At 32.2% G+C, this 129,653-nt stretch overlaps 9 protein-coding genes, 2 long non-coding RNA genes and 1 other non-coding gene across 15 annotated transcripts; 7 read left to right on the top strand and 5 right to left on the bottom strand.

Annotated features, from left to right (window-relative positions):
• The first annotated feature begins 2,072 nt into the window (after positions 1 to 2,072).
• On the top strand, positions 2,073 to 4,043 carry LOC120580895 (uncharacterized). The gene is made up of 2 exons (XR_005646659.1): positions 2,073 to 2,650; positions 3,439 to 4,043. It is a non-coding gene; the product is annotated as an uncharacterized lncRNA (long non-coding RNA).
• Positions 4,044 to 22,679: 18,636 nt separating this feature from the next.
• On the top strand, positions 22,680 to 25,654 carry LOC25496793 (LEAF RUST 10 DISEASE-RESISTANCE LOCUS RECEPTOR-LIKE PROTEIN KINASE-like 1.2). 2 transcript variants are annotated; one of them, XM_039826688.1, is made up of 3 exons: positions 22,680 to 22,811; positions 23,542 to 23,872; positions 24,614 to 25,654. In XM_039826688.1, the coding sequence occupies exons 2-3, from the start codon at positions 23,632 to 23,634 to the stop codon at positions 25,513 to 25,515; spliced, it is 1,143 nt and encodes a 380-aa protein (XP_039682622.1). In that variant the 5' UTR covers positions 22,680 to 22,811; positions 23,542 to 23,631; the 3' UTR covers positions 25,516 to 25,654. The 2 variants fall into 2 exon arrangements, with proteins under 2 accessions (XP_039682622.1, XP_013452950.1); XM_013597496.3 differs by having other exon boundaries at positions 22,697 to 23,872.
• A 6,927-nt stretch (positions 25,655 to 32,581) lies between these two features.
• Positions 32,582 to 37,870, top strand: LOC11437425 (uncharacterized). The gene is made up of 6 exons (XM_003620355.4): positions 32,582 to 33,585; positions 34,766 to 34,980; positions 35,503 to 35,791; positions 35,871 to 35,956; positions 36,438 to 36,529; positions 37,070 to 37,870. Exons 1-6 carry the CDS (start codon positions 33,310 to 33,312, stop codon positions 37,315 to 37,317), a joined length of 1,206 nt encoding a protein of 401 aa, XP_003620403.2. The 5' UTR covers positions 32,582 to 33,309; the 3' UTR covers positions 37,318 to 37,870.
• Positions 37,871 to 42,435: 4,565 nt separating this feature from the next.
• On the top strand, positions 42,436 to 48,009 carry LOC11437426 (kinesin-like protein NACK1). 2 transcript variants are annotated; one of them, XM_024785895.2, is made up of 15 exons: positions 42,436 to 42,608; positions 43,481 to 43,718; positions 43,803 to 43,892; positions 43,997 to 44,097; positions 44,290 to 44,406; positions 44,695 to 44,776; positions 44,858 to 44,925; positions 45,021 to 45,080; positions 45,171 to 45,295; positions 45,384 to 45,582; positions 45,672 to 45,782; positions 45,866 to 45,958; positions 46,042 to 46,995; positions 47,085 to 47,413; positions 47,513 to 48,009. In XM_024785895.2, exons 2-15 carry the CDS (start codon positions 43,481 to 43,483, stop codon positions 47,838 to 47,840), a joined length of 2,895 nt encoding a protein of 964 aa, XP_024641663.1. In that variant the 5' UTR covers positions 42,436 to 42,608; the 3' UTR covers positions 47,841 to 48,009. The 2 variants fall into 2 exon arrangements, with proteins under 2 accessions (XP_024641663.1, XP_003620405.2); XM_003620357.4 differs by having other exon boundaries at positions 43,478 to 43,718.
• Positions 48,010 to 48,930: 921 nt separating this feature from the next.
• On the bottom strand, positions 48,931 to 49,728 carry LOC11428913 (non-specific lipid-transfer protein 2). Its single transcript, XM_003620358.4, has one exon. It carries the CDS (start codon positions 49,619 to 49,621, stop codon positions 49,343 to 49,345), a length of 279 nt encoding a protein of 92 aa, XP_003620406.1. The 5' UTR covers positions 49,622 to 49,728; the 3' UTR covers positions 48,931 to 49,342.
• A 7,749-nt stretch (positions 49,729 to 57,477) lies between these two features.
• On the bottom strand, positions 57,478 to 60,056 carry LOC11437154 (chlorophyllase-1). The gene is made up of 2 exons (XM_003620360.4): positions 59,718 to 60,056; positions 57,478 to 58,387 (listed from the first exon to the last, which is right to left on the bottom strand). The coding sequence occupies exons 1-2, from the start codon at positions 59,964 to 59,966 to the stop codon at positions 57,692 to 57,694; spliced, it is 945 nt and encodes a 314-aa protein (XP_003620408.1). The 5' UTR covers positions 59,967 to 60,056; the 3' UTR covers positions 57,478 to 57,691.
• A 14,117-nt stretch (positions 60,057 to 74,173) lies between these two features.
• LOC11435535 (probable purine permease 10) lies at positions 74,174 to 74,686 on the bottom strand. Its single transcript, XM_003620363.4, has one exon. It carries the CDS (start codon positions 74,684 to 74,686, stop codon positions 74,174 to 74,176), a length of 513 nt encoding a protein of 170 aa, XP_003620411.1.
• Positions 74,687 to 85,864: 11,178 nt separating this feature from the next.
• On the top strand, positions 85,865 to 87,128 carry LOC120575888 (uncharacterized). The gene is made up of 2 exons (XR_005642127.1): positions 85,865 to 86,179; positions 87,087 to 87,128. It is a non-coding gene; the product is annotated as an uncharacterized lncRNA (long non-coding RNA).
• An 11,772-nt stretch (positions 87,129 to 98,900) lies between these two features.
• On the top strand, positions 98,901 to 98,981 carry TRNAL-CAG (transfer RNA leucine (anticodon CAG)). Its single transcript has one exon. It is a non-coding gene; the product is annotated as a tRNA-Leu (tRNA).
• A 2,202-nt stretch (positions 98,982 to 101,183) lies between these two features.
• Positions 101,184 to 103,213, bottom strand: LOC11435930 (nucleosome assembly protein 1;1). The gene is made up of 2 exons (XM_003620368.4): positions 102,839 to 103,213; positions 101,184 to 101,935 (listed from the first exon to the last, which is right to left on the bottom strand). Exons 1-2 carry the CDS (start codon positions 103,053 to 103,055, stop codon positions 101,610 to 101,612), a joined length of 543 nt encoding a protein of 180 aa, XP_003620416.1. The 5' UTR covers positions 103,056 to 103,213; the 3' UTR covers positions 101,184 to 101,609.
• A 13,671-nt stretch (positions 103,214 to 116,884) lies between these two features.
• Positions 116,885 to 121,907, top strand: LOC11426047 (uncharacterized). Its single transcript, XM_003620370.4, has 5 exons — positions 116,885 to 117,569; positions 119,267 to 119,431; positions 120,673 to 120,765; positions 121,246 to 121,392; positions 121,505 to 121,907. The coding sequence occupies exons 1-5, from the start codon at positions 117,027 to 117,029 to the stop codon at positions 121,637 to 121,639; spliced, it is 1,083 nt and encodes a 360-aa protein (XP_003620418.2). The 5' UTR covers positions 116,885 to 117,026; the 3' UTR covers positions 121,640 to 121,907.
• A 454-nt stretch (positions 121,908 to 122,361) lies between these two features.
• On the bottom strand, positions 122,362 to 128,497 carry LOC11426044 (uncharacterized). Of its 2 annotated transcripts, none has more exons than XM_039835187.1 (10): positions 128,170 to 128,497; positions 127,051 to 127,128; positions 125,873 to 126,164; positions 125,588 to 125,778; positions 125,339 to 125,441; positions 125,019 to 125,119; positions 124,735 to 124,909; positions 123,799 to 123,969; positions 123,585 to 123,685; positions 122,362 to 122,862 (listed from the first exon to the last, which is right to left on the bottom strand). In XM_039835187.1, exons 1-10 carry the CDS (start codon positions 128,419 to 128,421, stop codon positions 122,800 to 122,802), a joined length of 1,527 nt encoding a protein of 508 aa, XP_039691121.1. In that variant the 5' UTR covers positions 128,422 to 128,497; the 3' UTR covers positions 122,362 to 122,799. The 2 variants fall into 2 exon arrangements, with proteins under 2 accessions (XP_039691121.1, XP_003620400.2); XM_003620352.4 differs by having other exon boundaries at positions 125,867 to 126,164; positions 128,170 to 128,496.
• Positions 128,498 to 129,653: the final 1,156 nt, after the last annotated feature.

Raw genomic sequence — 129,653 nt, 5'->3', positions numbered from 1 at the left:
AAAACACCCATAAAGACACCACCCAACTGATATCGATCACCAAACTAAATAAAAACTAACGAAGACTACAACCAACACCAAAAACAATCATCATCAAGCCTCCCACAGCTGCATAACGCAAAATCACAAACTCTATCGTGAATGCCAAACGAAAATAGTTCCAAAAATCTTATACCCGCCACATTTATGTATTTTAAGTGAAAGTTTTTCCAAAACTTGTATATTAAAGGTGTGCAGTTGAAGAGAGGTGAGAGAATCAAAGCAACTTAAAAATTCGCCGTAGTCGGGTCACCCGCGTGACAGGCGGGAATACTTACACAACGACTTTGTTGTTTATTCTAACACTCAAAATATTAATATAATTTCTAGACATTATTTAATGTTATGTATGAAATTTCATTAAATTTATCAAGCAATTACAGACGCAGACCATTAAATTGATTTATTTAAATAAATAATGTTAGGGCATCAGTGTTATCCATTGCACTTAACTTATAGAACAAGTTTATATGCATCAGTTCATGCAACTTTTTTTCCCAAAAACAATGATCTAATTGAAAAATTTATTGAATTGAATGAAATTTTATGATTAATTAAAACAGTAGAACCTGAGCATATTCAACACAATCATTTTCTCTCATTCAAAATCAACATTGGAAGATTAAATCACTTATGGGGTGAATATGCTATCATTTGATAGGTCAAATTTGGATGAAATGTTCTAATTTATTGATTGATTACTTTTTTTTTTGGACAAAATGAGATATTTTTTCCCTTTCTAACATGTACTTAATTTAAAAGTACAAATTATTCTTCAACATTCTTTGACGATGAAAGCTATTTGCAACCACTCTTCATCTACTCTATATGAGTACAAGATATATTCAATCTCCCTTCACATTAATTGTACATTTCAATCTCTCTTCACATGCTCCACGCACAATTTCCCTTCATATATTGAATGTGATGGAATGCATACCATTGAATACTATTCTATTCCATTCTTTTAATAAGTATGCAAACAATGGAACACTAACTTATTCCATTCCATTTTATCCCATTTGATCTCTTTCCATCAATTCAAACATAGCCTTAAGAAACAACCATATAATCCATAAGGATATCAAATACAAACATTTTCATTCATGTCTTATGTGTAGGCCTTAAATTTTTAAACATGATTTAAACGAAAAACCGCCTCCCAACAAAAGAATGAAATAAACACAAGTGATGATCATAATGGATTACCTCCATTGGAAGCCAATACTTAAAAGGGTGAGACATGTTGAGTTGCAGGTTGATGAGGATTAAGAATCCAATTCAGATACAGTAGATTATATAGTTTTTTTTTTAGGGGGCAAAGAAGATTATATAGTTGGCTCCAATAGTTCAACGACACTATATGAATAATGTTACTTGTCCTATCTTGGTGTGCTCATTATCTAGAGGAGTGATGCTAAATAAAGCGACTGATTTCTTCACGAAATCACCCCGATTTCCAGTCAGCCAATTAAATCATGTATTGCCCGGAAAACACGGATGGAAAGTGGGGTATGGCTTTTATGAAGTGAACAGGAGTCGTGAAAATGTCGCTATAATATTTTTCAGGATGTACATCATTTTCCTATCTAGAGTATTTACAGGTTTGAACTCTTCTAAAAACAAAGAATCGAGTTTGCATTTGTATGATTAATTTTATAGAACACAAAGCAGAAATCATTTGTATGATTAATTTTATCTTTGAATTTTTTCTAGGTGATCAACGGTGAGAACTACTAAGAAGACTTCAATTTCAGTTTCATTGTAAATTAGTTTCTTTAAAAAAAGGATTTCAATTTGAGTTTAAATGACTAGAATAATTTTATAATTGCTAAATACAGTATAGTTAGAACATTAAAACAACGGTATAGTTAACCTTCTAATTTATACTTGATGGAAGACGTAACTCAATTGTGCATCAAAGAATACTCAAACAACACGAAAGAAGATATGTTATAGGTCAAATTTTGATGAAATTTTCTAATTTATTCATTGATTACTTTTCTTGGATAACATGGGATATTTTTCTACCTTTCTATAATATGTCCTTAATCTAAAAATACAAATTATTCTTTAACAATATTCCACGTTGAAGATGTTTACAGCCACTCTTCAACCTACTCTATATGAGTACAAGATATCAACCTCCGTTCACATTAATTGTACCTTTCAACCTCTCTTCACCTGCTCTACGTACAATCAAGTTCCCTTCACATTCAATACATGTGGTTTTCTACCTCTCTTTTCCTACTTAAAAAAAACGCCATTCAACTTCTCTTTATCTATAAACTCCTTTCAACCTCTCTTAACATACAAACAAGCTCCGTTGATTATTTTTTCCATCAAATATATGTTCACATTTCATGGATTTACCATCAAACTTTAAACTAATTGACCAAACAAAGTTAAATTAAAAGAAGTTTGTTGGCCATACTCCATGAATTGTGAACATATCTTTGCCCACATTCTATGTATGCCAAACATAGTCGCGTGATTGTGAAGATAGATATTTCATTCATGCATACAGTTGTTGTGCCAATAATCATCAACTGAGAAATCTACAATACATTGAAACTACTTATACATATCAATTGATGTCAATATATTAAAGGTTTGGAAATGAATGCTATATTTTATATGATTTAATCTTATTTTCATTTGTTGAAAAAAAAATCAAACTTAAATTTGTATCTCACTTATTAGCATCATCAAAAAACTATAACAGAGTTGTTCATTGGAGTATGTATGTGTGCAGAGCCAATTTTAATCTTTTTCAAAATTAGCTTTTCGTAACAAAATTGTTTAAGAAATCAAAATAAGAGAAAACAAATTGCTAAAATTCAAATATTAAATGAAGTGATTATTTATTTTGGATATTGTTTTTCAATTTTGTGCATGTCTATTTCATTTTATTTACTTTAGATTCACGTATAAACAATCTCCTTTCAATATTAGCTGTTCAGTTTAAACTTCATGTATTCATAATGTAGTTTGAGGTTTTTTATCTCTATTATATAGACTGATCTTTCTCCTTCCCTTACTACATATACCTCCCTCTCTCTCAACAAATGATGATAATTTAATATTCCCATAATAGTAGTACATGACTATATACATGAATGCAAGATTGTGATGGAGATACATATTACATTTATGGATTCAGTATATGCACCTTTTTTTTTTTTTTTTTTTTTTTTGCAAATAATCACCATTTGCAATATTTTGATGTTGCTACAAAACATATGATCAAATTGCTTGCACATATCAATTAATGCCAAAATTTTCAACAAGATTTGGAAATGAATGCTACATTTTAGTTGATTTTATTTAATATATATTTGTATGTCACTTGTATTAAATGGTATCGGTTATTCCAATTTTCTCTTTTTTATGTCAAAGTGTTTCCCCTAATAGAAGTAGAAAGAGAAATGGTCGCTTACTACAAAAGGATTTTGAAGAGAAGGGTAAAAATTCAGATTCAATAGATTCAATGAGTTGTAAGAAGGATTGAAGATTGCAACATGTTTGTTTTATGAATGGTGCTGGAACCCGCGCTTTTGTCTTGGTGGGTGATCCGATTGGTCTGGTTTCGAAGTTTTGTGCAGGTTTGTGGTGCTGATCTTTTGCTCATTCCCCTCAGTTGTCCAGCTGTGTGGTTTGTCTGAGAGTTTCGGTTCTGCTGTTGGTGCTGTGTTTGTGTTGTTGCTGGATCGGGTAGAGGTGATGTGTGCTACTGATGTAGCAGATTTGTTAGGCGAGTGCTGGCTGGTTTGGTGCCGAGGCTTTTGGTGTTTTAGCTGGTGCTGCTGTTGTTGTTATCTTTGGGAGTTTTGGTTCCTATTTCTTCTTGTAATAGGTTTGTAGGGTTTTTTTTTATCGAGTTGTTGTTTGGTGGAGAGAAGCCGTTTGTTATTAGGCTCTTGTTTGTAACTCTTTTTCCTCCTTTGCGGGTTAAGTACACATTGTGCTAACCTTGCTTAATATATTGGCTGTTTAAAAAAAAAGAGAGTTGTAAGAAGCAAATCAATAATAATAAAATGGTGTATTTGTGGATTCTAAGGTTATAAGAAGATGTAATAAAACAATTCCTATTAATAAGATTTTTTAGGTACCAATCAGTCATAAAATGGTGGTCAGTCAACATCGAATTTTGATTGTGAATTGACCATGTTGCACAACCTTTTCTGTAAGCAAAGGCAAAGCTTCCAAATATGCATGCTCTCCCTCACAATATTGTCACATTTAATTTAAATTTAATTACAAATCAAACAACATGAAATGGTCAATAAACAAACAAAATAAAACCAGAAAAGATGAAACATAAGGAAGAAGCACATACAATTGAAGGTCACCGAGTTATGGGATGAGGAACTTAGTTGCCCTTTTCAATGTGCTTCTTGAACGAATAATTATTGATTGTCTAGATCTAATTTAGATTTTGATTTGTTACATTCAACAATCTACAAATTCACACGATCAAGATATATATTAAAAACTCGATTGTTGTCCTCAACTCAACTAATACTAAAATCCTTAACTACATGAATGTGTTGATTGTCGCATGCAGCAAATCCAAATCCCTTTAACCTAGGTGTCAACTACTCAATATCCCTTTAATCTGATACTAGGGACCATCCGTGCCCGTCTGTACGTTTTTTCTACTGTGATAATGTATAAATTAATACTCCATCCAGTCTTATTTATAAGAAACATTTGACTTTTTTGATTCATTGCATAAATGATATATTTGGTCTATATTCTATACCAAGTACATTAATTGTCCAATGAATTTAAAAATTCAACTTTTTCTTATAAATATGATCGAATGGAGTATATAGTATATCATACACAAATATAACTTATTTCTTATTTGACTATCCGCTCTTTTTAATTTTTGTTGCGCTAATTTAACTATATATTTGGCTAATTTCTTTTGTATAGTTTGATTAAACTTTATTAACGATTTAGATATTACACAAGTTATAGACAAATATACACCCTTAAAATATCTAGTAGCTACACAAATGAAAATTTATTGTCAAAAAATGTTAACTATACTTTGAAATTATTCCATATTGTGTGTCGTAACTCATAATGCTTGAAATTACTTTTTTTTTTTATAAAAATAAAACGATATTCATTCATTCAAATCGATGGAATACATCAGATACAAACATCGCTAAAAACGTAAAGGATGAATCTGCAATAAACTCACAGCATCCAAGTTGATAGCATACAACAGCAAAATGACTACAAATAATATGATAAAACCTAATTCATCGAAATACCATGCTTCTGGATCTGTAACGTTGACGCCCAAATCATTGGTTGAATTTGTAATTGACTGATGTCGATCTTTCAATATGAACTAAACGAACACCGCGGCAAGACGCGAAATCAAACGTCGCAAAAGACGACGAAATCACAAAAAAAAAAAACTGAATATATGTGAAAACCAGTTATTTAGATTGAAAGAAAAGGGAAAAACAGATGTAGAGGGGTGATTCTAGGTCAAAAAATGATCTAAAACCACCCCTCCTCGATTAACGAAGGAGAAAAAAGTTTAGAGAGAAGTTGAAGTTTCTCTCATAGAAAACTAGAATGCTTCAAATTACATATATTCATCCCATCACAACTTAGCATTTTCATACCACCATATGCTTCGTTTTCATGTTCTTTATACATTCTCTTGGTAATTTCAACTATAATTTACCTCCTTTACAAAGCTTGATTATACTCTTACTTTCCTCTTTGACTCAAGAAACCTACAATTCATCAATACATAAATAAAAAAGAAGGTTATGATGATCTTGTAACTCAAATAATCGATGCCCTTAATTAGTTAAAAGTTACATAATTGATTCACTTCATTTGATTTTTGTTTTGATAATATGCACTTCATTAGTTAAAAATGGCATAATTAATGCATTATCTCATTGCCATTGTAAAAAATTTACTTTTCAAATCACATTCTTTTGACATCAAAATCTTAGATATACTTAACATAAGAATGGAGGAGCGTCAATTATGAGTGTACAGAAGAAAAAGGAGATTAAAATTAACTGTAAATTGGTCTCTCTCCCTCTCTCTCTATCTATCTCTCGTAGAAGAGTCTTTCCTCATGTTGATTAATATAAGAGAACAAAAAATCAACACATAGTCTTTATGATCTTCATCTTTTTTATCGATGTCTACCGAAGTTGAAAGAATAATACCATCTAAACACATATATCAAAGAATGCTAGATGCAACAAACATAATACCATCTAAACAAAATGGAAAGAAAAAAAACTTTGATTTAAGAAAAAAGGTAAGAAAATAATTACATCCACCAATACACTTTAGAAGGACTCAATACTCCCCTCTCAAGAACGTTTATCTCATTGGACTAAAAAGTTTTCTAAGTATCAGCATCACATGTTTCAATTTGTGAGAAATACTTAGATAACTACTTGCTAATTTGCTCTTTTAATTTAAGCAATTTGTCACCAATTTTCTTGATTTTCGTTCAGCAATTTCTGGTATAAGATATTATTTGCACATTCATGTATTTTATTTTTTTGAAAAATCTCAATGAACATGAAAGTGGGTGTAACTCAACTGTGTAACTCATAAACATGATGTTTTTCCGCTAATCTCATTCTATACTTTTTTTTGTAAGATCTTTTTTATTTATACTGTGCTAACTCATAAACCCGTCTTTCTGCTTTTTCTACTGCACTAAAGTGTGTAACTCATAAACATTATGTTTTTTTGGAACATATAAGAAAAAATAAGCATAAAATAGAAACAAACAATGGAAGAATATAAAAGGTTGATAAAATAGAAAACTTTAACAATATAATTGAAGAATATAAAACTCCCTTTTGACTCCTCCATGGACTCTGGATTTCATATGTGAAAACCAATGTGTCAACATCGACTATGTATGGATTTCACTATAATAACCATGCATTAATTGTTCATTACTTAGAAGGAGACATAGTGTTTTATAGCAAATGTGTTAATTGTTGTATTATGCGTGTGAATGCTCTAAGCCTCGTTAGTTCTCTTCTCTCATATGTTTTCCACTATAATAACCATGTGTTTCTTTGAAATCAAATTTAAAGACTGCAACCAAAACATGGAAAATCAATCCATAGCAAAGGATTATAGAAAAAACATAAAGGGAGAAGATAAAAACTAACCATTTTGCTTATGCAACGCTGCCGCAACAACCCCGTTTTTCAGTGGTGCGATGTTCGCTCATTCCTTATGCTCATTCTAATGTTTTAAATTGAAAAAGCGGTTGTGTTCTGATTTTGCTGATTTTTAAAATGAAAAAGAAGTTATATATGTTTTTATTTTGAAATAGGGTAACCGACTTCCATTTCAAACAGTTCAGATTTTGGAAGTTTTGCAATAAGTGAAGGGTATAATGGTTAAAAAAAATAGGCTACACCAAAAAGTAAGTATTGCCTTTATTAATAAGTATAGATACAAGACGCTGATCGCCTATCTATAAATACTTCCAAAAACATGTATTTTCCCTGTTTCTAACTTCTCTTTGAATTACAAACAAAAATCGATTTTTATCCACGTCAAACTTCATTCCAAATGAACATAAATCTCTCCACCATAACAAATCGAGTCTTTCACTACTCGATCCCTCGATTCGAGTATTGAACTCATCCCTCGATCTGAGTTTTTACGCGTTGTTTGTTCGAAAGAGCATTGTATGCATGTTGTTGATTCAGGGGGTTGTTGGCACTTGGATTGGTTCTCTGCGGATGTTCACTTTTCACGCTTTTTTTGTAACCTAGTTTTGCGCCCGTACGCGGGTTCGCTGGGTTGCGCCAGTAGTTAGTGTATTTTTGTTAGGATAGATTAGAGTTGTTCCACTTGGACTAATTTATAATGATGTATCCCCGCTTGGGTTATTCCTGGGTTAGGTCAGATGTCCCCCCAGTCTTTGTATATTTTTCTTTTATTTATTATATTCTCTATTTGGCTTAAAAAAAAATCTTTCAAACAACACGATATTCATCTCGCTCTAAATCACCACCGTGATGTAGGATTAGTGTGATATTATCTTCCATCCTACGAATTTTGGCAACATTAGCCTTCATGACAAACAAAACAACATCCCAATGCAAACCCTGTTAAGAAATTGTTTTAATTAACCAATAATTTCCTTCATTACTAAGCTAATGTTCATAAATTAGCTACCAACTAGAAAAGCAAAATCAAATTTTTAAGTCTTAAACTAAAAAACCGTCTCAAAAACACAACACACACAAACAAATAACAAAGCAAACATCAAATGAAGTTTAAAGTTGAAAGTGAAATGATAAAAACTGAAAACGAAAATAAAAAATAAAAAACAGACAAAAAAAAGGGTGAAAACAAATAGAGAAAAGAAAAAGAAGAGGAACGATGTTACCTTAACCATAGACGAGTTCTTCCTTCAAAAATCCAACGTTGATCGCCGAAGATGGTGATAATTTTGGAGAGGTGAAGATGGTGATAATTTTGGAGAGGTGAAGATGGTGAAGGTTTTTAGCGAGAAGGAGAAAGGTCAAAGATGCGTTTGATGTGTCTGAGTAAAATGTGAGGATGGAAAGTATTAGTAATGAAGGGGTAAAATTGGAAAGAGTAGAAAAAATTTAAAACTAATTAATTTTTTCATTTCCATCAAATTGGTCCTTGTACACGTGGCTTGTTTGTTGACACGTGTACAAGACAAGACTACATGCAGGGTGACAAATTATAAGCACTAATAGAGCATTTGGACGGAGGGACTACTTTGTTGGACGTCTGACAAATTCAGGGACTAAACGTATATTTTGCATAATTTAAGGATAAATTTGACCGATTCGTACAAATTCTAGAACGAAATTGATGATTCACTTCATTTTTATTACATATTATTTACCTCTTTATAACATAGTTATCACACACCTTATTTATGGGATGAAGGATCCAGGACCCTTTTCTTATCTTGAAAGGGATAAGCGGAATGCATGGATATTCCATATAAGATAATAAAAAAATAGATGTAAGAAAAAGATTTATAGCAGAGCTTTGTCCCTACCTTTCACCGGGAAAATAGTTATTGTTTCAATCGAAAAAGCAATCTATATAATATAAATTTAGGATCCATTTCATAGACTTTTATGGAAATGAATTACTGTTGTTTTGGTGTTGCCACATGTCCCTTTCTTTTTTACAAATACTCTCACCATATTGATCCTCACAAAATGTTCTCACCACAATCATTCTCACATATTTGTATTTAATGTTCTTGTATAAAAGGAAATTTTACAATATCAAATTCTATTAAAAATTGAAATGACTAAAAGGGAATATTCTATAGTTTTGTATACATTCTTATTCAAATATCAATTCACAGTAAATGAGAAGAGTATACTCCTATTGTATAGGTGGTTTCTTTTATGGAAAAATTGATAACATTAAGCACCAAAATAATTTTAATAAATAAAAAAATCTCACTTTATTTGGCCTACCATTTTAATCTTCATGTTGAAAATAATCACTTTATTTCTCACTTATTTTATAAAATAATTTCTCAATTTTTTTAAGAAGTGGGTAACTTCTCACTTTAATTTTCTGTAATTTTAATCTATAAATTATGATAGGTTTTTTTTTTTCGTGGATACAGATTATGATATGTTGTGGATTACCATGTTTTTTTTTTTTTTAAAGCTGTTTTTTAAAAATATTTTTATAGTCGTACTTTTTTTGGTACAAGATTTTTACAGTCATTTAGTAAGCAATCAATGTAATGACAATTGACACAATTTTTGGTGTGATTGTTTCATTTTTACATTGTCAAATTCATTTAATGTTTTTTTTATCATCCAATCAAAATAGATCATGACTCATATATTTTTCAACAACCAATAAAAAAATTGATCATGACTCATTTATTTTACATGATCCAATCAAAATTGATCATGACTCATTTCTTAATTAATGTGAGATTTTTCTCTATAAATAGATAATTAGTTTTTCATCATATTCATCTTCCACTTCCTCCCCCCATAAAAAAAAATGTATTTGTGTGTTTTTAAAAGCATGACAATTTAATCCTTTGGTCAAAGAGTATGGAGATGATTTTTTTTTTATTTGTATCTAATTTTTTAAGCTACTTTTCCAAAGTTTCATTGGAGAGTATGTGGTTTCCATTCTATGACTTCAAGGCTTCAATTTTAGCAATATAGTTTAGAGTCAAGGAAAAATAAGTATTCGATTTTAGCTTCATAAATTCATTCTCAAATTTTAATATTTTTATCAAAACCATTCTTTAGGTTTATTTAAACGTTATCATTATTTTAAATTTTAAATTATTTTCCATGAATTCAATTTATGCGATTAATCCAAAAATTGATTCTTTTCCATGGATTCAATTTTTCAAAATCTCTCTTTTAGTTCTTCAACTTTGGTTTATTCACAATGTATCACATGAAAATCTTCAAATCATCAATATGTATAACTAATGTTTTAGTATTGTTATTTCATATATTTACCTAATATTTTATTTTAATTGATTTTATATTTTAAACTATTTTTATTTAAATTTTTCAAATTTAATTATGTCACATCAATTGCTTTGTTTTTCATGGACAATTTTATTTTCATCTATTTTGAAGATGAAGCTTATCATATTTACTATTTGTCGATTCATTCATTTGAGTTGCACTCTTTTTTTTAGACTATTTATGTTGTACATTTTTTATACAGTTTATGTTTTACTCTCATTTGTGTTCCACACGCAGTGTAATATGTTACAATTTTCACTAGATATAGTTCTTAATCTTATGTTTTGGATATAAGAAGTTTCAATTTTCACTAGATATAGTTCTCATTTGTGTTCTATAGTGTATTCCGTGGCATAGAAGATTGGGAAAAGATGGACTAGAAGCTCTTATTTCATGTGAAAAGATTGATGAGGCTCGGTTTGGTTTGGAGATATTAGATTTGCGAAGTTCGTAATTGAAGGTAAAAGGAGTTGAAGAAAGATAATTCATATGTTGTTCATGTCCTTAGATCTACATGTAGAAACAATGATAATTATGCGAGCATGAGGTATATATCATGAATAAAAATAATAAAGAATATAGATAGTACTTTTGTATTGTGTTTGTGAAAATATAGGTAATTTCAAACGTGTCAAAAATTCGAATGTATTGATTTCATCATGTGTATAAGGAAGAAGAGTGCATCTACGATTTTTGCTGAAAAGGCCACGAGCTTTAACTCAATGATTAGTGGTTCCAACGTAATTTGACCCAAATACAAATATACTATGATTTTGCTAATATTTTTGTTTGAAATATGACTTTTGTGAGATGTATTTTATCTACTAAATTGTTTAAAGAGGACGAAGTACGACTTTTAAATTTAAGTGTTGTACATATGCACTACAAAGGTTTTATGGTATCTCAATATTGCGCTTCAATAACACTTCTATAAAATTTGATCATGGACATGATTTGGCCTCCTTTTGTCAATTTCTATTGAAAAAAATTATAATAAAAAAAATTAAATACCACATCATCTTTGAAAACAAAATTTCAATTTAAAATTAAATGTCTTGAAATATAGACTTGCAACTAAAGAATGTGATTGAAATAGACTTGCAACTTGAAGTTTTGTACCTTGAAGCTTTGTTTGATATTGTGTTTTCGTAAATAAAATGGATACGATATAGAAAGTTACTTTTCAAAGAATGAAGTTGAATTTTACTCACAATTTTTTCAAAAGTTAATGGTATTTATTTTTTCGATATAATTTATGGAAACAAAATAGAATCAATGAGTCAATGCTTTTATACTCCACAAAGGATTTAAGAGTATAATTGTGGAAATACCGAAAACACCATCAAATTTTATCTATTTAAATTTTAAAGTAATACATAAAATTCAATCTATCTATGTAATATAAATTTAGGATCTATTTCATATCCTAATATGGAAGTAATTTTCTCTTCTCTTGGTGTTGACATGTGGCATCATAAACCAAACCAAGCATTTTCGTGCATTTGACAATTAATGAAAAAGGAATAATAAAGGAATATTGGATTAATGAAATGAACTAATTATTATCTTTATTATTTTTAAATATTATCTTTATTGGATTATAGTTCTGAACAAACATATCATCCTCATGCATTTGGTTTTCAATACTCCTCCATATTAATATTTGTAACCATATATATCATTTATATTATAATGAAATGCAATATTAATATTTTTTATACAAAATATTATTGTGACATTGACCAATTGCTACCCTATCAAATTGATTTTTGTTGGCCAATTCACGTTGTAATGAATTTATAAATTAAACAAATGAACTAACTTTTATTTTTATTTTCATGATGATAATATATTAATAATATTGTGAGAGAATTTTATTATCGTATATTTTATAATTGATAGTAAAGAATGAAATTTTAACGAGATTATTTTACATGATATCATATTTCAATTTTTATTTCGCTAAACTATTCTTCTTTTTTTTAAAGAAATTTCATTAAACTCTTCAATTTTTATTTTAGGACAGAAAAAGAAAAACAGAAGTACATTGAATATGCATTAATCAAATTGAATCAAAGAAAATAACACTGAAATCTCACTTTTAAGTACATTGAATATGCATTAATATTACTTTTAATTTGGTCAATTTTATATTTGTTCATATGTTACTTTTTTTTTTTTTTTTGTACAAAAAGCGTTGCTTATTTTATAAGAGGAAGTATTACTTAATCATAACAAATATTAAAAATGCAGTCCAAAATATTCTTCGGTGCATTAAAATGTTTTCAAAAAATATGTTTCACCCAAATTAATAAACGCATCTAAAATTAATAAAATAATTCACCAAAATAAATGTTTCATATTTCAATAAAATGACACATTACCAAATTACCCAGTGAAATACGTCTATATATTAGACATCTGAGTTGGTCTAATTTCACAAGACACACTTCTATCACTTTTTTTTTTTTTCTGTTTTTCATTTTTGTTTTGATAGAGGATCATGATCAAACACATCGCATTTCCAAAAATTCGCTGGATCACAATCAAAAGCAGAGGGATTTTCATATAGGAGTGTTAATCATTTATAAATATTATGTAATTGAATTTCTGTTGTGTTTGATAGTCCATTTGTCATCTTATTTCAGTTTGTATTTTTCTAAACACTTAATGCATGGGACTTTTACATGTAATCGAAATTTTGTAGTTATGTATTATGTTTGTACAGAAAAAAAAAATATACATGTAATAGAAATTTTATAGTTATTCTTATGTTTGTACAAAGGAAAAATGATCTGTATTTGTGAACAATCATTCTTTCTAATTGACATTTCATGGTTTATGCTCTAATTTTCCTTTTTCATAATTATGTGATCTATATATTCTTATAAAGATCAAACGTTGACGTCTACAACAATATATATCAATGTTGTTTTCTCTTTTTTTGTTTTGATACAATTAGTTATATAACATCAAGGACCTAAGTATATTCATTTATTTTATTCTGGATAAAAACATTTGATGATTGAATGAAATCTTATTTTTCAAAAAAAAAAATTTGACTAAATCATAAAAATGATTACCAAAGAGTATGTTATTAGTTTTAATGAAAATTAATTATTTTCAAAAGAGTATGATCGCAAGATGTAACAATCTGACTGCAAATTTTTAAGGAAATAACCAAATTGTCATCAAATTGAGAAAAGTGAGGCGATGGTTTTTTTTCTTGAGATCATATTATTAATATTGGTGTCAAAATTAAAAATAGTATTGAATCATTAAACCAAGTTAAAAAAAAAATCGTTTTTAAATTTCACTCTCAAAGTTGACCACAAAAAAATCGTTAGTCTCAACGTACAAATACCATTAATGCTTGTCCTCTCTCCTTGCTTATCAAAAAAAAAAATACCATTAATTTTTTATTAATTAACATCTTAATGTTAATTACTAACATTAACTCACCAAAAAATATATTGAATTCGAAAACACCGTAATTCAAAATTGATATTTTTTTACTTAAATATTATATTTTTTTAATTCGAATTTTAAATTTTGATGTTCTATTTTAATACCTATTTGATATGTTTGTTGCAAAAGGTAACAAGAGTCATGTTATTAAAGAATTTTAATCATTCATATTCATGAAAATTTTGTAAAAAATCATAAAGTACTATTTTAAAGTTTCATCAAAATATGTGCAGTCAGTAATGGATGCGTAACCAATAAATAAAAAAGGTTCAACAAAATATGTATTTTCTTACAGAAAAAAGTGAAAAGAATATATTAATTTAAATCATTAATGTCTCTTTTAAATTGTAACATTCTTATATCCCCGTGAGCTTAGCTCAGTTGGTAGGGATATTGCATATTATATACAGGGGCTGGGGTTCGAACCCCAGACACTCCATTTCTCCACAATTTAATTGTGTGAACTCTAGCCACTAGGCTACTTGACCAAAAAAAAAAAAAATTGTAACATTCTTATTGACCAAAAAAAAAAATTGTAACATTCTTTGGACTTTGACCCTCTTTTGTACAAAAAAAAAAAAATTGTAACATTCTTTTCTATCATATAAAAGTGAAAAGAATACACTACTATACACATGCTGGATAATGAAATGATTTTGCAACTTCATTGTATATCAATTGCATTTTCTTGATAAGGTTATTATAAAGGAAATAAGAATTGGTTATGAATTATTGAAGAAAAAGAAAAAGAATTGTGTTATGAATTTTTTTTTTTTTTTATCTTTTACAAAATGTTAATTCCATTTTTTTTTGTCAGGTGTTAATTCCATTTTTATTAATGGCAATTTTAATGTGGAGGTAACAACATTGATGGAATGCAATTATTAGTCATAATTTTTTTTTTTTTGTTACAATCATAATTTGACATTCTACCACTCTACTTTTTTGTGTGTTAATTCTACCACTATACTTGATCTTTTTTTTTTTTGTTACAATCATAATTTTATATTTTTTTTGTGTTTTTTGGAAAAACAATTAAATGAACCGAAGAGAGTTCCTTTGATGACGGAAATAAAATCAATCAATAGTAAATGACCACTAACATAGGAAATACGATCATTTAATTCCTTCGTCGTTTGTAAGAAAAATTATTCAATAAAAAAAAAAATTTAAGCAAACATAAGTTTATGATCTTCATGTGTATAAAAAAAAATTAATTATGGATGATGATACCTATTTAAAAAAAAAAAAATTAAGCAAACATGCTTCAGTATCCACGCCTACAGGTGTTCACGGGATGGGTCGGTTTTCATTGTAATCTATTACCCGATACCATCAAGTTTCATTAGGTTGGATCAATAAATAATTACGCGTAACTTTTTTAAAAAAAATCTTAAAAATATATATATATATATATATATATATATATATATATATATATAATTAAATGACATTCTATATTATACAAATTTCAAGACTTTGACTAGATTCTACAATTTTTTTTAGGTAAACCAGGAGAGAGGACATGCATCAAGGAGAATCAACGACATCCCAACTAGGTTGACACCCCGATAAACTTCCATCCTATACCGCCAATCTCAAATTTTATTAAAAAAGGGGGAAAATTACAAGAGATATGAGCCAAAATCACTGCCTCCTACGGAAATCTAAACTGAGGTAAACCACACCGGTCCGCATAAATATCCTGCTGAAATTCTGATGGACTTCAATAGCAATGCATTGATCAGAGATATGACCTCTATCATTCAGACAACTCTTAGTAGCTCCAATACCATGCCAATACCAAGAAGGAACAAGCGAAAAACTAATCATAGGTTCAGCCAAGAAAATAAAGACATGTTTATGAGATACATAAAGATTTTTCAAGGCCACTTTGGTGTCCGAGTTACGAACACCACTGACATTCCAGTACATAATTAACTATCATTGATCAGAGGTGGAATTTAATTAAAATTTGAACACTTGAATTTAATTGAAACACTTTGAATCTCTATGACATGGACCGAGTATATAATAGTGTGAACACTGGGTCAATGCGTAGAAGAAACATATTGTATAGCTCACATACAATGTTAAATGAGCAAGGATGGATACATCGCTGCCTGAATGCAGTAAAAAAATAAGCAAGGGTCTCCACATCTTTGTGAACGAGTGTGGGTAAAGAAGTTAGTTAATGAGAGTATGATCCGTTTTAGAACATGGAATAAATTGGAAATAGTTGACGCTATCACTAAAATGAAAATTAATTTTATGTGCCAACAAGAAACTATGAGGGTAGGTGAAAAGACAAAAGAATTAGATAGTTCAAGATCTAAGCATTGATAAATTGGAAAAGTTAGATTTAGAAATGGTGTAGGCATTATTGTGGATAAGGAATTGAAAAGATATTGTGGATGTAAAGAGGATGTGAGATTTGATTGTATCCCACAAATTTTTAGTTTAATAAGACATCTTTATTTTTTTATTTTTTTAAAGGAAATAAGACATCTTTGATGTTATGAGTGTTTACTCACCTTAGGTAGGTTTGGAAGAATATTCTAAAGTTAAATTTTGGAAGGATTTAAAAGGTTTAATTCAAGATATACCAGAAGGAGAAAATATTTTTCTAGGAGGGGATCTAAATGGGCATGTAAGGAGTGTTTGATAAGTTTTAAAGGCGTGAACGAGGGTATGGCCATGAGGACATAAAAGCATAGGGTAAATCCATCCTAGATTTTTTGTAGTCTTTAAATCTTACTTTAGGAAAATAAAAAGGAAATTTATTACATAAAAGAGTGGGATTTCATGTTCTCAAATAGATTTATTTCTTATTTGGAATTATGACAGAAATATTTGTTAGAATTTAAAGTTTTACAAGGAGAGAGTTTGACTATCCAACATATAATATTGGTTATGGATGTAAGGGTTAAGATAAGAGCGGAGATGAGAGGCCATGATTGAGATACAAAGATCAAGTGGTGACATTTAAAGGATCAAAACCAAAGTGTTTTCCTACAAAAGATTTTGAAGGAAGGTTGTGTGAAGTTACATATAAGCGAAAATGATACGTGGAACAAGATGACATATAAGATTAGAAAAGTAGCAAAAGAGACACTAGAAGAATCAATAGGTTTTGGACTTAGCTAGGAGTAAAGAATCTTGGTGGAACCAAAGAGTTCAAATTAAAGTGAGAATCAAAATAGTACTTCACTAATAAAAAATAGGGATAAGGGTGATACATTTGAAGACTATTACACATTAAGAAATTTAGCACATTCCAACCTTGATGACAAGGTTGTTTTCGAGGGGTGTGTATTTTAGGATATAATAAAGGCTGATTAGTGTAGTTTAAGGAGTTAAGAGGTACTTTTTTTAGGACATGGTAAAGAACAAACTAAGAGTTACTAACTCTACGACACCATTCAACATTTTCCATATTTTTTAGGCTGATATGTTTAAATATAACGGACTCTCATATAAAGCTAATATTTTTTCTTTCTCTTCAACGTGCACACATATGCATGCAAAGGTGTTAATATTAATTTTGTGACTTTACATTTAATATGCAGATCTACGTATCAGTGACGTTGACTTGAAGAACCTGTGTTTGATTGAAATTGAAATGCTGCTTCAGGAAAACGGACGGTCGATTACTGACTTAAAATCTATGCCCAGGCTAAACGCAACAAATATGCTAACTTTCACAAACAAGCTTATCGTTGATGAGCTAAATTACAACAAAGATGAACTGGAAAAGACACACGCTGATATGTTACTAATGCTGACTGATGAACAAAGATGTGTGCATGACAAGATCATGGAGTTCGTTGGTTCTGACGACGGTGGTTTCTTTTTCTTATATGGTTACAGTGGTCCTCGAAAAAAATTTATATGGAAAACATTGTCGGCTGCTATTAGATCGAAGGGAAAAACATTGCCCGTTGGCTCTTCTCTTACCTGGTGGAAGAACCGCGCACTCGACGCTGACAGTCCCTATTGAGATTAATGAGGCATCATCGCTTACGATGGAAAAGGATAGTCCTAGGGAAGACCTGGTGCATGTAGAAAAGTTGATAATATGGAATGAGGCTCCAATGATGCACCGATGGTGTTTTGAGGCAGTTGATCGATCAATGCGTATATCATGTCCAAGAATGATCCCCTAAACGAGTTTAGACCTTTTGGTGGAAAGACAAAAGTTTTAGGTGGTGATTTCAGGCAGATATTGCATGTCATCCGAAAAGGAACGAGGCATGATATTGTTGATGCCTCAATCAGTTCATCAAAGATATGAGCTTATTGTAATGTGTTGAGGCTTACTGTTAATATGGGATTGGGTGCATCTTTGGTACCTGCAGAGCAGGAATAAATTGCTAATTTTGGCAAATGGATACTCTCAATTAGAGAAGGCAACGGCGCTTCGGATGAGATGGTGAAATGAAGGTAGAAATTCCTGAAGATTTGCTCATATCGGACACAACAAATCCGTTGATGTCACTTATAGACATTGTGTATCTCGATTTAAATGATAACCTTGGTGACCCGCTATTTTTCCAAGAAAGGGGAATACTCGCACCAACGCTTGATTCTGTTGAGCATGTTAACGAATATATGATGTCACTGATTCCAGGTGAAGAGAAAGAGTATTTAAGCTCTGGTTCTGTTTGTCGATCGGGTGAAAATTCGTTGTTACCCTAAAATACAATATTTACATTAGACCGTTGGTTTTGTAAAAAATAAAAACAAATAACAATCGGCGTTTCTGTAGCCCAAACTATATTTATACACACCCGTAAAAAATTTAACATTTGCATTCACAGACTAGGTGTATACGTCTGACAGTGACTATTATATAAAAAAAAATACAATTTTTTAGTTTTTATGATTAATATAATACATTATGTCAACAAATAATAATATACAGTACGTCCGCGTATTTTTGCAAAAATATTGCATATGCTAAGTTTAACAATAATTACATCTTATACTACAAATAATTAGTATAAGTATAAATCCAAATACTTTAATCGTTATATGCAATGTTTAGATATTTTTAAATATATACAAAATTAACAAAATTAAGATGATACTTTTTTCCATATCAAATTCAAATTATAACCATACTTATATAACTTTAAGATAACATAATATAAAATCTATACACTTGATCAAAAAAAGTTTTTTATTTCCCCGTGCTTGGCACGGGTCACTATACTAGTAAGAAGAATATGAAAAGGTTTCAGAGAGTACGATGTAGAATTGGAAAGGACCTCTCGACCCCGCCAATAATTCGCAAGACGGCGGTGGTCGGGGTTAACCATCCCTGACGTAGCAAATCTAGGCTGCACCATGATTCGAAGTTATATTTTGTTGATATGTCTTTGCTCGGATCCATTTCGATTTTGGGTTGGATATTTCGTTTGAACTGAAAATGCTATCAAAATTTAAGGAAAAAGTTATATTATTTGTTGATTTATATTTATTTGGATGTTATTTTTCCACCCTATTAATTTCTCACGTGCCATAATTTTTTACGAAAATAACATTGTTTCATATTATATAATTCAAACTTTTTTTTTATTTTCGTATTATAAAATCCGAAATATGAAAACTTTACAAGCAAGAATCATAATCTATGCCAATTCAATAGTTTTGAACATTGCGTTTAAAAATAACAAAAAAAAAATGATAAAAACATGTCAAATAAAATCAAGAAAAATACCACCAAAAATTCTAAAAGTCAAAGAAAACTAAAACATTTTTTTCGGATTTTTTTGAGAATATGAAAAATAAAATAAAAATGAAAACGATGGAATTTTGGATTTTGAGTGACGGAGTTCCATAAGAAGTCTCTTTTACAGAAATCATGATCCTTTATTTTTTTTCTTCTCATTTTCTAAACATGTTTCGGAGCAATTCAACCAAATAGCCTGAAAATATATTTTTTTACTGAGACTCCACGGGAACACCTAACAATGACCTGAAGCACAAGGAAGGGGTTATGAAGGTAATTATAGCTCTTAAACTGACTATTCCTGTCTCAAACAGACTCAGTCCTTGTGCTGATACAGTTTGGGTTATATAATATAAACCAAGTTTTCCTAAATACTTGGCACAAGAGGCGTGTGTATGGAGTGCTCGGATTTTATAATTCGAAAAAGAAAAAAAAACATGAAACATTCCCTGTTATAATGGGGGTTTTTGGATTGTATCATCCCAATACATGAAACATTCCCTGAAATATTGAATAACAGAGATTGTATCATTCCCTGTTATTCAATCGATAATTTGAACGTAATGTTGAAGATCTGAAGACATGAATATTCAAGTCATTTTAATTTTATCATATTATTTATTGGTATTTTGTCGTTATATGTTATTAACTTGGATGATGTGAGTTTGTTCGTATATGATTTTAACGATGTTAAATGTTGTTCTCTATCAATTTGAATGAATTTATACTATCATTTTGTTTCTGTAAATAAAAATCATTTATAAGCCGTCTAATGTGAACTCGATTTAAATGTGGAACATATTATTTTTTTAGTATATTTTAATAAAAGATTATGTTATTCTCAATTTTTTACCATACAAATGGTAAATCTCCACACATTTAAAGTATTTTTAAGAGGTTCATTACTCATATAAAATGTAGACAATCACACATCATGATATAGATGAAGATATACTTAAACGTTTGTAACAAGTATTTTACAATAATAGTCTACAACAATTAATACATTTTCATTCTTAAAAAAAAATACATTTTCTATCAAAAAGTAAATTGATGACAATTTGCGTAAAATTTTGTCAAAAATACAAAAAAAATTGCGTAAATTACATTCTCCACTGATCTAAGTGAAGCTTGGTAACGATCGCTTATGTTAAAAGTTATATTTCCTTCTCTTCGTATGTCTTATGTAAAAATATACATTTAGAAGTAAAATTGAGAGTAAATTCTATTAAAAAGGTAAAATGAAATATATTACTATCAAACCACACTCTCTCTGCCACGAGATGTATTATAAAAGAGAATTAAAGTAAAATCGAGAGTATATCACACTCTTCACTCTAAGAGATAATTGAATTATAATCATCTCTTTTAATAATTAAGGGGGGTGTATTTGATTAGAATTTTAAAAGACTATTTTTGTATGAAAAAGTCTAGTGGATATTAAAAGATTATGCAAGATTTTAATGACTTTTAGGATTTTAAAAGATTCTCAAGGATTTCAAGGGATTTATATCTTAAGATTTTATAAGATTTTAAAAGACTATCAAGATTTCAATGGATTATATCAAGAAGTTAATTGTGTTTTTCCTAAATGCTTATGGATGTTTTTATTTTTTCCAAGACTGTACTGCACTATTATGGTCATTTAACAGTAATCGTAAGGCATATAACAACAACAAAACAATCCGCTAAAAAAATAATAAATAATGATATTAGTAGGAAAAAAAAAATGACTTGCACAAAACTTCATAACAATCTGTAAGGCATTTTTACTGCTTGAACAAAACTGCTAAAGAAATGATATTAGTAAAAAAATGACTTGTGCAAGGCATTTTTATATTTTATATTTTAATGATATTGTTCATATTTTACTGCTTGCACAAAACTTTATAACTTCATAAAAATGATATTAGTAAAAAAATGACTTGCACAAAACTGCTAAAGAACAGTAAAATCTGTAAAACTTTAAAGTGAAATGTGATAACTATGTAACGTGTGCTGGAAGATTTTTTTTTTGGGACTGGAACGTGAACAGCAACGTCGAGACTCGAGAAGCAACTACCGTAAAAAAGAAAATAACGAGAAGCAACTAAAAAAATCTCAAGACTATGTGTGGGAGACAAAAAAGTCTCAAGGCTAGATGTGAGATTGTTAGTAGATGCATTTTACACTAAAAAGTCTCACAAAATCCATTACTCATAACAATCCATTAAAATCCTTAGAATTTTGAATACCAATAGACAATTTTTAAGCTGTACAAAATCTGAATTGAATACCACTAGATTTTATTGGACTCATTAAAAAATCTTGAAAATCCTAATTGAATATCACAAGAATATTTTAGATTCCTTAAAAGTCTTGATTGAATACCTAAAGACTTTTTTAAAACAAAAAAGTCTTTTAAAATCCTTTGAAATCTCAATTGAATACACCCCCCTAAATATATATTACATTTTAATCTATTCTAACATAAATAAACATTTTACGATAACACTTAACTTTGAATCATTATTCAAGAAAAAATCATTCACTTGTTTATAATAATCTCAATACAAATGAATAAATGAATAATGGTAAGTTAATGTGAATATTTTATTCTTAATTTAATGATTTAGATCTTCTGAAAAAAAGAACTTACATTTTTACAATGAATGGAGTGGTAAAATTGTTTATGATTAAATTTTTGTGTTAAGAAAATCATAATTTTGTTGAGTTAATCATCGAATTGATCCTTATTTTATAAGTCATTTTAAAATTAGTTATTGATTTATTAATATTTCATATTAGTTTTTATATTTGTCAAAAATTTCTCAATTAAATTACTCTTCATCATATAACGAAGAATCTAATTAACGAAGGTGATTAATTTAAAATATTAATATAGTCGGGATAGCAACTAAGGACACCCAAATTTGATGATTTACTTTACACTCTAATTTTCTTCTATTTGTCGACTTTTGCTTCTTCCTGCGACCTTCCATCTTTTGCCACAAACACTTCTTCATCCTCCATTCCTTCCTTTCCATCAGGTGATAATTTGTCACAATTGTTTAAAATTTTCTGCTTTACGCGCTTCTTTCACTATAGAGAACGTTCCTTGCTAGTAGCTATAACAGATCTTCAATATTTTGGAAGAATGCTTGGTTTAATTGTTACCCTTTTGTTTATTTTGGTTAATCCTCACAAAAAATTAGCACCCATTTCTTTTGATCCTAAAAAGTTTCCATTTTTATTCAAAACCACACAATTATGAAGAATCTTTAAATTTTACCTTTTTAGATCACTTTGAGGTTATTTAGCTGTCAAATTTTAATACTGTTTCTATCAATGTCAATACTTAGATCAATTTGATTTTTTGTTTTGTGGAATGGTTATTGGTGAGTGTGAATTTTCTATGAATCTGGGTTTGTTTAAGGGAATTTTCTAAGATTTCTAAATATGTAAATTAAGCTGCTTAAATCTTACGACCACTTTTTCAAAAGTTGTGGTACTTAACATAGATATAAGCCGTGTCTGACTCTCCGTCAGTGTTGTCAAATAGCAGTGTTATAGCACTATAGTGTGGCGGAAATTTTAACCGCTGTTATTATTCTACGCTACACGATTTAGTACAGAGTATTTTTAAATAGCAGCTATAGCATTGTAGCATAGCGTAATTTGAATAAATCGCTATTTTCTGTGATCTGCGATTGACAACACTTAGTGATGCCGATTTTCTCTTTTTTGTGTCACTGTTTTTCCCCTGATGGAAATGGAAAGAAAAACAACCCTTCATTAACAAGGGGTTTTGAGGAGAAATGTAGCAATTTCGGGGCTGTGAGTTCTGAGAAGGCAATCAACAATGATCAAATGGTGTCTGTAGATTCTAAGGTTACAAGCAAATGTGATGAGTCAGTTCCGGTGAATGTGATTTCTGAGTTACCAAGTAGTCACGGTGCTGAAGCATTGATGATTGATTCTGAGGTCCAGAACAATCAATGCAACATTACTGAGAGTGAGATATTCAAGTATTCTGAACTTGAAGAAGCTACCAGTAACTTTGACAATAGTAGAATACTTGGGAAGGGAGGCTATGGAACAGTTTACTCTGGTAAAAACATCCACTTTATTTCACTTTCAAGTTTGTAGTTAGATTCTGTTTTATGTAGTGATATATCAGCTTATGTATATAGTGTATACGAACTTATGTAGAAACTGCTTTTTATAGTTGAAGAGAGGATCAAAATAAGATTTGTCTAAGTTGTTTATATAAGAAAAACTGAAAATTTCAATGAGTATATCATAATCTATAATTTTGAGCTGATTCATATTGTTACACAAGTTCTTATGACTATTTCACAAGATAAGTTTAAATAAACCCTTCTAAACATACCTTAGTACCATGGAAACTTCAATATTATGTTCATTCATGTTGAATTTTAGATTTCGTTTTGAGACAAAAGGACATGCAGCGTTAGTGTAAACTAGTTTTTACAATGACGTCCAATTAGTCTCTAGACTTTTGCAGTTATTTTTAAATTGCATGGGCTTTCATGAAAATATCATGAGTTCTCATTGGATGTCGGTGTAAAACTGTTTGATACCGACAATGCATCTCCTTTAAAATCGTTCATTTTTTATCTTGAATATGTAATCTATCCTTTCAATCAGTAACTGAGAAGACTCCCCTCAAATTCTTTTTGGCATGTATCAGTCAGTATTCAATAAGAATTCTTTTTTGGTAACTATGATAGAATATGTGACAAAAAATTTCTTCCTGTATTGAATATACGATACAGAGAATTGGATAGTGAGTGATATATACTTAATCAATTTTGTTAATATCATATAGGAACACTTAAAGATGGGCGTCTTGTTGCAATAAAGCGCTTACATAAAGACAAGTTCAAGATGTTAAGGTTACATGATAACAAGCTTGAGGAGGAAACATTAAGAAAGTTCATCAATGAAGTTTCAATGTTAACTCGCATGAGGCACGCAAATCTTGTCCAACTTTATGGTTGCACCTCTCCTCAGACACGTGAGCTACTTCTCGTGCAAGAATACGTTCCGAATGGAACTGTGTCTTGTCGTCTTCATAAACACACGTTCCCGTGGCCTGCTCGATTAAACGTCGCATTACAAACTGCAAGTGCATTGGCTTATCTTCATGCTTCCAATGTTATCCACCGTGATGTGAAAACTAGTAATATTCTACTTGACAAGAGTTTGAATGCCAAGGTAGCAGACTTTGGATTGTCGCGCCTTGTGCCAAACGGCGCCACTCATGTTACGACCGATCCTGCTGGAACTCCTGGTTATATTGATCCAGAGTATTACGAACATTGTCATCTTTCGGATAAAAGCGATGTTTACAGCTTCGGAGTGATATTGGTTGAGTTGATATCCTCTTTGCCAGCATTTAGTGAGGATGAAAAACTTTCTTTTCTTTCTGATTTCGCTATGGATAAAATCCTTAAGGGACAACTCGAAAAGCTTGTCGACCCGACTCTTGGATTTCAATCAGACAATTGGGTAAGTCAAACGGTAGGTGCAGTGGCAGAGTTAGCATTTGCCTGTTTACAACCTCAAAGAGACATGAGACCTTCCATGAGTGAGGTTTTCAATACTCTTGAAAGCATAAAAAGTGGAAGCTCTCAAAAAGCACTTAAATGGGGTTCAAATAATTGTTATAATGCTACCAAAGTTCACATTGTGTCGCGTTTGCCAGATGATTATTTTGAGAAGAAATAACATCAGAGTTGGAATACTATATTTTTTTGTTACAGAATTGGAATACTATATGCTCATGTATACTGATTTCAACATCTATATATACTATCAATATAAATACTAATTATTTATGTATGCTTTCAATTATTTCATGGTTCTATAACAATTCATATTGTTATCATCTTAAATAAAGAAACAAAATATTTGGCATTACTAGAATTCTACTTTTATCAACAAGATGTTGGAGTTGGTAACATGATTTTCCCTTGTGAAAAGTTTATGCAATGTCTATAAATTGTTTTTACTTTTATTCAATAAACTATTCCGAAAAAGTCTCATCATATTTCATTTGAGTCAATGGTAAGACTTATTGATTCAATAGTAAAAATAAAATTGCATATGTTGCAAGACTTATCTCATTTTTACACATGAGAATTCTGAGAAAATATAATGCTATTTCAAAAAATAAAATGAAATATAATAATACTTCCACCAAGTGTTGGTGATAGCGTGGGTGGGCCTTGGGCTGGGTAACTCTTGTGGATCAGATGTGCTTGGACCCAAGTCATCACTTGCCTCTGAACTGCAACTTTTAGAAAATTGTTCATCTTGATCTTACCAACAAAATTGCTCTCCCGCATCTGAAAAAAATCTTCAACTTGAATATCCCCAATGACAGTTAAAAAGATCCTCTAAACTGCCGTTGAGGGCATTGAAGGTTATTTTCAGGTGTGGAGAGTTTGTTAGTAAAAGGAGCAAGATTCCAACTTCTAATCAGGATGTTTAACATGCAGTTGTTAGTATAAATTATTTTGAAGCTTGAAGTAAATTTCATGTATATTTTTTGAAACGGTCATTGTTAGTTTTTATCCTTAAGGTGATGATCAAACCTCTAAATGAAGTTTCTTTTATGAGTAAATAGGCAATTGTCCCTCCTCCCTCAAAATTGTAAGTTTCGTCAATTATCCCCTAACATTAACAATACTCCAATTACCCCTCAAAATTGCACAGCGTTGGTCAATTTTCCCCCATGTGACGTGGCATGACACGTCAGACACGTGACAATGCCACATAGACGATCAAATGCCACGTTATGTTGACTAATGGAAGAAATTGACGGAGAAGGTAAATTGACTAACATTATGTAATTTTGGAGGATAATTGCCTATTTACTCTTTCTTTTATCCCAAAGTTTCAATTACAATTTAAGATACTTAAAAGTTTAATATTAGGTGTATTATATATTTTCCTTTTCAAAGGAAAAAAATATGTATTATACATTTTTAATTTTACAATGAACTAGAGTATTACTATAAGATTAATTTTAAAATCCACGGTGTTGAATATTGATGAACGTTCTTAATTAGTTGTCTTATCCTACTATCCTTAAATAAAGTTGTGGTCCCTAGAAGCAATTAAGGTGACATGTTTGTCCACAAGACAAATTGTATTTCTCAATCAACTCAGACTTTATATGTACTAACTTATAATAAAATTTTCTATGAAAAAGAAGTTTATAATCAATGGTCTTCTTAATTTGATAAGGATAAGTTTCTCAATATACTATATACACTGATAAAAGTTTCAACCAGTTTTGGCATATATTGTCTTCATTTTCTTCCTTGTTTTTTTTAGCATAGTTAGGTTCACACTTCACAGAAGTTGACAGTATATATGGTGAGTTGTCTCAAGTAACTTGCATTATTGTCTTTTATTTTTTGAGGTCGGCCCATAAGTATATAGATTAAGAATAATAATTTTAGCAAGAAAAATAAAATTTGGTTAATACTACTTACCTTATTTGATTTAAACAACTTCTTCTTCTTGAAAAAATTATGCAATTACATTAATCATTATGAAAGGTCCCGTAAATACAAAAAGTAAGCAAAACTTAGTGTCTGTTTGGAGTGACGTTTGATAAAGCAAAAACACATCTGCACACTATTTAATGTAAATTTGTCATGATTTTAAGAAGCTAAGAATTGGAGTTTCTGCGTTAAAGTGACTTTTTGCGGTGATTTCAGGCACTTTCGATAAATTAAGTTAGTTACACCAATAATAAATTAATTCATGTGGTAAAAAATTTGTGTTCGTTAAAAAGGTTACTTGTATTTAACATATGGAGGAAATTCCAGGAATTGATGAATTAAGTAAGTTACTTGTATTTAAAATTTGTTACCTTAATTCATTCAATGAAAAGAGAAGATTGTGCATTGTACTGAGTATTCCCTGACTTTCATACGGCATCCGGAATATGCTTATGGTACACATGAATATGCTTGTTGTCAAAGATTTTTTCTCCTTATTTTTTGTGTCTCGTACATTTCTTTCATTAAATATGATTATATTTGAGCGATTGTCGGTCTGACACTAAATATAATTTTTTTTGAAAGAAACCCTAAATATACATATATCTCTTTTAAACGAGATTCAAATTTTTATTTGTTACGTTGTAGAATTTTAACCTCTTCCATTAAACTCGATCTTATTCATGATGTTGTCATAGTGTGTCCAAAACAAATGTTGTCATAGCTATAGCATGACATTGACATGGTAGAGTTCAACAACCCCAAACCATTGAGGGTCCATTAAGGGTCCCATATATTTGATCATCTCAGTGCAGATTGCCACATTTCTTATCCCAAATAAATTTTACCATATATCCTCATCACTCACATTATTGTTTTATTATATGAGTTTTTATAGAGAAAAAAAATGGGCACAGGATTTGGGACCATCCTTCAACCTGTTATCTGCCACTTCCACTTGTTATCTAGCATTCCCTCTCGGTTGAGACACAACATAGGCTTTGGCTTGATATCATTTTGAATTTATATACCTAATTCATGGATAGACATTAATTAATAGAATTTGAAGTTTGTAAACACATAAATTTAAAATTTGGTACAACAAAACTCATCCAAGAGAAAATCTACACAATATATGTAAGAATTTTTTTTTTTTATTAAAGTATCTAACAATAAAACTCACAATATTAAAATTGAAAAGTGGAGAATTATAGATATAGACCGGCGTCTCAATATATCAAATATATATTCATCCATTCATCATTTAATTTGAATTCAAGATACAAAAATATGTGTAAGTTGACTCCTAATATTAATTATTTTGTGATGTTTTGATTAAACCTTATGTGACTCTACGACTACGATAGATGTGACCTAGTTATTATTTGTCAAAATTCAAACTTTAAATTGTTCACACTAGTGTAACAACCAGCAAAAAAATATCTTTATACTTTTGTTTAAAAGAAAAATTATTTCTAAAATGTGATTTGTAAATTGTGATTTGTGTCTAGATGAACTTTCATATTATTTAATAAAATATTATACAATGATTCATAATTTTATAAAATGATTTAAAATCTAAAAATAAGTACTTGTAGTTATCGCAGATAATGTATGTCTATTTATCAGTTTTAACTTTTCGATTTTTAAAGTGGGCTTCTGTAAATCGGTGTTTGGATACGAGGTAAGTAAAATCATACCGATGATTCTATCCATCAAAATTTATACATTCTGTTAAACGATTCGTATTTAACTGAAACTCATTAATCACATAATGAAATCACTTTTTTTTTTAGAGAAAAGTGCTTATAGTATCTCATTAATGATAATGTGTTCAATACAATTTAGGATTACATAATAAGTAGTGGGACTAGCTAGGGAAATGACTTCTCTTGCAAGAGCATGAGCCGCCAAATTCACTTGTCACCTAATAAACTCTACCCAGGAGTTAGGAAAAGAAGTAGAGAACATTTCTCTACAAGCAGTGATGATGCTTCCAAATTCAGTAATATCGGTATGGCGAGAATGGAAAGCATCCCTAATAACCTTTGAATCAAGCTCAAAACAATATAATCAAAATGCATATCTTGCATCCATATATTGAAGAGCGTGAAACAAACTCAAAGCTTCACCAACTGCTATGGGAAAATAATGATCAAATTGTAACATCCTAGGAAGCACAAATGTTCCGGTATCATCCCGAAGACACACACCAATACCTGTTCGTTGAAACTGATCTGAGAAAGCCGCATCAACATTACATTTGTATATCCCAAGGCTCGGTCGCAGCCATGCTGCGTGACAGTACCTGAATTCGAATGGTGCTTGTGCAAGGCTAGCTGCAGATGCGTATCAGCTTGCAACTGCTGTCCATTTGCGTGCAGCAGCAACATGCTCGGGTGCACGGATTACTTGATTATAGTATAATTATACGTCAATATATATATATTCTGTATTATAAATACTTTTTAAAAAATGTGTAAAGAAAATTCAAGCTGCACATATCAACATTTTCTAACTAACTAATAGTAATGTGGACTCATTAAATTTAACTTTTTTATATATTTTTTGAAAAATGTTAATAGACACCCTTTATTTTCATACACCTTTGTACACCCTATATACTAGAAAGAGAGAAGAGGAGAGGAAAGAGAAAATGTGCTTGTGCGGGGTCCATGTGACCACATGTTAGATTTTTATATGGGTGTTTGTTTTACCATCTAAGGATATCTGTGTATCATAACTCATATTTTTTATACAAATTTATATTGGATGTCCCTTGTTGAGACTTTATATCTCAACTAACCTAAACTACAAAATATCATTCATATAAGGTCATCGTTATATATATATATTTTTTTTTTTTTTACAAAATATCAGTATTTTTTATGCATAATAGTATAAATTTTAAGAAGCTTCTAAACATCAAAGAATATATCAAAAACAACCAAGATTGCGAAATATAATAAGTTTACACACACACATTAGTTTATGTCATCTGATTTGAACACACATTTTTTTTTTTTTTTTATCAAAGTTGAACACACATTTTTTTTTTTTATCAAATTTGAACACACATAACTTGACTCCGATTGTTAATTATTTTGTGATTTTTGTTTACGAATTAATTATTGTGATGTTTAGCGTAATTAAGCTTATGTCATGAAGATATCATAGATGTCATCAAGTTTTTTTTTCTTCTCTCTATAATAGTTAGAAATTCATCTCTTAATTTAAATAAGTGATATGTTTATGATTCGAACCTTGTTCGTGCATATAATATATAATGTTTATATCAACTGAGTTACCCTCGAAAATTAATTATTGTAGTCAACTTTAAACCTTAAAATGTTCATGTTTATTAGACTATCTTTGTGTATGTTGGTTTTTTAAATAGTCAGAAGTATTCTAATAATAAAATTAATAGTCAAATGTACGATTATTTATTTAACTTATTCTCATAATGTAATTAATTCCTATGGTCTTTTTCTTTAAAAAAAAAAAATTTTCCTCTGGTCTTTAATTTTATTTCCTCTGGTCTTGATTATTATTAACAAAAATTATTTATATTTCCAATTTCAAATATTGGCAATTTTTAACTATCTTGACTAGGTTTGTGATGCTGCTATATAGACTATACAACACATAAATTGTTGAGATTTGGAAAATTAAAAAAATAAAAAATAAAAAACTTATTGAAGAGCACATTCTTAGTCCAAAGCTTTTACCATAGGATCAAATTCTGAGGTTTAGCTCACAAATTAGTTAAAGTGTGATATATTCATCTATTTTAGTTATGATTGAATTCTAATGCAATTGCATAAAGACATACTCACTCTGATCTGTGTATAAGCAACACAAAAAAGTCCTATGGAAATATAAACAAAATTCTACTATAAATATTATATTTAATACCTCTATTTTAAATTTACCCTTAAATCAAATCTACCATCATAAATATTCATATTCTAATGTATTCATCTCTTTCTAAAGCATTTCCAAAAATAAAATTGGAAAGATGTCTACTCCGGTCATTATTATAAACAAAATTTCATTTTTATATACATTAAATAATTAATGTATTTAAAATTGCTTATAATAATGATTGGAGAAAGTATTTAGTCCACTTTTTTAAAATATGTATATTTTTAATTTTTTTTTATATACTTATCTCTCTTTCATTAAATTTTCAATTTTTAAGTCCAAAATAGACTCTCTTCATGAATAGGAGTAATCAAGATATTATTTGGTGATATAATAACATTGTTTTTATCTCTCTTTTAATTAATCTCTCATCCAAAATATGCTAATGTTATGGTGTCAAAAAAACTAGCATGTAAGTAAAATCCGAGTAATCAACATGCAGTAGACCTCATTATAATGTTTGGAAACATTATGATCCAATATTAATTCACCTTAGAGTCACTTAAAACTGTTAGTATATTTGCAACAAATGGCATTGGCAAATAAATGACACGTTTTGTCCTTACCAAGTAAAAGTCCAAGAGAGTACACTCAGCTCAGTGGAGGGTATGATTAGATGGAATTTGTGGTATTTAGTGTCCTCTGCTAAATTTGCATGCTGCACGTGTCATATCTATCATCATTCCACGTGTCACATATTGATTTGCCTTTCACAAACCAAACCAACCCAGAGGTGATTTATTTGGGTCAGAGACATTGGTCAGGTTTGCCATTAATGTAGTAAATTCTTGATTTCTATCATCTCAATTGTGAAAAAAATTGAAAGAATTGTATAGATGTTTTCACAATTAAAATATATTGAGCTTTATAATCTATAAAATTGTAAAGGATCTTGCTAATAAGAATGGAGTTATTTTAAAAAAATATTGTAAATAGGGTTCAATGTATTAAAACACTTAGGTTATCATTTTAAGTTAAAATAAACATAAAATATTAATATCTTACAAAAAGAGTTGAATTCGTCAAGTAATAATCAATATTTAACACTTTTTTTTAAATCGGATATTTTCTGTGCTAAGAGACTAATCCCTCAAGTATTATGGAGCCTAAAATTTCAATTAATCGATAAATTCTTCGTAAAAATTGTAACGCTATTGCATGTTTAATGTTGTATTCGAATTTAAAATCTTGATTAATCTATTAAAGACTCGTGTCATTTTATCCTTAGAGACGCGTGTCATCCTATCCTATATGAAATTAAGAAAAATGTTTATTATTTCCTTTTGTCATAGAAAATAAATTATTAATTTCCCATGAAAATCACATTCATTGTAGTGACCCACCAATGTAAAACAGAAAATGTGAAAGAAATGGTAACATCACCACTAGGTAATACCAAAATTTCCATGTCTTCTAAATTCCTAACTTCATGTAAACAACACATTCTCTCTTCAACAACCTTCTCTTCTATTCATTCTTTCACTTCACACAAATTTTCCTTCAAATTCTTTCATTTTCTCCCACTCTTTCAATTCACTTACCTACTCTTTTTCTTCACTCCAACTCTCTCATTTTCCTTTCTCTAAAATTTCCTTCAAATTCTTCACATTCACTTTGATCTTCTACAAATTTTGCTTATTGTTTGGTTCATGAGAATTTCTTAGAAAAGTTTTTTCTTTAAACTCGATATTCAGTCCAAAGACCGAATAATACTGATCGGTCCTACCGTCCATTAGCAGAATTCAATTCAAGTCAGAGCAAAACCTTGTACGAAGAGACTTAATACAAAAATTGTTATTATCTGAAAGAATCAAACCTGAGACCTTTAGACTAGCACGTTTCGAGAAAAATTACAGTGTTGCTTCCTGTGTACCTTTTGATCCTCTGTATTCCAATTTTTCTTTTGTATTGTTTTAGGCTGAATCAACTTGACCCAGTTTTTGTTTTTTTTAGTTTTGTTCATTTTTCATTTCAAAAACGAAAAAAGAGAAGATTTTTGAAGTTGGGTCTTGTTAGTTTTTTGTTTTTGTTCCTTAATCATACAAAATTTTCCTTGGTTTTCTTGGGAAAAAAACAAAGGAAAATGCTTGGTACTGCTCTGCAATTTGGTAGTGTTGGTGGTGAGGATCGGTTTTACATTCCTGTGAAAGCAAGGAAGAATCAAAATCAGCGTAAGAAAACTCAGAATAAGAGTGAAGATTCTGCTTCAAAGAGTGAACTTGTTGCTTCTGAGAATAAGAATCTCAATGAAGATTCTTTGAAAAAACCATCTACTTGTTCTTCTGTTGAGGTTGTTAGTAACATTGATAAGTTTTTGGAGTCTACAACACCTTTGGTTCCAGCTCAGTATTTCTCTAAGGTTGATCTTATTTGTCTTTTTTCAATTATGGTTATGGTTTATCTTTTGAGTGTTTGATTTGTGTTTTGTTGGAATTGGAGGGTACAATACAATAAGCTTTATTCACTGTTTTTATTCTGTTTCTCAGTTTGTAAGCGTTGTTGGAATAATTTTTTCATAGGTTAGTAAGTTAGTGGCTATGTTAGTTTATGAGTTTGATTGAACTCTCAAACCTCATGGTTAAAACCTATGAAGTACGAATACGGACACCGGACATGACACTGACACCGACACACCAACACCGCTAATAATTTGAGAAAATCACATAATTCAATGTAATTATATGTGTCGGACGACACCGTGTCGCCTCTAATCTGAGGAGTCTGCATGGAATAATTGAGGTGTCCGACACCGTGCTTCATAGGTTAAAACTTTTTTGGTGTCTCTCAGCTCACTAAGCTCACTAATCAAAGGTGTCTGCATGGAATAATTGACTTCATTTATTTTGAAGAACCCAAACTAGCCTACCGAAATTGACACTGTCGAGAATCGAATCTGGGACTTTGGCACCAGAGAATAATTGACTTCATAGGAACAACTTATTTGGATTGACTTGTTTGAGCTTATCTATTAGCATAACCACCTTGTAGTTTGACTGAGCTTATGAAAACAGCTTATCACATGTCCATAAGTTGTTTTTAAATTATTGCAGAAGCTCTCCAGGATAGCTGATGAAAACAGCTTAAAACTTAGTGATCATGTTAGTGTGGATTAGAACTCTTAAAGCTCATGGTTAAAACTCTTTCAGCATCTCTTATTTACTCCATATAAACAACTTAGAACATAAGATAGGTGAATTTAAGGAATGTTTGTAGTGACTTATTTGAGCTTATCTGTTAACATAAACACTTGTTAGACAGTTTAAGAGAGCTTATGGAAATAACTTATGACATGATCAAAAGTTGTTTTTTTGTTTATTTTCATAAGCTCATTAAGATAGTTTATTATAACAACTTATAACCTATATGGTCACAGTTTGACTTTATTTTATCTTTTGTTATAGAAATAGCTCATACTGTAATACATAAGCACTTATGTGATAGGAACTTATGTTATAAATGCTTAATTAAGTTGTTTATCCAAACACGGTCTATGTCTTGCTTATTTACTTGGGACTTGTTTTTATTATGTTGTGGTGTAGACAACAATGAGAGGTTGGAAGACTTGTGATGTAGAGTATCAATCTTACTTCGCTTTAAATGATCTATGGGAATCTTTCAAGGAATGGAGTGCGTATGGAGCTGGAGTTCCCTTGTTACTTGATAAAAAAGAATCAGTTGTACAATATTATGTTCCTTATTTGTCGGCTATTCAACTATATGGTCAATCAGATAAAAAGTCAATTGCTAAATCAAGGTAATGAATATTTCATAAGTAGAGACATGCTTTTGTTTATGTGCATGAGAATTTGTTGGTTTATGTTGAGTCTACATTTGAACACTGGAATCATGGTACTGTTACTGTTGATAAATGAGACTTCTTTTTCTGTCTTTCTTTAATTTGTTTTGTTTGTGGATGAATTGATCTTGTGAAATATGAAGGATTAGACATGTCAGTGGTGCTGGTTCTTAGTTGAAATCAATGAACAGAAAATGCATTTGTGGTTTAAGTTTTAGCAATATACTCTTTTCATAGATAGCGAAAGTGATAAAAGTTTATGCGCAAAAACCTGGAAAAATGAAACTGAAAACTGATTGTAATAGAGTTTGATTGCTTTCACTTTGATTTTGGTTTCCGTCCAAATTTTGTTTCTTCTTGCATTGTAAGAGATCATAGAAACTTTTTGTGGTCACTGCTATCTCTCTTTATGCAGATATATTTTTCTCAGATTTTGTTTGCACAAAGAAGTAACCATATCTCATTTTCTTTTGTCATTAGATACGTTGGTGAAGATAGTGATGTTGATTACTATAGAGATTCAAGTAGCGATGGAAGCAGTGATAGTGAATTTGGCAAAAGGAACAAACATTCTATAACACAAAGAAGTAATCAATATCAAACTGGTGATGCTTCTTTACAAATGAGCAGGCTATCTGCACTTGATAAACACTTTGCAGCGCAAGAGGGATTTTCTAGCGATGAAAGTGAAACTGGGAATCCTCAAGATCTTCTTTTCGAGTATTTCGATCAAGATCCTCCTTATAGCCGTGAACCATTAGCTGACAAGGTGAGTACCAATCTTACTTAATGTGTGGTTTATTTGCCGTCATTTTCATCTCATCTTATATCTCATTATATTTGAACAGATACTAGATCTTGCGCGCCACTATCCTAGCCTCAACTCATTGAGAAGTTGTGATTTATTGCCAGCTAGTTGGTTGTCTGTGGCATGGTAAGAATAACTTAAATTTATTGCTTTAGTGCATTGTTGTTAGTATCTTACGATACATGTGAGTCGTATCTCGATTCAATACTAAAATGAACTCAATCGATACAAATCTCTAGTGTGTATCTATTTGGACATGAATCTCATCTTCAACCCTATTCACTATGATGAATTGTGATTCATTCTAATGAATCATTACCTAAACTTGGTGTAGCCAACCACTTTTTTTGTCAAATTTGTATCAACAGAATCATTTCGGCTATTGATTCAAACGAAAGTTCATTTTTGGGGTATAATAAGATTTTTTACTCTCAAATAATATCAGAGGGTATTGCCTCGTGGAAATTCCCACTTTTCTTTTGTTGTTTGATATGTGCCGTAAATCTTGAATTATTGAGGTCCATAAATGACATATCAACTTATAATTTTAACTATGCTTTAGTCCTCAATTTTGTGTCCCTAAACATTCTTCAATGCTATGTTTTAGGTATCCTATATATCGAATACCGACCGGTCAAACATTGAAAGATTTAGATGCTTGCTTTCTTACTTACCATTCACTCCATACACCCTTGACAGGTATTTTTGGAACTTTAACCCTATGCTTGACCTGCACTGGCATAGTAGTTTTTGCTTATCATTCTACACTCATTTGGTGTTGTTATTATTAGATGTACTCATGCATTATAAACTTATTTCCTCCTTTTACCTTGGGCCTGTTTGGAGTGACTTATTTGAGCCTATTTATTGGCATAAACACTTGTTAGACTCTTTGGTAGAGCTTATGAAAACAACTTATGACATGTACATAAGTTGTTTTCAGCTTACTTCTATAAGCTCTTCAAGCTAGCCTATGAAAACTTTTAGTTTATATGAATGAAAACAGTTTAATTATCCACCATATTGGTTTGATTTAAAAGAAATTGCAATCCTAACCCTATATAATATATGGTTTAGATTTTAGAGGAGCTTTATCCGTATTGCTTTACTTTAATTTGACTTTTTTAATATTCTTAAGTGCTTCTACAACTCACTCTCACAGATCAAAATATCTTATCAAGCTTTATTATGCCTAACTTTCCATTTTCCTAAATACTTTGTTTTGATTGCATTTTTCAGGAAATAGGGGTGCTCAGGCTCCAACAATGCTTTATCCCAATGATATCAATGGCGTACCAAAGATATCTTTACCAACTTTTGCAATGGCATCCTATAAGTTAAAAGGACCTATTTGGATGCAAAATGGAGTTAGCGGCAATCAGTTAGCAAATTCTCTCTTACAGGCTGCAGATAATTGGTTGAGGTTGGTTCAAGTGAATCACCCGGATTATCAGTTCTTTGTATCTCATGGCACGTACCGCAGGTGAACCAATTGACACGAATTATCCTTACATTCTCATGGCTAGATTCAAAAGCTATTACCTTAAATTTACGTGTTCATTCTCAACGCAACTTGATTTTATCCGTCGATCTATAGAGAATTTTATGGTGTTCCAACTACTAAGCACAAAAGATGATCTCAATTGAAGAATGAAATAGAGATTGTCGCTAAACTGACAAGGAAAAAAAATCGGAAAAATAGTGTTTTGTATGTGGTTAAATAGTTGTCACATAAATGGGAATGAAAGGTCCCATTGGAAAGAGTAAAAGGGTTACATATTCAGCAAAAATGGCCAGGCTATAGCTTCACAGGGAATATATGTGGAATTTAGTTTGATCCTTGAAGCCTTTTCAGTTCAAGACAGTTGAGTTTTTAGACTTAAATATTTACTAATATTTAGTTATGCTGTGATTTAGAATTAATGGGTGAAATATGTAAATTTTAGAGTTAAATATTTACTAATATTTAGTTCTATATAATTATATCTGTGATGAACATCTTCTTAACCGAAGTAAGAGACTTACTTTTTAAATCGTGAATCGAATCTTATTGCGATCCGTAAGATATATTACTAATACAAATATGATAAAAAAAAATTAAAGTTGGTGCTTTGGAATATTCTAGTATATTTCAAAATAAGTGTCACATTCTTTGATATGTCAACATTTGGTTGCATTAATGTGTAACATTTGGAAGAGTATGAATGGAGCTAATAGCAGTGTACTCCTAAGTGTCAAAGGCATTAAAGGAGTGTGAAAAAATGGCATGACTACAAGAGCTGTATAGTGATGACTTGTTATGCAATGTAGGTCCATGGACCACCTGAAAAATTGAGACAGTTTGGTTTTAATTGGAAACAAAATAAATGTTGTGGTTGAACCTAAAAATCATGTGTTGAAAAATAGTATCAAACTTGATGCAGAATATTGATTGATTGGTGATGTAGGCATGTAGCAATTTCACTAGACATACTTGAAAACTAGGGTCTCTATTGTCATAGTGTAAAGGGCAAGTTGGTAATGTGATTCTTTCAATGAGAAAAATACTTGAGTTCTATTACTAGAGTCACCTATCTGATGAAAAAAATATTTGAATGTTGTGTTCCTCCACACTTGGGGTTAGTTTCATAATAGACCTATAAGATTTAAGATGGAGATATTTTGTGGCATTAATATTGGTTCAAATTTTTCCTTCAAGTAAACTAGTGATTAGAAATTCACCTTTAGGGTGTGTTTGGTTCTATAGAAAGATTGAAAGTGGAAAAGAAAATGAGTGGATAGATTTACTTTCTATGGTTTGGCACTACCGCAAAGAGGGGGAGAAAAGAATCTTTTTGCTGGGATCCACAAGCAAAACCTTTTCTCACTGGATTGGAAGGAAAGGTAAGAAGAGCTCAAGTTTCTCTTAAAATGACAAAAATAGCCCTTTAAATTAATATGAATAACAAACAATGTTGGGTGAATGAATCAAAAATAAAAAAACGATATGTAATTATGTATCACGTTGTACTGCTCATTAAGAATAAAAAAAAGTGAAGTTCGTAACTCTTCTTTTTCTATAAAAAGTTGATTTTTTTTTTCAGAAATAATAACTGAACACATTTTTTTAAACACAATACAGACACTATGGGTAATTATGTCATTTCAACTTTAATTGAAAGTGCAATTTTGTAATTTTCTCTCTTCTTCCTCCTCCTTTCAGCGTAGTTTCCTCTTTCTCTCTCTAACTGTTCTTCTTCACAGTAACATCACCATCCATTCACATTTCCTTCCTCAACAAAAGTTACAAAAACAGACCAGCAAGATTAAATTCACATAACAGACCACCATGAAAATAGAATCGGAGTAGAAACTTCTCTTCCAAAGCGAAGTAAAGAATGGATCTGAGACAACGAGACGACCGGATCTAAGACAACCGGAGATCCAGCCACTGGACGCATCGTAATTGACGATGGATGGTGGCGGTTCTGATGGTGTTGTTACATTCAGGACATGGCGGTTACAGCAAGGCGTGAGAGGACAAGGAGGTTGCACAGAGAACTGACCCATCTCTGGTGGCGGTGGGAGGCGTAGAGAGGCTGGTGGCGGTGGGCGGCGTAGGGAGGCCGAAGGCGATGGTGTAAGAGAGTGGTGGTTCCGGAGCCGGAGAGAGGAAGCGATAGTTGTTTGTTGGGTGGGTAGGAGATAGATGACAGAGAAAGGAAGGAAGCAAGGGAGGGAGAGAAGAGAAAGAAAAGAAAGAAAGAAAAAAAAAATTATACATATTTTATACATGGTGTCTATATTGTGTTTGTGATTGTGTGTTCAATTATCTTAACTGTTTTTTTTTACTTAATTATTTTTAGGCTTAATTACTCATTCAGTCCCTTAACTTATTTTTTGATTTCATTTTGGTCCCTTAACTATTAAAAGTTTCGTTTTGGTCCTTTAACTTATTTTTTGGTTTCGTTTTGGTCCCTTAACTATTAAAAGTTTTGTTTTGATCCCTTAACTTATTTTTTGGTTTCGTTTTGGTCCCTTAACTTATTTTTTGGTTTCGTTTTGGTCCCTTAACTCTAATACATTCATCCTAGTATAAAGGACCAAAGTGGTTGACGAAGGAAGAGTTAAGGGACCAAAACAAAACCTAAAAATAAGTTAAGGGACCAAAACGAAACTTTTAATAGTTAAGGGACGAAAACGAAACCAAAAAGTAAGTTAAGGGACCAAAACGAAACTTTTAATAGTTAAGGGACCAAAACGAAACCAAAAAATAAGTTAAGGGACCAAATGAGTAATTAAGCCTTATTTTTAAATGAAAAAGTTGCAAGTAAAATCTTAGGGTTATTTATGTCATTGTATAAATATACAACTTTCTTTCCTCTTCCTTTCTTTGTTACTTTCTCTTATACCAAACAACTACAAAATCCTCTCACTTTCCATTCACTTTATCTCCTCTCCCTTTTTCTTTTGTGATCCAAACACACCTTTAAAGTGAATAAGTGTAGTGTTTGGGTTCAAACTCCACCCCTGCATATATTATATAATGTCCCGACTGAATTAAGTTTATAGATTTGATCAAATATATTTATTAAATATTTTAATTATGATGAGTTAACATAAGAAAAAAATAAGGTTAAATTAATCAAATGGTACTTCCACTAATTACCAGTTTTTATTTTGGTTCCATAAATCCTAACATCATCAATTTGATCCCTCAACTTCTAAAACAAATTTTAAAAATGTCCTTTCAATCAAATAAGTAAATGCCGTTACTTCTGTTCCACTTTTTCATTTAAAATAAATAAATAAATAATAAATAAACTCATCTTCTCTCTCAACTTCATCTTCATCACTCACTCATGAACAACCCAAATTTTATAAAATCTTCTCTCAATATTCATCAAATCTTCTCTCTTTCACTTTCTCTCTCTAACCCTAACATCAATTTATAACAATAGAAATTGAATCTAAGATGTTGACCCTTTCAAAGCATTCCTTTCAATAACAATAACAATAACAATAGATAGGTGTATAAGTAAAAGTATATTCTCTCATCATAATTGAACTTAGCTGTCTTCACATAGACCACAATAACCACATCCTAAATGAAATTTGATCACTACCCATAAATTGGTCGTTATAAAAAAAACCCTCATATATAGTGTTATACTTCAATATTAAATATAAAGATACTGTTGATCAAATTCCGTGCTTAAGTCCTTAAAAAAAAATAAAAATACCACGTATTAAGAAAATTAGTAGATGTATTAATTTGTTGATAATTGATATTATTTTTAAGAGAAGTAAAAGATAGTTTATTTATATTCCTATCATAATATTTATTGTTGTTGGTAAAAAATTGTAAAATATTTAAAATAATATTGGTTAAATATAATTAATATAGGTAAAATATTCTTGTCTACAAGTATTAATTCACCTTTTCAGAAAAAATATATATTAATTTAACTTATAAAAATATCAAAATTGTTAGAGCTGAGATTGAAATCCGTCTCTTTTCTTTATGTATGAGTTTTCAATGACTATTGTCATTTTGTGTGCCTAAAAATGGACAAAATAATTTCTTAATGGATTGTATATTAAAAATGAATAAAGGTGTTGATTATTTGATATTGATTTTTTTATACTAATTTGTTAAGAGAAAAAGTAAACAAAGTGACTCAATGAAAAGTAAGACTATAGTTAAAATTTTGCTTTTATTGTGCAAAACAGCATCACATTGAATCATAAGAAGTTTTAATTAACCCGCCATAACTAAAAGGAAAACACTAAAATGCATGACTAATGTTTTCGTTATTATTACGCGATAAGACTAAAATGCTTTAATTTTAATTTTTATATCACTCAAGATAATTCATCTAACTTGTAAATGAATTCTTATCATAAATATTAACTTGTACCTTCTTTTTTCTCACTTATCCAAATCACTCACGTTTTTTTTTTTTTTTTGGCTTTTCTCTTTTTTGTTGTATTATTAACTGGTAGCTAGTAAATAATACTTTAACATCTTGTTTTGTTATAAACATAAATATCAGGGGTCCAATAGTCTTTTTTTTAGATCCAATTGTGGTTGCTAGCAAAAAAGTGTTAGAATTTGACCTTTACGTTGTTGTTTTTTTTTATTTAACGAGCAAACTGCAGTTGTCGTGTTTGTTCGTGCATGAAAGAGTGTCGTGCTATATAGCACCACTCAATATAAGATTAATATTCAAGTGATACCGAACAATATAATATCTAACTTTTTTTTTTTGCTAGAATTGAATTACTTCTCAAATGATGATCGTAAAAATCAAACTCAGAGATATTCATGTTTCCATTCTTCCATTGATTAATTTTTTACATTATTTATTAGGAAAAAAAGTTTAAATTTGATAAAAGTGCAAAAGGAAACAACTGTAAGAACAAAAAACAAAACCCAAAACGTTAGAATTTTCAAATCTGGGTCCCACTACATCTTGTCTGTATAACGTTAGATAAATAGATTAATACACTTCTTATCTTAATTAATTAAATCTTGTAAAGTAATTAATTGAATAAAACAAAAAAGAAGAAACTAGCCGTTAGAGTTTCTCCAAATTCAAATGAAAATAAGCGTAACACTTTCGTTTCATTTCAACACAATCATTCATCACTACACAGAGAGAGAAAAAAATCAAATCCAAATCCCAAATCCAAACCCTAATTTTCAGCTTCTTCCCTCTCTTCACGCTTTCTTTCCAATCTCAAATTCAACCAATTACTCACTCAACTTCTGAATTGAATTCCTCAATTGATTAATGTAAGTTTCTATTTATGTTTTTTTGCTTAATTTAGTGCTTAAAATTAGCGTCTAAGTTGAAATTAATTCACATCGTGATAGAATTGAAATCTTTGAGTTTGTATTTCAATTTCCTTTTTTACTTCCTTTCCTGATTTATTAATTTTTCTTTTTCCATAGTTTAGTGCTTAAAATTAGGGTAAAAAATGAAGTTAATTAACATCGTGATAATTTATTTCCTTTTTTTGTTGAGTTTAGTATCTTAACACTGAAATTGTACTTCTTTTTATTATTTGTGTTGGGTTATTCTGCATTGAATCAGTACTAAATATCATTACCTAAAATATTTTAATATGCTGAATCTTTCAGATCTTTCTTTTGAAATATAAAAAACTTTTTTTTTTGAAATAATGTAAAAGATTCATAGAATCTGGATTTTTTTTTCATTTTATTAAGTAAAAATTTTCTGTTGTGTATTTAATTTGAGCAAAATTTATGTCACATTGGGAATCAATGATCTTATACATGAACTCAAGTGTTGGGTCATATAATAAATAGTAGGAAATGTTTGATTTTTAATGCTATTATGCTTTTTTCAATATATTAAAGTTAAAATATGTCAAATTTGTTGATGATTTTGGTTTATGATAGAAAATTATGGCAAAATTTGATGCATTTAGCAGACCCCACTAAGTGGGATAAGGCTTGAATGTTGTGGTTGTTAATGATGATTTTGGATCATATATCATAAGTAGCAGGAAATGTTTAATTATTGATGTTATTATTAGCTTTTTTAGTTATTAAACTTAGAAGATGATTTTGGATCATATAATATAAGTTCAAATATTTTTTATCCCTTTGATGATTTTGTGTCACTGTGACTTGTGTAGAAGATGACTGTGAAAACACCTGGAACACCAGCTTCAAAGATAGATAGGACACCGGTATCAACACCGGGAGGGCCAAGAGCTAGGGAGGATAAAATTGTGGTTACAGTAAGGTTAAGGCCTTTAAACAGAAGGGAGCAATTGGCTAAAGATCAGGTGGCATGGGATTGTATCGATGATTATACGATCATGTATAAACCGCCACCAAATGAACGTGCTACACAACCGGCATCATTCACTTTTGGTATTCACATTACAAATTCAAAAGTTTCATTTATGATTTTTGAAGTAATGTTACTATTGGCTGACATTGGTTTTCTCACTGCAGACAAAGTTTTTGGTCCTGCTTCTATAACCGATGCAGTATACGAAGAAGGAGTAAAGAATGTCGCATTATCTGCACTTATGGGGATCAATGGTATTGTGTTAAATATTTGTATCATTTTGTCCTGTCCTTTCTTATGATTTGTGCCTCATAGAAACTCTGCATTACATAATGATTGCATGCTTATTTCATTGCAGCAACCGTTTTTGCTTATGGTCAAACTAGTAGTGGAAAGACATATACTATGAGGGGAATCACAGAGAAGGCTGTTAATGATATTTATAATCATATACTGAACGTAAGTTTGCTAAAATCTTCAATATGGGCTGCGTTCTATGACCGGGTCAATTGCTTTGGTTCGTTCTTGATATATCTTATGTTATGATAACTGTTTTTGCTGTCTAGTTGGGAATTTATGCATTAACGGATTGGATATTATTTCAAAGGTTGTTAATTTATAGCTAATCTTTCTCAATTTCCATGATTACAGAACCCTGAAAGAAATTTCACTATAAAAATATCTGGACTAGAAATATACAACGAGAACGTGAAAGACTTGTTAAATTCAGAACCTGGTAAAAGTTTGAAGCTTCTAGATGATCCTGAGGTAATGTATTTGTAAATATTTTTGATTTTCAATTTAACAAGCATGCAATTCTTCAGTAGCTTCCTTGTCCTGAATTTTGGAATTGCATATTTTAATATCTTGCATCATTTTCAAAACTCTTTATTTAATGAGCATGCAGTTCAGTAGCTTCCATGTCTTGAATTTGGAATCTCGTATTTTAAATCTTTCATCATATTTTTTTTTCCAATTTATTTAATGAGTTAGCAACCCACCCTTAATTTTCTTGAATTTGGAAGTATGTATTTTAATATCTTTTGTGTAATGTAGAAAGGTACGGTGGTTGAGAAATTAGTGGAAGAAACAGCAAGGGATGACCAACACTTGAGACATTTGATCTCCATTTGTGAAGGTAGGATACTATCTTAGGCAATGAGATATATATATTTTCTTATTGAAACAACTTAATATATTAACTTTCTTCTTTTTGCAGCTCAAAGACAGGTGGGCGAAACTGCTCTGAACGATAACAGCTCAAGGTCTCACCAGATAATTAGACTGGTCAGTGAGAGTAATATTCCTTGCTGGAATTTGCAGAACTCATCCTTTTCTCTTCCATTCACTTTTGTAACTAATATGGCACGTTTATATTGCAGACAATTCAAAGTACTCTTCGTGAAACAGCAGACTGTGTGAAATCTTTTGTTGCTACTCTGGTAATTGAAGTTTCCCCTTTATCAACTTTAAAATGGATATAATAGTTCTCGCTGAGACGCAGACTGAATTATTTGTGTAAATGAATGCAGAACTTTGTTGATCTGGCTGGAAGTGAGAGGGCTGCGCAGACACATGCAGATGGCACCAGGCTCAAAGAAGGCTGCCATATTAACCTTAGTTTGATGACTCTTACAACTGTTATCAGGAAGCTCAGGTCAGTGTCGGCGTTGTTTTCTGGAAGTTGATTTTGTAGTGCAATTAGAGATTCACCTTCTGATTTTTTACTTTTCCATGATATGCAGTATTGGAAAAAGAAGCGGTCATATACCTTATAGAGATTCAAAGCTCACACGTATATTGCAACATTCCCTTGGTGGGAATGCACGCACTGCCATCATTTGTACTTTGAGTCCAGCACTAAGCCATGTAGAGCAATCGCGAAACACACTATACTTTGCTACCCGAGCAAAGGAGGTTACGAATAATGCTCAAGTTAACATGGTATAATAGCCACTTCTTTGTCACCTTTGTATTTATTTTTTATTTCTATTAGCACAAAGTATGTCATCTTTTTCAAATGCTTTGTATAGGTTGTACCAGAAAAGCAGCTTGTTAAGCATTTGCAAAAGGAAGTAGCGAGGCTGGAGGCAGCGCTGCACACTCCTGATCCATCTAAAGAAAAGGATTGGAAAATTCAACAGGTAAATTGAAAAAAAAAATGATTATTAGGATTTAGGAACAAGTGTAACATCATAGTATTGATATTATTAGCCAATTATTGCAGATGGAAATGGAAATTGAAGAGCTAAGACGTCAGAGAGACCAAGCACAAACTCAAGTGGATGAGTTGCGAAGAAAACTTCAAGAAGACCAGCAGGTGTGTGTCTCTGTCTCCCTCTGTCTCACACTCACAGAAATTTAAATTATTTCAACTGACTTTAAGATCATTTATAAATTCAGGTCTCAAAGCCACTTGAACCAGCACATCCTTCAGTCAAGAAGTGCCTATCTTTCACTGGTGCACTATCATCACCAAAACCAGGGCTAGGGTGTGAGAGAGTAAGAAACACATCGTTAAGACAGTCCATGAGGCAATCATCTACTGCTCCTTTTGCCCTTATGCATGAAATCCGCAAACTTGAGCACCTCCAGGAGCAGCTAGGTGAAGAAGCTAACCGAGCTTTGGAAGTACTACAAAAAGAAGTGGCATGTCATAGACTTGGGAACCAAGACGCAGCTGAGACAATTGCAAAGTTGCAATCAGAAATAAGGGAAATGCGTTCGGTTAAACCAATACCTAAGGAGGTTGTAGTTGGAGGCATGGTTTCTGTCCACAAAAGTGTTAGTGCTAATCTGAAGGAAGAAATTACCCGACTTCATTCACAAGGAAGCACCATTGCGAATCTTGAGCAGCAGCTTGAGAATGTGCAAAGGTCTATAGACAAGTTGGTGATGTCTCTTCCGAACAATTTTCAAACTCTAACCAGTGAAGCATCCCCCAAGAATAAAAAGGAACATAAGAGGAAAAAATTGATTCCTCTGTGTTCAAGCAACTCTACAAATCGCCCCAACTTTATCAGATCTCCCTGCTCGCCATTATCTACTACTCAACAAGTTATGGAATCTGATATTGAAAATAAAGCCCCCGAGAATGATGATAATGTTTCAACAGAAATTCATCCTGAGTCTGAGAAGAATACTCCCACAAAGAGTGAAGACGCTGGTGACGTTACCTCAAAGGAAAATACTCCAAGTCCAGGTTACCGCCGCTCTAGTTCAGTTAACATGAAGAAAATGCAGAAAATGTTTCAGAATGCAGCAGAGGAGAATGTAAGAAGTATAAGAGCATATGTAACAGAATTGAAAGAACGTGTGGCCAAGCTGCAGTACCAAAAGCAGTTACTTGTTTGTCAGGTGCATTATATTTACATATTTTCCTGGTTACATTACCATTTCAAATTCTCCGTTGTCTTTTCACTGAGGACTTTTTTTTTTTGTCTTAGGTACTTGAACTTGAAGCGAATGAAGCAAGTGGCCAAGACATCGAAGAGGAAGTGTATACAGGTGAACCGGAGGAACCTCAAGTCTCTTGGCAAGTGACATTTAAAGAGATGCAGCATCAGATCCTTGAATTATGGGATGTATGTTATGTCTCCATTATTCACAGGACTCAGTTTTATTTACTATTCAAGGGAGATCCAGCTGATCAAATATATATGGAAGTTGAACTAAGGCGTTTGACATGGTTGCAACAACACCTAGCTGAACTTGGGAATGCAAGTCCAGCTCCTACTGTTGGCGGAGACGAATTAACTATCTCACTGTCATCAAGGTTCTCCTTCTTTATGCACTCTCACACAATCACTTCACTCAATGAATTATGAATCATGAATATGAATTTTTTATTGAATATCTTTTGTATATTATGCAGTATGAGAGCATTGAAAAGGGAAAGAGAATTTCTCGCTAAGAGATTGATATCGCGACTGACACCAGAAGAGAGGGAGATATTATACATGAAATGGGATGTCCCCCTTGATGGGAAGCAGAGGAAGATGCAATTTGTCAGCAAGCTTTGGACAGATCCTTGTGATCAAAGGCATGTACAGGAAAGTGCTGAAATAGTTGCAAAGCTGGTGGGTTTCTGCACAGGAGGTAACATGTCAAAGGAGATGTTTGAGCTGAATTTCGTGCTTCCATCTGATAAGAGGCCATGGCTTATGGGCTGGAATCATTTGACAAACTTGCTTAATTTATGATAAATTTCTGTTTGTAAATCAGAAGTACCATTTAAATGTTGTACATGGAAATTAATTTTGGCGCCTATTCAAATTCAAAACTATATTGTTTTTGGACTGGACCATTTTCAGTTCCAATAAACCAATCCAATTCACTGGATTCCAATTTAGCAAAGAATTTTTTCGATAATTATATATTATATATAAGTTTATTTTTTACTTTTATACTCAAAATTGAGAAACAATTCTTGCCTGTTCTGATTTTTACCATGCCTTGTTAAAATACTTATCATACACTCTGGTTTTGTTATATATTTTAACCATCTATGAAGATGGTTAACAGTCTTGATAAATATTTTGATCTGATCTTAATGTGTTAATTGAAGTGTTCCAATACACTGTATTTTCCTCTCTATCGTTTCTTGATATTGTGTCATGTTCTGGTTTTGATTTTGTAACTTTGAAGACATTGGTCCAGATTTTATAGTCTTAACATTGACAATTGTTAGACTATAAATAGGTTGGACACTATGAAGCACAGACACGTGTCGTGTCCGACACCGACACATATAATTACATTGAATTGTGATTTTCTTAAATTATTAGCAGTGTCGGCGTCGGTGTCCATATCCGTGCTTTATAGGTAGCAACTAATTTGAGCTAAGGGATAAGGAGTTTCAGGATCTAGGTTCAAATTTAGATAAAAGGAAAAATTAATCTAACAACTAATCACTAACATTGATCATTTAAGAAAGAGTTGTTCGACTATAAAGATAAATACGAGATATGGATATCAATTTTCTATCAGTTGGGTTAATCAATCAATATTAAAATACAATGATTCACATTTAAATCTTTGTTCTCTATTGTGTGTGTTTGTTCTTGTTGGCTTGTTAGTTGTTTCATTTATATATTTGTCAAATGCTTTTCTCATAAGTGAATTTCACAAACAACACCATTCCAAAGTCAAGAGCAGTTATAAACAGAAAGAAAGAGAGAGTTCTGAACTCTCTCTTTCTGCCATTGAATTATATAAACATTATATAATATTGCTTTGAATTATAAATACAAATTTTTGCACAAACTAATGTAAGATGAGAGAACACCAAAGAACCGAAAGGAATGACATGAAACCAAAGCATCACATTCAATAAGACTTATACTTTGACTTTAGAAAGTACTAATACATACTCAAACATTGACACAACACTAACACGTAGACACCAATGGTAACTATATTTGTCAGTGTATGCTGATGCACTAAAATATACTCAAACATTGACACAGGACTGACATGTATGTAGACACCAATGGTAACTACATTTGTCAGTGTGTGTCGATATTAGACCCCATAACGTGTCAGACACGAGACACACCTTCAATCTAAAGTGTCTTTGCTAGATAGCTTTTGTCACTATTTAAAACAGATAGACATTACCAAACCACACATAATATGATATTATTTTTATAGTCTCGATGGACACATATGCATATTGAAAGCCCTTCTAGGTTTAACTTAACACTCAACACCTAGGAAAAGGAGTTCCACAAGTGTTAGCAACTTTCCTGGCATTAGGAGTGTTAACAAACTTCCTAAGATTGGGATTCTTCATGTATTGGCAAAGGCAAGGTCTTTGTTCTTTGATTTTGGAGCAGCATAGGTTAGATGGAGGAGTTGAAGATGTGATTGCACTCACACATGAGCTGAGCTGCACTGGACTGCATGTTACTGCCATTGACACTTGAACATTGATCAAAAGCAGCACTAAGAAAGTGCAAATAGCAATTTGTGATGCTTTCATTTTTTTCAACTTAGGAAGGATATGATTTTGAACTTTGAGTGTAGAGGATGAGAGTAGGAATGAGAGGGTGATGAAATGTTTCTGGATTGTTGCATTTTGGAGTTAGTTTGCTCTCAATTTATAGTGTGAGCTCAGAGGAAAATAAGAATAAAATATGTGAACTTGTCCCACCTCTTTGAAGTTGGTCACACTATGAATTTTTTTACTCAATATTGTAGGATTGTATGAATCTACTTTTTTATGTTATCAATATTTTATTGTGTGTTTGGATTGAGGGTTTAGGAGGGAAAGAGAAGGGAGAGTTTACTTTTTTATTTTAAATTATGAATTATATAATATGTTTTTTTAAAACAAATTTAGTATAATTGAAGTATTATATGATCGTTTATCATGTTATTATTTTAATTTTAAAAAATATTTTATAGTATGCGTAATTTAAAAACGAAATGTAAATCCTCCCCTCCCAAACCCTTCATCCATACATACCCTTAAAGTCATTTATGAAATTGCAAAATGTTAATGAGGTTTGGTCATTTATTAGTATATGTTGGAACTATAATTATATTAAATTAATAATGTTGAAAATGAATTTGAAACTCAGTGGATATTGTAAGAATGAGGCTTGAGAAGTTATCACTTTTATTTTTCAATTCAAGGTTAATGGTTTATTTTCAATTGTATCCTCTAATTAATAGTATGTGTGCGTCACTCACACATTTTTTTCATTTTGTATTCATGAAAAATACACAATTTTTTAAAAAATAAATAAAAAATACACAAATAGTTAATATGAATAATTGGCTAAATATATCATTTTATTTCTTTCATTTATTATATTTTGTTAACATGCGTGAAATGATCAAATGCGACAAATACTATAGATGGAGAAGTTGTTATAAGAGTCTCACATCGGATATGAGATGATATGGCAATGTGCTTATAAGTGGGAGCAATCCTCACATCGCAAGCCGGTTTTGTGGGGTTGTGCTAGACCTAATTACGATTTCTAAGATGATATCAAAGTCCCTTTAAGATCCATTGGACCACCTGCTATTAGGTTTCCGCTAATGAGCCACTCACCATTTATGTCCACGAACCGATTTTGTGGGGCTGTATTAGACCCAATCACAATTTCTAAGAGAAGTGTTTGAGAATGAACTTGTTAATATTTTATAATTTTAGAGTTTTTTTTTTTATAATAATTAGAGTTCATTAGACACCAAGGAAAGAAAACATTTCAACTGTGCTAAGTTGAAATTACTTAACAATGATTATGAATGTTTGAAATAATAACATGTTATATTAGCCATGCCATGCTTCTATACCTTGTAACTTTTATATAAATAAACACTGTAAACTTATAAGGACTTTTGTAGTTCTTACCTTAATTAAATTGAATCTATCATAATTAAATTACAATCTAATCCAAAATATGTCATTGTAGGCAAAGCTTCTTGGTCAAACCGATTGTGACATATAAGGTTGAATTGCTTAAGCTAAAATCTGAGTGTTTTCCGGTGCAATTATTTCATGCTGACTCAATTTTTTGTTTTGGAATGAAAATTGTAATATGTGCTGACTCAATTTGTGTTAGAAAAGTTGATTCTCCAAACCATAGATTACAACAGAATGTTAAGTAATTGATTTTTTAGTCTCCAAAGTCAAATTCTCCAAAAGGTTGCCATATTCTGCTTCCATATACAACAAATTGTTCACTGTTGTAGTTGAAATTATTTAACAAACAGGTTCTTTTTTTTTTTTTTTGTTGAATCGGTATATTTCCGACCGCAGTCATTAAAATTAACTGAAATCCGTTGAAAAGATTTTTTTTTTTTTAGACCAAATAGTTAATAAACAGTGCAAGTTAGGCCACAACACCAAACCTCAAAATTTTGAGGCTCCAAATTTCCCAAAAAGCATTAAATAGATATGTTTAAGGTCCCCAAATTTTAATCAAATCTAAAATTGTAAACATAATTATATCAATAAATCTTGATTTGAAGGATGCTAAAGTGTTCAAGAGTCTAAGTTTCTCCATATACCAATTTTTAATGACTCAAATTCTTGTACATACTAATCTCGGCATCTAAAAATTTGAGAACTCAAATTCTTGCATAACCCAATTTTAAGATTAGAATAGGGCATTCCTCTAAAAAAAGAAATTAGAATAGGGCATTTAAAATGTTTAAGATGACATTGTTTAGCGATATGCCGATATATGTTTTCTTGAATAATGCTTTCTTTTCTTTACAATTTCATGAATAATGCTAGGAAAACAATATTTAACACACATTTCTCAATGCATACTTTTTTATTATTAAAGTTTACATAGATCCCGTCAAATTAATGAGTCCACATAATTTTGGGCGAAATCCATATAAATTTTGACTAATAAAAATGAATGCGTTGGAAAAACATTGTTATATGATTGAGGAAACAAACTTTCACTTTTTACTTGTGAGAGTGTGTCTTAATAGTTTTTTCCCGAGTAAACTATCAAATTAGTCTATATCTTTGTATCAAATTTTCAACTTAATCTCTATTAGTTGCTTTGTATTTTAAGTGTTAATGATTCAATGTTTTTTGGATTCTATTTAGTGGTTAATGACATAATATTTTTTGTATTTTATTTGGTACGTTAATGACTTAAAATACAAAACAACTAATAGAGTTAGAGACCAATCTGAGAAACGTTTGACAAAGATAGGGACCATTTTAAATTATTAATAGAATCATAGACCAATTCAAGAATTTGGTATAAAGACATAGACCAATTTAATGGTTTACTCGTTTTTGCCCTAATAAATATCATTGTAACACTTTGATTTGCCTTGGAATTTTTATTTTTATTTTTTCCCATTCCCCTGTTTATTTTTACCAAATTTCCCATTCCTTTTGCATAAGGTATGTGACCCACCATTTCATTTTTGGTACTTTCGGTGATGTTGATGTGAGTTTTTTATTTACATCCACATATAGTTCTTTTAATTAAAAAGCCACACACATGCTTTCTTATGATGAACATAATAACACGCACTGGAAATTGGTGAATCACTGGTAATCATGACAAAGCAGGGTGCTACATTGTGTAATAGATTACAAAGAATTGAGTATGATCAATGTAATGTTTTTCTAAGGAGCAAGCCAATTGAGAGAAATCAAATAGATTTAATGAAATCAATGGATTTGAATGTGATCACCATCACATTAGTGTGTTACAACTTACAAGAGGCAGTAATTAATACATGTAATCATAACGATAAAGACCTATCAAATTAACCTTACACATTTCTCACCAACTTAGTGTATATTTGGATTCTATTGAGTTTGAAAAAATCACCATCAACCACTATGATTTATAAAATTATAAAAGTTACACCATGAACCACTATTGAAGATTCTCTTAAATGATTTTTGAGTAAAATAAATTTTGATCAGATTTTACTTATTTATATGTCAAACTTTAAATTATCAAATCATTTTCTATGAGAACTGGAGGGTTAAAAAATTTTCTTAAATTGATGATTAGATTTTCTATTTTCAAATGTTAAAATTTGTCTAGAGATATTCAAAAAAAAAAAAAAATTGTCTAGAGGAAAGTGGGAAACTGCCAATTAAGTGGGGGAACTTGTGACATTCAAAAGATGTTGCAGTTAGCCTTTGTAGGCGCCTGATCTTTGAAACTTTCATTTTAGTTCATATCCAACAATGATCATCCTTCTCAACAAAACAAAATACCTATGCTACATGGAGAGAATCTCTTACCAACAATTCTTCACCATTCAAAAAGGAAGGTATTTCATGGACATCCACGAATCGAAATGAGACATTGTGAGATAAAGATATAGAGAAGGTGACATAATAGTTGTCATATATTTAGTTATGTTTCCTTCAAAAAAAAAAAATTAGTTATGTTTAAACACAGAGATAGAGTAAATGAACATAAATATCATCGATATTGTAGGTTTTTGACGGGTTGGGATCTTCACTAACTCACTATTGCTCTAGCGAGTTAAACATAATTGAAGGGTTGAGATCTCCGACAGACACTCTACAATGAAAAATTCGTTGAAGATGAATCGTTTTTAAAATGAGATGTTGAAAAATATGTAATCATGATTCCATAACCACGGCAGACATAATAAAAAGATCACATATTTATGATAAAAAAATTAAAAATCACTTGTTTCTTGGTTAAAAAAAAAAAAGATGAATTGAATCTCCATGACTCTAGAGGCCAAGACAAATATACTTTTGACTGCATACCAACAAAAGTTTTACGCTAACAACGAAAGTTGAACTTATAATTTTGTGTGATATCGAATCAACTCCTTAAGATTGAACCAACCTACTTTGATATGAAAAATCATATTTACAAAATAAAGATGAGGAGCGTCTCTTTTCATATAACCTAGCGTCTCTTTTATCTGCCCTCTATTGACATAAAACTTGTTGTCGCCACCCAAAACTCTTCTTAAGATGTAGAGGCCGTTTATGGTGGTGCGACGAGCGGCTTGAACCCTCCGCACCACCTACCTCCAGATTTGCCGATGGTCCTGTACAACGGTTTTGGTGGTGGTTCCGACAGTCGACCTCTTGTGGAGTCGTGAATTGTGTTATGGCTCTATTTCTCTTGTCATTCGACATTGATGGCTTGAGATTGTCTTTTTGGTATGGGGTGGTTGATAACATATATGTTTTCTCTCTTGGCGGTGGATGAAGGTTTTGTTTTCTCGCAACATAGGTGCAGATGGATCGGTCACAAAAGTGGTGTATGCATATGATCTGTTATGGTTTTGATGAATTTTTGGTTGTGTTGGTTTATGGTGCTTCGTGGTGGTTTCCATGGTGGTGATGATACTTGTCTTTTGTGGTGGTGCTCGTGGTGGCTGGTGTTAGTTTTTGATGGTGATGCTCGTGTTGGCTGGTGCTTGTTTTCGGTGAGGATTAGTGAAGAATTTTGTGGTGGTTAATGATAGTTTTGGTGGTGATGGCTAATGGCGGTGGTTATGTTTTTTTGTGGGTTTTCAAATACATGGATATTTGAGGGTGTAGTTTGTTTCAAGAATTGAGCTATGTGTCATTTTGTGGGGTGGTATGTGTTTTCTAGGTGGTGATTTTACTTGTGCTTAACTGCGCTCAACTGTAGAAGAGAAGCAAGGTGCGGTTACCTGGATTTTTGGTAGGTTTGATGGTTATTTTGGAGGGGTTTTGCAACGGTTTGACACAAGATTTGTTTCTGCTATTGCGTGGGTGTTTAGACTTTGGTTTTTGAAGATGACTTTTTGGTTTTGGTGTTTAGTTTTTATTGGTTTCAGAAGGAGGAGATTTTTAGTTTGTTTGTAGGAGTTTGTATTTAATGTATGAGAGTGTTTATTTGATTGTTCCACATATATACGATATATTTTTCCTTTATATGTTGCTATTTAAATCTTCTATTGTAGCATTCCTTGTGCTTGTTAAGATTCTTTGCATTTTGAATAAATTTCATTTCACATTTTACATTTAGCTTGAATGTGCACCATACATTAAGCACGCCATGTAGTAATAATCATTAGCCTACATCTATAATAATTCATTTGCTAAAGGTACAAGAGAGATCAAATTGGCGTGAATTCACGCATATAATCATTAAATTTACTTGATTATTTTAGTTTATTGAAAGTCAAAATTAAAGTGGTAGGTTTTTTATTTAACAATTAAAGTGCTTTTTATCATGCTTTGTAAGGGACCTTCAAATTATGGTACTTCAACTTTTGATCTTCGTGTTCACTTGATATAATTCATTATTTATCATTGCTAACGTCAGCTAATTCTGTTGGATATCTTGTGGTCAAATTTATTTATAATTTAAATTTGAATTTGTTTTAAAATAAATTGATATATAAAAATATGATATAATATTGGATAGTTGAATTATGAATCTATATCGCAACGAAATTCTAGATACCAAAGTGTTCACCATTTTGTCGTAGCTAGTGTTGAAAAATCCAAGCTTTCATATAAATCAACTTTCTTCTCAAGATTTATCTCCCTTTTCTTTTCGATTTTTTATTTATTTTTTGGGAAATTCAATGCTAATTATTTTAGATTTTAATTGTATATATAGGAAATGTTATTTTTTTTAAATATTTGAATTATTTTAGAAACTAACTGAACAAATTACAGAGACAGTTGTACTATATGTAATTTGATTGAATGGACATATAAAGTTTTTTTTTTCTTTTTCTAATACACATAAAAACAATTTAGAAGCGATGAATATAAGTTAATTTCTTTTTTTTTTTTAGGAAAGTTAATTTCATTACTTTATATAGTTTACTTAGAATGGTTATTAAGAGAAATCTAGCAGTGATCTAGCATGGTCACTCACTGCTTGCTGTAATCATCAATTTACTAAACTAATGTACCAATGAGATTCTTTTCAGCCTCTAGACAGTTTTTTTAGGCTTTACTAATGGTGATGAATATATGAATCATCAAATATAAGGTGATTTTGTGGACCACATATATGCAATTTAATAGAACATAGGCGTGTAGTAATGTATGATTACATAAAAGATTTGGGATTAATTAGGCATGCTTATGCAGCAACCTTTCATAGAGGGATCCTAAGAGAGTAAAATATTTGTCAATTCCTTGACTAGGAAAACATTACTAGGAAAACATATTTTTTTAGAGAAATAAACTTAATTTATTTTATTTTATTTGCAATCAAAGTACAAATATATATATATATATATATATATATATGATAGCACATCAGTAAAGAGATGGGAGTTAGCATAAATGAGGCTACCTTTCGCTAAAACATGATTAACCCTATTGGTATGCCTTCGGGTAAACTCGACATGAGAAGTTTAAAATGTAATTTGGAACAAATGCTTGCATTACACATTCAAATTAAGTAATACCACTATACCTATCATAAAGTAATCAACAACCTTATTGGAATCCAGAAAAATTAATATTATCAAGTTGAAGGTCTGCCACCCAACCTAGTATGGTGTGTAACCTAATGATTTCTCCCAATTCAACACACAAATCAGATAGAACGAGACAATTTTTGCTTAAACAAATTGCCCTTCATCGTCTTTGATGTACATATCGAGTCCAACCTTGTTAAGCAAGGTTGGGAATGAAGCATCAATGTTACACTTGTATCAATCTTGTGACGATAGTTAACTATTGGTCTCTTATGAACGATAGTTAGAAACTGTTCGCTACTTTTTAAATCGGTTAACTGAGTACTCGGCCTAAAAAGTATCCCTATTTTTGGACAATCATTTTAGACCTCATTGATTCAAATAAGTACTATCGTTCGCCGCTGAGCGGTTTGTATCTTCCGATGGTGGTATTTTTGAAAGTTTGAGGTGTTTGTGTTCAATTTTTAGATGTCTAAAGAGTTATTTTATTTAACAAATGAGTCTTAGCGTTGTTTCTAGTCACATAACCTTAAACATAAATTTTCATAAGCCTAAGATTATAGTCCACAACGTTATCCATATAGACTAAAATTTGGTCCAATACCCAAATTTATCACAATATTAGTGGGATTAAGTATCATCAAACTATATTAATGACTACCACACAAATATTATTTGCTATGTCTTTGTTGATGGAAGATCTCTCAGAAATTTGTTTTCTCCATTTCTTAAAAAACATTGGTTTAAGACTTTCAATTAGGACCAAATTCAACACACTTTTGATTTTCTCATACATTTTATGACCATATAAAACTCAATTTGCATATTGCAAATTGAAATATAAGTTATACACTTAATTGAAAAATGTGCTACTAACATAATGAATTAACAGGACAGGAACTAGCTAGGGTAACTATACATACACATACTTGAAGATATAGTCCAACACAAAAGCCAACTTCATTCAATAAGTTTGAATGTAAATAAATAACGACAACACATAATCTTCTAAAAAGCTTCATGAAGCTATATATTACACACATCAAGGTCTTCTTTTTACAAGAAGTAAAAATTTGGAAAAAATGAGAAATTATTATTAATCAAACTGATAATAATAATCATTTTACAATGTCATATTGACTTCTCATGGATAGAAAACAGGTTCTTCAAGCTTCGCCGGAGCAAGATTTGGATCCTCCAAAATGACTTCAAAATCTTCTGGTTGGTTATACAAATAAGCCTTCAAAAAGGAAACAACTAACCCTCCTAAAGTCCTTATCATCAAATCCTTAGGGCCAGTTCCATTCTTACATAAACACTTCAAAAGACTACCTCTAATATCATGTGTCTCATCATCTAACATATCCATGTGACCATAATCCTTAACAACAAAATGTGCACAAGGTGGTTTACATTCATAGAAAAATTCCTCATGGTTCACCCCATCAGGAGCACAAGGTAAAGGAGAACAATTGGATGGTTCTGGGCCTAGCCCAGTTCCAATGACAATAACTGGCATGTTCAAATCAAAAGATTGGGCCTGGCCCGTAAGAATGTGAGGGAGTGTTCTTGTTATCTTACACTTACTTGGGCCTGCCACTGGATCTATTCCAATTAGGGCTGAAAATTTGAGGTTGGTTTCAGCATGACCAAGTGCTACAGCAAATGCTGTTTTTCCACCTTTACTATGACCAGCTAGAACCAAATTGTCTAATTTTGCTACAACATTTTCTTTAGTGTTTTCTTTGAGCTTAGGTTGAAGTCCCTTGGTTATCCAATTTGCTACTTTTCCTGCAAATTTTACTTCACATGGTCCTGGCATAGGTAAGCCTATGGTAAACTATCAATGAGAAAGAAAAAACCTATGTTAGAAAATCGATTTTTTTTTTTTCGAAAAGAAGAAAATTGGAAAATAAAAGCATATTTTAATCACATGTTTAACGAGAAAATAAATGGTTTGTTTTGAAAGATTTGATTGATTGTACAATTAGGATTGGTTTGTTTGATTGCAGAAAAATAAATTATTTTGATTCAGATGGTAGACGATGATAAGAATTCTTTCAATCCCCCTATCTTCTTTGTTGGATTAACACAAGGTTTCTATCAATTATGACCTAAAATCTTTAGTGATTCCTTAAAGTCTATTTACTATAAACAAAATCAGCTGATTATGACCTAAAAACTTTAGTCATTCCCTAAAATCTATTGAGAATTGCTCTTCTCACATCTGTTTTTGCTTATTCCTGTTCTACGTGAGTTAACTCATACTGAAAAATACAATGTATAAGTTAACTCATACTGAAAATACGCATGTGTGAGTTAGCTCACACTCGACTATTTGACGGAAATGAGTAAAAACAGATAGGAGAAGAACAGTTATCAAATCTATTTACTAAATACAATCATTTAGTGAGGTCCAGCCCAACATAAGGGACTAAAGGATTTGGGTACATGATCCTCAATATATTTGTTTTTTGCAATCGCTCTTGTACCTCCATCAATTACTTATAGTTTTTTTTTTCTTTTCGAAAATAATCATCAGGAGTTAACTACCAATACACTTTTAAACAAAAAAGTGCCTATTGGAAATTGCGACTCGATAGGTTTAGCAAATGAGGGGGCCCAATTGAGCAATCCCTTCGTTTTTATTATTATTTTTTTTGAAGTTAAATTACCCTACTTAAATTGACACCCGAGTGAATCAAACATGAAATCTTATGAAGGAGTACACTTCCAAGTTCCAAGTCAATGAGCCAAGTGGGTTATAACTTGAGATGTGCGAAAACTGAAAATAAAGATGATATTATACATAAACTATTTGTGAGTGGTCTACATAAATTTTTAAATGCCAAATCTTTCACAAACACATCATTATATAAATTTGGAATGCAAATAAATTTTTTTATGAAAAAATAACCTAGGAAGTCAAATGAAAATAGAGACATGTTTGAAATGTTACTTTTTTTTTTTTTTATAAAAAAATGTAGGAAAATAATGCAACTAAGAGTATAATATACAGAAGATTTTAAAGTGTTGGTTGCAATGTATAATTATGGAGAGACATTTGATATTACAACCATAATAACTTAAACCCTTAAATGTAGATAAGGTCATAACAATACAAAAAACATAAATAAATGAGAAATTGTTATAAGAGTTAAAATATATACCAATTGAGGAGCAACAACAATGAATCCATGTGAAGTTATGTGACCTAAGAGCTTATGATAATAGCTATTCCAAATAGCAAAACCATGGTAGAACAATATTACAGGGTATGTGCCTTCCACTGTCGGTGTAAAGACTAACAATGGTTTAGGGGATGTGTCAACATTGAATTGCTTCCATTTAATGTTTCCACTTTCGAAAACATCTGTGCCTATGGTTGTTGATAATACTGGTTTATCTCTCAATGCCATATTCACCTCTCTATCTTCACACCAAATTAATTATGAAAACTTTAATTTGCTTCTGAATTGTACTTAAAGTCTAAGCAGTGTAGACATATATATAATATTTTTTTTTGAAGGATATTAGGATATATATATAATATTTTTAATTTTATTTTTGACCTATCCATATTCTTCTATGCGTAAGATAAACGTGAGTATATGTGTTTGTAGTATTTAAGAAACTTGATAAAGACTTCATTGGGACTATTTTGTTTGTAAGCTCTTCGGATATATATATATATATATATATATATATATATATATATATATATATATATATATATATATATATATATATATATATATATATTTTTTATATGTAACATTTTGTCATTTTATTGGGCAAAATGTGTTAGAGAAAAAATGACAAGTCCTTATCAAGTATTCAATTATTTTGTTGAAAAATATGACAAGTCATTATATCATTCAATTATTGTGGTTTTGGTACGATCACAAGGGTAGTTTGGTGGATCATTGCATTGGGTCAAGAAAAACGATAGAAATGAGTTAGCCTCCACATTTTTTTTTTTGAGGGGAGTCTCCACATCTTTTATCATTGCATTGAGTCAAGAAAAACGATGGAAATGAGTTAGCCCCCACATCTTTTATCATTGCATTGGGTCAAGAAAAACGATAGAAATATTCGGTATATGATTTCTCGTACTTATATAATATTCAATATTCACTTCCATAAAAAAAAAATCTTCATTATTTACTATGTCATTCAACATCGAACTTTTAATTCACACTTGACACTCAACAATTTTTAGAAAGGATTTTATCATTTAAATTATGCTTTTATACTTATTTTATCTTTATTTTTGTTTCTTTGTGTTGATTATTTTAAGTTTGAACTTTGAGCATTACTTGTTCTGATTGTGTTTCATTGTAGGTTCCGAATGAGATATAAAGAGAGGCATTGACAAGCTTTAACCAGATTTTAGCATAGAACACTAAAAACATGATTCACTAAATCCATGTTTTATAATGCATGTGTCAAAAACTTTGACCATCACTCATAGAGCATGTAGTTAGATTCAAAATAATATTTGATCATTTGAATCGTCTTTAGTTGATTGCCTATTTTACATACATTTTGGGACAAAAGGAAATTATACTCTCACACATATTTTTCTTCTTCTTTTTTATTAGGATGAGGTTTCTATCTTCGAACTTATGACTACTTACTTACAAGATTCAAATTCTTTATTACTTGAATTAATTTATTGTTTGATTCAATCACACACATTCTTTAACTACACAAAATTTGATAAGAGGCTAAAATAAAATTATCATGTGTGACACTATTGCATTTTTTTTCAATTTTGTTAATAAAAAAGAAATAATTAAATAACTTTGTTTTTATTATAATCATATTTAGCATTAGAGTCGACCCTGAATTTTTTTGTCTTAGACAATTTAAAATAATGGTGTCCTCGTAATCATATTAATAGTATTGTTTCGTCTATAGAGAAGACAAATATTACATATTCAAATCTACTCTCCAATATAATTTGGGTATAATATTTTTTAAGGGATAATTTGGGTATTAGATAAATCATATATAATTGATTCTCCTTTATTCTCATAAATAAAACATGACTCTTGGAGGTCACACATTTCAATCATAAAAAACACCAACAATTACAAACATGTAACCTTTTCTTTAAAAAGACCAAGAGAAAGGTTAGGCATCAAGGGGAAACTGAAGCATTCGATTACAAACATGTAACCACCGTTATATCTCCTAAAAGAATATAATCTCCTCATGTTCATGTATTCAATATGATTTGTTTGAATCATGAATCTCATATGAGAATGATTATTATATAAGTTAGAAATACATTTTGATGATGAATACTAAAATTATCACATTTATGTATTGTGTGTCTACCATCTATTAAGCATAGTTTTAAAAACTGGCTCGGTGATCGACTCGGTAAGGTACTGGTGGGTCATTGAGTCATTAATCGAACCACTGAGTCACAAGTTCAACCGCATGATTGAACAAGATTAAACTGAATGACTCGTTCATATAACTCGGTCTTAATAAAAAAAATTATCTTTATTAAATTGTGCTAAACGTGATGTATTTTTCTATGTTTATAAAAATTTAAGCATATATAAAATATCACAGATGGTTTATTTTGTAAATTTATAAATAAATAGAAATTAGTTATATTTTGATGATAATGGCATTATTTACAACATATATATAATGTCTATATTATACGCTTAAAAAAATTGTTTATTATTTCGTTAAAAAAAATTATATTCTATTATAATATTTTTTAAAAAAATTAATAATAAAAAAATGTACATACATATATTTTTTTATTGACAAGACAGATATACATGCATGCATATATATATATATATATATATATATACACATAAAAAAAATTATATTTCCATTACAAAGAAAAATACATGGTGCAGTGACAAAAGTTTCCTCTGGTCGGACCAGTTCACATTGAACTTAAACGAGAAACATCATCAACATTAAATTAGTTTCATCTCAAGCTTGTCTTAATATACTCTTTTAATTTTTCTTCTTTTTTTTCTTTTTTCTTTTTGCATACATACTAAGAATAAAAAACACTCACGAGTACCTTACTTGTACTAAAACAATAATCGTTACATCTATACTAACCTATATTATTGTAAAATATTTAGTTTGAAGTACCTTAAAAAATTATTATTCTTTCTGTGAATCCTATATTCCTCCCTAAATTGATCGGATGATAAGCGGGAAATGTACACCAGGACTGTCTACTGTACAAATATTCACAAAAATATTTCTAAAGCTGTAGAAGTGAAGAACTTTTAGAATCATCATGTGGCTAGATTACAACTTTTGGGAGACCAAGTGTATGGAATTTGTAATGGCATAGAGTGCCATTGTTCATATAACTGTGATAGCATGCTCTTGGAAAGTCAACATCATATCAGGATAAGTGTTTCGACGACTGCAATAAGGCCAAGGGTTATTTGTCCAGTTCGAGTTAATCGATCAAACCAAACCTTAAGAATATTTAGTCAACTTTCAGTTGAGACTTATATAGAAGTGGCAATAAAATTGTTTTTTTGTTTCTGTTTATTTTCATTTTATTATGTCAAAATTGTTGTTACTTTCTGGTTGCCCAAGCCAGTTATTTAATTAGATTTAGTTAAAAAAAATTACTTTTATTTACTATAGATTTTATTAAACAAAATATAGGGTCATGGACGATCGCTGTCTTGTTAAATGTCACCACCATTTTGACATTACGTACTTAAATCCTATAACTCCTTGTAAGTATTATATTTATCTATAATAATTAGATTTAAAAATCATCCCCAAGCCCCATAACCATAAATGACATCCATCATCCCAATTCATATCTTCTATTACCCTGCATAAACATTTCCCATAATTTCATTCATGTTCACACACAAATGCAACAAATAGAACATTATCAAAGCACCATTTCCATTTTTAATTTGCCTCTCATAAGCTAGGTACATCACAATAGATCATTTTTCTTACTAAAGCTTGTCTGATCAAGCAATTGTTCACCCTAATTTTAATCTAATATTTTCCCTCCATCCCCCAAGCATTTAATTTTCATGAGTGCTTTCCCTACTCAGCAAGCTAAGTTCAATTTTTAAATTTTCTTCCAAGCATACATAGAAGTGTGCTTCTATGTACCAATTTTGAATTTGAATCTCAACCATCGTTAATTGCATTTACTTCATGGCTCCACTAATAACATTACTGAGCACAAGGCAGTTCAGCAGCTCCACCCAATTCACATTTGTTCATTTTCAAGGTTAAGAAGTTAACTTACTTACTTTCCCACAAATCTTTCCAATTTTTCACGAAAAAAATCAACTGATGTCAATGTCTTATCTTCCATCTTCTCTAAATACACAGTTCTAATATCCGGGTAACATCCCTTTCAATGAACTCATGCATTCTTCTTCTTCTTTGAAAGGATCTTCTTATGCTCCATTTCTTTATCTCTCTCCTGCCCTTTATTCTGAGAAGATTTTCAAGTTTTCTCTTTTGCACTGTAATGCGGTTTTCCAATTTGGGGTTTCCTCTTTTCTGCAGAGATCATCTTCAATATTCAATCCTCTCAAGTTTTTCTTCAAATTCGATCTCAAATCGTTCTCGAGAAGGAAATAAAATACTTCTGCAACTGAAATCGTTTATGCATAACGCGCCATGAACAATTTCTTCTGCCATTCCCTTTTATGAATCTCTTATGTTCTCTCTTAATTTTCTTTTCTACGACTTCATTTTGAGACATATTTTTGTTACAAACACAACCTTGAATCAATTCATGTTTTTGAAATTTATAATTAGGGTTGTTTTTATTTCTGTGTGCAGGTTCAAAGTTGGATTAAAAGGATGTGTATTGGCAGCATATTGGTTCATCTCAAGGTAAATGTTCTTACACTGAATTTCTAGGGATGTTTTAGTTTTTTAATTGCATAAGCATTTGCACCATATAATTACTTAGATTTCAATTTCAATGTTGAATTTTATATTAAGAGAAGACCTTTCTTTCTTTTGTTGTATTTTATGTTGAATTGACATAGCAATAACTTAAAGAACAAATGCTAATTAATAAATTGGTAATGTAATGTGATTGAAACTATTTAGCTAATGTAGTGTATGTTTTACAGTTGCAGACTAGCCAACAAATGGATTTTGAATGATTACAGGGCCCTGTTGATGCTTGCTTGCTTGATGAAGGAAACATAAATGCATTTGATCCATTTGGCTGGAGAATTTCTGTGCAGTTCTCAAGTGATCACATTGTTGTATAGTTTGTTAATTAGTCCAATTATGATCTAATTGAATCACTGACATATATGAAATGAATGTTGGCAGGGCTGCAAGTAAATTGGAATGGGGAGTTCTATATGTTATTGGCAGGGATGAAGATGGTTTTGTGTCTAAAGAAGTTGTCAGAAGGTGTTGTGATGGTGGTGTTGTGTATGTCTTCAAATTGCAAAGTTTGGAAGCAGAGAAATCGTAACACGATTTTGGTAATGTCGAGAGCTGGTTTTCAGGGCGTCCAATCGTGACACGATTTTTGGCTTGCTGGGCAAGATTTTCAGGATAAGGTTGGTCGTACCTTGGATCGTACGCATCAATCGTGGCACGATTGGGGAAAAAACGTGACACGATTTTGACACAGAAGACAACTATATAAGTGTTCTTTGCAGATTTTGAAGGAGAGCTTGAAGAGAGAGAAACTTGAGAAATCAAAGGAAGCAACTTTAGGGTTTATGGTCTTTGATTAGAGTTCTCTTGGGTTGAGAAACATTGTAAACACCTCGGTGAGTGAAAATCATTGAGTGTCTTGTTCATTGGTGAGATTGGGAAAAAAGGGTAGAAATTAGGGTTGTTCTTTGTGAACTTGTCAAAGCTAATTTCTTGTAACCCTTTTGTATCTCTTTGGAAGAACTCATTGATAGTGGATTGGAGAGTTCAATCTCTCCTCCAGAGTAGGTCAAGTTTGGACCGAACTGGGTGAATAATCTTTGGTGTGTTTGTTTATCTCTTCTCTCCTTTTATATTTTGCTTGTGGTTTGTGTTTTTTTCACTTTGATTCATAGATTAGATCTAGGTGCTGTTATTGTTGATTATTGCTTGCATTCACTTTGTTATTGGTTACTATTTTCCTTTGCTCCACACATCATATTTCGTATTGGTGTGATTTTGAGACCGAAATTCACAACAGGTGGCTTATTTGAATACTGTGCTAAAATGAATGCTGCTAATAAACAAAAGGCCAAAATGGGGTGAACTCAATTCTCAATTAGTTATCATGAATGAGCAACAATTGATGGAATCCAAAATGTTCTTATGCACATTTATATTAAAACTGAAAGCATTTGTGTTCAAGTTATGAGGTTTAGAAACTGATAAAGGAATCGGTAAGTTTTCTCTCTTCACTACTAAAAAAACTAAATTTAGTGAAGGAAATTTAGTGAGGGAGAACGTAAAATCCCTCTCTAATTCTGTCATTAAATTTTGCGACCAAAAAATTAGTGAGGAATTTCATTTTTTCCGTCACTAATTTCCCTCGCTAATTTTGCTTTTTCTAGTAGTGCTTACTTACCTTTCTTCTCATCACTTTTGTAGTTGATGCTATGAGACATTTTGTGTACCACATTTATTTCTTTCCATTCTTATACAAATTTTAAGAGTTTTGCATCTCATAAGAATGCATGCAATAGAGCTAATATTAGTGTTTTTCTATTTGTATTCTTCTCTACTTTTATCTGATAAGACAATACATAATTATTTTTTCATGATGTTGTGTTTTTCATCCTTTTCACCGAAAAAAGTCTTTAACTTAATAACCCTTTTTTTTTCTCCTATGCAAGATTGTTGTCTTTCTTGGTTGCCATTTGATTAGTTACTAGGATTATGTATATTAATTGTGGGTTTATTATGCTTCTAAAGCACATTTCTATCAATTAAATATTGAATTCCTCTTCTGTTATGAAACAATTTTACTCCATATCTTCTGCATATGCATAACGAGATTCATCTCAGGGAAAAAACCTAACCTAATAGACATTAGACATGTATTATCCAGACATTTATGTGACATAGTAGGAACGTTTGCAATTTTAAATGGTTGATAGCATTCACATGAGGTCTTGGGTTGGATTTCCATCATTCCTTGAAACTGATGACTATAAAACTAATGTCATTCAATAATACTAATTTTTAATATATGACATGTAACATTTTTAGAGCAATTGAGATTCTGTTTTTGTATTTTTTAAGTCTTGATGATTTACCCAGAAACCTATCACTGAGTATATTTCCCAATTATAAAACTGCTTTTTGGCAGCAACAACACTATAAAAATAGTAGTTTGGCAGGCAAAAACATATTAATAAGCAGATTCTTTTTTTTTTTTGGTCAGGTAGCCTTTTGGCTAGAATTCTCCTTTTTCAAGGAGAATAAGTGGGGTGTCCGGGGTTCGAACCCCGACCCCTGCATATAACAATGCATGTCCCTGCCAACTGAACTATGCTCATGGGGACTTAATAAGCAGATGAGAATGGTGTTAGCATGGATAGCACGTCGAATGTTGTTTACGAGGATAGCATGAACTACTTTTTTATTGTAATTTTATTATTTCCATTGTATCTGCACCATAAGAACATTTTTCTATATTATTTGAATGTTTTGTTTCCAATAATTATGATCCGCAGCACGGGTGCAAGGTCTAGTATTACCAAAGCAACATCAATTTTTTCTCTCAAAGGCTAGACAAATAGTCTCAATAGTGTCCTTCTCAAAATTATACCTACCTAGCTAGCAGGGGCGTCCTTGAGGGGTGCAAACAGCTCAAATGAGCTGGGCCTCCCTCAAGGATGGGCCTCAAGAGTGGGGGTTCCTCATGATTGATTTTGGTGTTAGGTGGGGGTTCCTCATGCATACGGTAGTCATTTTCATCTCTGGGTGTACCACATATATACGGCATCTTGTATTTATTTTTTAAAAAATGTAAATAGAACATCGCGCTTTTTAAAAAAATACGTTTTGATTTTATCACTGGCCTCTTTTCATTCCCAGAGCCGAGCCTTCGAATTCTCAGGGACGGCCCTGCTAGCTAGTACATACATCCTCAACTGTAACCTTATAATAATTTAATTAAGGATTTCACTCTTATACTACAACAACAACCAAACACTATCTAATTAATTGGGGTCTCTTATCCTATCCAACCCTACCATTTATAATAATAGATAAAATTCTAATTTTTATTAAAATATCAAGTACCTAATTTATCCCTGCTCTTTCAAGTCATAATCTTCCTTTAATGTTCCTTATTCAAAAGCCTACATCCATAAACCACAAAATATATAAGATATAAGATTCATAACCAAATTTGGAAACATGTTCAATATTACAAGAGAAATTCTTGCATGCAAAGAAAGTCTATTTTATTTAAGTCTTTTGATCTTGAAATAAAAGCTTCCAGTTTTACATACAAGCTTTTGTCCATGAATGAAAGATACCACCTCAAACTCCTCATAATCAATCCAAATTATTCATACACCGTCCATGCATACCCAACAACATTTTCCTATAAATTAATAATCAAAGTCCCCGTGAGTTTAGCTCAGTTGGCAGCGACATTGCATAATTCCTCATAATCAATCCAATATTCATACACTGTCCATGCATACCCAACAACATTTTCCTATAAATTAATAATCACAATTTCTTCTTAACAATTTCACTTTATACACATATATTATCCGAAGCCAATACTAACACTCTACTAGGGTCATAAATCCTACCACTTAAAGAAATCAACTTAGAACTAACTTATGTTCACTAAAAATAAATTCTGCATGTTTCTTAACCACACACTATTCTATTACATTGAAATCACGTACTAGCATTTTCTCCCTAACTTTTAAAGCCAAATTTCAAACTTGTAAACCACTAAAATTCAGCAACATATAAGAGATCCCAATATTGCATCCAATACCTAATTAAAGTTTATTAATTAAATCCAACATCATACACACATCAAATTTAGCACACTAAATATTTTTTAATGAACCATGCTCACAAACAATTTATTAAAAACATTAAGAATCCAATACAAATTCGAAGTTGGTGTCAAGGGTTGACCCCTCTATCTAAAACCACTAATATACCGATGAGTAAAATAATATTCCCCCTTACTTCAACAAAAAGGATCCACAACAAAGATTACGAATGAAGGCTTAAATACCGAACTATCGGAAACGAAAAATGTAGTTGTGAAATTAGGAATAATTATCGGTGTCTAATTTAAATAAAACGATAGTTTTAAATAAAAATGGAGATCCGACATAAAGGTTTGCCGGAAAATAAAACGAAGGTTTTGAAGACAAAACAAGTTGAAGAAATGTTGTCCCAAGTCCTAAGTATCAAGAGCACGTTGAGGAAGAAAATCTGAGTAATGAGTATGGGTCGCGCCCCGAGCATTGGTACACTGAAATGGTCAGTTTGCCATTGTCTCATGTGCATAGTGCGAACAAAATTGACTATTTAAAGAGCGCGATGTTTTTTTTCCCAGTAACTCAACGCAAATACAATGTATAAAATGTCTATTTACAGGTCTCTATTAACCCAGAAATATTCATTCAAAAATTTGGTTCATATGCAAAGGCGAACAACCTAAGTATCGAAGAGGAATGTAATTACCAACCTCTTCCAATTGTTATAGAGTATGTGTTTTGTTTTTCCTTGATTATGTATTGAGTTAGCATGAGTAACTAAACATCTTAAAATTAGGGTTCTAAGATGGACCTTTATTTATTTTTAGATGTTATTAATGCATAATTTATTTATTAAAGTGTGATACGAGGTATATTCAATTTACATATTTATCGTGTTTAATGATTTTCAAACTAGGATTGATGCCCCTAGACTTTGAATTGATCTTAGCTTAGGATTTATAGATTGACATCTTGCTTTAACCAGAATCGTTATTTATGTATATTGCTCTAAAGTCGTTAGAAATTAGAGATTCTTAGTATAATGGTTAGGTTCCAAGACACTTGTGCGAGTGTAAGTCTAGACCCTGGAAGCAATACGACATTTGGACGCCTCATGTGTTTGTGCGAGTATAAGTTCATTAAATAGTTGAGGAGTTATATGACATATTATATTATGGAGTCAATTATTTACACGTGGGAGGATAAGTCCATTGTTTTTCTAGCCTTTAGATAATATCTGGTACGAAACAATCTGGCATTTGGAGGGTCGAGAATCTTCGGCCCACGAGGTTAACCATCGTTTATATAATTCTTAGATCATATTTGGTAGGAAACATGCATCCAACAAAGAGGTATCACTGCTAAAACATCACAATCAAAACAATTTACTATTGATTGCAAAAACCAACAATCTTGCAATTTACGGTTTTTAACTATAAGTTTAATAAATTGCCGAGTATAAAACAACAATTCTTGTGGAGACATACACTTACATTTAATTAATCAGAATGGTTTGCTGCATTAACCAAATTTGTCATCTTTATACAAGAGAAAAGGATATGCACCCCAAATACAAGATTGAAAGATTTTATAGTATGATGAGCAAAATATGTATATACCAGGGTGATATTGAATTACTGGTTATGCCAAGAGTAGTATAAAACCAAATTACTGATTATTTTTCTCTTCTTTTCTTGATTCGAAGTTTTCTCCTTACTATACTTTAATATCATCCATCACCTGAAACTAACCTCGCACTAATAAGTATTGCTGTTCCCACATATAGTATGGTTGTGCCACACGAGTAAAATACGAAAATGCCCTTCGACAGTTAACTACCGAAGTTTGTTGTGAACCGGCGGCAGCTTACTACCGAGGATTTCCTCGGCAGTTAACTGCCGAGGAAAACTGAACATAACCAGAACGCAGAAACTCAGTTTTCCAGTATTGCTTCATTCTTCAAAATTCTTCCAAACCATCCAACTTCTCCAAATTCGATTTTTCAGCAAAATCAAGTGCATCATCTCCATTTAATCACAAGTAAGTATCTTGACTCATTTTTAATCATAATGTTAGTTTGGGTAGGTTTTTTTTTAAAAAAAATGGTAGTTTTCATGTGGTTAGGGTTAATGTATGAATTGAATTTTTTATTAGTGCATGTAGTTTATAATTGAATGTAGTTGGTTTAATTGATGATTGAATGATGTTAGGGTATAATGTGGTTTTGATTGGTGGCAAAATAACACATTTTGAGTATGTTTGATACTTTGCACACAAAGTGTTTGATAAAATGTGTCAATGACAATTTTATTGATTATTTAGTTAGTTTAGGTATTGGATATGATCTTGATTGTAATTCGAAAACGTGTATGTTGAATTAAGTTGAATGCATATTGAAAAAGTGTATATTGAATTAGGTTGAATGTGTATATTGAATTATGTTTAGTTTAGGTTGAATGTTATGATAATGCATTTGATTTTTTGCGTTTGAATGTTAATGATAATGTGTATGATAATGTTTAGGCTCAATCAATGTCTTTATTTTGGTAAAGTGGTTTAATGTGAAAGCGGTTATGTTTAGGTTGAATGTGAAAGTGTAGGTTTTGTTTAGGTTTACTGTTTGTTGATAAAGTGGTTGAATGATATTAATTTTTATTTTTTATTTTTTGTAGATATGGCGATCAGGACCCCATTGATCCATCGAAGATGATTGGTGGTAGGCGTGCCATGACTCAGAGCCACCGCAGGGAGAGACAGAGTGCCCACATCCCAAAGAGGGGTAGAGGTCGGAGGGGAGATGGCTCAGGAAGCTCTCAGGCTACACAGCCTGAGGAGTCACAGGTTGTTGACCCGTCACAGCCTGTTGACCAGACTAGGGTGGAGTACCTGAACTATCAGGATCAGGTACATCATGATGTGACGGATGGTGGATATGACCAGGATCATATACCACATGAGCAGGATGCAGGAGACGAGGATGACATTGCAGCAGCTGCTGCACCGGAGGTGTTACCTACGGACCCTCCCTTTCCTGGTGGACCGGCTGACTTGTCCTTGCTCCACTCTTATGCCGGTCATGTGGCGTTGCCACTCTGGTATAATTCAAATAATGTAAGTGTATTTTTTTTAATTGTTTTTTCTTTATGTTAAAATATTTTCTTTAATTTAAATGTGTGTTTGTTTAATTATTATATCCACTTTTATATGTGTTTTTTTTAATTGGTTTTTCTTTATGTTAAAATATTTTCTTTAAATGTGTGTTTGTTTTTATTATTATATCCACCTCTATATGTGTTTTTTTTAATTCTTTTTCTTTATGTTTAATTATTTTCTTTAAATGTGTGTTTGTTTTAATTATTATATACACTGTTATATGTTTATTTTTTTAATTCTATTTTTTATGTTTAATTGTTTTGTTTATATGTGTTTTTAATTATTATATACACTGTTATACATTGTTATGTGTTTTTATGTTTAATTATTATATCCATATTTTTTTTTTCTATTATTTCAGGTTCGTAAGACCCGCGTGCTTAAACCGATTAATCATGGGGCGAAGAGTCTCACTCTCGGACGCCCTAACGGGAATGAGAATTGGTTTTGGGATGCGCTTCAGCAGAGCGGGCTACATGACTTGGTCTACTTGGGGTACTCCACCGTGCCTCATGCCCTGCTGCTTACTTTATGCGAGAGGTGGCATCCGGAGACCAGCACCTTCCACATGCCGATGGGGGAGATGACTGTGACATTGGATGATGTCACATGTCTCACGCATCTTCCTATTGAGGGGCGGATGTTGGACCATGGGAAGAAGGTGCCCAAGCATGAGGGAGCGGCACTGCTGATGACGTATCTGGGTGTGGCCCAGCATGAGGCTGAGAAGATCTGCAACCAGGAGTACGGTGGGTACATTAGCTACCCCAGGCTGAGGGACTTCTATACCTCGTACCTTGGTAGGGCCAACGTATTGGAGGGTACGGAGGATCCTGAGGAGGTTGAGGAGCTGGAGAGGGTCAGGACATACTGTGTCCGGTGTTACCTTCGGTACTTGGTCGGATGCTTGTTGTTTGGCGATAGAAGCAACAAGCGCATCGAGCTGATATATTTGACGACCATGGCGGACGGCTACGCAGGGATGCGTAATTATTCCTGGGGAGCTATGACCCTCGCCTACCTATACGGCGAGTTGGCGGATGCATGTAGGGGGGAGCGTGACACTGCTTACTGTAAGAAAACTGAAATTTTATATTTATGTTAACTTTATTTTTTTGTGAACTTTTAATTTTTTGTTATATTTTTCCGTGCGTAATAATTTATAAATGTTATTTGTTTGGTTTGTGCAGGCATGGTTTTTGGCGCATTTTCCAGGGTTTTTCAGTGTTGATCTCAACACTGACTACCTTGAAAACTATCCGGTTGCAGCGAGGTGGAAGGTCCAGAAGGGTCATGGGGAGGGATCACGTATCGGTCACTGCTCGATCGTATACAGTTAGATGATGTATGTTGGAGGCCGTACGAGGAGCACAGAGAGATCCAGGACTTCGAGGAGGTTTTCTGGTATTCTGGATGGATTATGTGCGGCGTCCGTAGGGTGTACCGTCACTTGCCCGAGAGAGTTTTTAGGCAGTATGGATACGTGCAGACCATCCCCAGACATCCGACTGATGTTAGGGACCTCCCCCCGCCTTCCATTGTGCAGATGTTCGTCGACTTCCGCACTCACACGCTTAAGGCGGACGCTCGGGGTGAGCAGGCATGAGAGGATACATGGCGGGTGACGGATGGCTATGTCATGTGGTACACTAGGGTGTCTCACCCTCAGATCTTGCCACCTATTCCAGGAGATCTTCCGAGGCCTGCAAATGAAGAGCAGATCATTGCAGAGCAGTGGCAGCGGTATGAGGCGAGAAGCTCGCCTGACACCTATGACATGGTTAGTGGCGCTGTTGCCTACGCTGATGCGCAGTTAGGCCAGGAGGAGGTCATGAGCATGACCCCTCAGCAGTGGTATGAGGCCATGACCCATATGAGGGAGCAGATCGCGCCGATTTTGACCAGGAGGAGAGCCCAGAGGCCGAGGAGGAGGCACCATCATCAGGATCAGGACCAGTAGTACTATTTTCCTTTTTTAGGACTTATTTTTTAGTTTTAGTCTTTTGATGACATTGAGTTATGTATATTTGTATATTTCTACTTTGATGACATTATTTTTAATTTCATGGGCTTTTTTTACTTTGTTTAATGTACAAAAATGTTGGTTTAATTAAGTTGTGCATTTGCACCAATATTTATTTGTTATTTGAACTGTTATGATGAATTTTAAAACTTTGTGTAAAAATACTGTTAGAATGATTTTGAAATGTTTTTTAGATGAAGATTTCCTCGGCAGTTAACTACCGAAATTGTTTAAGTTCAGATTTCCTCGGCAGTTAACTGCCGCCGGTTGCCTAAAAACTTCGGTAGCAAACTGCCGAAGAGCATTTTTATATTTTACTCGTGTGGCACAGCCAAACAACATGTGGGAACAGCAATTCTCATAAGTATTTTATTAGTGTGAGTTCAAACCATATATAAATAGAGAAACCTTTCACTCCAATTACTATTTTAATTGTGTATTGATTACAAAATACAACTAAATTTACAATCACCTCCTTCTATCACCCTTCTAAAGTTGAAGAATCTTTGCCTATGTGAGGAGTGTTTCTCTCATCAAAATATTGTTGATACATATAAGATATAAATCCCCAAGCAGCTAGTACCATAGAAATGGCCTTAATCCCATGCATTTGGTCTTGAAAGAATACCGCACCTAATATATGAACTATAAGCATACCTAGAAAACTTATAGCATTAGAAAATAGGGAAGAAACCTCAAAAAGTAGTCCAACACCACCAATATTGAAGATTTGCCAAGTTATGGCTATGAAAGTGAGAACAAGCACATAAGAAGCTTTCCCCATTTCATACTCCTCCATTTCCATTTTGATATCCTTCCACTCTCCACTTGCAAAAAGTCCAATTAGAGTCACACAAGTAGCTACCAGTTGTTGATATATTATCATATCCATGACACTTCTAAAATTTTCCCTTTTCACAACCTTCTTGAAAGCTAGTTGTGTAAGGGAAAGCACCAATCCATACAATATAGATGCAGCTAAATTAAAGTGCATCTCAATGCAATCACATGCATTTTCTTGGAAGCATTTGTTGACTCATTTTGGAACATAAGGAGGGTTGAAAAAATTGCTATAAGAACTATGGAAGCATTTGTATGAAGTGTGAGTTTTGTATTGTGTTGGTTATTATTTTGATTTTGCCTTTGTTATGCTTCATGGTAGAATGCTTGTTTTGTGTTTGATAAAATGCTGCAACCAAACTTTATGACTCAATGCTTGTATTCTGTTTGATAAAATGCTTCAATCAACCTTTATGGTACAATGCTTGATTTTTGTCTGATCAAATGAGTGAACCAAATTTTATTTACTAATCTAATCTCATCAATGTGATTCTCCTGCATCTATGCTCTTTAAATGTGTTTCGATTTTGCAAAACGAACGGATTTGTTTGTTCGGAATGCGATTATGTGTAAATTTTAGATTCGATCTTAACTAAATTGTTGGAAACTTAGGGTTGAAGAAATGGATATTTGTTCCTCGATGGTACAAAAGCAAAATTATAGGATATTGATAGGGAATGAGGAAAAGATAGAAAGGAACATCCCAGTAATATCGGATTGATATGGTGTGGTGAACGAAGATGTTATACATAATAACCAATTGAAGAAGTCCTATTTTGTAATTCTAAATAAGTAAAGTACTAGTGTATTATTATATTTTCAATTGTGAAACTTTCTTGCAACTATTCTTTGTTTACAAAGACAAGCAACAAAAATTCAAGCACAACAGGGGTACCCTCTTATGATTATTGTCATACCCCAAATTTTGACCACTTTTCTCTATTCTTACCCATTTTATTTGTATTTTTAAAGTCGGGAATTTTCGTCGTTTCAGACGAAATTTTGGCAAAGAGGTTACTTTGAAGTACCTCATTTTTGATTCCGAGTCGGACTCTCTTTTCTCTTTTTATTTTCTTTCCATCTTTTATTAATTTTAATTTTAAGATTAGTTACTTTTTTTATACTTAATAATTTTTATTTTCCATCTTTTAGTTTAATTTGTTTTATTTTATTTCGTATTAGATTTATTTTATTTTATTTCGTATTAGATTTATTTTATTTCTTTTTAATTAATTAGTGTCAAAAAAAAAACAAAGTGTCAATAGGTCCAAAATAAAATGTACAAGGTCTAAAAAAAATTTCAAGTCAAGTGTCAACTTTAACATTCCTTTTTCAAAATTCACCATAATTGTCCTTCATTTCCATTAAACCATTTTTCCTTTTTTCATCAACCTCCTCACCTATAAATAGAGCCCTCATTTCACACAATTTGACACACCAAAAAGTTCTCTTGAGTTGTCAAAGAACTTTTCTCTCTTCTCCCTATTTAGCTTGTGTTAACGAGCTATTCTTTTCTTCTCCCTTTTTTTTCTGTCCCTTCGGAATAAGTCCCTTCGGAAAAGTCCCTTCGGAATTTTGTCCCTTCGGTAGCCCATTTCTTTTATTTTCTTGCATTTTTATTTCTTTTTAGCATTTTTACATTTTTATTTTATTTCTATTTAGCATTTTAATTATTGTTATTTATTTTCCAGCAATTAGAATGTATTTAGGTCCAATGTAAATATAAATGAGAAAAGTGTGTGGGTGTGTGTGTCCTTTTATTTCCTTACCGCCTTAGATATATCCAAAAAATGCAAAAAAAATTAGATTAGGGATTTTGTGGTGATCCAACGTCACTACAAAAATCCACGCGCTTTTATTTTTATTGCTCCGTTAGTTTAATTTTCATTTATTATTCAAAAACAACAAAAACATGCAAAACTCCAAAAATATTTTCTTAATAAACCTTGGCTTGTAACCCAAGTTGCTTTTCCTTTTATTTTTCTTAATCAAATGCTTAATTGAATTAATATTCATAATAGACTTGATTTCTTTGTAATTAAAATTCGACAACCTCACCTTATTTTATCTCATGCCTTGAGGCCTCTTATCCCTTCTTGAAACCATTTTCTAAAAATCTAAAATCAACCAACCCACCAAAAAGAAACTTTTCAGGTGAACTACATTGGTTTTGATCCCTTTTCTTAAAGGGTATGTAGGCATAGGATTTTTATCCTTCCAAATCAAATAAAAATAACCAAAAACATACTTCTTCTTCCCCCATTCTTTCACTTAGATTTTTAGGTAATAATTTTCAAATAAGCAATGAATTTAGCACAAGATAAATTAGGTAAGAGGTTCCTACGGAATACCGTAGACGCTTAGGGTGCTAGCACCTTCCCTTCGCGTAACCAACCCCCGAATCCAAAGTCTCGATGAGGGTTTTTACTCATTTTTTCCCTTCCCACGAATAAAAATCGAGAGTTCAAAGATTAACGATTCAAATCAATTAATGGTTTGATATCCGAAAATCACGAGCACAGAAATGGCGACTTCACTGGGGACTTAAATTCTACGCGGGTTAAACCCACCTTATTTTATTTATTTTGTGTTGTACTATTTGTTTATGCTTTGTACATATTTGCTTACATACCGTGTTACGTGAGTGGTGAGATAAGTCCTACACCCGGGCTTGAGTGAAACATAAGATAGGACGGAGTACGATCATAGTGCCATACCAGGAGCGGTCCTGCGATATGTGTACACGTGATGTAACTCCACTCAACGTAGGTCTTTCAAAAGTAATAATATGTCGTCATGAGCAGTCGTGATTGGCGTTATTATTTTTGAAGTCCGTTAAACGTTAAGGACCTTTAGATCACCCTTAACCCATCTTGGCCTCTTTTTAGGACGTAGTGCGGTGGCTAAACCAAGAGCAGTCTTGACTTTGGTCGACACGCGATACTACACTCAAACTAGACTTACTTATGATTGTTATTGGACTAGGAGCGGTCCTATACACCGATATGTTCATAAGGGAAGTTGTAATTTGGGAACTTGGTAGAACCCGTGATACAGGTACATTTGAAACCATAGTCCTTACCAAGTGGCGTTGTTACCCTCGACTCCAACATTGTAGAACTTAACCTCCTCATGTATTCAATGAACTTTAGTATAAACATGCATACATGCATTCATTAATAAATATATTTTTCCATCAAAAATTGAAGGACTTAGACAAGTTTTTTGCAAACATTATGGATATGGACCTTGTACGAGTGAACACCAAGAGATACAACTTCAAAAATCTTAACTGAGCTTTAGCTTTTGTACTTTTTCCTTGGTTTCGTTCTTACCTTTTGAAAAAGGACCTTTTGCAATATCTTCACAATTTTCAAATGAAACCATGTTTCTCTACCATGTTTAAAAATTAACTTTGATAAGTCCTTCAAAAAAAAAAAATCATCATCTTTGCATTCATATTTCTAGTCTGTATCTCATATTTTGTTTCTACCAGCAAAAGGTCAATCCATCAGTAAAGTCGTTCAATGTCTTCATCCAAGTTCGGCTCGCATATGCAGACACTCGTGCAAACAGGAAAAATGGATCGACTTGAGCAAGAGGTCCACGAGCTTCGTGGAGAGGTAACAACACTTCGGGCTGAGGTAGAGAAGTTAACTAGCCTAGTATCTTCATTGATGGCTACAAAGGATCCACCGCTTGTTCAGCAAAGGCCTCAGCTACTATGTCAGCCAACATGCATGAAACGGCCTCGACAACAGGGTTCTCAGTCGCTTATTCCTCAAAATCAGGTCCGAAAAGCATCTCAGTGTGACCCAATTCCGGTGAAATATGCGGATTTGCTTCCCATTTTGCTTAAGAAGAACCTTGTTCAAACCCTGCCACCTCCTCAGATGCCGAATCCGCTGCCACCTTGGTATCGCCCTGACCTCAACTGTGTATTCCATCAAGGGGCGCCAGGTCATGACACTGAGCAGTGCTATCCTTTGAAGGAAGAAGTTCAGAAGTTGATTGAAAATAATGTCTGGTCCTTCGATGACCCTGATATAAAAGTGCTACTTCAACAACAACATATGTCTTCTCACTCTATTGCCACTCTTAGGTCCATCACCAATGTTGTTCAAGATCCGGGCTATCAATCCCAATTTCAGCAATATCAACAACAACCTCGACAACGAGCTTCGGGACAACCACAATTTGATTCGATCCCCATGAAATATGCAGTGTTGTTTCCCGATTTGCTTAGGAGGAAGCTTGTCCAGACCAGACCGCCTCCTCGTATGCCTGAGAAATTGCCAACTGGGTATAGGCCCGACCTCTCTTGTGTCTTCCATCAAGGGGCACCTGGTCATGATATTGAGCGCTGTTTTGCTTTTAGGAATGAAGTTCAGAAGTTGATCCAAGATAAGGTCTTACGCTTCTAAGATTGAACGCAGACATGCAAGTTAATCCGCTATCGGATCTTGAAGCCTAATGTTGATACATGGAATGTTTAGCTACAATTGGGTCTTTGCTGATGTTTATTTCTACTACTCATTTGTTCAATTAGTATGTTTGTTTGTTGCTTTATGTTTTTCAAAAAAAAAAAAAAAAATCCTTCCGTCCCACCCGAGGCGAGAGTGAATTTGTTTAGGGCTTTTTGCTTTATGTATTTTCATCATTAATGAAAGGTCGTCTTGATCCCGACCTCGTTTTTATTTTGTGCTTTTTCTGGAAAAATGGTAATACAAAAAACCAAAAAAAATCTTTTCCTTTAACCATTTTCACATATCTGCATAATCATAATGTTTATATCAATAATCAACTCATGCATTAATAAACCCGTTGAACACTTAAACCTTGTACTCTTTCTCGACTTTGAGTTCCTTGTATCTGGGGCTAAAGAAGAGGATGATGAAGAAGTTTCCACTGAGGTTTCTCGCATATTGGGGCATCTTGGCCGTCGTAGCTGCAAATATGAAGAAAGAATGTCCAGAAGAGGACTTTCATGTACAAAGATTGGCACGAGATGCTACCATCTGCCTTGCAGGGATATTGTACTTCATGCACATTTCAACAGGGGCAGCCCCCCCGCCATCCCTCAGTATTCAATGTAAAGGCACTGTGCCACATGAAGGTCAAAGTCCTGTCAACGGAAGTTCCAAAGAAAGCCAAGATTGATTGAACTTAAAAGTGTTATTGTCGGGTGCCATGGACAGTCATATCAAGAGGATAAAGCAAGTATTCGACAAAGAAGGCTCGTCCCCGTGAATGTCAAGAAAGTGGCTTTGTGCTTAAAAATATGTTACCCAATTCTAGGGGCAAATGGATGCCAAATTACAAAGAATGGTGGTAAACTTGTATGTCCTGTAAATACCGATGCAGTCAAGAAATACTTTGTTAAAATGAAAAAGCTCGATAAGTCGCAAACCTGAAAAAGCGGCTTAGGCAAAAAAGAGCGTCTCGATGGACTGAAAACCCGAAAGGGCGGTCCATGCAAAAGTTAGAGACATTTATAAAAAAATGATTATCCTGATAGGTTGAAACCCGCAAGGGCAATCTATGCAAAAGTTAAGGATCATGACAAAGTAATTGCATCTGGTCGGACATGACTCACTTGGGGCATTTCAGCTGACAAAAGACCTCCGGCTCATTGCAAGGTAATTGCACCAAATCATATATGATTCATCTGGGGTATCTTAGCTGTTAAAGGGCTTCCGATCTGAAGCGTCTGCAAATCAAAGACTCAGAACAGTGGAATTCAAAGTCGGTAGAGGAAACAGTAGTTATTGTGTTCAATGTACCTTTTCCATATAATTACCATTTTCCAAACTCTTTTTTTAAAATCCGTGGAGCCACGCCTTTGGCAGGCCACCACTCCATTTACATTAATTTGAGCCTATGTCCATTTATTTGAAATTCTCATTTATTCTGTTTTGTAAATTTCTCTTCTATTTTTGATGTTAATACGTAAAGCAAAAAAGAAACTTTTAAAAACTTTTTTCATGTCTTCTGAAAAGCATAAACAACAGGTACATCTTCTTCGAACTTATGAGTAGGTGAAGCATACATCAACATCCGTCTCAAGTACAGTTAAACTCTACAAGGTAAGCATGACCAAAAGTTGTGAGATGACCTCTGTCAAAAAACAAATATATACAAAAAAAAAAAAAAAAAAAAAGCTCGCTAAGTCGAAAACCCGAAAGGGCGGCTTAAGCCAAAAATGAGCGTCCTGGTGGACTGAAAACCCGAAAGGGCGGTCCAGGCAAAAATTAGGGGCATACAAAAAAAGATTTATTCCCGGTGGATTGAAAACCCGAAAGGGCGGTCCAGGCAAAAGTTAGGGATTTTAAAAATAAAATAAAAAAATACAAAAAATACAAAAAATGAATGAAAAAGACAGAGGCATCACAGCTCAAGTGGGTCGACTGGAAGAATCACTTTGTACTGATTTATAAATGGCGACTTCTGCCATAATGATTGATTGATGGGTTTCATCCCGAGAAATGGCGACTTTTGCCTGTGCTTTGATAGATGGTGATTTCTACCGGTGGTTTGAATAAATGGCGACTTCTGCCATAATGATTGATTGATGAGTTTCACCCCGAGAAATGACGACCTGCCAATGGTTTGTTTCAAGGGCAACACCTGCCAATGGTTTGTTTCAATGGCGATTTTTGCTTGTGCCTTGTTTAAATGGCGATTTTTGCTTGTGCTTTGTTTAAATGGCGACCTTTGACTGTGCTTTGATTGATGGGTTGGCAACTTCTGCCGGGTTTCGAATCGGTGAGCTTTATCCCCAAGGAATGATTACTTAACCATCAACTGAGACATTATATTGGGTCGTATCCCCATCAGTGCTTTGATTATTGGGTCGTATCTCCCATCAGTGCTGTGTTCATTGGGCCGTTTACCCTTTTTGCGGTATGATTAATGGGCAGTTACCCCTTCAGTGGTTGAATTAACGGTTTGTTACCCCTTCAGTGGTTGAATTACTGATTTGTTACCTCTTCAGTGGTATGATTGATGGGTCGTTACCCCTTTAGCGGTATGATTAGTGGGCAGTTGTCCCTTCGGTGGTTGAATCAACGTGTTGTTACCTCTTCAGTTAAGGCGTGACCCCGCCGTTGGTTTTGATTAGTGGGCAGGTACCCCTTCAGTGGTTGAGTAAATGGTTTGTTACCTTTGTTACCTCTTCGGTGATATGATGGATGGGCCGATACCCCTTTAGCGGTATGATTAGTGGGCAGTTACCCGGTCAGTGGTTGGATTAACGTTTTGTTACCTCTTCAGTGGTATGGTTATAAGGCGTGACCCTGCCGTTGGTTTTGATTGTGGAGTTGTTACCCCTCCAGTGTTTGTTTCTTAGGGCCTTACCCCACCGGTTGGTTTGGATATGGGGTTTTACCCTGTAAGTTGGTTTGGATATGGGTCGTATCCCATCAGTAGTTTGAATATGGATTTTACCCCATCAGTTGGGTGACTGTTGGTTCGTATCCCCATCAGCAGTTTGATTATTGGGTTGTATCCCTATCATTGGTTTGATTATTGGGTTGTATCCCTATCATTAGTTTGATTATTGGTTTGTTCTCCTATCAGGGGTTTGATTTTGAGCTTTACCCCACTAATGTTTTGTTTGGACGGATTTACCCCGTCAGTGTTTGACTCACCTCCTGTATTGGTATCCCCGTTGAAGATTCTCAAGTGTTTGTGCTGCGATGCCGGGCTACTTCCTTTTAGGACCTGTCCAAATCTTGTCTCAAAAGTCTTCCGTTGTACTGTTATATGTGTCTCGTACATGTTCATTCATTCATGCATACATAGCATGCATACAAATATCATTCATGCATGGTTGCATTATTACCTAGTGTCTTATTCCAGTGTACCTCGTAAAAGTGTCATACCCAATGTGTCTGATTCAGGAATGTTACCAATTGAGTTTATTTCAAGGGGCAGGTCCCATCCAATAGTCTTTGTATCAATATATTTCGGCTCCCTAGTACCTTATGTGAGCTATCCTTGTACCGAAAGCATGTGCCTTTTATCTATGTTGGTCGTTACCCGAGTTGAGGTAACTGACGGTATTTCCTTTTTGTATGTTGGTCGTTATCCGAGTTGAGGTAACTGACAGTATTCCTTTTTGTATGTTGGTCGTTACCCGAGTTGAGGTAACTAACGGTATTTCCTTTTTGTATGTTGGTCGTTACCCGAGTTGAGGTAATTGACCGTATTTCCTTTTTGTATCTTGGTCGTTATCCGAGTTGAGGTAACTGACGGTATTTCCTTTTTCTATGTTGGTCGTTATCCGTGATGAGGTAACTGACGGTATTTCGTATCTCCCTTTTTGTTGGTCGTTACCCGTGTTGAGGTAATTGACAGTATTTTCTTTTCATATGTTGGCCGTTATCTCAGTAAAGGTAACTGACAGTATTTTCTTTTCGTAAGTTGGTCGTTACCCGTGTTGAGGTAACTGACGGTATTTCCTTTTCGTAAGTTGGTCGTTATCCGTGTTGAGGTAACTGACAGTATTTCCTTTTCGTATGTTGGTCGTTATCCGTGTTGAGGTAATTGACGGTATCTTCTCTTTCGTATTTTGGTCGTTACCCGTGTTGAGGTAACTGACGGTATTTCCTTTTCGTAAGTTGGTCGTTATCCGTGATGAGGTAACTGACAGTATTTCCTTTTCGTATGTTGGTCGTTATCCGTGTTGAGGTAATTGACGGTATCTTCTCTTTCGTATTTTGGTCGTTACCCGTGTTGAGGTAACTGACGGTATTTCCTTTTCTTATGTTGGTCGTTATCCGTGTTGAGGTAATTGACAGTATCTTCTCTTTCGTATTTTGGTCGTTACCCGTGTTGAGGTAATTGACGGTATTTCCTTCCATATGTTGGTCTTTACCCGAGTAAAGGTAATTGACAGTATTTCCCTTTCGTATGTTGGTCGTTACCCGTGTTGAGGTAACTGGCGGTATTTCCTTCCATATGTTGGTCTTTACTCCAATAAAGGTAATTGACAGTATTTCCCTTTCGTATGTTGGTCGTTACCCGTGTTGAGGTAACTGACGGTATTTCCTTCCATATGTTGGTCTTTACTCCAATAAAGGTAATTGACAGTATTTCCTTTTTAAATGTTGGTCGTTACCCGTGTTGAGGTAACTAACGGTATTTCCTTTTTCTATGTTGGTCGTTACCCGTGATGAGGTAATTGACGGTATTTCCTTCTGTATGTTGGTCTTTACCCCAGTAAAGGTAATTGACAGTATTTTCTTTTCGTATGTTGGTCGTTACCCAGTAAAGGTAATTGACGGTATTTCCTTTCGTACGTTGGTTTTTACCCCAGTAAAGGTAATTGACGGTATTTCGTTTCGTATGTGGGTCGTTACCCCTGTAAAGGTAACTGACGGTTTTTCCTTTCCTATGTTGCTCGTTACCCCAGTAAAGGTAATAGACAGTATTTCATTTCGTATGTTCGTCTTTACCACAGTAACGGTAATAAAATAATATTTCCTCCCCAGTGATATCTATCAGTTTTTTCCCCAGTCAATGTATTTTTGTCGTCCTTGCATTCATACTTGCATCGCAGACATTCATACCAGTATATTCATAAGCATTGCATTCTCAGCATTTCAACTGGTCAAAAATTGGTGTACTTAGTATTTAAGTCTCTTCGACCCGTTGATTTAAAATTTTCATTTTTTTTAAATCTCCGTGACGGAGAAACTTAAATAGGGGCATCTGTCATACCCCAAATTTTGACCACTTTTCTCTATTCTTACCCATTTTATTTGTATTTTTAAAGTCGGGAATTTTCGTCGTTTCAGACGAAATTTTGGCAAAGAGGTTACTTTGAAGTACCTCATTTTTGATTCCGAGTCGGACTCTCTTTTCTCTTTTTATTTTCTTTCCATCTTTTATTAATTTTAATTTTAAGATTAGTTACTTTTTTATACTTAATAATTTTTATTTTCCATCTTTTAGTTTAATTTGTTTTATTTTATTTCGTATTAGATTTATTTTATTTTATTTCGTATTAGATTTATTTTATTTCTTTTTAATTAATTAGTGTCAAAAAAAAAACAAAGTGTCAATAGGTCCAAAATAAAATGTACAAGGTCTAAAAAAAATTTCAAGTCAAGTGTCAACTTTAACATTCCTTTTTCAAAATTCACCATAATTGTCCTTCATTTCCATTAAACCATTTTTCCTTTTTTCATCAACCTCCTCACCTATAAATAGAGCCCTCATTTCACACAATTTGACACACCAAAAAGTTCTCTTGAGTTGTCAAAGAACTTTTCTCTCTTCTCCCTATTTAGCTTGTGTTAACGAGCTATTCTTTTCTTCTCCCTTTTTTTTCTGTCCCTTCGGAATAAGTCCCTTCGGAAAAGTCCCTTCGGAATTTTGTCCCTTCGGTAGCCCATTTCTTTTATTTTCTTGCATTTTTATTTCTTTTTAGCATTTTTACATTTTTATTTTATTTCTATTTAGCATTTTAATTATTGTTATTTATTTTCCAGCAATTAGAATGTATTTAGGTCCAATGTAAATATAAATGAGAAAAGTGTGTGGGTGTGTGTGTCCTTTTATTTCCTTACCGCCTTAGATATATCCAAAAAATGCAAAAAAAATTAGATTAGGGATTTTGTGGTGATCCAACGTCACTACAAAAATCCACGCGCTTTTATTTTTATTGCTCCGTTAGTTTAATTTTCATTTATTATTCAAAAACAACAAAAACATGCAAAACTCCAAAAATATTTTCTTAATAAACCTTGGCTTGTAACCCAAGTTGCTTTTCCTTTTATTTTTCTTAATCAAATGCTTAATTGAATTAATATTCATAATAGACTTGATTTCTTTGTAATTAAAATTCGACAACCTCACCTTATTTTATCTCATGCCTTGAGGCCTCTTATCCCTTCTTGAAACCATTTTCTAAAAATCTAAAATCAACCAACCCACCAAAAAGAAACTTTTCAGGTGAACTACATTGGTTTTGATCCCTTTTCTTAAAGGGTATGTAGGCATAGGATTTTTATCCTTCCAAATCAAATAAAAATAACCAAAAACATACTTCTTCTTCCCCCATTCTTTCACTTAGATTTTTAGGTAATAATTTTCAAATAAGCAATGAATTTAGCACAAGATAAATTAGGTAAGAGGTTCCTACGGAATACCGTAGACGCTTAGGGTGCTAGCACCTTCCCTTCGCGTAACCAACCCCCGAATCCAAAGTCTCGATGAGGGTTTTTACTCATTTTTTCCCTTCCCACGAATAAAAATCGAGAGTTCAAAGATTAACGATTCAAATCAATTAATGGTTTGATATCCGAAAATCACGAGCACAATTATAGAATACAATGTTTTAAGCATGCTTGTGATTGAATTGAAATATTGAACGTGTTATAGCATTTTATATTGTTGTTACTTAGTTTTTTTCCGTCTTTGCTATATCGTGTGGGTGGGGCCTAATTTGTTCTAATTATGCAGGATTTTGGTTCTATTGCAGCTATGGTGTTAGATTTATATGTGCCTGATGAATGGTTGTTTTGTGTTGTATGCTACAATAGGGTCTGGTTGTTGTAGTCTATGCTTGTTGACAATGTTGCAACTCTGATATAGGGGATCTTTTGCTAACCTTCAAACCTATCCCAAATTTAAACCAACGGTACCCAATTCTCACTTCTCAAATGAGTTATTTGACTGTTGCTTATGTGCTTGTCTGTGCAATTGTGTAGTGCCTGTCATCAATTTTTATAAAAATCTCAATTCATTCCTATGTTTTTGTTTAAAAATCTCAATTTCTGTTAATGTTGCTAGGTGCTGTAGCAGCACAACATTGGCATTTTCTTTATAAGGTGTTAGTATTGTTTTTTCTATTTAAAATTTTAATTTCTGTTAATGTTGCTAGCTGATGTAGCAGAGCAACATGAAGGGCAACATTAATAGAAACATTAGCTTTTGCTTTGAGGTGTTAGTATTCATTCCCATGTCTTTGTATAAAAAATTTCAATTTCTGATTTAAAGGGTGGAGATTTATCTGTAGTTTTTGAAATCCATGGCCTTATGAGATTATGTTTTCTGCATGTTGCTTGTGTTGCTATCTATTTTATCTTCCTTCCCCATCTATTAGATTACCCTATTTCTCAGACCTTGCACTGCACCTTGAAACACTATTATTGGAGGCTCATTTGAAGCTTGATTACCTAGTCTGTTTTTGCTGTAACACATGTGAAGTATGGATTAACTTGGGACTTTGGAGTTTTTTCTGGCATATATTCAAAATTGTCTTCTCAATCCATTCAACATAGTTATTTGGATATTACTAGCTTACATGTATGATATCAGTTTTGTACAACCAACTTTTGATTTGGAATGTTAGTATAACAGTTGGATGCTGCCCTTTTGATTAAGAGTGTTAGTAATAGCTTGTTGAATATTTAGGTACTGAATCAGTTCTTACTCTTGGTTATTTATAATTGTTGCTTAATTTCTGTTCCAGCTCAACTAATGACCTGTGACTATCTTATAGCTTACCACTGCTGAAGCATGCATTATATTGTTTATTTTGGCAGGACAAAAAGTTGAATACCGTAAAAGGATGCGAGAAGATTATACTACAAATAATAGCATGACCTAAAGAAAATTACCTCTTTGTTTTCCTCTATCTCCAACATAAGTTTCTCTGCCTAAAAACTACATAATTCATCCAAATCAATATTGACTGGCTTGAAAAGACAGTGTTAATTTTCAATCAAAAGGAACTGGTGAAATCATTAGTGAACCTTATGAACAGCCAAGTGTTGATTTTACACATTAATGAACCCTTGCCGTGGCTTCCGGCTATAGCTGACACAAATATAATATTGAGAGTATTTTTTTAATTAGTTAAAGTAAGAATAGTTTTATTGAACACAAGCAACATATATACTAAATTTTGAAAGCACAAAACAAGTTTGTGAGACTAAAATTTCATATAAGAACCTAATAAATAAATATATTATCGATGTACTTCAATGTTTTTATCCCATTATCAAACATATATACTTCAAGATAAGAAAGTAATAATGAAAACAACTAACTATAAATCAATTCAAATCGGGTAGAGAAAAGAGTCCTTACCTTTTAGTCAACCATGAATGCATAACAAAGATTTCGTATGAGCCCACATAGAAACATAAACATAATGTAAATTATTTAAACATAACAAGAACAATGGTTAAAATATATCATTCACCAATTTCCATCTAGATTTTCAGCAAATGTTCAAACATATAAAAACTGAAAGTAAAATAATCATAAAATAGCAAAGAAGTCAAAATAAGAATCACTGAAAATGCTTCTTGTCATGTCTAATACTCCCTAGCATAGTTTACATGCAAGTTTGGATGTTTCACAATACTTGAACAAAAGAAAAGATTGCTTAAACAACTCAATGACTTCAATATAACTAAATTGATTAGCAAAAAATTCTTATAAATAGAAAGGAACTATCTACCGTCATTTGACAATGATTCAACCTACTCATTCAAGAGAAGTAATACAAAACCAGAAAAAGAGATGTTATGTAAAACGAGTTACCTAAATGCAAATGAGAAAAAAATGATGTTAAGTCCTTCATTATAAGAAAAACTAGTTTGGGAAACAAAAAAGTTTTGGTTTCCCACCTATGTATAGTCCAATGGAACAAACCATGTTGGAGATTTTTCATGATGCTAACAAGTGAGATACAAAATTCAAATTTAATCCATTCAACTAAAATGTAACTTTATTTTTAAACGTTTAATTTTGGCATGGATAGGACTACAAGTGATTATTGGCACAGCCATGACCCACAATAAAATACATGGCATATCACTAATAACCTTTCTAAGTATGTTTGTCATACATTGATTGTGGTCATCAAACTTCTATTAGGCTTGTGGGCCCTTTATTTTGAAGTATGGTGATCAAAATCATGTATGATGGACATGTTTGGGAGGAAATGTTCACGATTCACGACTCTGGCCATCAAACTTCTCTCAACCCTGTACAGTCAATTAGTCAGAAGTTAGGTGGCTAGGGCCATGAACAGTAAACAATTTCGAAAGGATTATTGGTATATATCGTGTATTCATAATATAGCCGTGAGTCACTGTTGTGCCAATATTATATTATAGTCATTTGTTAAAAGAAGGACCAATCAATATTGAAGTTCGAATAAGAAGAGCTGTCTCATTCTGGATATATGACAACTGAAATGAAATGAGCTAAGTAGAGTGGAGTGAGAGAGATAGAACGAAGGGAGCTTGTTTGTAGGAAACTCAAAAGAGATCAATTTGAAAGGAATTTATCGTTAACATGAAATGTTGAATGGACTTTTTATAGTGTAAAAGGATTTTGAAGGTAACTTTGTGTTAATGGAATACATGAAGAGAGCTAGATAGATACATTTAATGTCAAGGGAGGTTATAAGTAGAGTAGGTGATAAGAGGTTGAAAGACAAGGTAAATGTGAAGGGAGGATTGAATTTAATTTTTACTTAGAGAGTAGGTGTAAAGAGGTTGAAGGGAGCTTTTAAAATGAAAGGAGGTATAGAAGAATAACATGAATTTGTAGAGTGACTAAATTCAAATTTTAATACTTGAAATTGTAACTTTGTAAGGGTCGGTGAATTTTGCTAATTAAATTTTCAAAATAGCAATTTAGTCGTTTTTTAAGACAATGTCAATAGCTTTAGTCATTTTTCTTGATTTCGAACCACAATTTTAAAAGTCATATGTTTGTCTTGATGAAGCAAATTAAAAACTATTCAAATTAAAATACAGGTCTTTAAATTGTTTTGATGTATACTTCCAAACAAAATATTTCGATAGGAAGACTAACTAAACTAATAATATGCTTTAATTTAAGGGACTAATTTTCAATTCCGAACCTTAGAGAGACTAAACTTCTTGAACCTTACAGTTTCAAAATGATAATTTATTGTTACAGAGTAAGAAAGCTGTACATATTGCAAAGAAAAATTTATCCCGTCTTCAAATTTGAATATTTTGCAAGAAAAGCAAGCAAATATCATAAAAAGTAAATTAGAATATTTCATCAAAACTTGAATTATATTATATCTTATTTCATATTTAATTTTCAATCTAAAGAGGGACTTCGGTCTAAATTAGCGTTTACAATCTACAACTTATTAATACTACTGTCTAAATTAGACCATTACACTTAAATCGTACCGAGAGGGGCTTTGATCTAAATTAGACCACTACACTTGAATCGTACCGTGAGGGACTTGCCACAACCTTGATTACTCTAATTTTTAAACATATGATTGATACAGTTCCACGAGCTACAAACTCTAGAGAACTAGTTTATGAAGTGTCGAAAGTACTTAATTTTATTTCCGTAGTAATCTATGTCACTTTCAAAGTACTTACAAACATAAAATTTATTTGATAATAATGATTTAATTTTCAGGTTTGGTAGCCTTGAATTTCTATTTTCATCTTTCGTTAAGGAAGATTTGTGGTCCTCTAATCTCTGTTTTTTCTCCATTCAAATGTGTATGTATGTAAAAGATAAAGAATGTTCATGAAAAGCAGTAAATTCCTAAATTTCATATTCAAACTTTAGCTATAGATTTGCTACGAACTTGCTTTATAATACCCTAGCTTTGTAGATAGGAATATACTCTTGAACATTATTTTACTATGTATTGGTTGGGAATTAGCTAAAATTTGGCAAATATTAGTTGCGAATTATCTAAGAAAGTTTTCATAGATAATTTGCCGCCCAATCCATGCCACGATAAAGATAAGGCTTAATTGCACTTTTGAATCCCTATCTTTTCAAAAGTTGCGGTTATGGACCCCTAACTAATTTAAATACAAAACAGCCCCATATGTTTTGATTCTTTGGCAGTTTTGGACCCCCGGTCCATTGTTAACTCGGTCAACGCTGACGTGGCACCCTAAGTGAGGTGTCACGTGTCAATTTTTTTTTTTTCTGCCTTGGGGGTCCAAAACTGCCAAAGAATCAAAACATAGGGGGCTGTTTTGTATTTAAATTAGTTAGGAGTCCATAACCGCAACTTTTGAAAAGATAGGGGTCCAAAAGTGCAATCAAGCTTAAAGATAATTGACCTTTGCTAGAGATTTGCTACGAATTAGCTACGATATCGTTGTATCTAATCACTGATTTTCTTGTAGTGGTAGTGTCGGTAATTCGAAGCTACTTCAGCTTTGTTAATCTTCTATATATTGGTAACCGCTTCTTCATTTTTTTTCTCTTGGATTTCACATTAAGGATTAGGTGTACAAATTAAGTTATGTTCTTTCATGTTGCTGGTTTATTCATGACAAGGCTTTTATGTGTATTCAAACATTGCCACACGTTCAAACGATAATACGAAGAAAATAACAATGTGCTTGGAGATGTCATGTTAGTACTCAGGAAAATGTATAGGAAATTTGACAAGAAGTATCTCAAAAGAATTCCTAGATGACCAGCGAAGGAAAAAAAATAATTCAATAATCTAGTACTTTGATATAAGATCAGTACCAATAAATACAACTGACTGATATAAGATGTTGGAATAGGGACATGTTTGTATAAACAACATAATTAAGAACTTATACATATAAGTGCTTATGTATATGCTATTTTTTATAACAAAAGGTAAAATAAAGTCAATTCTTTCCATATAAGTTTAAAGCTATTTTCATAAGTTGTCTTGTAGAGCTGATGGAAATAAGCTAAAAACCACTTATAAATATATCATAAGTTGTTTCTATAAGTCCTCCCAATAATCTCGTAAATTATTTTGCTAGTAACTAAGCTCAAATCGGTCGATCCAATCATGTCATTGTTTTCTTTACAAGAAAAGAAAGTCCATACAATGTAAAAAATAAAAAAAATTAGAGTATAATGTAATTTATAGTTGATACATGTTTAAGTGTTGCTCCAAGGTATGTACTTGTAATAAGCATTCGAGGAGAAACTTTATTTTATACGACTTGATTCGATTTATTAGTTTTCTTCAGTAAATGAATGGATGTGGAGCATGTGACAGATACATTACTCTCTAGTATCTTTGGACTTAAAAAGTAGCTGAGGTCATACTGCAGAAGCAGATCACTTATTTCACTATTTATATAGATCGAATTAAATCAAACAAGTTTTTGAAATCATGATTAGTGAAAACAAACAATGTGTACATTTAGATTGGCAGGTTGGTAGAAAAAGTGAAAATTTTGATGTCATATGCAACAAAAATCTCCTAGCAACAAACCTCTCTTGCTTTGTTAAATATAATGCATCCAGGTCTTTAATAGGGATATACTGCAATTCCAAGTTAAACCACAGTTAGTAATCTAAAGCCAACAATTTTAACCTAAAAAAATTACCTCTTTGTTTTCCTCTATCTCCAACATAAGTTTCTTCGTCTAAAATCTAAGAATTTGATCCAAATCAATATTGACTTGCTTGGAAAGATAGTGTTAATTTGAAATCAAAAGGAACTGATGAAATCATTAATGAACCTTAGGAACAGCAAAGTGTTGATTTTAAACATTAATGAACCCTTGTCATGGCTTTTGGCTATGGCTGTCACAAATATAATATTGAGAGTATCCTTTTAATTAGTTAAAGTAATAATAGTTTTATTGAACACAAGCAACATATACTAAATTATGAAAGCACATAAACAAATTTGTGAGACTAAAATTTCATATAATAACCCAATAAATAAATCTATTATCCAAGTACTTCAATGTCTTTTTCCCATTATCAAACATATATAGTTCAAGATAAGAAAGTAATAATAAAAACAACTGACTATAAATCAATTCCAATGCATCACTAGAGAAAAGATATCATACCTTGTAGTCAACCTTGAATGGATAACAAAGATTTCATATGAGGCCACATAGGTAAGCATGGTATTCATCCGAACCAAACCCAATTTGATGGATTTTCCCCGTTTTGATTGGGTTTGGATATGGGTTTGAGTTTTCCCCATTTTAAACACGGGTATGGGATGGGTAATGGGTATATAGGAACCCACCCCGAACCCATATCCAAACCCGTCCCGAATGCAAAAAAAAACTACTTTATGTTGATATGTGATGTTATTTTGTTGGATAATTGCCGTGTTATAAAAACTACCATTGACATTTAAAGGAGCACCTAAATCAATCGGTCTAACAAATGTTAAAGTGTACATATTGTTGGATAATTCATACAATATTTCTCTAGGGGTTGCAAAAAAAACTTCTATTTTTAATTAAAAAAAATTATTCAATGCGGGGATGGGGATGGGGATGGGGTGGGGATACCCGAACCCGTCGAGGACGGGGATGGGGTTCAATTTCTCATCCCTGTTGGATATAGATAGGGTAACGGGTAAGTATATGAGAATCAGGTATGGAGACGGGGAATGTAAAACCCATCCCCACCCCGCCCATTGCCATGCCTACACATAGGAACATAATGTAAATTATTTAGATATAGCAGGAACAATGGTTAAATATATCATTCACCAATTTCCATATAGATTTTCAACAAATGTCAAACATACAAAAAGTTGAAAGTACAAATGTCATAAAATTGCAATGAAGTCAAATTAAGAATCACAGAAAATGCTTCCGGTCATGTCTAATACTCCTTAGCATAATTTACATACAAATTTGGATGTTTCACAATTCTAGAACATAAAAAAGAAACAGATTGCTTAAACAACTCAATGACTTCAATATAATAACTAAATTGATACAAACAATTAATACAAATGCTTACAAAAAAACAGATTGATTAAACATGTTATATCCTGAATTATAAGACAAACTAGTTTTAAAAAAAAAAGAAAAAAAAGATTTGGTTTTCCCAACCATGTTATAGCTTTGTCATGATGCCAACATATGAGATAAAAATTTAAATTTAATGGATTCAACTAAAATATAACATTCAATTTTAAACCTTTAATTTTTGCATCAACAGGAAGTTCCACAATAAGTGATGTCAGACTACTACCGGTGATTATTGGCACAACCACGGCCCACGACAAAAAATACATGACATATCACTAATAACCTTGCTAAGTCTCTTTGTCATAACATTGATTGTGGTCATCAAACTTCTATTAGGCTTGTAAGCCATTTATTTTGAAGTATGGTGATCAAAATCATGTATGATGGACATATTTGTGAGAAAAGTTTAGTATCCATCATCTCTGGCCCTCAAACTTCTCTAACCCTATTTGGCTAATTTGTCTGAAGTTAGGTGGCCAGGACCATGAACAGTAAACAATTTCAAAAGGAATATTAGCATATATCATGTATTCATAATCTAGTCGTGAGTCATTGTTGTGTCAATATTATATTATAATCATTTGTTAAAAGAAGACCAATCAATATTGAAAATAAAATAATTAGAAGTGTCTCATTTTGGATATATGACATCTGAAATGAAATGAACAACTAAAGTGGGTTGAGAGAGATAGAATTGAGGGAGCTTGTTTGTAGGAGAAGACAGAATAGAGGTTGAAAGGAATTTATAGTAAAAGAAATGTTGAAGTTTTAAGTGTAGAAGGATTTTGAAGGTATAACTTTGTGTTAATAGAGTAGATGAAGAGAGCTAGACATACATGTAATGTGAAGAGAGATTGTCAGTCAAAAAATAAAAAAATGTGAAGAGAGGTTGAAAGGCAAAATAAATGTGAAGGGAGGATTGAACTTAACATCATGTACTTAGAAAGTTTTCCTTCAAAAAAAATGTACATAGAAAGTTGGTGAAGAGAGGTTGAAAGACAATAAATGTGAAGGGAGAATTGAATTTAACTTGTACTTAAAAAGTAGGTGAAGAGAGGTTGAACAGTTGAAGGGAGCTTCTGATAGTGACTAAATTAAAATTTTAAAACTTAAAATTGTAACTTTGTAATGGTCGGTGAATTTTATCATTTAAAATTTCAAAATAGCAATTTGGTCCATTTTTTAGACAATGTCAATCACTTCGGTCATTTTTCTCGATTTCGCACCACAGTTTTAAAAGTCATATATTTGTCTTGATGTACGCAAATTAAAATACATGTCTTTAGATTGTTTTGATAGATACTTTCAAAAAAAAATTGATAAAAGACTAACTTAACTAATATGCTTTAGTTTAAGGGACTGATTTTCAATTTCTAACATTAAAGAGACTAAACTTCTTGAACCTTACGTTTCAGAATGATATTTATTGTTTTATAGTAGGAAAGTTGGACATATTGCAAAGAAAAATTTATCCCAACTTCAAATTACATCAAAATTAGATTAGAGTAGAAAGCACCGACATAAAAAGTAGATTAGAATATTTCATCAAAATTTGAATTATACTATATCATGTTTCATATGGTTTAATTTTCAATTTAAAGAGGGGCTTTAGTCTAAATTAGCGTTTAAAGTTTATACTACAAGTCTAAATTAGACCATTACACTTGAATTGTAACGTGAGAGACTTCACTACTCGCACTCTCCAATTGTAATGCAATAAACATTTGGGTTTGGATTAAGGATATGTCTTCTCTCAATCGACCTTGCAACTTATCACTAATTATGAATCATTTGGGTTCATTTATACTACTTAGTAAGGTGATAATGGCTTGATTCTCTTACAAATAAAGTAACATACTTATTAGCATATTCTTGAAAGGAGCACAAATACCCATAAATTATTTTACAAGAGTATTGTTTTTGTATATCTTTTAATACTAGGTAAAATATGTTTTTAGTTTAGATAAAATTATGAATTTTTTAAATATAGTTCTTGTAACTTTTTTTTTTTTGACAAAAATAAACGATATTCATTCATTCAAATTGATAGAGTACATCGATACAATACAAATTCAAATTCGCTAAAAACAAAAAGGATGAATCTGTGAACAAACTCACATCATCCATGTTAATAGCATAAAACGCCAAGGTACCTATGCCTACAAATATGACTATATTCAAGTCTCTGAAATCCTCATGTCTCCGGATCTGCAACGTTGACGACGCCAAAGTCATTTTCATTGATCGGATCTGCTCTTGTTCAAAGCTAATCTCAATTTCCGTTAATGTTGCTAGGTGCTGTAGCAGCACAACATTGGCTTTTGCTTCATAAGGTGTTAGTATTGTTTTTCCTATTTAAAATTTCAATTTCTGTTAATGTTGCTAGCTGATGTAGCAGAGCAACATGAAGGGCAACATTAATAGAAACATTAGCTTTTGTTTTGAGGTGTTAGTATTCATTCCCATGTCTTTGTATAAAAAATTTCAATTTCTAATTTACAGGGTGGAGATTTATCTGTAGTTTTTGAAATCCATGGCCTTATGAGATTATGTTTTCTGCATGTTGCTTGTGTTGCTATCTATTTTATCTTCCTTCCCCATCTATTAGATTACCCTATTTTTCAGACCTTGCACTGCAACTTAAAACACTATTATTGGAGGCTCATTTGAAGCTTGATTACCTAGTCTGTTTTTGCTGTAACACATGTGAAGTATGGATTAACTTGGGACTTTGAAGTTTTTTTGGCATTTATTCAAAATTGTCTTCTCAGTCCATTCAACATAGTTATTTGGATATTACTAGCTTACATGTATGATATTAGTTTTGTACAACCAATTTTTGATTTGAAATGTTAGTATAACAGTTGGATGTTGCCCTGTTGATTAAGAGTGTTAGTAATAGCTTGTTGAATCTTTAGGTACTGAATCAGTTCTTACTCTTGGTTATTTATAATTGTTGCTTAATTTATGTTCCCAGCTCAACTAATGACATGTGACTATCTTATAGCTTACCAAAAGTGCAATTAAACCAAATTCTTATGCAATCACAACTGTAGTTTAAAACCATTATTACACCATCACAATCATTTCCTCAAAGATGCAAAATGTTAGTAGTCCATAGTGATAAACAAATTAAAAACATATTACACTAATCAAATTTTGTCAATATCATTAATCTTGTGCACAAGCACCCGTGAATATAACTTTAGATTTACACTTTAGACATATTTATCATGAACAAATTGACAATCCATTAAAGTCATATCAAATTTAATTTACACTTGTAATCGTATATTAAATATTATATATTACAAGAGGGTTATCAAAAGTCAAGATGGCCGAGTTGATCTAAGCATATTAATAATAGGTAGTAACACAACTTAACTCTAAACCCTTTCCTAAATTAAGGGGAGCAATCACTCTGTCACATCTATAATTACAGAGTGATTGAGAGAGACATGTTGAGCGATAGAGAGGGCAGTTAGGTTTTTTACGAAGTCAAGCTTCAATGCAATTGAGATGGAAATTGTGGGAACAACAAAAGGGAGGGTGCCAAATAACACAGTAACGTGCAAATGCTTCTTTTGCATACTTAGCGGTGTAGATGGAGAAGGAGATGGTATTTATGACCAACTCGTCTAAGTTATGAACGACATGTGTTTGCAGTTGGTCGTTAGGCTGGTGATGCATGATATTCATATTTTTGCGTCGTATCACCATTGTTTGAAGACAAGTTATAAGTGAGTGGATAAGTCGGATGAGGAGATACAACATACCCAATGCTATGACGAGGAAGAAATAGAAAGAAAGATAGGGAGTGATGGTGATAGTGATGCTCGTGCGGTTGAGTTGGAGTTGGAGTTGGAGTTGTAGTCGTCATGAGAGGGCAATAGGAATAGGTCGTGTTATGAGTGTTTTTATCTATATTTCTCTTTTGCATGCACCTTAGGATTAGTGCCAGTACAAATTGTAAAACGGTGCTTATTGGCATAACCATAGCCCACAACAAAATACATGAATGTAGGACATATCACTAATAACCTTGCTAAGTAAGTTTGTCACATTAATTTTGGTCATCAAACTTCTATTAGGCTTGTGCAGCTTATTATTTTGAAGTTTGGTAATCACAATCATGTAACAAGGACATATTTTGGAGGAAATGTTCACTATTCACAACCTGTGGCCATCAAACTTTATTAGGATATATTATGGGTCTGTTTGGGAAACCCAAAAAAAGAGTTTTTAGCTTTTAGCTTATAGCTTATAAGTTCGTTTGACAAAAAAAGCTCTGTTTGGTAATACTTTTTCACCATGAGCTTATAGCTTATTTCACGAGCTTATAAGCTATTTTTCAGAAGCTATTCCAAGTAGCGTTTGAGCTTATAGCTTATAGCTTCTCACTTTTTCTTCCAATTTTACCCTTATTATTTCATTTAAATTGTATTTTTATCCATTATAATTTTTATAATAAGCTACGTAATAAAGACTACTATCCCTTTATTCCAATTTTTGTATATATATCAGCTGAACTTTTTTTTTTTTTTGAAAAAATATATACCTTTATTTTTTTTTTACGAAACAAAATACTATTATTCTATTAGTGTTACTTTTATTTTTTATTTTTTTGAGGTAAGTGTTATTTTCTTTATTCTCTGTTATTAGTATTACTCTACTAATGCTACCTTTTTTTTTTGTTTTTGAGGTAAATGTTATTTTCTTTATAAAGTAGAAACACTTAAATGATAATATATAGGATATATTAAATTAATAAATTTAAAGTATTTTTTTAAAGAAAAATTAGTTTACAAAATTACAAATACTTAAACTAATGATATAATTTTTATTATGAATTAAGAATACCTTTTATGTCATTTTACATTTATCAGCTAGTTGAACCACTATTTTTACCAAACACTTCAGTTAGCTTATCAGCTAAAAACTACCAGCTAGCTTATCAGCTAAAAGCTATCAGCTATCCGCTATTTTTACCAAACAGAGTCCATGTGTTCATGGATATAGCCGCGAGCCATTGTTGTGTCAATATTATATTATAATCATTTGTTAAAAGAAGGACTAATCAATATTGAAGATAGAATAAGTAAATAAATGTTGAATAGAGTTTTTATAGTGTAAAAGAAATTTGAAGGTAACTTTGTATTTATATATAATATAGTAGATGAAGAGAGGTAGACATACACATTTAATGTGAGGGGAGATTGTGTGTTCAAAACAAAAATGTGAAGGGAGGTTGTGCGTGGAGGGGGTGAAGAGAGGTTGAAAGGGAAAATAAATGTGAAGGGAGGATTTATTTAACTTGTACTTAAAGAGTAGGTGAAGAGAAGTTGAGGGGAGCTTTTAACATGACAGGAGATAGAAGAATAACATGAATTTTTAGACTGAGTAAATTAGAATTTTAATACTAACTTGTAAGTTTTGGTGAATTTTGTCATTTAAATTTTCAAAATAGCAGCAAAGTCCTACTAAATTTTCCTAGAGTACGTGTCACTCCCATGTTAAGAGAACATAGACATAAACAAATAGAATTACACTTCTATCATGTAGCATATAATAAATATTAAACATTCCGAAAATTATCAAAAAGTCAAGATGGCCGAGTTGGTCTAAGGCGCCAGTTTCAGGTACTGGTCCGAAAGGGCATGGGTTCGAATCCCATTCTTGACAATTTTTATTTTTTTATTTTAATTTATTTAACAATTCCATTTCTATATGAAGAAATTCAAGTCCAGAAATAGGTAACATTTTCATTTGAGATCATGATTAATTCATAATTTAATCCAAAGTCCAAGCTATAGAAAAATATTAAGCGTTTATAAAAAAAAATTATTAGGCAATTTAGTTTTTTCAATTAAGGTTTATTTTAATATATAAATAAAAGGTCCATTTAAGTTATGCAGAATCATCATTCTTGACATTTTTTTTTTCAGATGATTGACATTTTTTCAAAATGAAATTGACATCTCTGCGCTTTATTTATTATTATTATTTTTGAATAATTCCTCTTTTCTAATAAGAAAACTAAATAAAAAATAATTAATATAACTATAATTCTATAAGCAAAAGCTATTTGAAATAATAATCATAATTTATAATATAAGAGAAACATATAGTGATCAAATGAAACTGAACTCAAAATTCTTGTTGAGTTGATGCAGCTGCAGCCTGCTTATTATACTTAACAAGTAATGAAAAAACTATCAATTTTGTCTTCAGAAATAAAAATAAGTAAATTAGTTGTAACCTTAGCTTAAGTGATATCTGAATCACTATCAGAAAATGAAGAATAATCAGCAAACACCTTATTTTTTCGTCCATAACAAGACCACCGCCATGCGCGCCGCAGCGTTCGATGACATAGTATACAAGATGGTTTGATGAAACAACATACTGGACAACACACACATAGCAAGCAACAACTACAAAGAAACTCAATCAATTTTTCCCTGCCTTTGTTAGGATCTTGAATTTGGGATGAATTTACCATCATATATATGAAGAATGTTGCAATTGAAGATGAAATACTTGCAATACTATTCTTGAAGGTTTGTGTAAGCATTTAGAACATGCTTTAGTTATTTTATTTTTGAAGAGTTTCTTTCTCTTTTATATTGCATCTTTTTTTAATTTTGGGTATTTAGTTATCAAGGAATCTTAGTTGTTATTGTAAAGGATGCTTTTCAATTCAAGATTCGAAAATGGCTAAGAGAATGTTAGCTATTGGTGAAATTAGAGGCAAGTGCAATTGGAATTATCTAAAGTTATTCTCCTAATATCTAATGTATGATGTATCTAATGTTTTGCATTTTTCTTTTTAAAAGTTGGGACCATAACTTTTGAGGTCGATAGATTTTGCAATACATCACTAAAATTTATGGATGACTAACGCATGTGAATGTGAAGGGATGATTTATCATTGCCACAGACCTCGAGATTTTTGCAATAATGTAGTATGTGTTTGGTATCACGGTGGCTATGTCAGAATCACGATGATAAAAAACATAATTTTTCAAAAGTTACATTTTGTAGCTTTTTCAAAATCACGATGGATCACCGTGATTCTGATATATCCACCATGATACCAAACACACACATAACTTGATCATTTACCATTTCTTCTTAAAATCGGACAAGTGTTATTATTATATATGGTTCTTAGTTTCCATCATGATAAAAAGCAATGCTCTATGAGTAAATGTGACTTAGGTGGCTACAATTGGAATTTGGATTATCTTAATTAGTAATCTGTCACATTCACACAATCAACACATTGGTGACAGTTTAATGAGACCGAACGGTCTAAATTTTAAGTTCAATGTTTTAGTTTAAAAAATATATATCAAAATCTACAGTAAAATATGGATCATTCATTTTCAATCTAATAGTCTCTGATGTTCCAATTTCATAAATATGAGGGGTTACCGGCTACATGCAATCCAAATTCCTGCAATTGGTGGTTAGGGAATGATTTCAAAGTTCTGAAAATTTGACTTGGCCTCAGCATTTAGGACTTCCAACACGGTTAAACCATATTTATTTACCATCATGACCATATAATTATCTTATCTGAAGTAATAACTAGACAAAAACATGGCATCCTCATCCCAACAAAAAAAATTAAATACTAGTAAAACATAATCATACTTGTAACTTATAGGAGTCAATTATTTAACTTCTTCATGAATATTAAAAACTTGTATAAATTCTTATATCATCAGTGAAGAAATATAAACTTTAAGAAACCTGAACATATGCTCAAACTCTAAAATAAGTCGATTGGGAGTTAAGCTCCGATCCAAGAAACGACGATCGGATCGTACCTCCTGATAGTTTTGTCAATCGGGAGTTAGGATCCAATAAACCTGAGGGTTTTTTGAGCAAATTGAGGGCCCGTAGAGCAATCTTCCAATCAAACTTACTTCAGTCGAGTTAACTAGCAAGTAATCAGATTCACTTGCCTCCAAACAGATTCAACCCTAAAGTATAGAATAGGTGAAAAATAATATCTCCATATTCTGCATCCTTCTTTTTTTGTATCATGATTTATATTAATAGCACCTTTGTTAAACTGAACCCAATTAGAGCTTGTAATGATAAATGTTATACTATCTGTGACGTAATTTAGCTCAAAACTTCAAAATTTCTAACCAAAATGACAATAATGCTATCGAAAGATAAACCGCTAAAACCTATAAGCATAAAACCAAACACATTATAGCTTAATAGCATCAGTCCAAAACCCTCTCATGTAATTGGCAGTTGACAATTGCAGTACCATTAGTTCATCGCTTCATCTTAGTCTTTTCTTACATTGGCTCCCCTTTTTGCTTTAACATCACGATTAAAAGCTTCTTCCTCTTCAAAATCAGAGTCACTCATTTCCTCCGAATCAGAATCAAACTCGTCTTCATTTTCCTCATCATCGTCGTCTTCCGACTCTGTTCCCTTCCCTACCTCATCATCGTCTTTCGACTCTGTCCCCTTCCCTAGAATATCCCTCATCAGATCCTGATCAGCTTCTATTGGCTTCCCCGTCAAATACCTCTGCAATACTGCCTCAAACACTTCTGGTATTGCATCGTCATCGCCTTCTCGAAGTCTCGCAACACGCCTCTTCAACTCTTTAACATGAACATACATAAAAATCAAAACTTCACACCAAATTTGAAAAACCAAAAAATACTAATTCAACATATTTTAATAGTCGAAATGGGGTTTTTACAACATTACTTGAAAAACAATGTTGTGTTGTGAAATTCACAGAAGCATCATACCAAATTAGGCCTCTTCAACATGAACACAATAAAAATCAAAACTTCACACTAATTTTGAAAAATTCAGAAAGGTTAATTCAATATATTTGAATACTCCGAATGAGGTTTTAAACATTGCTTGAAAAACAATGTTGTGTTCTGAAATTCAAAAAAGAATTATAACAAATTAAGCATCTTCAACATGGACACAAAATCGAAATCAAAATTCACACCAATTTTTTTTTTGCTGTAAACCCCGTATCCTCTGAGCCAAACTACGGAGACTAATCACTGTAGCCATGTGGGGCCCAAATAGGCGGAAAACTCTACCTAAGAGTTTTAACAATGCTACATTGGTCCAAACCCCGGACCTTTGTTAAGCTAAACTTCACACCAATTTTAACAAACCCAAAAAGGCTAATTCAATATATTAATATTCAAAATGTGGTTATTAAAACATTGCTTGAAAATCCAAGTTATATTGTAAAATTCACATAAGCATTATACCAAATTAGTCCTTTTCAACTCTTTAACATGAAAACAGAATAAAAATCAAAACTTGCCACCAATTTCAAAAAACCCAAAAAAGCTAATTCAATATATTGAACTCTGATACAACGAGTAGTGTAAATTCAAAATGGAATATTTAAAACATTACTTGAAACCCAAGTTATGGTTGAAAGTTCACATAAGCATTATATCAAACAGGTGGTGGACACAAATTTCACAAGAAATAAAAACCAGATCACCAAAAATAATTTGGAGCTTTACCTTCATTGCTTATGTCTTCCAAATCATCCAGTGATTGTTGATTTTGTTGATTCTTCTCATGAGCATGTGGAATAGTAGAAGGTGGAGGGTCACTACTAGAAGAGAAGAACGAAGTGGGTTTGTAGAGAGAGAGAATTGAAGGTGAAGATTTGAAGGTGTGAGAGAGACGAATACGGCGTGCGTGGAATGAGATGTTTCTAAGAAGAATAGAAGTCATTGTTTTTTGTTACAAAATGATGATGTTTTGTTCTTGTTTGTTTCTCTTACGTTTGTTGTGTGATCATGAAACAGTTCTGTTCCGACAGTGTTTTGTACTAGGTTTTGGGTAAAACTAGGTTACTTTTGAAGGACTTGGATTTGCATGTACTAGGGTTTTGGGTAAAACTATGTTACTTTTCAAGGACTTGGATTTGCATGCATAGTTGAAAGTAAGAATCTAGATTTACTCGCAATTACTCTCTCGAAATATTTGTGATTGTCCGGTCTCAATATGATGGTTATAGAATAGACAAATTTACTTTTTATTTTAAAACTAAAAAAATACCGAGATTAAGTTTTGAACGTCTGAACTTAATTGAACGACTATGATTGCATTATTGCATGAAAACCACGATTTCATACCATCTAAACACCAAATTTCAAAATTTGAACAAAGGTCCATGAACAAAAAATATTTTATCTCATATTTAGAAATTTATCCCCAATTTTTTCTCGAATTCATCCCAAACCCAGAATTCAGAGTAACCTCTTTAAACTCCCATATTTTTTATTTTGAAGAAGCGGAGGTTTCAAAAAGATACATGAATTTCGATTGAGTTTCGATTTCGACCAAAGGAAAAAGATTGAGTTTGAGAGGAAGATTGGTGGCGGAGGTTGATGGCTAGGGAGGAATATCTAGTGAGGGAGTGTACGTCTTTACATTATATTGTTTTACATACAGATATGAGTGACATATAGATTTGTCAACGCCATGTATCTTCAAAATACAATATTACTAGTGTTTATAATTATCTGATGTTGTTGGATGATAATATCAACAGTGGAGACACCATTTTTTCTTGCCATAAGGAGGTTTCTCTTAAAGTTAATCTTTTTGTTTGAAGTTAATTACAAAATTGCATAACAACAACGAATAACTTAATCAAAAGAATGGTGCTTCAACCGAATATTCATATTTGTTTGGGTAGCTACGACCTTCAGGAGGATATAGATCATCATTTTTGTCTTGCGACTTCTACGGTAAAATTTGGTTTGTTATTTACAATTGGCTTGGTTTGGTTTTGGTTCAGCCGGCTCACGTCAAGGACCATTTACTTCAATTTGGATACTTTGGTGGCTTGTCAAAAAAAATTGTTCTGTCCTTAACTTGATTTCACTTTCTTGTGTTTGGAGTAAAAAGAATGCAAGGGTTTGTCAACAAAAAGCTAAGGGGGATTGTCTACGACGCATTCTTGAGAAAATTAAGCTCCAATCATTTTAGTGATTGAAGGCAAACAATCATAATCTTTTACCTTTGACTGTCTTATGTGGTGGCTTTATCCTCATTTGTATTTAGGAGTTACTATTTAGTTTCATTTCTTTTTTCCAGCAAGCTTGTAGTTTGGCTCCTTATCATCTACTTTTTTATTTGTTCATGTAACAGATCTATTTTCTCTTAGTTTTCTTCTGTTAATTTTTGTGAGGAAACACTAAGATTTTCGGTTAATATATTCTAGGATTAAATATGTATTTCATCCTTGCAATTAGGGGTCGTTTAAAAATTGATCCCTGTATTCGCTAATTCTTGCAAACTAGCGTTGCAATCATTAATCATTTAAAATTTCGTCCTTTGACCAACTTAATCACTGCCACGTCACTAATTTGATGACGTGGCAATCACTACCACACATGAAATTCCAATTTTACCCTTAAGAAGAGGACAAAATATTGAAGAAAGAATTGAAAACCCAAGGGTAAAATTGAAATTTCATGTATGGCAGTGATTGCCACGTCATCAAATTAGTGAGATGGCAGTGATTAAGTGGGGAGAGGGACGAAATTTTAAATGATTAAACAATGTAAGGGTAAATTGCCAGGATTAACGATTACATAGATCAATTTTTAAACGACACCTAGTTGCAAGGATGAAATACATATTTAACCCTATATTCTATTTTAACTTCTTTTAAAAAAAAATTACCTTCTTAACAATTAACGCTCCTTTATGATCAATCTAAACAACAAATGCGATTTTGAGATCGCTATCAAAATGCATAAAATCAAGTACTAAACAATAAGTTGTAGTTATGGTTGGTCACTCTAACAGTAGTCTCATCGGACCATCTTAGAGAAAAATGAATATTTTAAAAATTAGAGCCAAGAGATCAAACGGACGAGACATACTGGTCATAATTTAATTAATTTAATCGATTCATCCATGCTTGAATTAGATGAACAAATTAAAAATAAATATAAAAACTATTTCATAAATAACTAATATAAATCATAACTTTTAAAGTGAAATTCATAAAATTCACAAACAAATATATTAAAATAAATATTGGCTTTTGTGGAAGATGGGACGTAACAGTATGTATACTGGTAAGAATGGTTATAAACTGACTATGATGGAGTTGTTCCACAGTGATCGGTTTCATGTTGAAAGAGAGAGACATAGAATCTGGAAGGTGAATTCCCCTCATAAAACACATAATTTGTTATGGAGGATTTGCAGGGGGTGTGTTATGACGTGTCTCCGACTACAATCACGACATGTATAATGTGAGGTGATATGTACATAGTGTGATACGACTGTTGAAGATGATTGACATGTTTTTGTGGGTTGTACGGTGGCGCGTGAGAGTTGGCATATGAAGGACTTTCGACTGTGCTGCAAACGCGAGTTGGATCTGAAAGAAGTTTGGAAGATTTTGTGTTGGACATATGTTGTTCAAAAAGTCGAGACATTGCTGATAGGGTGGCTGGCTTTACTTCTTTGACAATCGATTCATCCATGCTTGAATGAGATGAACAAATTAAAAATAAATATAAAAACTATTTCATAAATAACTAACATAAATCTTAACTTTTAAAGTGAAAATCATAAAATTCACAAACAAATATATTAAAATAAAAATTGCCTTTTGTGGAAGATGGAACGTAATTGAAGGTATACTGTTAAAACTGATTATAAACTGGCTATGATGGAGTTGTTCCACAGTGATTGGTTTCATGTTGAAAGAGAGTGTCATAGAATCTGGAAGGTGAATTCCCCTTATAAAACACATAATTTTTTATGGAAAATTTGCAGAGTGTGTTCCGACACGTCTCTGACTACAATCACGACATGTACAACGTGAGGTGATCTGTCCCTGGTGTGATACGACTGTTGAAGATTATTGGCATGTTTTAGTGGGTTGTAAGGTGGCGCGTGAGAGTTGGCATTAGGAAGGACTTTCGACTGTACTGCAAACACGAGTTGGAATTGAGAGAAGTTTGGAAGATTTTGTTTTTAACATATGTTGTTCAAAAAGTCGAGACATTGTTGGTAGGGTGACTTTACTTCTTTGGCAAATTTGGGTTGCACGTAATGATGTCATTTGGAATGACGCTCATCATACTTCAACAAGTATTGGAAGGACAACACTAGATGCATGACAACAATGGTAAGACATTCATAAACAGCCCTCACCAACGGTTGTGGAACACAGGCAGAATAGAGTGCAAGGTACCAACTCAGTTTGGGAAAAACTAAGCGAGAGGTAGTTAAAGTGCATTGTGGATGCCGCATTCAATGAATGTAACCATCTTACATCTATAGCGCGGCAATTTATTCGGGCTTAAACAAAATGGCAGCGGGCAAATATGACAGTTTTGGTGGGGGAGGCAGTAGCCTTACTAGATGCCATTTACTTTGCAGATGTGAAAAAATGGGACTAGGTTGTCTTCGAGTCCGATTCAGCTACTTTAGTGCAAGCTCTATCGTTTCCGAGCCATGGTGACTTGGAATTCTATGTTATTGTTTCTAGTATTATTTATCAGATAACTTTACTTTGGTAAAAAAAAAAAAAAAAAGTTAGTTTACTTCATGGAGTAATTATAAAACAAGATAAAAGTAAAGTTTTTAAATAAAAAAAATAAGGAAAATGTTAACGAGTACCCCCGGGACATTCTTTAAGCACTTTAAATAGCAAGTTTTTAATTAAAAGTTGTGTATTGAATGCATTGAAAATTATAATACTTAGCTTTTCAAAAGAATTTGATGTTTAAAGAGTACCCCAAGGCTTTGTTTGCAAGTTTTGAGGGGAAGGAAAGGAAATGCTAAGGAAGGGAAGGGAAGGAAAGGGAGGGAAGAGAGAAAGGAGGGAAAACATTTCCCTTGTTTGCGAGTTAAAAAACCATCAAGGAAAGGAGATGGAGGGCTTATGTTATAATTTTACTATTTTACCCTTTTTTCTCTTAAAATCAATACATTGTGTTATACTTTGTAATTTATTCAAAATAATTTATCTCATAAAAAACAAATTACTACGATCTACTTTTATAAAAGAACTTATTTATATAAAAAAAAGCTTATTACAATCTCTTTTAAAAAAATAACTTATTTATACAAAACAGCTTATTACAGTCTCTTTTTAAAAAACAACTTATCTCATGAAAAACAAATTATTACGATCTCTTTTTAAAAACAACTTATTCAAAACAACTTATTTATGCAAAAACAGCTTAATACGATCTCTTTTTCAAAAAACAACTTATTCAAAATAGCTTATTTATACAAAACAACTTATTACGACCTCTTTTCAAAAAACAACTTATTCAAAACAGCTTATTTATACAAAACAACTTATTACAATCTCTTTTTCAAAAAACAACTTATTCAAATAGCTTATTTATGCAAAACAGCTTTATACGATCTCTTTTTCAAAAACAACTTATTACGACCTCTTTTTAGAAAATAACTTATTCAAAACAACTTATTTATGCAAAACAACTTATTACGATATCTTTTTCAAAAACAACTTATTCTAAACAACTAATTTATGCAAAACAGCTTATTACAACCTCTTTTTCAAGAACATCTTATTTATGCAAAACAGCTTATTAGGACCTCTTTTCAAAAAACAACTTATTTATGCAAAACAGCTTATTACGACCTCTTTTAAAAAAAACAGCTTATTCAAAATAGCTTAATTATGCAAAACAGTTTATAACGACCTCTTTTTCAAAAACAACTTATTTATGCAAAATAGCTTAATACGATCTCTTTTTCAAAAACAACTTATTCAAAACAGCTTGTTTATCCAAAGCAGTTTATTACGACCTCTTTTGAAAAGAAAAAAAAAGCTTATTGAAAACAACTTATTTATACAAAACAACTTATTACGATCTCTTTTTCAAAAACAACTTATTTATCCTCAACAGCTTATTACGACCTCTTTTAAAAAAAAAACAGCTTATTCAAAACAACTTATTTATGCAAAGCAGCTTTTCAAACAGTTTTGTCCCCCAAAACATTTCCCTTGTTTTTTTAAAACTTGCAAACAAGAGTTTACCACTGCATAAGCCTTTTCTTTCCCTCCCCTCCCCTCCAAAACCCAACTCGCAAACAAAGTCCAAGAGCACTCGTTAACAAGACCCTATTAAAAATGAGGGAAAAGATGAATCTATGTTAGGCCAGTGGCGGAGTCAGACAAAAAAATTTGGGATGGCCGCATCAAACTAAACTCAAATGAGTGTTGATGTTGTAACACCCCGTTACCCAAAAGCAATTAAATAACAATTATACATCAGAGTAATCCACAACGGGCATGCTACACGTCATTTCAAAATTTCTTAAATAGAAAATAAAACTATTTAATCAAGCAACTTATTATTTATGAAAACATAGCAGCGGAATAGTTTTCAAATCCATAACCTCATAACATCCAACAATAGTCTATGACATTAAAGGCTTTAGCATAATTCAACAACATTGTTCAAAAGACAATAAAGGCTCCACATCACAATTCCAAAATTTGATACATGGAAAAGAAACAACAATAAATATAAATAATAGTTTCCATCCCACGTATCAGAGCCCTAGACACGACATTGAGCCACCACCAACTACTCAGGATCACCTGCAAGTTACCCATAGGAAGGGCAACATTTTCAAGCAGAAGGGGTGAGATTTACAACAATAAATATAGATATTGAAATCTTCAATTGAATCTAACACCCTAATCATCAAACACATCATCTTGTAAACATATACAAGTTTAAGCCACAAGCAGCAACAACGACATCAATACACCACCATCACAATGAATATATATAAATGCATATTCAACATCAACATCAACCATCAGATAATAACTGAAATCAACAACCAAGACTCATGCAAATGACATGACCACTGCTAAGACACCATCTTAGACTTCTTAATGAAATGCAATATGCATGTGGTACCAACAGGACCGAAGCCCTCACCGCTTTTGAATGGTTAAAGCATTCATCAGGACCGAAGCCCTCACCGCTGTTGAGCAACTAGTACTCCAGGACCGAAGCCCTCACCGCTGTTTTATGCATATGCAATGGACCTACTTGTGTATATCTACATACAACTGACCATGCAATGCAACTCCATGCGACTCCACTATAATAATATGTATGATTCAATAAATAACATACATTCAACCATCATCAATAATCATCAATCCAGCAATTCAATCGACCAAAATAATGCATAATTATATATAACCATGCTCAAACACAACAACATTAACCTCCACTATTCAAGCTAGCAAAATAACACTCAGGAACTGTGCAGCTCGCCTCGCGAGCACATCTGCTCGCCATGGCGAGTTCACAAAAACACTAGCTCGCCACGGCGAGTTCAAGGCGGACTCGAGGCGAGTGAAAATCAGGTGCTCTCGGGAAAAATGCCATTTTCTCACTCAAAACTCATTTCTAAGTTCCATATTCATCTTTTTAACCTAAAAATTCCACCATTCATCATTAAAATTATCTAGGTACCTTAAACCATCCCCAAAACATCTTATAACAACTTTTCAAAAATCAAGTTTTAATCTGGGCTACTCGCCATGGCGAGTTGGACTGCTCGCGAGGCGAGCTATGAAGTTGCTCACTCGTCATGGCGAGCACAGCTACTCGCGAGGCGAGCGATGAACTTATGTACGGGCAGAAAACTGGTTTTACCCAAAAATCCCATTTTTCTTCCAATCACTCCCCAAATCAGTTTACAGATACATAATTAAGTGTTCTATGCAACCAGAAACCAATGCTAACATCAAAAACATGCTTACAACTTCAAAATCCTCATTCTATCATAAAACCCCAAATTCCCAATTCCTCACCAAAACCTGTTAAATACAAAATCAGAATTTAATAACTACATTCTTGAAGTAAACCTTACCCTTACCTTAGAAATTGCAGAAAATGTACAGCAGAAATGATTCTTGGCTCTAACTTGCTCTTCTCTCCCTCTTCTCCCAAAGGTTGGTTTTTCACGTAAAATGCTTCTGATACTATTTCTCAACTTCCCTCTTACTTAACTCCCTAATATTTCCATTAATTCCCCATTAATTTTAATAATTATTAAATAACTCCCCAAACTCCAAAATAATTATTATTTCATACTTATTCTAATTATTATTAAATAAACCATATAATAAAATAATACATTACATAAATCACCCAAAATCACATATATATATATATAAATATATATATATATATATACACACACATCTACTCCGCATAAATCACCAAACATCATATATAAATATATATATATATATATATATACTCCACATAATTCAAATTAATTAAATATAACAACTAGGGCGTTACAGATGTAATATTGTTCCTACCTCAAACATCTCTGTCGAACAAGGGATAATTTTTTAAATGCATTTGATAAGGACCCCATTTTAGATACGCTCTTCTTATTGCATTTATTTGATTTGGTGGATATTGCCAAATTAGAATACACTTTCCAGGATCACATCCTAAAGAATTCTCAAAGTCATCCAGGTTTACTCTATTAAGATTTGAAGGACGGTGCTCGTTTTCTATTGGATTCAAGTTCGGATGAAGAAATTATAACTCCTTCATCTCTTTCGATATCATCGACCTTCCTCTTAAAAAAGGAATCAATTCTTCAACTCTTCGTCTTAACTTTTCTGATGCAAAGAAAAAAAAACAAATTTATCAAAATGATATATATAATATAACTCATAATTACAGTTTGTATCTAGTAACAATCAATTTAAGATACTTCTAATTGTGTTAATGAAGTACAAAGACTTTCATAATTATAGTGTTAAGACTCTTAATGAAGCACTTTTAACCAATTTATATGGTTTAATAAAACAGTTTCAAATAAATGGAATGGAGGAAAGCAGTGTCGCAATCACAATCACATCCAGGGAGGAGAAAAGTTTACCTGGTTTAGGAAAAAAAACTGAGGGTGGTATGATTGTAATTTTTATGTTAAGGCAAGGGTAAAATAGTAATTTCCAGTAATTAATGGGTAGACCATGGCCAGCCCCTGTCCCCAAGTCGCTCCGCCCCTGTGTTAGGATGCACTATAAGGTTAAAAAATGGCTCAGTACATTTACTTTAAACATACAAACCCTAATCTTATTAGTCATTGACCACAAAATCTCAATTTCTTTTCACTCGTTACTTTTCCTAAGGATACATGCGGTGGAAATTGAAATTTCCTCATATAATAGGGAAAATATTAGATCTGGAAAAATTTCGACTGTTAACGTCATTAATGGATGAAAAGAATGCAGATCCATCATTTTTATATTTGTTTGGACTATATCTAAAATACTTCTTAAAAAAAGCCTCTAAAGACATTATAATTTTTAAATCACATGGTTTTACCAATAAAACTTATATTCCTAAGTGATTATTCTAACATAAAATCAATGTTGTCATGGTTATAAATAATATAGAATCGTAACATACAATTGAAATAATGCATAATAGATAATCAAGGTGTAAACATTGAGATTCACTCACAAAATGAAAAGTTACAAAGAAACAAGGGGTAATTATTACCTTATAATATGCTAGATCATTCTTCGTGAATTATCGAAATTCAATCAAATCGGCAAAATACTAAATAATATGAAGAGAAAAATATGATTTGTATATCATTTGATACTTCGTCGACTGATCAAAATTCGTCCTTCAATTTCATATGAATGCCAAGTTACACATATCCAACATTGAACCACATATGAGAAAAGCATATGTGAGCACCCATCACTCTCAGTCTTCTTAAGTCCTCCTTTCAACATTTCTATACAGTATACAGTGTATATATAGGCAAAAAGATACAAATGGGTATCCGAAGACACGCGTAGTAGTCAATAGCAATCCGATCCATTAATGAAAATGATACTCATGTCCGCACGATCCTACACATGTATGTGGTTGTCTATTTTTAGACTAGATTTTGTGATATCCACTTGTATCCACATGTATGATTGATTTTTTAAAAAATGATTTCTTCTTAATACAATAATTATAATCACTAGTGTTTGTGTCCGTCTGTCCGCTTTATTTATTTCTTAATCTAGGGTAATATATAAGAATTTTTTTGGTATAAATTTGGATTTTATTGAAACTTCTCACTTATTTTATTATTTCATTGAAATAATTTCTTAAGAAACTTCTCACTTATTTAATTTTAATAAACAACATTTATATTTTTCAATGATATCGTCAATATAACATTTTATTTCAATTTCAATTTTTTTTAATGTACTAACTCAAAATCTTATCATAGATGTACATCTATCAGGAAAAAGAGTTAAACAAATTTTTTTTTTTTAAAAAGTAAGGCCAAGTTTGTTTAATGGTATTTTTTACCAAAGAAAAAACTCATCCTGAATAATGTTTCCCATTTCTTAAGCCCCATCACCACAGGGTTGCTACATACAGTATGGGATTTGAAATCATTAATGTTGAGGAAAAACACAAAATTCTTCTTCTAGGAAGGACTTCAATACAATCAGAAGTGATGAGAAGTATTTCATTGACACTACACAATTGAAGACTAAGATTGACACCCACTAGCATAAGTATCATTCTCAAATTGTAAAGAGAAATGATATTTGTACAACCACTTTGTGACAATTTTTTTACAACTTTCTCTTTCATACTCACATTATTATCTTATTCTCTATTGTTTTTGACCAATAAGAAAAAAGAAATAGAAAGTTGTCATACAAGTTGTCACAAATGGTAGTACAAATATCACTACTCTTCATCATAACATTGAACTCTTTAGCGCTTATCATAAAGAGGAAAGGAGAAATAGGATCTCCTTTGCGTAATCCTCTTTTGAATTTAAACTCTTCAGTCAGGTTGCTATTCACTAAAACAACGTTGTAGAAGTGCTTACATATTCCAGAATCCATTTTTGCCATAAAGTTGGAAAATTTATTTTAACCATGAATGCTTCAAGATACTTCCAATATATCGAATTATAAGCCTTCTCAAAATCAGCTTTAAATAATAATAAATATTTTTTAAGGCTGCGAGCTTCATTTACCAACTCATTAGCTATCAGAGCTCCATCAAGAATTTGCATCGCATGGATAAAAGCTGACTGGGAGTCTGATATTACCTTCCAATTTCACTTCTCAATTTGTTTTCTATTACCTTAACTATCACCTTATACAAACACCCAACCAAAAAATCTGCTAAACATTGAGGACTTTCCACATTAGGAATTAGAGCTATAAAAGTATTCTTAAGCCCCTTCGTTAACTTACCATTCCGATATAATTTAGATAAAAAGAGCATAAAATCATCTTTCAACTTTAGCAAAAAATCCTTGATAAACCCAAAATTTATTCCATCTGGCCATGGGCTCCTATAACTATCATAATCAGACACTGCCTATTTCACCTCCTCAATACTGAAGGGTTTTACTAGCTTACCACACCGCACCATACTAATAAATTTGAAATTAAAATTTTCCACCCCAAGTCTCTCACAATTACTTACCCGATAGTGAGTGGGAAAGTGGTTATACACAACAGTTCGATCACCCTTCATTCCTTCCATTTACGTCCCATTAACTCCATGGTAAAATTTAGAATTAACATCTCCCTCTTTCAACCAAATCATTCTTGATTTTTGTCGTTGCATACTAGTATGAGTCTTTGACAAAAAGAACAAGTTAGAGGATAATGAATGTATTTCCTCCATCTCTTACATCTCTAAATCATACTCGCCCCCCTTAACATCAAAGGAAGAAATGTGATCTTTTAACATATTGATTCTTTGTTCTTGATTTGAGTATGGTTCTTTGTTATCAATTTTAGTTTTTCTTTTAGCACATAACTTCCCCAACCATTCACCTGAAATGATTTCCATTAATCACGAATGAATTGCTAATATCCTGAAAGATCCACCTAACTTTTCGATATACGATGAGGATAAGGACCTTGTTTTCTCATATATCGTTAGCATACTAGACAATGATAAGACATGCCACATATCTAAGCCCTCTTAATGCACTTTGGCCATTGAGCGCACCAATCTTCAGACAATAAAAATATGCCTAGTCGACTCATCGAAAATCCATCTCCTTGATGCCAGGAAAATCGCCTCCTACAAAGAGGGATATCAAATAAAGGATTATCTTGTACGAGCTGATTGAATTGAGAAAAATCATCATGCACGAGACAATTCATCCTACTCCTACACTCATCACCAAAGTGAATAACAAGTTTTCAAAGAAAGACCCGGTCATCCTGGGCCAAGTCCGACAAAATGTAAATAAATTAACATTTTTTATCCCAAAATATAAGCAACAAAGACAAACTTTAATCCTATTTAATATTTTTTTTTCAAACCATCTTTTCAAATAATTTTTTTTTTTTATTCTCATGAAATTAAATGCAAATTAGATTTAATTTTCTCTCTCTTCTATTTTCTCCATCACCAATAGCCAATGAAAAATGTTTTTACATCTTCCTATAAAACTTATTCCAAATAAAACATAAAAAATTATACTTCAAATTCTTATATTTTAGTTTTCTTAATAAATCTGATTTGATTTTTTTTGCTTTTAATTTGGAACGGAGGAAGTATTAATGAATGTTTTAATGTTTTACAACCTTCTATAAGAATATATTTGCAAAAGTATTTTAAAAGTTACTACAACAATTAAACAATTAAATTTATTTTTTTGAAAGAAACAATTAATGACCACGTTGATTTTGATATACATGTAGTATATTTTCTTTTTAATAAGAACCATATGATTATAAAATTCAAAATCAAGTGCATGGAACTAAGAGCAATGTTGCTTTACTTAGAAGGCTTTTTTGGTATCAAAATTGAAGACACACCACATGATAACATCAACAATTTATGTTGAGGAGCTGGTAAATAAATGATGACCATGATGATGTTATAGTACAACCCAAAAATGAAAAAGCATTTATGATTTTTCACCTCGTGATATCTATGTGGGACCCATTAAAATGCGGTCCATTCTTCTAACCTCTAAAATTTTGTTTTTGCAGTATTTTAATTTAATTTAATTACATGACCCTTGCATTGCATCTCCTTCTACCTCTTTTCAAGACCACTTTAAGCCACAAGCCAAACCACTAAACTCCAAGGACAATGAGGGAGTGTTTTCAACTTCTCTTTTAGCTTAATAAAAAGCACAAAAAGAAGCAAAAGTTAGTCACAAGATTCCAGGACTTCAGGCTAATTGATTGAAATTGAATAGCATATATGCCCACAATTCCAACAACATGACAAATTAGAGCCCACCTAACAAACAACCCCATATGGAAAGCAACCTCACAATATATAAAATTTATTCTTTCAAAACTAATCAAATTATATTCTTCCCCATCACCAAAAAAGAACAAATTGGATCACTGCATAGTAAGTTGTAGATGATTAGATTAACAGAAAAATTAGATTTTCTTCATCCTGTTTTAGGGGATTTAGATTCGGTGCTTTAGTATTAACATATATACACACTCATTTGAATTGGATAATTCAACTTGTTTGAGATAAATATTTATAAAGAAATCGTTTTAAACTTCGATGAATGAAAAAATGTTGAGTGAACCATAATTTTGGTGATAGTTTGGGCCCGTTTGTTATAGTTTTTTTTTAAAATAGATTTTTGTAGTGTAATATATTTTTGTTATAATTTTTTTTACAAATAAATTTTTAAGGAAAGTTTCAAATGAAAAATCCGTTTGAATAACTTATTTTAAAATGTCATTCTAAGTATTTCATTATTTTGTTAAAAACAAATTTGGATACTAAATTTTGAAAAAATCTCTAAAAAAAAAAGCTATTTTAAATAGCTTTTCATAAAAATCATTTTTGAAAAATGTCATTTTAAAAAAACATGTAATTTTTACTATGTAAAATCTCGAATAATAAATATTTAAGTTAGTGAATGTCAAAATCTCTTTTTTAACTTATACTAAATGAGTTTGAAATAACTTCTACTATTTTTAACTAAATTTTCAAAAAAATCAATTTTTAGAAATACAAAGGAAAATTCATTTTTTTAGAATCTAAAACAAACAGACCTAAAATGTAACAACATGATTAACATTATGAGATGAATCGACTCATATTACATCTTTACAAAATCATATTTGGATAATCCACGACGACAATTTGAGATCGAACTACAGTAAAAATTATTTGTCACACATTTTATATGTTTAATCTAAATCGACTTTAGGGTTCAATCGATCGTAGTTTGATAGAAATTTTTTTCTCTATTAATTTAACAATCTATAGCCATCTACACTATAAAACTTTCAATAGAGGACCAAGTAATAAAATAATGACTAAACTCATATCGGTCAGAGATTCTCTATGCTCAATAGGAAGATCGATAACCTTTCAATCAAGATAAGACAGTATAGATTTAAGCTCGATATTTTAAAATATAATTTTTTATTTTTTTTACGTTCTAATTAAAATCGAACAGTCACCGATATACCAAACTTTACCATATACTAAAAATCACATTCTCTCCATTCTACAAAACTAAATCTAAGTTAGTTCCATTCTTTCCTCAAACCAAAGTTATGTTTCATTCTTCTCTTTTCTATATCTTCTTATCTTATAACTAAATCTTAACAGTTAACGCATTCACTCTCTCCCTCCCCCCCTCTCTCTCTAAACCATGCCTGTTATCAAGTGGAGAAGACCCAGAACCAAATTAAGGCACCCCATTTCAGAAACTGATAAAACTTCACAACTTTCTTCCTTAATCCAATCCACTTCTTGCAAATCAAGTATCTCCACTCTCTTTTCCACTTTCTCCAACACCAACACATCCAATGAAACCACACATGACAGTAACCAAAACATAACAAAGAAAAACAACAAAAATAGTAAGAATGTCAATAACACCAATAGCAGCTTTTCTGCATCAACCTTCAGAAGTCTCGGTTGCACAGCCGGTACATCACAACAAGTGTCTGTACCGGCAGTGATTCGATCCTCTGCAGATTGGCAAGGGAAGAAGAACAGGAAAAAGAAGAACAGAAGGAACAAAACATGTCATGGTGTTGATGATGTGGATTTTCAGGATGTTTGGTGTGGACCTGGAACTGGATTCTTATCTGATGCTGCTGCTGATGTTTCTGTGGATTGTGTTGTTGCAAGAAAAAATGTTTCTTCAAGAGGAAAACTTGATAATGGTGAAAGGATACCACATAGAGAGGTATTTTTCGTCATTCATGATCAATTTTTAGTTCTCTTGATTATTTTGATGTCTCAAACTGTTGAAAAGTTTGTCTCTTCCTTCTTTTGATACTTTGTTATCTTGTGTGTTCAATTTTGTAGACCATGATTATTGATTAATTGATTTTTTATGCATCATATAGTTTATGCTGGAATTGTAATAAGGTTAACATTATTTTTTTTTTTAATTACATTCGCACCATGGACACCGAATATGACACTAAGACATGAACATTGGTATAATTTGAGAAAATAAAATATTAAATATAACTACATGTATAGTGTTGTGTTGCATACACATATTGGACATCAAACACGTCTTCATGGTCTTCATGGTCTGAAGTGTTGGTATCAGAAAGTCTAATGTTGATGTGATGGTTCAAATCAGTGAATGTATAGAATTCATATATGAAGAGGAAGTCTTTTGTTCAATTTAAGCTAGTATAGTTGGACCGATTTTGTTTTTTATAAGGAGATAATCTAAAAAAACAATGCAAACACGCCATTATTGAAAAGGGCCCAAAATAATTTTTTAGATAATCTAATGTGAGTTTATTGAAATAGCTTCTCACATTTCCATAGGCTATATTCAAAAGCTATGGAGGACTGCTTATGAAAATAATTTAACTTTACTTTCTTTTTCGATATCTATTATATATACTATATATATATAAAGAAAATATATGATCTTGTGAAGATTTTTTCACTTTAAACAAATTTAGTTATAAATAATGCTATATTGTTATTGTATTCTAATAGATAGGAATTTTTATAATTTTTTTAACAAGGATACAATTTATATTATTTACATTATATTTGTTATATTGTTGATGTCAATAAAAGAGATAGGTTATAATATAAAAGTGCGAAATATGTATATTTATAGTTTTGATCAATCAATATTTCATCAAAATTATTGTTCATAATTCATACACAACACAATCAAAAGAGCGGGTCTAAACGCTAGCATAAATATATTTTTTTTTTGAAGGGATTATATAAATAACTCTTTTTGAGGTGAAATAACTTATATATATATAGAGACACTTACATGGTGTTATTAGCAAAATAGTGTTCTTAAAAAAAAAATAGCAAAAATGGTGTTATTAGCAAAATAAATAAATAAATTTATATCGTAAAAGTCAGGGGTAATATTATAATCTTCACTATGATATTTAAATACAAGGTGCGACTACAAACCCTAATCTATCACTCATAACAAAAAAGAATTGCTCTTCTGCCGTCGGAGAAGTAGACACAATTGGCCAAATTTCATTTCTTGTTACACATGTGTGTTCTTTCTTTATCATTTGTTTAATCTTTCGATGATGTTTACTGTTCTAACAAAAATAATTTTATAGAAATAGCGACTATACAACCTTTCTCCTTATACGTACACGCTTCCAATTTCTAAAAGTCATACGAATAACAATTTTCTTGATTGATTTATTGTGGACCCCTTGAAAATAAGTCTAGTGATCATAGACTTTGAAATTATGTAGTATCATTTCTATTATAATTATATAGCTTTGTTTTTTTGTTTTATTATATTGTGCATGACAAATATGTTAATGATTGGTTATAGTTTTTGATTCATGTGTGTTTATGTTTTCGTGATTGTTTTGGTTACTATTTTGTTCTTTTAGATATGTTATAAATTTTTATATGTGTTGGCAGCGTTCATCAATTTTTGGAAGGCGTAGTGTAAACCTAAATCAAGAAAGTTTGTCATTTTTGGAAGATAATTCTGATATTTTTACAACACGTCCTGGATTAGAGTCTTTTGGAAATAGTGGGTTTTATCGTAATGCTTCGAATGTTTCTTCTGATGGTATTGCTGAGGTAGGTTCTTTACTCTTATCCTCTTTTCATGTTCTTTGAATTCGGATTGTCTGTAGTCGGTATTCCTCGCATTCATGTAGTTGGCATTTCGGTGTTTGTTGGATCAAGACCACATGGCCTAGATGTTAAGTTTTTTATTTTAAAACTTAAAATACCAAATTTGAATTCTGGACCGTGCAATCTCGATCTAACAACTACTGATGTGCCTATTGCGGAATGTAGGGTTGCCGACCACGGACAATCTGAATTCGTGTTGCTTTGTTTGAGACATTCATGATTAAGCATGGTTCACAGAAACACATTGTTGTCGGTGACAAAAGGGTGATAGAAATTGATGAGTTAAAATGAGTTATTCATATAATTATAGGTTATTTGTTGTTTGGAATATGATTTGTTGACATTCATGATCATGCATGGTTCATAGAAACACATTGTAATTGAATTTGATTTGATTAAATATGTTAAATATGTTGTATCAATTTTTCTCTTTAGTGTTTTATCATGGTTTTTGATAGAACACTATGACGTCATTTGATCCATGTAGCCGATCCTACTTAGTGGGATAAGGCTTGGTTGTTGTTCTTGTAGTGCTATAAGAGTATTTGAAATTCATCTTATGTGCTTTACTGATAAATTTGTGACATCAAAGTTGCTTGGACCCCAGTGGCAAGGAGCTCCTTCCAAGGATGTATCCGGGGAATATCGGGTTTGATTCTCATGGAACAACGTTTGGCCAGTGCGCATGCCTCTAGGCACGAGCCGGATTAGTCGCCCACCTTTGGTGGGTCGGAAACCGGTGCGAAAGCCAAAAAAAAAAATTATGTCATTTAAAACCAAAAACAGAAAGAGTTGTCATTTTAATTTGAGTGCTATGGACTTTTTAACTATTTTGAGCTCACCATTCTAGCTGATGTTTTTGGTAACTTCTAGCTGATTGGTATATGGTATTATTTAACCTAAAATTAGAATATCTTTAGTTATATTTGCATACTTCTTTTTTTTTTTTTTTTTTGTTTTTTTGTTAGGGATTTATGTTTATCATTTTTTTGTTCTCTCTATTTTTGGATTATGGAGGTACGAATGATTAACTAAGGCTTGTTAGTGGAAGTTCTGATTTATTATATAATTGAACAAACAAACATGTGTGCTTAAGAGCATTGTGTTACATACATAATACTAATTTTTATTGTATTCTTTTCGTTCAAGAGGTAATATTTAATAGCTTGATTGTTGCTTTGAAGATAATGAAATTTAAAGGAGCTAGACTAATGGGGGGACGATCACGTGATCAATTTAGAGACTGGAGACTTGATGTTGATAATATGTCATATGAGGTGAGTTCTTTACCCAATAATACCCTCTATTTTTTATACTTAATATTGTCATGATTATCGAGTGCGAGCCTCAACACATGCTAAAGTTGCTACCTTGTGACTTGAAAGATCACGAATTCAAATTCTAGAAACAATCTATTGGTTTTCTAAGGTAACACAACATATTTCTCCAGACTCGGATTCCCTCCACATAGTAAGGAATCTTAGCTATTGATTTCAAATCATATGACTTAGATTACACAAGTAGTAAGTTAATTTTAAATGATCCCGACCATTGATTTAGATCATGTGGTCGAGATCTGTAACTGCGTGGGTGTCCATCTTCGTACATCTACCCTCCTCACATCCTACCTTGTGGGAGCATCATGCACTGAGCTACCCTTTGTGACGATTGTTTTATCCCGAGCTATTGACATACTGTTTGCATCATGCACCGAACTATTTAGTTTGTTCATCGAAATTTGTGGTTTTGTGTAACAGCAATTGCTTGAGCTGGGAGAGAGAATTGGTTATGTGAAAACTGGACTTAAAGAAGATGAGATGAAAAACAACATAAGGAAAATTAAGCTTTTGATTTCAAATGATTCATCAAAGCATCAAATAGACAAAAAGTGCACCATTTGTCAAGTGAGTTTGCAAAATCCAAATTAAAGTTTCATATTAAAAGAATTCATCTCATCACTTTATATCATTCATTTGCTATATAGTATAATGTTAACATTATTTCTTGTGTGTTCAGGAGGAGTATGAATCAGATGATGAATTGGGTAGATTACACTGTGAACACAGCTATCACTTTCAGTGTATAAAACAATGGCTTGTGCTTAAAAACTTCTGCCCAGTCTGTAAGCAAGAAGTTGTGGTTCGACCGTGACTCGAGTGGCGTAACCCTAATGTTTTTTCCCCTCATTTTAAAATGATGTATAGTTTTTTTTCATATGCAATATTTATTCCATCTTTTATTCTTTTAAAACTTTTGGCTTGCTTAGTGAAGAATTGGAAACATGTTATATTTGGTAATGGTCTCTAAATTGGAAGATGCTTTTGTAAATTATACTCAAGAGTGGGTCTTGCTTGTGAACAAATTATTCTTTTTGTTCTTTTTACTTTCCTCATGAAATTGGTGTTTGAATGCTCTTCAATGTGTGTTTCTACTTTATTTCATGCTTTGTTTTGAAATTTGAATACAAAAAGAGGTAATGGAGCACTTACTATGATTTCTTTTAGCACTTTGCTGTTTTAGGCTTTTATCTATGACTTTTATTGGGGAAAATGCATGCACCTAATTGGTGACTAAAAAAGAAGTAATGAAAGCATTGTTGGTCTGCTTTTATGTGGGGTTAAAACTTTTTTAGAAATTTGTATTCTTTGCCCTTGCTAATAATCTTGAATAAAGTTTGGATGACTTAAATTTTTAAGCATTTTTTAAATGTTTCTTAGAATTTGGTTTGAGATTAACTTAACCCTACAAAAGTAGCTTATTTATAAACTCATTTTCAGGTATTCGATTTAATGAGGCCCAATGAATCTTAGATAAGTTTTGATACTAGTATCCTAGAATTTGGGTAAAACAGAATTCAACCCTACAAAATCAGCTTGTAAAATGAAGATACATTCCACTTATAAATTTGGGTTAAAAATTGATCAAGTAAAATAATTGGTGTATCTGAAAAGTTAACAAATGACTTAAAAAAAACAAATTTTCATTATATTATAATTTCACCTCAACTAAGTTTGCAAAGCCTTACAATTTAATTACAAAGAGAACCTAATTCCTAATACATGATTCCTTGACACTCTGATAAAATCAGATTGATTTGGTGCAACCATCATAGGATTTGTGCAGAGTATTTGAGAATCTGAGCTTGTATATTCTATTTACAATTACATGTGTACCCCTTCCTGGACCGTGCGTATGCGGGAGCTTTAGTGCACCGGGTTGCCTTTTTTTGTGTACATTTTCTATCTGTGAGGATCTTCATATAGATATATTCTAGATGTATAGAATGGTATTTTGAAAGAGCAATGTATTAATTAAGCCATGTCATCATGATTGATGAGGAATTCAATTATAAATGGATATAGTTGATCTGCTGCCTGCAATTGGTGTGTAAAAATAAAAGGTTAAGAACATTTATAAATCTTAAGTTGCTTGTGTTAGAAACTCTGCAAATAGAAAAATTATGTGCTGCATCAGTTAGATATAAAGCATGCTTTTCAGTTTGGTGATGTTATTGAGAAAGTTTATATTGAGCCACCGCCAAGGTTTATTGCTCAGGGGGATTTGTGCGATTTTGTTTACAGGCTGTATAAAGCCTCCTACAATCTTAAGCAAAGTCTTAGAGCATGGTCCGACAAAGTTAGTGCAGTTCTTCAAAAGTTTTGAATAACACAAAGCAAAGCAGGTCATTCGACGTTTTACAAACACTCTTTTACAAATCAATTTATATATTTTGTTTATGTTGATGATATTGTTATTCCAAGAGACGACCATGATGGTACTCAACATTTCCAACAGCATTTGTTTCAACATTTTCAAACTATATGTCGACCAGTTGATTTGTCAATTCAAATGATCAACTGACAGTTATCTCGACTATTCACCAAGAGGCCCTCAAATCAATTATATATTTAATAAGCTTGGTGCATGTAATACATATGCTACGAAAATATGGGCTGATTCTTTGTTGTATATTATAATAGCATTCTTGTATGTATGCCGCTTTAGGTATATAATATCCTCATTGTTACTCGTATCTTTCAAAATGTTCAAATATAGAGTATATTTTCTCAAGAGAAGAATAATCAGAAAATCGTACCGATCGACCACCCACTAGGTCGTAATGGGCATAGTGTGGACCTCCAAACTCCCCAAAGACTTTGTATGTGACCAGTTCCTTAGGAATAAGCTTCACCGTTTCTGCATAACATATATGAACATGTTAAGCTCATCATAGAAAAGAAACTATTTTTGTTTTATAGAGAAAAGGGAGAGTTAAGCGTTTAACGAATTAGGTAGTTAAGTTTTAATACCATATACAGCTTCTGGGGGGCATATTAAGTCTTTGTCACCAGCAATTGCTAAAACAGGAACTTTACTTTTGCGGAGATGATCCTTGTAGAAGAATGTTCCATTTCTATTGCGTAAACCACCTTTTTGTAAGACTGTTTTTAACTGCAAGAGAAGCTTAGCAGGCACAGTACCTGCCAATCACGGTTCATTCAACAATTTTGGATCAATCAAGAGTTAGGAAGAGAAATATTTTGTGAGAGCTTGCATAGTCTTATATTGTTTAAGAAGTTGCATAAATGTCAAACTAGGGGGGGCTGTTTGGATAAATAACTTATTTAAGCGATCATGACATAAGAGCTTATCGCATGATCACTTATGCTGGATAAGCAGTTTCTGTTTTTTGCATAAGATCCGTGTCCAAATTCATAGCTTTATAGGGGAGCTTATGGGAGCTCAAAAGCTCTTATAATATTTTCTCCCAAACAGTTCTTCAAGCACTTATGCCAATACATAAACCCAAAATAAGCCAATCCAAACAGCCCCTTAAGCCTGCAAGATGTAACATTTATATAAAGAAAGCAAACTACAACCAAGCTAACAAGTTAGGGTCTGTCCGAATAGATTGACTTATTTGAGCTTATCTACTATCATAAACAGTTGGGATATTGATTGGGAGAGCTTATGAAATGTCCATAAGCTGTTTTGAGCTTATTTCCATAGGTCTCCAAGATAACTTATGAAAATGGCTTGTAGTTTACATGAAAGTAGTTTGACTTTATTTTATCTTTTGTTATAGAAAAAGCTTATAAACGAGTGCTTAATAAAAATATTTATCGAAACAGGGCCTTAGTACTCTTCTGTGTAAGGACTTGATAACGAGAATGACATGTATACAACTTTTCAAGATCTGATATATTGAGAAGCAAACAGAAGAAAACAGAAAATTTGGAACCTACCGAAGTTGTTCAAAACAAGTTTCTCAAACAATTTTTGATCCATCATGTCTTGAGCTGAAATCTGAGCATTTAGCCAAGATAAAGCATACACAGGATTTCTCAAAAGAGGATAAGCAGTAGCAATCAATGGTCCAACTGGAATAACAGGAACGTTTAACACCTGAACAGGTTCTACCTGCAAACAAAAAAACATTCTCCATGGTTATTATGTTGTCTTCGCGAGACAAATAACCGGCATGGAACAACAGATTTTGGTCACGATAAGAAGAATTTTTGTCACTTGCCAAAGGTAAAAGCCACTTGAGAGATGATCTTGAAGGTGTATAGTCGAGTGATGACGCCAAAGTAACAACAGATGCAAACTCAGAATCCTTTCCATTGAAACCTGACATGAAATTTATACAGAGAATAAGATGAAATATTGATTATGGAAGCGAAATACACAAGCATCGATGATCAATGTTGTAAACAAGCTTGCACTAAAAGCAAGCCAATTTTTTTATTGATAGATTTGATGATTGAATCATATGATTGAAAAGAAACACAGCCTTATAATTACAGAATTGTTGCAGAAAAAATAAAATGACAGATCAGTTGGACTTACAACAACGCGAGAGCATTGCATACAACAAAATACCACCCATTGAGTGACCAATTGCGAGCAATTTTCCATCCTTTGGTTGGCATTGAGCCTTTATATACTCCATCTAATGCACACAAGTTTAACAAAATAATCAGAAACAAATTTAATGATATAATCTGACATTCATAATATACTAATATTCATAAAAAGAGATAAAGTGCAGCTCTTGCCAAATTAAACATAAACTATCACAAAGGAATGTCACCTTACCGCAGCAGGTACATCCTCTTCGAGATAATGATCAAAGTCCCAGTTATACTTGACTATCAACTCAAATTGTTTCTGAAGTTCATCTAAAACCCGTGGCGGAAAAATTTTCTGACCACCAATCAAAGTTTGAAGTCTCCGATTGAAATCCTTGATTTGACTAACAATTGCAGAATTGTTTCTCCCTTCCAAATCTGAAAAAAAAAAAAAAATCACTATGTTAGTGTTCATATGATGATCCAATGTTAAAAATCACAAGCTCTCAAAGTTTAAATCCCTTACCCCGACCGAGAAAACTTGCAAGGCTATCAGACATCCTTGTAAAAATCTCCATCATCCTTGTTGTTGGCCGTAGTTCCTCCAATTTAGTTGCTTCCTCTGATCCTCTCCTTTTAATTTGAGAAACTTCTGATCCAAAGGAAGCACTAAGGTTCTTAATTTCAGAATCTATCCCAGATGAATTCTTGAGGCGCTCTTCATCTTCCTCCAAACTGTCCGCATATGTGCTTAACCCAGCACCTCGAACCTCAAGAGTCCATGTATCGAATCCTTGTGATGACATGTGCCGAGCAAATGAAGACTGAACACAAACAACACACACTTAGCAACATTGATCCTAGATTACACTAGACTATTGTCAATAATAAACATCCTTGAGATTTAAATTTAAGGGCACAAACTGCACTTATAAAATGTTTTGAATTGCAGCCCACAATTGCAGTAACATCCGCAACATCAAGATTTTTGAAGTAAGTGCAACTGCATTTGTAACCGCATAGGCCACAATTTTCTACATTATCAAAGATGGGGACATAACATCAAAGCCAACTGTTAGGATACCGGGTTGGGCCTAAGCCCAACCAACGCGTTGAATAGGAAAGCTGGAAGGGAACTGCTGATGTAGCAATTAGAGGGCATATGCAACATAATTATAAGGGGAGGAAGTAAGAAAGGGAAGATTCATTGAGAAGTAAGTTAGAAAATGGTTAGGAGAAAAGATCTCTCTGGTACGAGCTTTGGCTCTGGGCAAGAGTCTTTGACTCTTGATTATCTCTTCATTTTTTGTTTCCACCATTGCAGAGCTCTTGAGCTTATCTCTTTTTATCAAATAATATACCGTTTCTTTGCCTTTATTTTAGGGGCTCTATCACCAACCCTACTACGTCCTGATTTAAAAATGAAAGTGTGATGATATGACTATGAAATTAATGTTAAGGGTCTATTTGGACTGTCTCGTTTGAGCTTATCTACAGGATAAGTTCTTCTGAGATTGTTTGCAAGTGCTTACGGATACAACTTATGACACGTCTATAAGTAGTTTTCAGATTATATCCATAAACTCTCCATGATAACTTATAAAAACAATTTATAATTTCTATGAAACCAGTGTAACTTTAATTTTTGTATTGTTATAGAAACAGCATAACACTTAATTGATGCTTATCCAAAGACGTTAGTCACCTCACCTCAGGAGAGAGATCATAGCCAATAGCATTGGTTGCAACCCCTGACAATAACAAAAGCGGGTGTTTCCTCACAGGAGCCTGCACAATACATAACACAATTACATCTTCAACAAAACCTTAACAAATTCACCTTAGAATTTCAAAAATAATAATGAAATATTAACACACTATTTCGAGAAATTAACATCAAATCTATGAAACACCGACCTACTAAGCACTACAAAGACACGACAATGACACATCGACATTGGTAATTATTTGAGAAAACTACATAATTGAACGTAAAAGTTTTCTACCGTGCACAAATAAACCAGTCTTGCACAATGCACACGTTTGTTTTCACCATTTGATCAATAAGTCTCATCGCATTCATTTAATCCAATGGTGAGACTTGTCGATCCAATGTCAAAACAAGCTTATGGATTGTGCAAGACAAGACTTATCTCATGTGTACACTATAGACTTGGTCTTGAATGTAATCACATATGTCAATGTCGTGTGATGTCGGACACAAGACACGTCTTTGATCAAAGGTGTTGTTTGTTTCTACACAGAACCGACCACGAAATTGACATGTTGACACCGGTACTAATTTGATAAAATGAATTAACTGAATGTAATACATGTGCCAGCACCTATGAAGCACAGACATGGACACGACACCAGACACGACACGAACACTGACACGTGTAATAATTTGAGAAAATGACATAATTAATTGTAATCATAGGTGTCATGTCGGTGTCAATATCAGACACTGACACCGGGACACACTTAATCCGAGGAGTGTTCGTGCTTCATAGCCAAACACATCTTCGATTAGAAAATGTCGGTGTTGCAAGCTATGAAACACAGGCACACTAACAAGTAGACGCCCATAATAACTTGAGAAAATAACATAATTGAATGTAATCGCATGTGTCACTATTGTATCGGTGATGGACATTGACACCTGTCGGAAGCCGGACACGTCCTCTATCATGAAATACACTTTAAGTGAAGGTTTCATCTTTCCTTGATTTTCGATATAAACAATGAAATCAAAACAACCCCAGAAGATATACCATTACATTCGCAAAAGGGTATCCAAAAACATCATAAAGTTGAAAACTTGCAAACCTCAGGAGAAGGAAGGTAACGCCAAAGAGCAAGTTTCCAATCGGAGTTTGGAATACTGATATGGTGAAGTTCATCGGCGGTGCATATAGATTGTTGCTTCACATATCTCTTCTTCCAATGTACCTTCGCCGGAGACGGTGGCGAGTCACGGCGGTGCTGGAAGCGTAAAGAGGTGAGTCGGGTTTTGTTATTCGGGTCGGGTCGTGGTGGGTGGTTGTAACAGAATACGGCGCCAATGTTGCTGAGAAGCATTTTTTGTTTTTCTTTTCTTTGAAGGAATGTTTTTATGTTTGTTTAGATAATTGTATGAGACAATTGTAGGACACACTTTTTTGTTGTTGTAATATTTATAGAATTTTTTTGATTAAAAAGTCATACTCATGCAAAAAGGAAGTACCATTTCTTTACCAATAAAAAGGAAGTACATTTTATAACGTAATTTATATATGAGAAATGCTAAGGACAAACTCTCAAACACACTCTTTCAACACACTCCAATAACATGTTGACACATCATCCCCATCCTTTGTTTAATTAACCGACAACCTAATATGAAATTGAAATGTATTAAAAATTGGGGTGAGGTGGCTTCCTATTATTGGAGTGTGTTGAAAGAGTGTGTTTGAGAGTTTGTCCTTAGCATTTCTCTTTATATATAATTATTTTGATAGCGACGATTATTCAAATTAATTGACTTTTATATTGGATACCGAGTTTAAAAAGAAACTCAAATAATTTAGAATAAAATTTAGAAGGAAGTTGGAGCCGGAGTTAGAAATCGGGATTTTCACTTCTATACATTTAAGGTGTGTGAGTCGAGTTAATGAACAACTTGATTAAATTTTCTTTAAAAAAAAAACTTGATTAAATCTCTTTAAACAACTCTAAGAAAATTGTATAAATATAATAAATTGTTTCTATACAAGGTTTAATGGAATTGAAATTGGTGGTTAGGATCATTATTTTGTATGAATTAAAGCACCGTTAGCATTTGTAAGTTTAACTAGTTGGTATAAACAATGCATTATATAAGATATGTTTGTTGCAGAGAAGAAAAAAAACGATGATCATACTAAATAATTTAGAGATTTTTTATCAATAAAATAGAAATTGTTGTGTTTGTTTACTATATAAAAATTATTTTTTATAAAAAAGATCAGTTGCCACACATCATTTTTAGAGAAAATACTAAAAACAACCTCATTTTTTTAAAATCTACAACAAAGGAATGAAAAGTTTTAAAAGTAATTTTTTCCAACCAAAAAAACTGCAACAAATGACCTTTGATTTATAAAAATTTTGGGTTTGAGAGGGCCACAACCCAGTTCCTATAAAGATTTGTCATTGAACATAAGGTTTAAAGCTCGTTTGTTATTGATTAAAAAAAATAGTGATCATCATACTAAATGATATAGATATCTTTTAATAAAAAATTTAAGTTGTTTTGTTCCTATTAATAAAAAAATATAGTTATGAAAAATTAT

This window comes from Medicago truncatula, chromosome 6, assembly GCF_003473485.1.
Source record: "Medicago truncatula cultivar Jemalong A17 chromosome 6, MtrunA17r5.0-ANR, whole genome shotgun sequence".
In the NCBI taxonomy this organism is placed as follows: Eukaryota; Viridiplantae; Streptophyta; class Magnoliopsida; order Fabales; family Fabaceae; genus Medicago; species Medicago truncatula.
Note: the sequence above shows the minus strand (reverse complement) of the source record. Positions and strands in the feature narration are given on the sequence as shown.

Coding starts and splice junctions, on each gene's coding strand:
- LOC25496793 (XM_013597496.3), top strand. CDS start 23,488: ATGCCGATTTTCTCTTTTTTGTGTCACTGTTTTTCCCCTGATGGAAAT. Junction 23,873..24,613: donor CTATGGAACAGTTTACTCTG/GTAAAAACATCC, acceptor AATATCATATAG/GAACACTTAAAGATGGGCGT.
- LOC11437425 (XM_003620355.4), top strand. CDS start 33,310: ATGCTTGGTACTGCTCTGCAATTTGGTAGTGTTGGTGGTGAGGATCGG. Junction 35,792..35,870: donor GTGAACCATTAGCTGACAAG/GTGAGTACCAAT, acceptor ATATTTGAACAG/ATACTAGATCTTGCGCGCCA. Junction 36,530..37,069: donor ACTCCATACACCCTTGACAG/GTATTTTTGGAA, acceptor TGCATTTTTCAG/GAAATAGGGGTGCTCAGGCT.
- LOC11437426 (XM_024785895.2), top strand. CDS start 43,481: ATGACTGTGAAAACACCTGGAACACCAGCTTCAAAGATAGATAGGACA. Junction 45,583..45,671: donor ATAATGCTCAAGTTAACATG/GTATAATAGCCA, acceptor TGCTTTGTATAG/GTTGTACCAGAAAAGCAGCT. Junction 47,414..47,512: donor ACTATCTCACTGTCATCAAG/GTTCTCCTTCTT, acceptor TATATTATGCAG/TATGAGAGCATTGAAAAGGG.
- LOC11428913 (XM_003620358.4), bottom strand. CDS start 49,621: ATGAAAGCATCACAAATTGCTATTTGCACTTTCTTAGTGCTGCTTTTG.
- LOC11437154 (XM_003620360.4), bottom strand. CDS start 59,966: ATGGCATTGAGAGATAAACCAGTATTATCAACAACCATAGGCACAGAT. Junction 58,388..59,717: donor TTGTTGTTGCTCCTCAATTG/GTATATATTTTA, acceptor TCTCATTGATAG/TTTACCATAGGCTTACCTAT.
- LOC11435535 (XM_003620363.4), bottom strand. CDS start 74,686: ATGCACTTTAATTTAGCTGCATCTATATTGTATGGATTGGTGCTTTCC.
- LOC11435930 (XM_003620368.4), bottom strand. CDS start 103,055: ATGACTTCTATTCTTCTTAGAAACATCTCATTCCACGCACGCCGTATT. Junction 101,936..102,838: donor GGAAGACATAAGCAATGAAG/GTAAAGCTCCAA, acceptor TTCATGTTAAAG/AGTTGAAGAGGCGTGTTGCG.
- LOC11426047 (XM_003620370.4), top strand. CDS start 117,027: ATGCCTGTTATCAAGTGGAGAAGACCCAGAACCAAATTAAGGCACCCC. Junction 117,570..119,266: donor AAAGGATACCACATAGAGAG/GTATTTTTCGTC, acceptor ATGTGTTGGCAG/CGTTCATCAATTTTTGGAAG. Junction 119,432..120,672: donor CTTCTGATGGTATTGCTGAG/GTAGGTTCTTTA, acceptor GTTGCTTTGAAG/ATAATGAAATTTAAAGGAGC.
- LOC11426044 (XM_003620352.4), bottom strand. CDS start 128,421: ATGCTTCTCAGCAACATTGGCGCCGTATTCTGTTACAACCACCCACCA. Junction 125,442..125,587: donor AAGAGGATGTACCTGCTGCG/GTAAGGTGACAT, acceptor TGTGTGCATTAG/ATGGAGTATATAAAGGCTCA. Junction 123,686..123,798: donor CCCCCCAGAAGCTGTATATG/GTATTAAAACTT, acceptor TATGTTATGCAG/AAACGGTGAAGCTTATTCCT.